Genomic DNA, 144,179 nt, shown 5'->3' with positions numbered 1-144,179 from the left:
GCCCACAACTTTATTGTTTTGTCTCATTACTCTCATTTTCAGCCATAGCAGGCAGCTGTTTTCAGCAAAAAAGCTCTGATAAACCCACTCTACACTACTTGCCAAGCACCAAATGGCAGGTAAAACTAGCTGATGAACATAACAGAACATAAAGAGTGAGCTATCGCCCTCTGGAGTTGGTGGAGACCAAAACAGAGCTAAAAAGAGAGTGAGTATTGTATTTACATTAACCAGTGGGCTAGAAATATGACTTTTTAAGGTGATAATGTGTCAATGTTTTTAGAGTTTGGGCATTTAGCATGCAAAGTGTTGATTAATTATGAAACATCACTAAATGTTGAGGTCTTGAATGTCTTGCATGTATTACAAAATTTTAACTTAACTTGAAGATGTATATTGATTTTAATTTTTTTAACATAAAACTGTTAACAGAAATTCAAAAATGTTATAAATATATATATATATATATATATATATATGCGGCTGGATAGCTCAATTGGTAAGTCTCAGGACTTTCACACGGGTTCGAATCCCCTCGGGACGCATTGAGCAATGACCATCATCCAGTGCGGAAAGGCTGGATAGCTCGATTTGATAGGCCACGGGACACTCACGGGGGAACAAGGGTTCGAATCCCCTCGGGCGCAATGAGCAATGACCCATCATCCAGTGTGGGTCCTTAGGCAAGACCCTTCACGCTGCTGCCTACCTCATGATGATGAGTGACGATGAAATGATTGACATGCCGGCTCAGACGCCGCCCGGCCAAACAAGGTCTGGCGTCCAGGTGTTGGGGAACCAGGGCATCGAGACGACAAATGGGCTACTGGAACAAGACGGAAATGGGCGAGATGCGATAACAAGGCTCTGTTGGAATGCTACTACTCCAGTAACCCTAGTCAGAGGGGTTACATGCACAGGATGTGGGGTGAATGGTTACTTCAAACCCACAATCGAGGCTTACGGCGAAGCAACTAGTAGCTCAGTGTTCCAACATCCACAAGCGGCAACTGCTATCACAACTTGAGATTGACGAGGTACAACACAAATGCTACGGCAAGGGGGAGCCAGGACTACAGGTCAGAGGGGAGCATCCAGCAGCTCCCCAACCAGAGATTGGGCACGAAGCCCCAAGAGAAATCACGCTGAACGAGGCAGCAACTGACCTGAAAGATAAGATCATGGCGAGGATGAATACAAGGCAACCCCGACGCCAACTACAACGGCTAAGTGAAGTACCATCAGAAAGTCTCCTAGAAGATGTGAATGCAGCATTGAGAGCGATCCCTACCACAACCATCACTGAAACCAATGAGCTGATATACGCCAGAGCAACCATGGGAGCCATGAGAGACAATACCCACCATGGAAACGAAGGTTGGAGGCAAAAATCAAGGAGGCCCGGAGAGAAGTGAGCCAACTGACAGAGGCTGAGAGAGGTGCAATGAGAAAGCAAGTACCCAAGAAGTACAACCAGATGCCCATACCTGAAGCACTCGAAACTGCCAAACAAAGGCTCCAGCCGCCTAAAGAGATACACGAGAGATAATGAAGCCAGAAGAATAAACCGGCTGTTCGCAACTCAACCTGCGAAAGTGTACGCTCAATGGCAGGGTAATAACAGCAGAGCAGACCCACCAAGGCTGGAAACGGAGCAGTACTGGAAAAGTATATGGGAAAGGGAGGCATCACACAACAGCGATGCACAGTGGCTGGCAGCCCTGAGAAAGGACCACAGCAACCTCCCTGAACAGAATCCAGTCACCATCACAGCGGCAGACATCCAAGAAAGAGTCTCAGGTATGAAGAACTGACAGCACCGGGCCCTGACAGGATCCACACCTACTGGCTAAAGAAGCTCACTGCACTCCACGAGCGCCTAGCAGCACAAATGAACCAGCTGCTAAGAGATGGGACGCACCCTGAATGGCTTACCGAAGGGCGCACAATCCTGATCCTGAAGGATCCCGCAAAGGGGTACAGTCCCATCCAACTATCGGCCAATAACCTGTCTCTCCACAACATGGAAGCTCATGTCAGGCATCATTGCGGCTAAGATAAGTGGACACATGGATCAATACATGAGCAAAGCACAGAAGGGCATTGGCAGAGGAACCAGAGGAGCCAAACACCAACTCCTGGTTGACAGAACAGTCACCCAAGACTGCAGAGCCCGACACACCAACCTGTGCACTGCCTGGATTGATTACAAGAAAGCATATGACTCAATGCCGCACACATGGATCACTGAATGCTTAGAGATGTACAACATCAACAGGACTCTAAGGGACTTCATTGCGAACTCGATGAGGCTGTGGAAAACCACCCTTGAGGCCAATGGTAAGCCACTTGCACAAGTATCCATCAAATGTGGCATATACCAAGGAGATGCTCTGTCCCCACTGCTGTTCTGCATAGGTCTGAACCCCTCAGCCAAATAATCAACAAGACTGGCTATGGATACCGACTCAGGAACGGGGCCACCATCAGTCACCTCCTCTACATGGATGACATCAAGCTATATGCTAAGAGCGAAGCGGGACATCGACTCACTGATCCACACCACCAGGATCTACAGCTCTGACATTGGGATGTCATTCGGGCTTGAGAAGTGCAGTCGAATGGTGACAAAGAGAGGGAAGGTAGTCCACACAGAAGGGGTCTCACTCCCAGAAGGAACAATAGCAGACATTGAGGATGGTTACAAGTACCTTGGAATACCACAGGCAAATGGCAACCTCGAAGAGGTAACAAGGAAGACGGCAACGGCCAAATACCTTCAACGAGTAAGGCAAGTCCTAAGAAGTCAGCTCAATGGCAAGAACAAAGCCCAGGCAATAAACAGCTACGCCCTGCCAGTGATCAGATACCCTGCAGGAATAATAAGGTGGCCAAAGGAGGAGATACAGACCACAGACGTTAAGACGCGAAAGCTCCTCACCATGCATGGAGGGTTCCATCCCAAATCCAGCACCCTGAGACTGTACGCTAGCCGTAAGGAAGGCGGCCGTGGACTAGTGAGTGTGAGAGCCACTATCCAGGATGAAACATCCAAGATCCACAAGTACATCCAAGATAAGGCCCCAACAGATGACGTGCTCAGGGAATGTCTCAGGCAATGGGGAACAGAGGAAGACGTGCTGGAGGAAGGACCATCATGGGAGGACAAACCCCTACATGGGATGTACCACCGAACATAACTGAAGTGGCTGATATCAAGAAGTCCTACCAATGGCTAGAGCGGGCTGGATTGAAGGACAGCACAGAGGCACTCATCATGGCTGCACAGGAGCATGCCCTGAGCACCAGAGCAATAGAGGCCCAGATCTACCGCACCAGACAAGACCCAAGGTGTAGGCTGTGCAAAGAGGCCCTGAGACAATCCAGCACATAACTGCAGGGTGTAAGATGCTGGCAGGAAAAGCATACATGGAGCGCCATAACCAAGTAGCTGGCATAGTGTACAGGAACATCTGCACTGAGTATGGACTGGAAACCCCGAGGTCAAAGTGGGAAACACCTCCAAAGGTGGTAGAGAATGACCGAGCCAAGATCCTGTGGGACTTCCAGATCCAGACTGACAGAATGGTAATGGCGAACCAGCCTGACATCGTGGTGGTTGACAAACAACAGAGGAAAGCCGTTGTGGTTGATGTGGCGATACCAAGCGATGGCAACATCAGGAAAAAGGAACATGAGAAACTAGAGAAGTACCAAGGGCTAAGAGAAGAGCTGGAGAAGGCCTGGAAGGTGAAGGCAACAGTGGTGCCCGTGGTCATCGGAGCACTCGGGGCAGTGACCCCAAACTGGAGGAGTGGCTACAGCAGATCCCTGGAAGAACACCAGACATCTCGGTCCAGAAGAGCGCAGTACTGGGAACAGCAAAGATACTGCGCAGAACCCTCAAGCTCCCAGGCCTCTGGTAGAGGACCCGAGCTCGAAGGATCGAGACCACCCGGGGGTGAAGGACAAAGTTTTTTTTTTTTTTTTTATATATATATATATATACACAATATCTTATCTTGCTGCTCATCCTACTGATCTGTTTGTAGAAATACTAGTGGCAATGGAGAAGTCAGCAGTTAGAAGGAAAGCCAACTTTGTCATGTAGCAAGGCAACAGCCTCTTCCTTTCATGTGAACCACACACACACACTCAGCAAAGTACTTGCAGGCATACATGCATGCAAAGACAAACTGACAGAAAGATGCAATTATGTAGACTGTTAAGCAGTCGCAGTCGCACATGCGTGTGCACATACATGCATGCACACAAACACACACACAACCAATATTACATTTCAGTATTTACTAAGTGAGACTTTTCATTTTGAAGATTGTGTTATATTGCAAAGACATATGGAAACTGTCCATTGGGAACTGCACAATAATATCTCTCCCTCTCTATTTTTCTCTCATCCTCCCTCTTCCTCTCTTTCTATACCTCTCTGTCTCCTGCATCTCCATCCGTTAATTTCTCTTCTCTGAGCTCTGTCCTGCCCTCTCATACATTTTAATGGCAGCAGTTTGATCCGACTGGTCAAAAAAACATTCAAATGCATCCACTCGTGTTGAATAAATACATAATTTAGCAACACAAGTCAACTACTGTTCAGCGTTGTGGAAAAGACAAGATAAATATTTCACTTTTCTGAAGATTGGGTAGAATGGGATTTAGTCAGAGATGAGAGAGTTGTGTGTGGCCGCCAGTGTTTCTATTAGAATCTTTAAAGGTGAACCACTGTTTGCATGGCTGTTCATCACAGATCTCATGCGTACAATTTAACCTTGCAGGCGCAAGAAAATTGTTTTGAAAAATAATAACACCAAGCATATGGTAGATGAAAATGATGCTATTCAGTTAGTAACTGCGCCACCAAGATGTCTGAAAATGCACGTATCAAACTGAGGAACAAGTACATTAAAATAATGTCCTTCCTCCTCCTGGGGAATCCCAAGGCATTCCTAGGCCAGATGGGATATATGGAGTGTGCTCAGGCACTGCCCTGAGGTCTTCTCTAAGTTGTATGTGCATGGAATACCTCCACAGGGGAGGGAGTCCATGAGGCCTCCTGATCATGTACCCAAACCACCTCAAAAGGCTCTTTTCAAAGAAGACTAGTTTTTCTGTCTACAAACACCAGAAAAACGTTAATTACCATTGACGAGCACAGAAAACTCCATCATCATATTGTTTTGACATACTTTTTCTAAAATCTCCACATGTCAGGTTATTATAACTCTGCTCAGTAGAGAAACACTGTTGTGTGTGTGTCTGTGTGTGTCTTTGTGTGTGTGTGTGTTTCATGTTCTTATATCCCGGTGGGGACTTTAACCTGAATGCACACTAACCCATGGGGACTTGTGCAGGTACAGGTTACAATTAGGTTAAGGTTAGGGTAAGGGGCTAGGGAAAGCATTATGTCAATGACTGTCCCCCACAGGGATAGTGAACCAAACATGCATGTGTGTGTGTGTTTACAGTTGATTAGTTTTATGTACACATGACATTTTCCAAATGTAGGCTATACTGCATAATTTTCCTAAAATACACATCTCACATTGCAAAAAAGTGAAAACATTCACTTCCACGCTCACACATGAATTTTTGATCCATAAAACATTTCATGCAAAACAAGCATTTAAGACACCTTCATTCTTTAGTGTGCAGTGCAGATACACCCCTTACACAGATGGGCGCATGCACAAAGATGGATTAGGTCTCACACACACACACACACACTTGCTGCTGGTCATGTTTATGTATAAGACAGAACCAGTCGAGATGTGACTCAGTGGGTCGAAACCTCATCTCCTGCTCATTTCCAGTCTCTGTGAGTCGACATGTCAGTTGGATGTAAGTTAACACGGGTGAGAGAGAGGCCATGCTGTGTCATTCTGCGCAGTGTGTCTTTCGATTGTCTCCATTGTTCAGCTAAATACATTCTTCCTGTCCCTTCAATCTGGTCCTGAACTGAAAAAAATGCACTTCAAAGAGCAATATTAGATCATCTTCTTTACTTTTGTTGTATTAGTCATTTGCTAAACTTACTAATGGAATGTTTTTTATCACTGTTATGTGCATTTTTCAGATGGATGTTTTTAGAGTGGGAAGGAAAGTGTTGTGTTTTAAGCATTATTTAAAATATTCATCATTAATTTTTATGAGAATTTGAATTTTAACCATATTCCATTAATACACTTTGTCTACCAGCTGCTTCAGCAATGAAGAGACTCTGTGTGTTATGTCAGAAGAGCACCAGCTGAAAAGCCTAAAGAGAAAATGTATAACAGAAGCCTGTGCTACAGCCATTAATATATAATAATATACATGGGTCATAATCACCATACCTTTGTGTGCACATCCACCTAATTTCCAGGGGCACCTGATTACTCTTGTTGCTATGGATACCATTCAACATAACAACTGCCTCTCATGACAAGGATATATTCAAGTTACCTCGACTCAAAGCAGGCTGCATCCCAGTTCAGTATCTACAATGCATGGAGCTTTCAGTGGCTCTCAGGAAGCACAGGTATAGCTGGGTAGGTTTGATTATTTCTTCCTCCATGTTTGATATATGTACAGAAGAAAAGCTTTGCCATTCAATCCACATTGTTTCCTGAGCTACGTGACATTTTTCAAGCATTCAAAGGTTTATTTTTATCACATACACAAGTAATATGTGTAGTAAAATGCAATGTATGCAAAAAGTAAGATGTACATATGTCACAAAAATGCAGTGCACCGGGTAGTGCAAAGGTTTGCTTAAGACAATGTGCTAGACCACGCCGATATACAGTACAGAGGTCAGAGGACAGCATTCACCATCCTGACGGCCAGTTTGTCTGTGAGCGTACAGAACAGCCAAGTGAACCACTCTCTATAGGGCTCTATGGTCCTGAGCAGAGCAGTTTCCATCTTAGTTAGTGATGCCCCCTCTTAGGATGTTTTCCACAGCACTAGATCCGGCCTATCACTACTGTGTCATCAGCAAACTTGACGATGGAGTTGGGACTCTGCATTAAAAAAAATTTATTTCACATTTATTTCATGTATACAGCATATAACAGTAGTGATGAACACCAGTGTATAACCAATGAGGGTAGTTTAGACCAAATCATTGAATAAAATAAAATAAATAAATAACCCAGTATACAGCAAGAGAGCGTGCAGGGTTAGAAAGAGGTTAAAAGCATTAATTTGTTGGCTTGAGCACAGTAAGTCAAAAGATTTCCAACATACTTTAACATTGGCCCTCTTCAGGGAGCAAAAAGCTTTAAACTATTCCATGTACAAGCACCAGATGAATTTAAATTGAATTGAACTGGCTGAAAACACAGGTAGCTGCACTATTAATATTTTATTTTTGACTGAAATGTTTTCAGTGGGTTCCATGACCCTCAGAGCTTTTTTAAATTTGGTGCTTTTTTTAAAAATGTCAGTGTGAATATAATATTGCCCAATATTTTTTCATACCACAAAGACCTGTTTCTTACAGATACACATTGTTTGCTTGATGACAGAATTCATGAACCTTAGGGAAGGGAGTGGGCTATTGTAGCTTTTGTTTGCCTTGTCATTCATTTCTAGGTCACTGGGAGAACCAAATGCTTGGCTGAGCTTGAGACATGCTCAATGAAGGATCTCCACATCACCATTCCCATGCGTGTGTGGATGTATGCATCCCTGTCTGTGTGCGTGTGTGTGCAGTGAAGCAAAGGACCTTCACCCCCAAACCTGAAAGGCACACAATCATGCATAAATCTCTCTGATACACATTTGACTCTTTAGTTTTCATGTCTCAAGCTCAACGCACACATGCCCACACACACCACCCATCAGTCCTTCTTTACCTCATGTCTCTTTCCATCTCAGAGCTTTGAGCTGCAACTTTGTTAAAGCACTGAGGCTGGTGGGGATCCGTTTCACTTCAAAGGTCTTTTCGCTTCCCTTGCCCTCCAGGGCCGAGGCTGAACTGCAGGTCAGCACAGCGGGGAGAAAGGGCATGTTGGACAGTGACTGAAAGAATCATGGTCAAATGAAATATACGTAAAGACCTACTGGCATTGCATTTCATATCTTGTACACTGCAAACACACATGTTGACCATGACTGGTAATATACACTCTGACATTTATTAGCAAAGTTATGCTGATGACACTCTACTGTCTCTGTTGTCTCTGTTGGGTGTTGAAATTTTCAGAGCAAGTGAGGAGATGTATCAACGGCAAGCAAAAGTAAGGGATCTCACTCCCTACGTTACTCTGTGACTCTGCACGTTGCTCTGTGTCGTGATTCGAATCACGGAGTAACATGTGGAGTGCTGAGGTTCCAGGACTACTCGTTGCTGTGAGTTTTCATAGTGTGGTCATTTTGGTCATTTGCCGTCACCACAACTGGGCCCATGAAAGAGAGGCAGCTAATGTTAGCCAGCCCCCCTCCTTTGCGTAATGCAGGACGAGCACAGCGAGTGTGGGGGAGCTGCCGATGACTCAGCAGTTGTTGAAATAATATGAACGAAAAGTATCATCTAGTAGGAATCAGGGCTAATGTTAGCAAGCTAAGCTAACTAGCTTCCACTTTCCAAGAATATAAACTTAACAGCACGATGGGTCCTCCCAAATGTTGGATATTATAAAGGGACAGATGGCATGTGTGCTTGTTGAAAAAAAGTATCAAGGATATGACATGTTTCAGTCAGTAGCGCACCAGTTTTCAGTGCGTGTCCTAGCATCGCGTCTCCTAGCATCACAAAAATACGCACAAAAGCTGCAGTATCATTATAGTTTATATTTCCTTACACAAAAAGTGAGAATTCAAATTTAACTTTGATTTTAAAATTAAGTTCGACTTCAGTTAAGTTCATTCATTACTGTATTCTTTTTCTGTTCTGTCATACATACATTATTTATACAGTAGATTGGATTGCCTTAACTAATGTGAATCCTAAAATCTTGTTTTCTTTAAGCAAGAAAAGTGCTTAAGAGTTTCAAACAAGTAACCACATCATTTTACAAAGTGCTCCTATGTATTATTTATAGAAAGAATATTTGCCTAATTCAGTTTAAGATGTTTAAACATGTCTCAGTCAACCAGCAAGGCACAATACCACATTTAAATTCTGGCTGCAAATTATGGAAGGCCAGTAAGCAAGTTGAATATGCAACCCTTCAGCAGACAATAATGACTTGGCTCACAGTACAGACATTATGAGATATTTGAATTTCTACTCAGCCAAGATTTGATGGATTCTTATGATGGAGTTTCAAAAAAGGGGAAGCCTCAGCCCAAAACGAGATATATACACTGAATAACAAAAACACTTCTTCAAATTGATTGATAGAACAAACTAAAATAGGCCATGGGAAAACATATCAAATCATCATTTAAGGAAAAAAGTGACTAGTATGTTTATGCTTAAGGCTTATTGTTTTGTTTTCACACCCAGAAAATCTAAGTTATACCAAGATTTCTGAAAAAGAAGCAAGGTGGCTTGAACAGATTTTCACCTTAATTTTATGTCTTAACAAAAAAATTACATTTCCTGCTGCCAGAAAACAATGTTCACAGCAGTTTACATTAAATAACATCCTTTCCTGACCAGCACAGCTCAGGAAATGCTGCCAGTTATAGAAAATGAAGAGAAAAATGGGGAGAAAATGCAAAATGAGCTGCACCAGAGTTGCTAAAAGTAAGTAAAAATATATGTGGCTGAACTAAAAAGAGTTTTGTTGCTTGTTTAAATACTTTTCACCTGCATTTTTGTTTGACAACTTGTGTTTTGTTGTGGTTGTTTTATATGTGATTTTAATATTTAAAATAAACACTGAATCATTTATTATTGATAAATACTGATAAAAGAATGAGCCTGACTTACCAAATGTTAGCCACTTCATTGCGCCTGGGCCCTTTACATTTTAATGATATAAAACAATTACATAAATGTGACCCCTTTTAAATCATGTCAAGTATATGGACAATTTGTACAAGCATAACTAAAATAAACTACCTTGAAATCCTCATTCCTTCAGCAGATTATCCTTGTTTAGCTCAGAGGGTAGACACTATGAGAGCTTTGTCTGGTTTAGCTCCAATTAGGCTGTCCTATTTGAGATTAAGAGATCAGAGGAAAAACTCCCCCAATATCCCCAGGTTTTATATCAAAGGCTCACTAGGTTGTGCACGAAGCCTCTTAAGACAAAAGGGACAGATTCTGGAAAGCCTCTTAGAAGTAAGTGACAATCAAGTTTTGTTCTGACTGTAGAAACCCTGAATTGACAAAATTGGGTCTCAATATACCTCTCGCACAGACGAAATGACAAAACACATGCCACTGCATTCAGTGTAGGGCCCTTCATTGTTCCAGTGGTGTGGTTTAGTGAAACACCTAAATAGAGCTGAGTCATGATTAATGTTATGAGTTACACCTGTGCTTTCCCTGTTATGACAACTCACAGTGATGTGAAACAGGCCTTTTGGCAGCAGGGCTCCACCTGATGAGTCGACAACACACCACCTGCCATTGTTGGATACTCTAATTGCTTATGAGCCAATAACTACTTCATCTTGAACATAAAAGTGATTAGAGTAATCACCTAGAACAACTTTAAGTACAACATCAGTAAATGCACTCTATGTGCTAGTCGAAGTTACGTGTCAGTTCACAGCAGTGAGCTACAGTATCATGTCAGCAAAAGATGTGCCTAAAAAGGCCAAAAGTACAACATCTTATATACCAAATGTGTCTAAAAGTCAGTGACTGCAGTGTGGCTTCACAAGTTCAGTGTTTACTTCATTATCTCTACATTTAACTACAACACACCAACAGTTGCATTAGCAGCTAGCAGGTGCTGCCCTCCAATGCTGTCAGACAACTTTTTTGCTTCACCATTGGAGGGAATTGTCTGAGGAAATCAATGAATGCAATAACCATGCTTAAAGATAAATAAAACGCAGTGTATAGAGGATCGTATAGAGTGGGTGGGAGTGAAAATGGCAAGTGTTATCCACCCTTTCAGTCACTGATGCAGTGCATCTGGTAATATCAGCATATCAGATACTGACATTTTCCATATTTCAGCACCACTTTCTTGCATACAATAAAAGTGCTTAGCACTTGGAGATAAAAAATAGATAGAAAGATATACTGACAGCTTTGTCATTGCCGACTTTGAGTATTTTTCAATGTCTGGAAATCAGTACTGATGTTTGCTCCAAACCAGCCTTTTTCTGACACACTGATGTTTGGCTTTGGTTTCTGCAGCATCCACTGTGTGTCTTTACTGCATTGCTGGCAAGGAGGGAAAAAACACAGGCATGCGCAATAAAGTAGCCATTCATGCATGAAAGCACACCGAGATTACAAAGCACAGTGCGCACACACACACACACACGCACAGGCAGCAAGAGTCCCAGGAGTTACAATTACACTGTCAGACTACACATACTCATCTCTGCAAGGTAATTACTTTACTCACCACAGTCATCTTAGCCTTTGAGCCTTAATATAAAACTTCACACTGTGACAAACTACTGTATTTATTGTTTAAGGCATTCCAGCTCAGTGATATGGAGAGCTATTTATAGGAGGGTTGAAATTATGCTTAGTCTGTGCAATCATAGAATACAGAATACTGTTGTAACCATTTTTTTCCCCCAAATACTCTTGGATTTTTTTATTTGTTTTCCAGTCCAGAAAAGCGAAAATGACCCTAGATCATTTTTGAACCACAACTGTGCTTGCAATTGGGTTCTAAATATTTTGGGCCCTCTGCAGTCTACTCAGTGGTTAGATTTAATAGGTTTAAACTGTGATTTGTCAGTCCATAGTTTGTTCAGTTGTTATTCCGTGATCCAATTCCAACAATGCTATCCCTAGACTAACCTATTATTTTGAAGTTATAAGAATAGCTTTGCTAAAGCAACACACCTGTTAATTCCGGCTTGTTATAACACAGCGTTCCGTAACTCTCCAAAATAAGCAAAGCACAATTCAGGACAATGAAGCTTAGATGAAATAACACACAGTCATACAATCTATCTCTGCCAAGACACAAGCCTTTTACTTGGGATCGCTTTTGGTAGCAAGTTAATGCATCATCCCGTTAGGTTATGCGGCGGAGTTTCTCTCAGGCTTGGATCCTGACGTTGCCGGGTCCGCCCTGTCGGTTTCCACGGCAAACCTGTTCCCTTGAGGGCAGCAGCAGGAAGCAGCAGTCGACTTTAGCGGGGCGGAAGAGAGGCTCAGCCGCCGTTTCACTGTCTGGCCTTAGACAACACTTTTTACCTTTTCCAACTAGGCTGCTGTCCCCACATGTGGTGAGGCCCAACACACACACAAAAAAGAGTTACTACAACCTAAAAGCATGAAAGACCATTCAAAAATATCTCTGCATGGCTGCATGTAATCTTTCTAACACTCTTTCCTTGTGTTCAAGATTGGCCAGTAAAGTTTGTGTCTCCAATATTTGAATGTATGTACTTTTATGTGGAGCCCAGGAAGAATAGCTGTTGCTATTTACTAAAAATATGTTGTGTGTACAGTGGAAATCAAGTTTGTTATGGTTTATATGCTGCAAAGTTCTTAATCAACCCATTCTGAGGCCTCAGAATGGGTTGATTAAGAACTTTGCAGCATCTTTGCATTACATCTTTGGTGCATTGTGCCCTTAAATTAATTAAATTGGATGCAACTGAGGAACTGAAGGACTGCTGTGAAAGCAGTGTGTGATAGTGCATGAGTCTATAAGGAATTGTAAGATCTGTAACATCTTCAAATGCTCATGTAGTGAATACAGTAGCTGGTAATACAAACAGTTGTATATTGGCTGTTTTAACAATTCTAACCAGCAAGAGTTAATTGCTGTTCCAGGTCTGTTTTGAGAATCAGATATCTCATAGTCTAACATGGTTACACAAAGACTAAAACAGATCAACAAAAAATGATCAGAAAAAGGCTGCTTTGGATGGTAGGTGCCACTGCAAGAAAAAGCAGAGAACTCTTCTTTTAATAGTCACTATAACTCGCTGCAAAACTGCATTGGAGATATTTTTCGTTTGTTATGACTGCTGAGTTGAGTCAAATAACAAGGCTGGTCTGATCTTGTCTGATAAGGGCAGTTCGGAGCAAATAACTAGTCAACCAGAATAATAGGATGTGTGGTTGAGAAATAAAAGAGGTACTTGTGTGTCAAGCTGACTTTTTTTCTGCAAGCTTTGTTTCAAATGTGTCGGCAGTGTAGACATCATACATAAACACAACAAAATAGACTCTTCAACTATGATTTAGAATAAAGATGTGATTGCATGTTTCAGTTTTAAATTTTGGTGAGTCTTGCAACAGTGTACTAATGTTTCACTGCTGTCAAATACTGTGCTGCCTGCAAATACTTGCATGCTATGATTTCAGGTGTGTTTCTTTAATAGCGTCCACGCCAGATCAAGAAGCTTGCAAATGTGAGCAGAATCAACTCAAAGGTTCCTTAAAACAAGAAATGAACACAAAAACTCATACAAAGCTGGCAGTATACTCCACACTAAATCAAATTTGGTGTGTTTCCAGACTGCTTTGCTTGCAAGCAAACATCAGCAGTTTCTCAATTCCTCAAAACAAGAAGTAAAAAGATTATAAATGTATGGAATAAAACCAAAAATGCAAACCCAACCACCAGACGTTAACACTGATATTGGACAATTCTGCAAAACCTGTTTGTTTTACAATCAGTCACTGTTTTTCATTGCAAAGCTATGTATTCTTACAATATTCATACATGGCAACTACAGAGTGGTTAAGGTACAATTAAAGTCAGGCAACTAAAACTAGGGAAAGAGGGTGGCACTGGCAAACAAACTATGGTTTAGTAATCAACTGTGGTACATGAGACACCATCAAACCTGTTTGAAAAAAATGGAGGCAGCATCAGCAGCCTTGAGTCTGTTCACACAGCAGGGTATCTGGACTAACTACAGTGGAACTTTGTTTTGATTACATACAGTATCAATGTACAGGTTCCAGTAAAAGTATGGTAAATGTGTTATTAAAAATCAATTTCAGAACTTTTCCCACTTTTTTCAAATGTCTTCTTTTATTGATTCCACTAGTTTAATTTGATTGGCTGAAAAGCTGATGAATGGAAACTGTGCTGCACACAAACACACACACACACATACACACACACACACACACACACACACACATACCTGCTCCTGTTCCAGCTCAGTTGTCCCTGCCTGCAGTGACAGAGGGGATTAGGGGAGTGTGTGCAATGCTGGCTTTCATAAACTTACACACACACACACACACCAGTGCACACCGGTGGATTCTCACTGTGCCCCCCTCTCACTGTACTGAGAGTCTAGATGATTGGGAAGGAGTGTGTTTTTACCAGTGCTTTCCTTTTCTTCTACCTCTATAGCTGTATTTTCATTGGTTTATAAGAAATGTACAGATTGATTGATAGATATTTGTGTGTGTGGGACGGCCACAGATGGACACCTGCTGCTGACTACTTGATGGACCCCTTCTAACAAGGCACACTTATTGCTATGGCAACCCCCTACACACACACACACACACACACACACACACACACACACACACAGTGAAGCCTGCAGACTGATCATTAGAGTCTAGTGATCTTTTTCCTCTGCATCCTCCTCTACCCCCATCGCCCTTCCTTTGAGATCCAAGCAAATTGCACCCCTCCCTCTATCACGCCCTTCCTCTCTACCTCCCCCTCCATCCTTCCCTCCCTTCATCAGCCCCCCTGTTTGTCTGTAACGGTCCCTTTATCTCCTCCTTACCACTTTTCATTTTATCCACATTCTTTTACACCTCCAATTCCTCATATCCTTTTTAACTATTTTTCCCTTCATCTGTCCATCACTTCCTCATTTTCTGCCACTACGTAAATCCTTTTAACCACCTCCCCTCATTCCCTGCCTTCCCCTGTAGTCCCTCCATCCATCCCTTTGTGTGCCTCTTTTTCCCCTTCCACCCCTCCACATATCCATCTCTACCAATAATTACCCGGTTGGAGGTTTTAATTAGAGAGGGAAGAGGAGCCGTCTGGTGCGGCAGAGCCCTAATTGACACCCCAATTAGTCTCGTCTGGTTGTCAGTATGCTGAGGGAGCCACCACTCTGCCGAAAATCTGAGTTTCATCAAGAGGTGAATTTTCTGAAGTGATTACTTTGAATTTTAATAAAATGTATTAGGGTGGTAAATCCAAAATGCTGATAAGAGACAGTCTCCGTTATTGCTAACGTTTATAATTGCCTCAAGCAATCTGCCTCAATCTGCTCTGGAAATTAACAGCAGGAAGCTGTGGCAATTGGGCGAAACACACAAAACAACAAAAAAGTCACCAAGGTAACTTGTTGCCTTGGTGATTACCATAGTAATGGCAAAGTCACAGGAGAAGCAGACACTTTAGTTTTGGGGAGGAGGGAAATGTGGTAAAAATGCAGGGATTGAAAATGATTTGTGTGTTTGTGTATGTGAATGTGAAAGAACCCTAACCTAATGCACGCATTATGGTTTGGATTTACAATTAGCTAGTTGGCTCAAAGCCTAAGTGGAACAATTACACACACATACACACATTCATTCATTCATTCTCTCTCTCTTCCAATCACACAATAATCACTGCATCCCTTTTTGTGCATGTACACACCCAATTGACCATTCACTAAACCCCTCCCTTGAACAGTGATTGTCCAATCATAGCTTAGCAACTGTAGCTAGGTACAGCAGATCTGTCACGCTTTGGATTTCTCCACATGTCGAAGCGGTGTGCGTGGAGCTCTCGTAAAAATGATTCTCTGTATACAAAGAGTTTAGCAGCTCTATCCTGCTCTTTATTAGATTTGAGAAACTTTACACTCAAGCAACCCCAGCCAAACTCCTCATTGGAGATAGCGTAATGTTTGCTAAACACATCGGTTAGTCCTCAACCTAAAAGCCTCTACTGTTGTAACGTTGTGAGACAGTGAAACATACTGTTTGAAAATACGAACAATAAAGCATAAATCTAAAAACTGTCTTTAAGTATATAAGCTAAGCAGTTAACCAGGGTTATGTTAGAATAAAATAATGATCTTACTTCTTCTTACTACTACTATCATACTACTAGGACTAACTAGCTCTACACTGCAGTACAAGATCAGTGCTGTTACTTTATTTCCATGGCTTCTACATGGATCATCAGCTGGCTTTGGCTGGGACATGTAGCTTCAGCCTCAGTCTTTTAGCATGGTATAATGTTTGTAGCCATCAATATTTGAGACTGCTTTTACAGGGATCTCATATGTAAATGAGTCAGCTGGAAACATCAAACAGTTAATTTGCGAAGCGAAGCGAAGATAGCGTTTTCAACCAACTAATGGAGCTAACCTTAGCTTAATTAGCTAGCTAGCTATAGCTGATAAAATCAGCCATTGACAGTTGCCAGAAGCTGTTGTTGTCTATTTCTCTCTGAAAACAATTTGTTTCAAAAATATGTATTTTGAGTGGTGAATCTACAACAGTTATCACTGACAACTGCGTATATCCACTACGAGAATGTGGTTGTTTATTTAATTAGTTGATATTTTGAGAATGGATTCATCATTTAATACATTTTTTAAGCAAAAATGCCGAACATTTGATGGTTCCAGCTTATTAAACTTGACACTTTTGCTGCTTTTCCTTGTTTTATATTACAGTAAACTGAATATCTTTGGGGTTTGGACTGTTAGACAAAAAAAGCAATATAAAGACCTCATCTTGGGCTCTAGGAAATGGTGACGAGCATTTTTCACTATTTCCTGATGTTTTATAGACCAAACAATAAGCCGATTATTTGGAGAAAATGATCAGTGGATTAATCGATAATGAAAATCATCTGCAGTTGCAGCTCTGTCTAACACACACACCATCTATCTGAGTCTCACTCAAAAATACACACACACATACTACAGATCATCAAATGTCCACACACATGTTCCGCCTGATTGACACAAAGACAAACACACTTCCCTCTATCCTTCTCTGTGACATCCAGAAACACACATTCGCATGAATGCTCCCATCCACACACACACTTGTTAAGCCTTCCCTCTTCCACCCCCTGTTGAGTCCAGCCCAGACAGACCCGGCTCAGTCCTATCTGCCTCTGGATTCGGCTGCAGACAGTCGCAGAGCATAGCACAGCACATCCTGATAAGCTCCCATTGATTGGCTTTAGACTGGCTGAAAGGCTAAACACATTGTCGCCTCTTTCTCTGTCACACACACACACACACACACACTAACGTACACACATACTCGCTGGGGGTAAGAGAAGAAAGGGAGAGAGAGATGAGGGTAGAAGGGTGATGGAAAAGAAACAAAATTGACAATGACAAAAGCGAGACAAATCAAGACTAAGGGGGAGGCTGACTTGTTTGGGCAGATTCTGCTGCTGGAGAGACAGAAAAAGAAAGGGAGAGAAAGGGAGAGGAATACAAATCTGCAGGTAGAAGTATATTCAAAAGGAGCTGAGGATAAGACGATAAGCATTTTAGAGCAACAGAGACAGAAAGACAGGCAGGAAAAGGAACAAACAGGCTGATGGACAGCTAATCAGGCAGGCAGACAGTCAAAGAATAGGAGTTGAAAAACCCATTAAACAGAGACAGAATCAAATGAAACGTAACATGTCAAGATTCACTAATAATGCAGGTAAACCTTGAGCCAATTAATGATGCGTCGTCAATCCAAATTAAAAATCTGACAGGTTGGTGAAGCATTTATGACATTTAAATTTTGCAGTTCTGACCAGTAATTATAGCTCCTCTCCCTGTCACCATTGGGCCGTTGATGTCTGCAATATCACACTGAAAATAAGTTTCTGAGCATCAATTAACATATTGCTATCAGGCAGGTCAGTGTTTTTAATACACATGAACCAAAATGAATCATAGCTTTGGATTTCACCAAAAGTGGCATTTTGATGTAGCAGTTATGGTCTCCAAGTGTGAGAGAAGAAGGAAATCAAATGAGACAAGGCCAGATTCAAATCCTCAACCTTGTGAAAATGCATTCTGTGCTGTAACCCGCTGCATCACGAGGACGCCTCCAATTGGAAAGATGGGTTTGTAACAGAGGGAGTGGGCCCCTTCTGTTCCTGAGGTGTGACTGCATGATTGTTCCACTCAGCTGCAAGCTGTGGCAGACAGGGTCCTCCTGGGGAGACAGCAGCTGATGGAGGGACTAACTGCATTGTTGCGCCGGCGGGAGGGGACAAGGGAAGGATTGTGAAAAGGGGGTAGAATTCAGTATTTGTAAGTCTCTGAACATGAATTTTTGTAGTTCTGATGCATTTCTTTGCATCTTAAGTAAGTAGAACAGTTTTTGTAGTTAAATTCAACTTGAATCACAAAAGGACGGCAAATTTACATGCACACTACTGTCATATGCTGGTTTTAAAGCTGCTATAATCAATGTTTTTACATTAACAAATCAAATGACTATATGTAATGTGATAAGAGGTCGCTCATAGTGACGATAAGGGCTTATCCACTTTCCAGAAACCTGGATATGACGGTTACCTGCATAGACATATAAGTGGCATACTCGAAAAACTCATAACTTGTACTGTCACTCTTTTTTATCCTGACTAAGATTTACTTCAGTTACAGAATGAAAACTCAGTAGTATTTCTCCATCATGTACATTTACAGTCAATAATTCAGGTTACTGTAGCTTCCAGGGAACCACTGTTCAAAGCCTCTGTGTGTTTATGTGTGTGTGTGTGTGTGTGTGTGTGTGTGTGTGTGTGTGTGTGTGTGTGTGTGTGTGTGTGTGATGAAAAGAATCATACAGAGAGGAAATGTAGCTGTGCCCTCTAGCCAGAGAGAAAACAGCAGGGTACCTTAGCATTACCTCTCTTCCTTGCTTTCTCTCTCCTCCCCATAAGATTTCCTCTCTCTTCTTCTTCCATATTATCCTACCCTTATTTCTCTCACTCTCTCTTGCTCTCTCTCAGACACACACACACACATCTCTTAAAGAAAGGCTAACCTTCCAAAAGGTATGAAGGAAAAAATCCCAAAACACTGTCTGTACCACTGACAGACTCACTGTATTTCACTGCAATGCAATAGTCTGCTGCACTGTACTGTGTTGTTTCTGTTTTGTTTTTTTGTCACTTTGTGTTGCAGTCATGGTTGGAGGGTTACATTGGATTGGATGGAGTCCTTGACTGCCCTGTTCAACTGTCCCTGTTCTGATTCCAGCACAGCCTTCAGGGTTTTGACAGTTTTCTATTCATTGTAAAGCTGGTTTTGTATTTCACTGGTTTCTCATATTAACAATTGTATCATTACTATTGTCATGCATTAGTGTTGTCACTCAAATACTCCACTTCAGTCTTTTTACATAATAATACATTTTATCAGGTTATACCAGAACATTACCTCGAGGCTTTTCAGATTGCAGGCGTTGGAGAAAAAACCTGCTTGTTGTTTGCAGATACATCCCAGAATGCCTTGCAGCGCCCCTGCAGCACTATACTGTATTGCAATGTGCTATATGCAGTGTCATGCATCACAGGACAAGTAATGACCGACCTCAATTTGGATAAGTGCTTTTTAATCCACTAAAAACTAAAATGTATCAGAAAACTCGATATTTTGAGCTGTTCCTTTGACAGAGCCACGTTTATGCATCCTTTGTCCGCATGTAATTTCTATAAGAAGGGGAATGTAATGCTCTGTTCCCTTGTAAGGCGATCGTGACCCTCTTCTCTCTTGTTGAAGAGGGGGTTTTCTTACATTTGTCACAGTCTGAGGGTGATTCATCCGAGGCAATATGGATGTCCTCTGACATGACAATCTTTATTGACATCTGCTGGCGTCATTACAGAAGTGATGGTGCAGTAATAATGCAAATGACAGTGATTTTTATTGGTCAGGCTGAATGGCTGTCAATATTACCAGAAGTGCCCAGAGACTGGATTTCTATTTTTATTCAGGGTACAGGGTACAATAGCCTTAGTTATAATCAAAAGTGTAATCAGGTGATGACAGTCTAATCAGAAATGTCCCAGATTTTATCCAAAACTTTTTTTATTAACAGAATCAACAGGCCCTATGTATTCTTTGTCTGAAAAGAAAGAACTTATCACAGAAAATAAATCTTTTATTTATTTCAAAAGTGTTATTATACTATATTACTCACTCACAAGTGTTATTCAAATTTCTGTATTTATTATTTTATAATAACAATACAAGAAGTCCACTAGAAATAGTAATATGAATGGTTATACACAGTATGTGCACAAGTTGTCTATAAGTTAACAGAAATCTGAAATTCACTTGTTAAATGCTACTGGATTTTCTGCAATGTTTTGCTGCTGGAAAATGTATGCTAGAAAACCTGAACACTAGAGTAACAGAATCGACAAAGTGGACTCAGAATAAAGTGTATTAAGGGAGCAAAAGATGTGCTTAGTTGTAATGTATCTACGACAGGGCTGCAATAAAGAGCTTTTAGATAAGTTGATGGTTTTGACATCTTATTTGAAAAAAGACATTTAGTTTTAAATTCAAGAAAGAAAATCAAACTTCACGGGGCGTTCCAGTTGAAATTTCCGACTGGGAACTTGGAAATTCTGATTTTCCAGTCCAAATGGAACGCACCATTAAACCAACTCCGCTGGTTGCCTGGCAACCTCACAGTGACAATGAGACTCCAGGAAGTCACTGCCCCTGGCCAACAAATAGTCCTGCATTTTGTATGAACTAAACAAATGAGATATAAGGTGTTAATGAGTGAGCTTCAGAGGTGCTGGTAGGCTGATTTTTTTAACCTTTGGACAGAGCCAGGCTAGCTGTTTCCTCCTGCTGCCAGTCTTTATTCTATGCTAAGCTAACTGGCTGCTGGCAGTAGCTTCATATTTGATGGACAGACATGAGAGCAGTATCAGTATATGCAGGAAAGCAAATAGGTCGAACTATTCCTTTCAATTTCAGTCTCAGTACACTAACCCCTTAATCCAGTTGTTCTCAGCGAGGGGGTCAAGACCAATCAAGAGACACAAGACAATTAAAGGGATAAGAAAGGGAAAAGAAATATTTCTGTTGCACAAAATTCTGTTTATGTGTTCTGACCTTTCTACAATTTTTCCTTTTTTTCCGGATGAATTCCTGGATATTTTCATGAAACAATAGGTGAAGGAAAACTCATGTCCACACTAAGGCCATAACCTGTAACGAAGGGCAAGCATACACTTTATTTTAAGAGGTCACAAGCCAAATAGGTTGGGAACCACTGAGTCAACCAAACAGACATTGTATTATTCAGAGCAATACTCTAGAACACACTGATCTATCGTGTATTACTGTGGAGACACATTGTAAGTCCCATTAATATTGCCTAGGTTTACTAACAGTCAGTGGACCATGAAGATGGCTCTTAAAGCTCTTAAATTGTCCAGCACAAGTGTCCTAAGTGGGACGACGGCTACATCTTTCAGACAGCAGGATGTTTATGTCTCAAATCTAGTTTGCTGTATCTTCTCCCTCCTCGCTCTTTCTTCTTCATTGCTCCCAGGCTTGTGTCTCCCACAACTGTCTTCACATGCACACACCCACAAGGACACACGTACACATACACACACTCCCATTGTACAAATGTCAGCCAATATTTCACATTCTCTTCCCCAAAATGTCAGTGCCTTGGACAAAGTGTGTCTGCCTTCCTGCCGTGCTGGCTGTCCGCCCGCCTGCGTCCCACCTAAATCAGTTGTCGCTGCCTGACATTTCACATGCTCGGGGTCACAGGACAAACTTACTGGTTGAATATTCCTAAGGTGTGTCACGAAAGGTTAGGTTGGGCAGACTACAGCATGAAAGTAAAATGCACTGAATGCATAAAATATACGCACAGTACTTACTGGTTTTGTGATGTGCACTGATGCGGTGAATCCTTGATGCTTAACTGATATCCCTTCACTAAATCCATAGCGGTCACAAACGTAAGAAGATTGTCTAACTGAGATGTGGACTGTGTAAAGTGGCTGCATTGTATTTCAATATATCTCAAGATTTACCACATGCTGATCTGGGCCAGAATCTACCTGAGAGGACAGAAAATTACACATGGCTCCAGGCTATGCAGGTTTTAGTGCCATGCATTGTCCAGTGCCAACATTCAGCACATACCCAGGATTGATAGTATGGCAAAAAGTGAGGAGGGATAGATAACATTTTCAACTTTCACTCCAGAGACAGGGATTCAAATCCTGTCTCAGACCACCAGGTGCTCTGTGGAGTTTCCTTGTAAGCAGTTATGTTTACTTTCAGTTACTCACCAAAACACACTGTGTATCCTTGAGGACTGACAAACATGTTAAATGTGTTTCCTTCCTCCCAGCAACAACACTTCCTTAATCACTCTATTCAACTTTTTTTAACCTCATAACCCATATTTGTAAAAAGAGCAGATGAAAAGATACGTAATCTCAATCTGATATTTTGCCATGATTTGATAAATTATTACATCTCTGTAATTTGCAATGTCCACACAGTAAAATAATAGTACCTCAATCTTAAAAAAGGACTGTTAAAAGAATATTTCAAGACTTGCCATCAAATTAAGTTCTACACCCAATTCTCCACCTCTGGGTTGGAATGAAGGAATGAAACAAGGTGGAATGAAACTGCACTGATCCAATTAACAGGGTTGCATTTCCAAGCTAGCTCTGAACAGCTAGATCTGTTTCCACTGTTCTGCCAATCAGCATTAAGACCTTATTTGGATCAGAGGTGCTGGGCTGCATTAGGAAAAATGTTGCCTTAAAGGATAGGTTCACATTTTTTGAATCAGGACTGACATGCCGTATTTACATTCAAAAGGTTATTGATTGCTGTAATCGTTCCTTCTGTCCATACTGGCTGCAAAGAATGTGAGTGTCCTCTGTGTAAAACTGCATTCTAAAGTTCAGCTGAAGTTAATATGAGGCCCCTGCAAACAAATTACACAAATAAAGTGGGCATCTTCCAAAGTTACGAACTTTTATGTGTGAAATTCCCTCTTTGTGCTTCCACAGACACTGTTTCCCTGCTAAGCTGTGGCAAGGGGACCGTGACACACAGCCTCATGTTAGCACTGGTTGAATATTTAAACTACTGTGGATTGTGTCCTTCATCACTTACACTGAATCACTTTAGGAAGGGATTTCTTCACAGCCAGTATGGACAGGAGGAACGATTACAGAGACCAAAAACTTTTTCAGTGTACATATGGGCATGTGAGTATTGTTTTAAAACAAACTTAAAAAAATGTGAACCTATCCTTTAAGACAGACCTTTTTCACAGAGACATTTTGACTTGTCAAACGCAGGTTTAATTAATAAGATTAATTATGGTTGCATTTAATTTACATGTGCCAGTTCTAGAGCCTAGACATTGTGCATGGCTTAATATTGTAAAGCTCAGGTTTAGGAGTTTATAGTTTGTCTGCTGTTTGGTGCTGTTTCTCTTTCTTTATACTCGTGATGACAATTTTGCTCAGTTCGCATTAAAACAAAAACCTAATGCATTGTGTTAGCAAGTGCAAAATCTTCAACATTGTTGTGAGTACTCTGCGAAAAAAATACAAAGGCTTACTAAGCTCCAAACTTTGTTTTGTCAACTGTTTATATAACTTTATATCATGTCAGACTTTTTGCTTTTTAACAAACAAAAATGGTTGTACTTCCCATAAGCCTGTATTTTTTGAAAGTCATGAGCGATTGTCTCATCGTCTGCTTGATTGATTTTCTCTTAGATCATGATGATGCATGGTTATTTTTCTTCAGAGCGCTGTCATAAGATTTCATAGGTCTAGATGCATCAAAACTGTTATGACAGAAAGAAGAGAAATCTCTATCCTTCTCCCTTTTCTCTGCCTTGCTCTGATTTTTTTTTTTTTTTTTTTTTTTTGCCTATTTCAGCCTCTCGATACCTCACGCCCACATCCTTTCAGTCCAGTGTGTGTGCTGCAGTTTCTCGTTCTGATTTGGGCACTGATTTCTACCCGAATACATCTATGTTTGATTTAAATTTAGCTGAGGGATCCATGACCCTACCACTGCCTGCAGACACTGTTTGGCTTCGAATGGGATTTACCGGCTTCTAGTTTTCACTGTCTGTGTCTCTCTACTCGCATCTTGCTCATTTTATTTCTCTCTTTACTTCCTTTTTTCCTGCTAGTTTGTTTTTAAGATATTTTTCCTCTTTTAGGCAGTAGGAAAGATGACAGAAATTGGAATGACGGCAAACATGAGTGTGAGCGTGATTCAAGATTTGGGATTGATTTAAATTACATATTTGTGTTTGTGCTGTCATCCACTATAATGGTACTTAAACAAGTAAAAACAGTTTTAAACCCTGGGCCTTAGCACCAGTGAGAAACCATCATAGCTTAACATTCAATTATTTATTTCTGAGACAAACACAATACTGTTTTTCAGTCCTGTAGTCAAAAATGAATTATTGTGGCGGGAAATACAAACAATGTTCATTAAAAAACACCATGGAGGTCCAATTAAAAGTCTGAACATAATTTTGATGCTTATTGCAAAATCGTGTGTTTTTAATGCATTGTCACAGCCCATACTGATATAATTTGGATAATCAGAAACATTAAAAGCCACTCAAAGAAAAAAACTAGCACTTTGTTCAGTGCCAGACATACTGAGGGGAAATGGCTGTTTGAGCTTGTGCCTGGGAAGAACATGCCATCTTTGCTCGGCTGGCACCAGAACAAATGGAACCTGGGGGTAATAGGAGGGCCAATGTGTGAGTACAATACAATAAAATCCAGTTTATAGCTGGTACATATAAGAGTGCTTAGCACACAACTACTTTATGCAAACGACGAGAATAAACAGAATGTTAGCCAACTCAGTAAAAACTGCTTCGTCATATCCACTGTGACTGACGTGCAAACAAAAGCAAACAAAAGCCACTGCAGCAATTGTCAAATTCAGCTTTAACAGCTTCAAATTACAGAAATAACCAACCAGGATTTTTTCCACTGTAAGTAAAGTGTAAAACATATAATATGAAAATGTGTGTTTTTTTACAGTCCATGGAGGGGTTGCAAACTGGAGGGGCCTGACCCCCTTGGACCACGGCCATGATGCCAATGTTGGATTTTTGAATTGCTTTTAAAAGCTTCCTGATAATCAAAGTACGTTTATTATGCACCAAAAGGATTAACAAGAAGTTCACAATCCCATTGGTATGTGTAAAAAGTTTACTTACACTGCTTCTCTTCGGCTTCTCTTCTCATAATGTTCATTGGCATCTAATGGCACTTTGTGACAGTAGTCTTAGTTTTTGACATCCCTAGCCAACTATGTGGAATATACAGCATTTGGAGGCTCTTTTCATCTTTGCCCCATTTGCAAAAACTGATGGTTTTATAGTCACTGCTCATCCTCCATCTCTGTTTAATTATCAGGTTTCCTTCCACCTCTACCTTTAACTCACCGTTTGAACAGATTAGTCTAATCCAAACATACACACACACACCTCATCACCACCACACACACACACTTCAAAGCATCATCATGCGCACCCACAGACACACATGTTCACACACACCCACACATTAGTCTAATCTCCTGTTCATACCTGCCAATGATTCACCCAAAATGGATCAGGGAATGAGGGACTTTCTTATTTCCTCAGTGGCAGGACAATAAAAACCACTTCATAGCAACACACACATAGAGACACACACCAGCTCAGCAAGTCAAACGGTTATCCATTTTTAATGACGCACAGACAGCTTGACCTAGTATTGCTGCAGGCTCTGTGTGTGGTTTGTGTGTGTGTGGCTTTAAGAGGCAGTCTGAGGATGCACAAGTGAGCGTGTGGCCCTGCAAAATGTATGTTCGTTTGTATGTGCATCCCAAATAGCATGTGCGGTTTTCAAAAGCCATACTAAAATGAGTCATTTCCATTCAGCCCCATCTTAATGTATGGTGATCTAGCTAGCTTTTTAGCCAGGTAGCTAGCTATCTAACTATCTGCAACATGTCCAGATAGAGGTCATACTTTAACTCAGTGTCTCACTTTCATAATATTAGTCATTCATCTATGTACATTCTCTCTCTCTCTCTCTCTCTCTCTCTCTCTCTCTCTCTCTCTCTCTCTCTCTCTCTTCTCACACACACACACATAACACACTTTTCTTTCTGTGCCCTCTGTGCGACCTCAGTGTCTGTCCTCCCTCTGGGCCAGCATTAGTCTGTAGTCCACATCCATGCCAGCTGTTATAGAGGCAGAAGAGGTCTGCCATCATTACATAGTTGCTTCACAATTTCAATTTACTATGATTATTGATTATATGTATACATTTCTACCCAGTGTAGTCCAGGATCATACACAATCTAATCACTTTCTCCCCCCACCACTGATAGTGTGGAGTTGAATAATGGGTAAACTGTTGCACCATATACTGCTGTATTTTAACCCACTAAAGATTATGACTAATGTATCTGGCTTGCATCAGTGCTGCAGGAGCAACTGTATATATGTTGGTCATATTAAATTAATGCAATGTGCATATTTTGAGGGAATCTTAATGCCAGTCAAATTATGTGTATTATGTAATGTTCATACTAAACATATCTGAAAATTTTTACTGTCAAAGTTTTTAACTTGGTTATTTCTGCAATATCCAAGCATAGCACCAAAACTGTGGTTTGTTGTTAAATCACTTTGTTAGTGTTGCAAAAAATTGTGGTTGCGATTAAATAATAAAATTGTCAACAATGACTGCGATGCGATGGATTGCAAAGTGTTGCAAAGGAAAACACTCCACCCAAACCTATGCAACCTCAAGGCCTCTGTATGCTTAAAACAAAGTTCTTAGGGGATTGTCTAACAGCATCTAAAACCCCCTTTTCAACAGAGGAATTGGGGGGAACTATTAATTGAGACTACGCATGGCGATTAGCAAGGTACAAAGAGGTGTCAAAATAAAGTAAGGTTTGCACTTCTCTTTTAAGCTCTCTTTTTTCATTCTTCACACAATTAAATCCCTCATTTTTCATGTGTACAACTAAGTGTAACATCATGATTGCCTACAAGGAAAGACTGTCAGCACTGTGAATGTGCACCATTATCCTGTTGTACAATTCATTGTGTCAAAATCAAAAGACACAAAGTTCATGGAGAGAGTTCAGAGTTCAGAGACTTCGTAGTACATTGTCCAACCACAGCTTTACATTTAGCTGCACTATATGAACGACATACTTCCTACAATTGCATGCAACATTGATTGCCACTAAGTTGAATGTGGGCTCTGCTGATCTATGCACAAAATTTGGATTATTATTAACTAAGTACTGTATCATTGGACCACCTTTGGATTGAGTTTTAGACTTCTGTGCAGAAACAATGTGTGTGCCATTTGAGCAAACTGAAACCTTCACATAAAATCAAATTAAAATGCAAAGCACACTACGGGTTCCTACAGAAGTTAGGTGTGATTAGTCATAAAACCATTACTCTCAGCAATGTTAAGCTTTTGAAGTTAGAATCATCTGTGGATAATATTAACACAGCAATATTGGACATTTAGGCTAATCTGACAAGGTTCTCCGATTTCACTTACTTTGTTTTTATGTTCTCAGTAGGTAAAAAAAAATGAATGAATTAAAAAAAAAATTGAATGAGAACCCTTTCATGTGGATGTCAGCTGAATGGAAAGAATAAGAATGGAACATATTCACATATCCTGACACACACACACACACAACCTTGTAAAAACCATTTAGATCTCAGATCCATGTACAAGGACAAAATTGTTGCATTTAAATTGTGTGTCAGAGAACAAGATTATTTGGTTGTTCAGCCTCCTACAGTATGCACATAAAAAGACTGTTATTTACACAAGGATTGTGGCTATGTGTGTGTATGTGTGTCCCTATAAGCCACAGGAAAAATGATTCACTGTTGTCATGGGGAAAGCAGAGCAGTGAGACTGCAGGGATTTACTGAACCATGTAAAACACACAGACACATAAATGTGCACAATCACACACAACTTAAGTAGGTATATCGGTTCATTAATTAAACTGCATTACCTATGAGTGTGCAATCTGCAAACATGTACATATACATGAATAAAATACATTTACACAAAGGAATATTTAGACCTGTAAACAACACACACACTCACTCTCACACACACACACACTGAGCATCTGTGCCAGGTTATTTGGAATAGCACTGAGTATATCAGACACAGATGCACTCACCACAAACTCAACAAACCAAAAAAAAACACACACACACGAGAGCATCCAGAAAACCATTTTCTCTTCTGCCTGTCTGTCTCACATGCATGAACACACACAGTAGGGTACAGTGATTTCAAAAAATCCCTTCACACAGCGCTTTTTAAAAACTCACATGCAGTATGGAGGAACCAGATACCTCATTAGCCAGGGCTGCCAGTCACAGACACTGCGGAAAATCCCCAGTAATTCCAGTTTAGTGGTGCTTTTCCATGTCTTACATGAACTAAAAGGTTTGTAGTGATGTTTTTTGTACGTGGTGAGTATATTTAATCACCCTATACCATGATAGATGAAAACTGCATTAATAATCTGAATTTTTTTTTTTGTTTGATTTAATTTTAAATTGTTTGTCAAACATTTATTAACACTGAATTAAAATAAAAAATAATGTATAGTTTTTGTCTTGGTTGTTGAATATCAGCACTAAACACTTGTTTTAATCTATGAATCTGAATTATCACATGTTCAATGGCCAATCAAAGTCATTTACCACATTATCTAATAATACATCACAACAATAAGCTTCATGGCTTCAGTTATTTCCTTGTTAGTTGCCACAGGGAGAGAGACAGATGGATGGAGACAGACAGGGGAGGCAACAGAGAGCATGTGTGGTCATGTGATGTGATGTGAACATTGATTCAGAGTGGTAGATAACACACAGAGAAGAAAGAGAGTGAAGATGGAGGGAAAGAAAGAGTTCATTGTCAGCCATTTCGATGTGAACATAGATATCAGAAAGAGAGGTGGATGACAAAGGAAAGAGAGGAATGATGCAAAAAGACCGCTCATTGTAATTGGTTGTGATGTGAACACAGATAACTCTATCTGAACACATATTTTACAAGTTCTAACATTTCAGAATTTTTGAAACTCTTGTCTTTCTGGACACTATTTTACGACGCGTGTGCTTCCTTAATTCCCTCATCGTCCAGCAAAAATAATGCACACTGTCTCAGCCTTTTTATGTACAATTTCAGCAAATGTAGTGCGTTTCAAGCTCATAACTCTCCTGATATAGGACTCTGGGGACTGAGGCACTCCTTGCCTGGAGCCTACAGTATAGCAGGAAGGATAGAGCCACACAGAGAGATGGAGAGAGAGAAAGATGTGTGATGATGGTCAGAGACAAAGCACTGCAGTACAATGCAGACATAGGCTTCCCTCCATCACAGAGCGCTCATTGTACAACTCTGTGTAAAGTGTTTGTGCTGAAAGACTAAGTGTGTGTGTGTGTGTGTGTGTGTGTGTGTGTGTGTGTGTGCGCCTGTGTGCGTGCGTGTGTGTGTGTGTGTGTGGTAGAGAGAGAGGGTCACTATTCACTGTCGTCTCCCTGCTGTTTGTGCTAAGCAGTGTTGGGTGGGTTTGTGTGTGTGTGTGTGTGTGTGTGTGTGTGTGTGTGTGTGTGTGTGTTTGTTTATATGGTATAGATGGACAATGCACCTGACTACTTACCTGGGCTCCGCGGACCTAAGGGTAATAGGCGGACTATGCCATAGTCCCCATAATTCGAAAGTGTAAATGCATTCGTTAGTGTCTAAATAACATATTTTCTCTTTTTCTTTGAAAGTCCTTATTTACCACTTGACCTGATTTTGAGTGTATTCCAGTGTATAGAACAGCGCACCCTACAGATGGTGGCTATATTGCACTTTCATACACATTTTCGATACACACGAGCGAATTTGGCGGGCTTCCTTGTGATTGGCTGGCATGCATGTGGGCGGTACCCATAGGCAGTCAACTCCAAGGTCCACGCAGACGTCCGCGCTTTAAAAATTAAAGGTGGAAAGCAGCAGCAGCAAGGCCCAATGGATGTACCAGAGGATTAAACACATGCAGGTAAGCAGTATATAGCTGCTTTGTAAATATAGTGTTTAGTTTTTGCAAGTAACGGTAACTTATAAGTAATGTGTTTTTGATGTTAAATGCAATTTCATGCCTATTTAGACGAAAATAAAGTCCGATATGAGAGCTAGTTGCAGTAGCTTCAGTTTAGCCTGCACAGTGTGAGGCAGCTAATTAGCAACTCATGTTTGCTTTTCAGAAAAGAGAAGCAAGGTGAGACATGTAGGTATACTTTTTTATATTTAAGGGCAGTGTCAAGCAGAACAGTTGTTAGTTTTCTTTGCACATGGTAGCTGAGCTACGTTTGGGCCCTGCTCTTTAAGCGTTAGGCTACATAGGGAATGCTAATGCCTTCACTCTTTGCTAGTGGACAGGTGGAGAAGAGGACAGAAGCAACTAATTAAAACCAACTATTTTGCATTGAAAAGGGAAAAAAACAAGCAAGGGAATATTTGATATATCACAGTTGGTTTGTTTGCTTGTGGTAAGCTAGCTAGGCCAAGCCAACCTGTGGCTATGCGCTCGTTAAGCCTCACGTTAATCGTGCATGTCTGTACTGCGTTCCTGCAGAGATTACAGATGGGGACAGGAGGACCTATAAAGTTAGCTAGTAGCTCAGGTTTGCCTTTTGGAAAAAACGAAGGAAGATGATGTATTATACTGTAACGGTGCTGTTGGGATAACACATTTGGTTTCCCTGGCCTGTACTAAGTTAACTACTGGTGGTTTATCTAAATTAACTCCCATGGAGTTATGTCTGTATTTTGCACGTTTCACTCCCCATGGCTCTTACATGGCTGTGTCCACCTCTGGACTAATCTTTTTGTTGTTTTTGTAGATGAAATCGATTTTTGTAGTGACATCAATTTTATGTGCCTCCTGGATATTCAGTTTTGCGTGGGATGCTGTCAGTGACACAGGAAGGTTGGGAGAGATAGCGTCGTTATGAGTGAGTAACTTTCATGCATTCATAAACGTGACACAGAGGGTGTAGGTCTGCTAGCGTCCATAAAAATGAAAGACGACATTAAATGGTATTCAGATAACCAGCCGATCAATGATGATCAATGTACAAAACGTGAGGGGAAAAAAACAACGGGTACTTGGCGTAGTGTCTAGAGTGTATTAGTCAATGTTATTTCAGTAAACAGCATTTACTGTTAATGTGATCTTTAAGTTTCATTTAGTTAATGTTAGTTAGCAGTGGAGAGGAGCAGGTCTGAATTGTGAGCACGGTTTCTATAGCAACCAGCACGCCAGAGTCCGCTAACTGAGCCCTCTGTGAATGTCATGGTTTAGACTATTTTCCAAAGATCAGGCTATGATTGTTGGTTGAATCGGTTGGTTGATTTTTAAAAAAAAATTTTTTAGACTGAACAAGTTGAGGTGGGTCTCACTGCCGTGTTGTTTTACATCGTTATATCTGGCTTAGCTCTTTGACTAGTTAGTTACTTGTTGTTAGTTTATAAATTTATTATTTATAATAATAAAACAGGGAAAAACTAATCGGATGTCAGAAACACCACAGTAATAACATCCCAAGCCCTGGTTCTTGTTAATGTAATAATTTCAATTTGTAAAATCAAAATCAAAATTTAAAGGGCCTTGAAACCAGAAACACAATGTGACTCCCATTACTGTCACATCATACAATATATAATCAATTAATGCTACTAACATGCTTATATTGTTATTAGTGGTAAATTATCATTGAAGTAGGCTAAAGTGGTAGATGAAGTGAGTGTGAGAAGGAAGAGGAGATGCAGAGACTGAGAATGATGTTACAGAGAATCAGACAGATTAAGTATGCATCTAAAAATGTCTCCTGAATAAAACCCACGGCTGCTAGCGGACCTCAGTTAAAATCTTTTCCTGGCTATGGACCTGTCTGTGTGTTTCTCTTGGACGGTAAGCATGGGTCATGAAGCCTACAAGAGTTTCGGTGGAGTTGGTTTAAGTTACTTGGAGAGTTGTTGTGGTTAATTTGGTAAATTGTCAGAAAACATGTAACGTTAAAGCAGAGGGAGGCAGGATGCCGTTCATCTGAATGTGGTCCAGCACAGCTCAACATGACTGCAAATGTTATCCCCTTCCTGTTAATATCTACATCATATGCAGACTCCCACCAGCGTATCTCTCTGGTATATAGGTGTTGCTACACTTTTGGGGAGTGAAACGTGCAAAATACAGACATATTCCTTTCAATGTGTTCTTGAAATGTAAACCTGTTTGCCTACCGTTTTGCAAACTTTTATTAGGAGGAGGAGGGAGGGCCATATTGCTCCTTTTGCATATGTAATGAGTTAATTGTTGTTGATAAAACATTAATTTGTAAAGCAGTGTTAAATAAAATGTCAGTGGTGCAATATCTGACAACCAGATGTTGCACGTATGTTACAGGTTTTCACAGCTATAGACTTTTGTTTTCATGCTTGTCCTAAAAATTAACATAATAATCCTGACAATCATCTTTGGTAATTCTGGCTTTTGACACCTGCTAGTGAAACATGCAAAGGCGAAGACGCATTAATCCAAAGGAAGATGCAAAATTTTATGTTACTACTGAAAGGGACAAAGTGGGACTTGACATCAAGTACATCAATTCCTTCAAAGGTAAGTCAAATCTTCTGATTGTTAAATCATAATTCAACTTTAAAATATGTCTTTTGTCACTTATTTGTTATTTGTGTATGAACTAGGTCGTGGCATCTTCACCTCTGTTCAATTTGAAAAAGGAGACTTTCTGTTGGAATATAGAGGCGAACTAATAAGCAAGCAAGAATGTGAGAGGAGACAAAGACTTTACCATGACCACCTTAAGGTGTTCATGTTCGAGTTCCATTTTAATGGAAAACTGTGGTGGTGCGTATTATATGTCAATACATAGTCTAATCATAATTAAATGACATGTTGCTTTTGGTTTGCTGAACATATTCTAATTTACACTACCTAAGTATATAAATTGACTGGTTTGAAATTAAGTGTTACTTGTGTTTTTGTAGTGTTGATGCAGCAAAGAGGATGGGTCACTTGGAAGACTTGTAAATGACGACCACATAAACCCTAATGCCAAGATGAAGTACTTCACTGTGCAAGGGAAGCCCCATCTGTGTTTGTTTGCAGTACGAGACATAAGTCCAGGAGAGGAGATAACATATAATTATGGTGACTCAGACTGGCCGTGGAGATGCAAGGTGGTCAAAATTTTACGTTGTGAGACTGATGGACCACCCACATCAGAGCCTTATACGAGCACTCAAAAGGTGTCTGCAGGTGCATCAAGTGGCCTGCTCACAAGCTTTGATAAGGTAAGTGATATGTGTTGTTTGATTTTGTATAAAAGGTTTGAAGCTACCTGTGGACAGTTGGTGTTGGCAAATTGAACTTTTCCTTCTTAAATTTAATCTTCAGTCGATTGACAATTCGCTAGTAGTTTGTTCCTAGTAAAACTTCAGTCAGGTCCATAGTTCCAATTTTCTTTTCTATATGCCTACATGAGGGTCAAGAAGTGATTTCATCTTAGTTAAACTATATGTTTACATCTAATCTGTTTCTCTAATTTCCTAGTTTTCCACTGGTACATTTTTTTCTGTTATAATAACCATGAAAGGGTTTGATGATTTTAAGGTGAAGAAAATGTACAGTGTTCTGATTTTTGATGAACACAACTAAACTGCCACATACACATAACAGAGATACAGTGTGTATAGCGGTTTGTATATTTACATCTGGTGGATGGAGACCCTGTTAATTATCCTGTGCTATTATAAGCCATTGACTGGTTCAACCCTTTGGTAATGAGGCTAGCCACAAATTACCTTTCTACAATCCACAATTTGGTATGGTATGTCTTCATAAAAAATAGAATTTCTGATAGATGGGGACCCAGTCTCTTGTAGTAATATGGAATGCAAGACAAAATCTTATTTAAAATGAATCATAGCAAATCTAAGAACTACAAAGGCATGAAGTCTCAGACAAAAGCTTACAGTCACCACTTCCAGGTGGAGTGCCATCATTCTAGCAAGTGAGTTGACTGTAGATAAACGATGAATTAATCAAATGCTGAATTCATCAGTCAACATAACTTAGAAGATTTTACTGTTCATGGTCTACAGACTGTAGTCATTAGGCCTGTCAAGTGACTAAAGAACAGTTTCAGAGTGGAAAGTTTTCAAACAAAACACAACCATGATACCTTTAGCATAATGTTACATGGGGAACATCCTGTCTTTAAGATATTTATGATACTATCTTTTTGTTTTTCCTTTTTGCAGGATCTTGATGAGGTAATTCCTCTGCAAGATTCAGAGCCCTAAATCCCCATCAACAACCGAAGATATTGAAGAGGTATATCTTCATAAAAGACAGAATTTCAGGAATATTTTGCATTGATTATCTATATCTCAGAGAATTATCCAGTGAGATTCAAAGCAAAGTTATCCTCTCATGCTTTTTGTCAACAGTAGGATGGTTTCTTCTATTCAAACCTCAAATGTCCTCTGTAGTGGTGCATTCCCAGTACCTGTCCATTCATTGTGCCTTTCCTCTGTGCCTTATCTGCTACAGATGACGGCTGAGAGCAACCGGATTCAGACGGCTGCGAGCGACCTGAATCAGTCAAGTCCAGTGCTTGGTCCACCCAACAGGGTTGGAAAGGTAAATTAGATCCAATGTGCTGCTTAATGATGTTACTTGTTGCAAAACGTTAAATCTACCAACATGTTTCATTGGTACTGTGTGTGTGTCTGCAGTCACCTGAGTGTGATATGGTTTATATGGACAATGGTATGTAAGGACATTCTCATAACATGCTTTTCAAAGTGTACGTCAGTATAATATCTGAGTGTATGTGTGTAAAAGAAGTGATCCACCCAAATATGACTTGGGAGGGCCCTATAGTTTATAGGGTCCTGTCTCCAGGTGGGGGTTAGGCTAACCCAACCATGATACCTTTAACATAATGTTACATGGGGAACATCCTGTCTTTAAGATATTTATGATACTATCTTTTGTTTTTCCTTTTTGCAGGATCTCGATGAGGTAATTCCTCTGCAAGATTCAGGGCCACAAATCCCCATCAACAACCGAAGATATTGAAGAGGTATATCTTCATAAAAGACAGAATTTCAGGAATATTTTGCATTGATTATCTATATCTTAGAGAATTATCCAGTGAGATTTAAAGCAAAGTTATCCTCTCATGCTTTTTGTCAACAGTAGGATGGTTTCTTCTATTCAAACCTCAAATGTCCTCTGTAGTGGTGCATTCCCAGTACCTGTCCATTCATTGTGCCTTTCCTCTGTGCCTTATCTGCTACAGATGACGGCTGAGAGCAACCGGATTCAGGCGGCTGCGGCGACCTGAATCAGTCAAGTCCAGTGCTTGGTCCACCCAACAGGGTTGGAAAGGTAAATTAGATCCAATGTGCTGCTTAATGATGTTACTTGTTGCAAAACGTTAAATCTACCAACATGTTTCATTGGTACTGTGTGTGTGTCTGCAGTCACCTGAGTGTGATATGGTTTATATGGACAATGGTATGTAAGGACATTCTCATAACATGCTTTTCAAAGTGTACGTCAGTATAATATCTGAGTGTATGTGTGTAAAAGAAGTGATCCACCCAAATATGACTTGGGAGGGCCCTATAGTTTATAGGGTCCTGTCTCCAGGTGGGGTTAGGCTAACCCAACCATGATACCTTTAACATAATGTTACATGGGGAACATCCTGTCTTTAAGATATTTATGATACTATCTTTTTGTTTTTCCTTTTTTGCAGGATCTCGATGAGGTAATTCCTCTGCAAGATTCAGGGGCCACAAATCCCCCATCAACAACCGAAGATATTGAAGAGGTATATCTTCATAAAAGACAGAATTTCAGGAATATTTTGCATTGATTATCTATATCTTAGAGAATTATCCAGTGAGATTTAAAGCAAAGTTATCCTCTCATGCTTTTTGTCAACAGTAGGATGGTTTCTTCTATTCAAACCTCAAATGTCCTCTGTAGTGGTGCATTCCCAGTACCTGTCCATTCATTGTGCCTTTCCTCTGTGCCTTATCTGCTACAGATGACGGCTGAGAGCAACCGGATTCAGGCGGCTGCGGCGACCTGAATCAGTCAAGTCCAGTGCTTGGTCCACCCAACAGGGTTGGAAAGGTAAATTAGATCCAATGTGCTGCTTAATGATGTTACTTGTTGCAAAACGTTAAATCTACCAACATGTTTCATTGGTACTGTGTGTGTGTCTGCAGTCACCTGAGTGTGATATGGTTTATATGGACAATGGTATGTAAGGACATTCTCATAACACGCTTTTCAAAGTGTACGTCAGTATAATATCTGAGTGTATGTGTGTAAAGAAGTGATCCACCCAAATATGACTTGGGAGGGCCCTATAGTTTATAGGGTCCTGTCTCCAGGTGTGGTTAGGCTAACCCAACCATGATACCTTTAACATAATGTTACATGGGGAACATCCTGTCTTTAAGATATTTATGATACTATCTTTTTGTTTTTCCTTTTTTGCAGGATCTCGATGAGGTAATTCCTCTGCAAGATTCAGGGGCCACAAATCCCCCATCAACAACCGAAGATATTGAAGAGGTATATCTTCATAAAAGACAGAATTTCAGGAATATTTTGCATTGATTATCTATATCTCAGAGAATTATCCAGTGAGATTCAAAGCAAAGTTATCCTCTCATGCTTTTTGTCAACAGTAGGATGGTTTCTTCTATTCAAACCTCAAATGTCCTCTGTAGTGGTGCATTCCCAGTACCTGTCCATTCATTGTGCCTTTCCTCTGTGCCTTATCTGCTACAGATGACGGCTGAGAGCAACCGGATTCAGACGGCTGCGGCGACCTGAATCAGTCAAGTCCAGTGCTTGGTCCACCCAACAGGGTTGGAAAGGTAAATTAGATCCAATGTGCTGCTTAATGATGTTACTTGTTGCAAAACGTTAAATCTACCAACATGTTTCATTGGTACTGTGTGTGTGTCTGCAGTCACCTGAGTGTGATATGGTTTATATGGACAATGGTATGTAAGGACATTCTCATAACATGCTTTTCAAAGTGTACGTCAGTATAATATCTGAGTGTATGTGTGTAAAAGAAGTGATCCACCCAAATATGACTTGGGAGGGCCCTATAGTTTATAGGGTCCTGTCTCCAGGTGGGGTTAGGCTAACCCAACCATGATACCTTTAACATAATGTTACATGGGGAACATCCTGTCTTTAAGATATTTATGATACTATCTTTTTGTTTTTCCTTTTTTGCAGGATCTCGATGAGGTAATTCCTCTGCAAGATTCAGGGGCCACAAATCCCCCATCAACAACCGAAGATATTGAAGAGGTATATCTTCATAAAAGACAGAATTTCAGGAATATTTTGCATTGATTATCTATATCTCAGAGAATTATCCAGTGAGATTCAAAGCAAAGTTATCCTCTCATGCTTTTTGTCAACAGTAGGATGGTTTCTTCTATTCAAACCTCAAATGTCCTCTGTAGTGGTGCATTCCCAGTACCTGTCCATTCATTGTGCCTTTCCTCTGTGCCTTATCTGCTACAGATGACGGCTGAGAGCAACCGATTCAGACGGCTGCGAGCGACCTGAATCAGTCAAGTCCAGTGCTTGGTCCACCCAACAGGGTTGGAAAGGTAAATTAGATCCAATGTGCTGCTTAATGATGTTACTTGTTGCAAAACGTTAAATCTACCAACATGTTTCATTGGTACTGTGTGTGTGTCTGCAGTCACCTGAGTGTGATATGGTTTATATGGACAATGGTATGTAAGGACATTCTCATAACACGCTTTTCAAAGTGTACGTCAGTATAATATCTGAGTGTATGTGTGTAAAAGAAGTGATCCACCCAAATATGACTTGGGAGGGCCCTATAGTTTATAGGGTCCTGTCTCCAGGTGGGGTTAGGCTAACCCAACCATGATACCTTTAACATAATGTTACATGGGGAACATCCTGTCTTTAAGATATTTATGATACTATCTTTTGTTTTTCCTTTTTGCAGGATCTCGATGAGGTAATTCCTCTGCAAGATTCAGGGCCACAAATCCCCATCAACAACCGAAGATATTGAAGAGGTATATCTTCATAAAAGACAGAATTTCAGGAATATTTTGCATTGATTATCTATATCTCAGAGAATTATCCAGTGAGATTCAAAGCAAAGTTATCCTCTCATGCTTTTTGTCAACAGTAGGATGGTTTCTTCTATTCAAACCTCAAATGTCCTCTGTAGTGGTGCATTCCCAGTACCTGTCCATTCATTGTGCCTTTCCTCTGTGCCTTATCTGCTACAGATGACGGCTGAGAGCAACCGGATTCAGACGGCTGCGAGCGACCTGAATCAGTCAAGTCCAGTGCTTGGTCCACCCAACAGGGTTGGAAAGGTAAATTAGATCCAATGTGCTGCTTAATGATGTTACTTGTTGCAAAACGTTAAATCTACCAACATGTTTCATTGGTACTGTGTGTGTGTCTGCAGTCACCTGAGTGTGATATGGTTTATATGGACAATGGTATGTAAGGACATTCTCATAACATGCTTTTCAAAGTGTACGTCAGTATAATATCTGAGTGTATGTGTGTAAAAGAAGTGATCCACCCAAATATGACTTGGGAGGGCCCTATAGTTTATAGGGTCCTGTCTCCAGGTGGGGTTAGGCTAACCCAACCATGATACCTTTAACATAATGTTACATGGGGAACATCCTGTCTTTAAGATATTTATGATACTATCTTTTGTTTTTCCTTTTTGCAGGATCTCGATGAGGTAATTCCTCTGCAAGATTCAGGGAGCCACAAATCCCCATCAACAACCGAAGATATTGAAGAGGTATATCTTCATAAAAGACAGAATTTCAGGAATATTTTGCATTGATTATCTATATCTTAGAGAATTATCCAGTGAGATTTAAAGCAAAGTTATCCTCTCATGCTTTTTGTCAACAGTAGGATGGTTTCTTCTATTCAAACCTCAAATGTCCTCTGTAGTGGTGCATTCCCAGTACCTGTCCATTCATTGTGCCTTTCCTCTGTGCCTTATCTGCTACAGATGACGGCTGAGAGCAACAGTTCAGACGGCTGCGAGCGACCTGAATCAGTCAAGTCCAGTGCTTGGTCCACCCAACAGGGTTGGAAAGGTAAATTAGATCCAATGTGCTGCTTAATGATGTTACTTGTTGCAAAACGTTAAATCTACCAACATGTTTCATTGGTACTGTGTGTGTGTCTGCAGTCACCTGAGTGTGATATGGTTTATATGGACAATGGTATGTAAGGACATTCTCATAACACGCTTTTGAGTTTAATTTAGAATAATATCTGAGTGTATATGTGTGTCAAGCAGTGAACAATAAAAACATGATCTCCAGGTAAAGTAGTGAGCGACATCACTTTAGTTTTTAAGAATAGTTTTATTTATTTCTGTAGCTTAATTTTACATGTTTGAGTTGTTTAATTACATTTTACAGGTTAAAAACCAGAATTTATTGTGCCAGTAAAATATTGTGTATTTACTGGCTAGCTGGTTCTGGCTTTGTTTCTCTGGCTACAAGAAGTGTAGGTATAGGAGTTGAACAGTGAAGGCATTCTACTTTGTTTGGTCTGGCACTGACATTGATGTATGGGATAGCCATGTTTTAAATACTCAGAACAATGACAACTCAAGTGGTTCAGGCTTTTATCGTCTTTGTTTTACACGTGTAGGTCTAAAAATATAGATGTTTTAGTCTTTTTTGGATTTTTTTTAGACAAACGATAAATTAAAACAATGAATCAGGCTTGAAAAAAATCTTCAATTTTTTTTTCACCCAGCCCACCCCTGTAATCTAAACCACTTATTTGGAAATGAAAATTCCGCAAAATAAGTTTTATTTGCACACTATTGGATTGCATTGTTGAACTTTTTTCCAGGTTTTATGTTGACCTGCTGCACGTAGCTTAGATATGCATGTGCATTGTCGCTGTTTAAAATGATATGCCATTAATTATTGCAGCACTTTGCAAAGTACTATAGGTGTGCATGCTTAAGTACAGCATAGTATCTTCAATCCTGACTCAACATCTAAAAGAAAGCCAACAAATAGACACTGAACACTGCGGTAATTTTTAACCTGTCTGCTCTTGTTTTCTATTGTAGATGACCACTGAGAATAACCAGAATCGGTTTCCCAGTCCAAGTCAAATGGATCCAGTTGTCAACAGTGGAAAGGTACATTGAATGTCACGTTGATATTGAATTTAAATGGATTTGTATTTAGGACTCACTCAGTGAGCAGCAAGATATTTCACATTTACATGTTGATATCTTGGTAACGCTTTAGATTACAATCTGCAACATGCAGCGTAATGTACTGATTACGGTGTCATCTTTTGTACTAACGGTGTACCAGTACAGTATGTACCAATACATATATGTAGGTACTGGGAACAAGATATGAAGTTATGAAATAAGGGAGTAACGATTTGGGATCTTACAAAGAACTTATACTGAAGTTATTTTGTAACTACTGGTACCTATTCTGTTATTACAGGGTTTGTATATGCAGTGATAGTTCTCCCCTTGTTACATTTAGTTACAGAGTAACTACAGCGTAATAAAGCTAACCCGCTCACAGGTACGATGAGTGGCAGGGCTGGGACTTAAACCAGGGTCTCCCACATAAAAGAGCTGAGCTCTATCCTTGAACCATCAAATCAGGTAGAGATTTTGAACATGTACATAACCCAGACTATATGGCCATAATAACCACCAAATCTGCACACCAAACAACAATGGTGACTGGCAGATAAAACATTTTACTGGGTGATAATTAGCGGGTTTTTTAAGTTTGTCTGTTTGTTGGTAATAAAGTCATTTTGAAATAAAATCACATCAGATTTATTAAGTGATGCAGAAGTCAGCACTCAATCTACCCTGAAACGTCCAGCAGATTTTTGCTTAGTTTTATGGTCATACTGTACCCTGTAATTAAGTTATTATTTAACTTCTGGGTACCTACTCTATTACTATTACTATAGGGTACAGTATGATCATAAAACTGAGCAAAAATCTGGACTGGAGTGACTGCGTCACTTAATAAATTTGATGTGATTTTATTTCAAAATTACCTTAATATCAAATTCTACATTTTTGAATTCATTAACAAGCACTGCAAAAAAAAATGCACCATTGTCCTTTTGGTGCACAGGTCTACTGATCCAGGAATTAGTTTGGTGGTTATTGTGGCCATATAGTTTCTGTTATATACATGTTCAAAATCTATGTCTGAATTAAAGGCTCAAGGATAGAGCTCAGCTGTTTTATGCGGGAGACCTAGGTTCAAGTCCAGCCCTGCCACTCATCATCCTGTGAGCAGGTTAGCTTTATTACCCTGTAGTTACCCTGTAACTTAATCTAACAAGGGTAGAACTACCATGCATGTACTGTAAATTGCCTTCCTCCCAAACATTGCTCAGTGGGTCATACAAACCCTGTAATAACAGAATAGGTACCCAGTAGTCAAGAACATCTACAGTGTAAGTTCTTTGTGAGATCTCAAATTGTTACCCCCTTATTCCATAACTGGGAAACACATCTTGTTTCCCAGTACCTACATATATGTATTGGTACATACTGTACTGGTACACAAATGATTGTTAGTACAAAAGATGACACCATAACTCCGGTGTAATTAAGCAGTACATTGCAGGCTGTAATCTAAAGCATTACCGATATCTTTTGTCTGGACCAAATAAATGTTACAATAAAATTTTGTCAACAGTGTAAAAACATCGCCTGGTGTGCGCAACAGTATCCTCCTTGGACAAGTGTGTTCAATGTGTGGGACCTGTATCCTCCTTCAAGTGGCTTGGCTATGAATGCAGAGGTGAGATATATTTAGTGAATTGGTACAGAGTGTGTTAAATGACAGTAGGTAGATATATATGCTGTATGATTACACTCTATAAAAAACACCTATGAAAAATTATCCTTGGTACACAGCATAGGCTATTATACCAGCTACAGTGGTGTGAAAGTGTTTGCCCCCTTCCTGATTTCTTATTTTTTTGCATGTTTGTCACTTAAATGTTTCAGATCATCAAACAAATTTAAATATTAGTCAAAGATAACACAAGTAAACACAAAATGCAGATTTTAAATGAAGGTTGTTATTATTAAGGGAAAAAATCCAAACCTACATGGCCCTGTGTGAAAAAGTGATTGCCCCCTAAACCTAATAACTGGTTGGGCCACCCTTAGCAGCAACAACTGCAATCAAGCGTTTGCGATAACTTGCAATGAGTCTTTTACAGCGCTGTGGAGGAATTTTGGCCCACTCATCTTTGCAGAATTGTTGTAATTCAGCCACATTGGAGAGTTTTCGAGCATGAACTGCCTTTTAACGTTATGCCACAGCATCTCAATAGGATTCAGGTCAGGACATTGACTAGGCCACTCCAAAGTCTTCATTTTGTTCTTCTTCAGCTATTCAGAGGTGGACTAGCTGGTGTGTTTTGGATCATTGTCCTGCTGCAGAACCCAAGTTCGCTTCAGCTTGAGGTCACGAACAGATGGCGGACATTCCCCTTCAGGAGTTTTTGGTAGACTGCAGAATTCATGGTTCCATTAATCACAGCAAGTCTTCCAGGTCCTGAAGCAGCAAAACAACCCCAGACCATCACACTACCACCACCATATTTTACTGTTGGTATGATGTTCTTTTTCTGAAATGCGATGTTACTTTTATGCCAGATGTAACAGGACACACACCTTCCAGAAGGTTCAATGTTTGTCTCGTCAGTCCACAGAGTATTTTCTCAAGAGTCTTGGGGATAATCAGGAATTTTTCTGGCATGTTCTTTTTGCTCAGCAGTGGTTTTCGTCTTGGAGCTCTGCCATGCAGGCCATTTTTGCCCAGTCTTTCTTATGGTGGAGTCATGAACACTGACCTTAACTGAGGCAAGTGAGGCCTGCAGTTGTTTGGATGTTGTTGTGGGGTCATTTGTGACTTCTTGGATGAGTCGTCGCTGCGCTCTTGGGGTAATTTTTGGTCGGCCGGCCACTCCTGGGAAGGTTCGCCACTGTTCCATGTTTTCGCCATTTGTGGATAATGGCTCTTACTGTGGTTCGCTGGAGTCCCAAAGCTTTAGAAATGGCTTTATAACCTTTTTCCAGACTGACGGATCTCACTTACTTTCTTTCTTATTTGTTCCTGAATTTCTTTGAATCTCGGCATGATGTCTAGCTTTTGAAGATCTTTTGGTCTACTTCACCTTATCAGGCAGGTCCTATTTAAGTGATTTCTTGATTGAGAACAGGTGTGGCAGTAATCAGGCCTGGGTGTGGCTAGAGAAATTGAACTCAGGTGTGATAAACCACAGTTAAGTTATGTTTTAACAGGTGGGGCAATTACTTTTTCAAACAGGGCCATGTAGGTTTGGATTTTGTTTTCCCTTAATAATAACAACCTTTATTTAAAAACTGCATTTTGTGTTTACTTGTGTTATCTTTGACTAACATTTAAATTTGTTTGATGATCCGAAACGTTTAAGTGTGACAAACATGCAAAAAAATAAGAAATCAGGAAGGGGCAAACACTTTTTCACACCACTGTATTTTGTTGAGTTTTCCGATGAGTAAAATAGTTTCATGATGAAATTGAACACTGCTACCTCGCTTTGTCAGCGGGAGATGGATTGCACAGTGTGGCATATTGTTCAGATTACTTAAAGATGTTACATTTTGCCTCATTGGCAGTGACAAGATCTGTGAGGGTGTCATGCATGAGGTTTTCCTGAGTCCAGCTTTCTATTCCACTTGGATTTGCAAACATGCACATCAATTAAGTATCTCTTAAACAGTGTGTTGCTTTTTATGTATTCCAGATCACTGCAGTGCTATTACAGGAGAACAATTTAAATAGACCCACAGTGTTAAAATAAATATACTCAAAATATGTTACAGTTTGTTCGGGGTCTGGCATAAATCCTGCCTCAGACGTATTACAAATTTCCAAGATCCTTCACAGGTGAGTATCCACTTAAGGTTTGTTGAACTCTTAAACTGTCCCACACCATAAAATAATTTGCTTTCTCATCATTTCAGGAGGAACAGTTTTCTAAATGTTCCAGGGATGAACTGCTGTCAGATAAGGATGATGTACCAGATTCAGAACTGGATCAAATATCAGATGACGACGAGAACATGTCCGACAAGGACTACATACCAGACTCGGAGTCACAAAATGATGATGCTGATGATGATGATACAGATGCAAGCATCCCCTTTATGCCTAGTCAGTCGAAAGCTAAACAGGTTCAAGTAAATCCAGTACTACCTGATGTTGGAACATCTTATGGGTCAGACACAAGCATCCCAGTTGTGCCCAGCACATCAAAATGTTGGCCACCTCTTGAAGATCCTAATGCTGCTGAAACATCTGTTTCAGTAAATTCTATCAAAGACTCAAAGGAAAAGCCAGAGGATGAAGCTAAGCTTCATGAACAAAAATCAACACATCTGACTATGAGTAAAGAAAATTACTGTTATGTTTGTGGTAAGCCACAAAGCAAAATTTCCATACTTGAAAACACACAAGACACATGCTGAAATTGTACATGCATTTTCTCTCCTGAGCATTCAAAAGAGCGTAAGATATTATTAGAAAAATGAGGAATAAGGGAAATTTTAAACATAACACAACAGTTTTACAGGGTGGAACAGGACCGTTGAAAGCGAAGAGGAAACCAAAGGGTAAAGCACTGGCAGGAAAGTTTATTCACTGTATGCACTGTCAAGGGATGTACATTCGTAAGGAGCTTTGGAGACATGTCCGCAGATGCCCCTGTAAGCCAGAAAACGAAGATTTGGATAAAGAACCTGGGAGAACCAAAGTACTGGGCATGGCTGTAGCTCACGAAACTGCATTCTGTCAGCAGATCTCAAGTGGAGTGTGGAAGCTCCTTAGTGTCATGAAACAAGATGAGGTTGCCTCAGCTGTGCGAAATGATTTCTCTATTATTCAGTTTGCCCAATCACTCTATAACAAACACGGACAAGACCCTACAAAGTATGAATATATGCGACAGAAGCTCCGTGAAGTGGGACGTTTGTTGTTATGTCTGCGCACAGAATTCTCAGTACATAACCTAGAGGAGGCTGTTAAACCTGCTAACTTCCAGAGAGTTGTGCAAGCAGTAAAGAAAGTTTCAGGTTTTGACGAAGAAAAACACTCATATCTAACACCAAGCCTCGCTGAAACTGGGACATACACTACAGAAAATCTCTAACATTATTCATTGTAGGGCCCTCATGGCGAAGATGAAGAACTGATCAGGTCCACTGAGATATTCAAGAAGTTGCACACCTCCAAGTGGCCTGAGTTGGTGTCTCACCGTGCCCTGAACACACTGAGTGATGCAAAGTACAACAAGCCATCAACATTACCCTTCACTGAAGATGTTCAGATCCTTCATCGGTACCTTGAGAAATCTGTAGAAAGTGCCTTTTGCAACTTGAAGGAGGAGGCCACTGCTCAGAACTATGCTCAACTTGCAAAAGTTACACTTGCACAAATCATTGTGTTCAATCGAAGACGTGCTGGGGAGGTTTCAAAAATGCGCCTCAAAAGTTTTCATGAGAGAGACAACACAAAGCTCCATGAAGATGTTGCCATGGGGTTGTCAAAGACTGAACAGAGGCTCTGCAACTATTTCAGCCGAATTGAAATTATGGGAAAAAGGGGCAGAAAGGTTGCAGTTCTGCTCACACCAAGCATTGTGGATGCTCTGTCACTACTTGCCAGTAAAAGAACTGAATGTGGTATTTGTGCCACAAATGTCTTCCTGTTTGCAAGACCCAGATCAATGAGCCACTACAGAGGACAGGACTGTTTGCGTGTTCATGCAAGCCAGTGTGGAGCAAAGCACCCTGAGCACCTCAGGTCCACACAACTCAGGAAACATGTCGCCACACTCTCACAAGTCCTTAATTTAAAAACAACGAACTTGATCAGGTTGCAGATTTCCTGGGTCACGACATCCGTGTTCACCGTGATTTCTACAGATTGCCAGTTCCCACAACACAACTGGCCAAGATTTCCAAACTGCTTTTGTCAATGGAGAAAGGACATCTTTCCAGCATGCAGGAAATCACTGGATGAGATTGAAATTGAAGGTTTGTACAGAAATTAGCACTTGTAGATATTTTCTGAGAGTGTTTATTAGTTTTTCTGAAGTCAAAGACATCTAGACTTGTCATATATTCGTGGTCACCAACCTTTTCCAATTAAAGATCGCTTTTCATGTCCAAATATGAGCTAAGGACTACTGTTCAGAAATACAAAAAAAAGCCTACAGTAGGGCTGTACAATAATTTAACATGATGATTTATGGAGTTTCAGTGGAATTGTATTGTGAAAATATTATCATTGTGTAATCATTTTACATTCATGAACAGCTATTAATTATAGGGCTGCAGCTATCAATTATTCCATCGATTAATCGAATAAGGAATACTTTTGCTTTATTAAAGAGCAATAGTAATTATAAAAAGAAAATGAACAACAACTTGATTTTCCTTTTAGAAAAAAATTGTATTGCTTAAATTGCATACAATATTAGCTGTCAAAACTAAACCCATTTAGTGCATTTAAGTGCCATATTACATTCTGGGTTTTAAAGAAAAACATTTCTGAAATGCAAAGACAAATACCTAATGCTATAAAAAAAAAGTGTATACAGTGGTGTGCAAAAGTGTTTACCCCCTTCCTGATTTTTTTTTTTTTTTTTTTTTGCATGTTTGTCACACTTAAATGTTTCAGATCATCAAACAAATTAAAATATTAGTCAAAGATAACACAAGTAAACACAATATCCATTTTTTAAATGAAGGTTGTTATTATTAAGGGAAAACAAAATCCAAACCTACATGGCCCTGTGTGGAAAAGTGATTGCCCCCTAAACCTAATAACTGGTTGGGCCACCCTTAGCAGCAACAACTGCAATCAAGCGTTTGCGATAACTTGCAATGAGTCTTTTACAGCGCTGTGGAGGAATTTTGGCCCACTCATCTTTGCAGAATTGTTGTAATTCAGCCACATTGGAGGTTTTCGAGCATGCACTGCCTTGTTAAGGTCATGCCACAGCATCTCAATAGGATTCAGGTCAGGACATTGACTAGGCCACTCCAAAGTCTTCATTTTGTTCTTCTTCAGCCATTCAGAGGTGGACTAGCTGGTGTGTTTTGGATCATTGTCCTGCTGCAGAACCCAAGTTCGCTTCAGCTTGAGGTCACGAACAGATGGCCGGACATTCCCCTTCAGGAGTTTTTGGTAGACTGCAGAATTCATGGTTCCATTTATCACAACAAGTCTTCCGGGTCCTGAAGCAGCAAAACAGCCCCAGACCATCACACTACCACCACCATATTTTACTGTTGGTATGATGTTCTTTTTCTGAAATGCGGTGTTACTTTTACGCCAGATGTAGCAGGACACACACCTTCCAAAAGTTCAACTTTTGTCTCGTCAGTCCACAGAGTATTTTCTCAAGAGTCTTGGGGATCATCAAGATGTTTTCTGGCAAAAATGAGACAAGCCTTAATGTTCTTTTTGCTCAACAGTGGTTTTTGTCTTGGAACTCTGCCATGCAGGCCATTTTTGCCCAGTCTCTTTCTTATGGTGGAGTCATGAACACTGACCTTAACTGAGGCAAGTGAGGTCTGCAGTTCTTTGGATGTTGTTGTGGGGTCTCTGAATGGCTGAAGAAGAACAAAATGAAGACTTTGGAGTGGCCTAGTGTAGATAAGTTGAGCAAACTGTTTGCGAATGTCTATTCAACATCTGTTGCATAATAGCTGAACCTTATATGGATTCAGATGTGAATTTGATACAGCATTCTAGTGAGGCTGACGGACGAAGAAGAAGAACAAAATGAAGACTTTGGAGTGGCCTAGTCAAAGTCTGACCTGAATCCTATTGAGATGCTGTGGCATGACCTTAAAAAGGCAGTGCATGCTCGAAAACCCTCCAATGTGGCTGAATTACAACAATTCTGCAAAGATGAGTGGGCCAAAATTCCTCCACAGCGCTGTAAAAGACTCATCGCAAAGTTATCACAAGCGCTTGATTGCAGTTGTTGCTGCTAAGGGTGGCCCAACCAGTTATTAGGTTTAGGGGGCAATCACTTTTTCAAACAGGGCCATGTAGGTTTGGATTTTGTTTTCCCTTAATAATAACAACCCTCACTTAAAAAGTCCATTTTGTGTTTACTTGTGTTATCTTTGACTAATATTTAAATTTGTTTGATGATCTGAAACATTTAAGTGTGACAAACATGCAAAAAAAAAAGAAATCAGGAAGGGGGCAAACACTTTTGCACACCAATGTATATACTTAAGTTTCAGAACTACAAGTTTCAACCTAACTACAGCTCGGGCATAATGTAAGCTTTTCTGTCTTCTTTGAGGCATCTGTAGGAGGCATAAATTAGTGGACAGGAACTGTCTATAACATGAATGAAGCTCAGGCTTTCACAAATTGACTGCAGCATTTTATTTTCTGTGGTTAATATTTTCAACAAAACCCAGCTAACTTAGGGACATCATAACTAGCCACCACACTGATTTACGTTGTTAACTAGCCATTACATATAGCCATAATTAACGTAGCCTACATTCTTTATTAGCCTTCATATACCTTGTGTTGGGACCGCTCTGTGGACTGGATGCAGAGACTGTAACGTTAAGCTTTCTGCTGAGATGCTGAAGCATAGACGTCGTGCTATTGTGGTAGGCTAGTTCAGTTTTACAGTGGACACTTTCTGTAGCTTTCTCTGGCCTATGTCTACTCTGTGGCCCTTGCTATTACTCGAGGAATCCTTTCAGCCCGAATTATGATATTGATTTCAACCTTTACCCAGCGCTAGCCCACAGAGATGATCAAATGCTGAATAATGCTCTATTTATTTTTACTGCTGTACATCACAACAGGCTAGTAATTGTCTTTTTAAAAGGGTTGGTACACCCGAACTGTGGCTTTTTATTTTTAAAGGCTTTTTTGTTTTGTTTGTTACTAATATGAAGTTGTTGTTTTATGTCCAGCTATTCATGTGAGTTTTACTAATACCATTTCCCAGATGAAATTACATTAAGTGATGCTGAGGGCAGTGGGAGCGAATCCGATGACAGCGGCTGCACAGCAGTCACCACGTCGGAGTGTGGAACTGTGGAGCCTACGGATGCTGACTCTACATCCACAGTGCAGGTTGATGACACTGGAGATTTTGGTAGGTTACCTCACTTCATAGTTGTGTTTCTGTTGATATAATGCATTTTTTCTTTCAAAAAATACTATGTCAAATTATATGTTTAGCAGGACCAGTGTCATCAGTGTTGTCCACAGTAAATGAGACTGCCCCTCTTCCTCTGAAGGTAAGGCCTTTACTGGTTTAAATTAAACACAAAACGGCATTGGGGCAAGGTATAAAAGATAAAAGAAAGAAGAGGCGATATAAAAAGACATAAGATTTAAAACAGAAGATAAACGTAAGGTAAAATGGAATAAAACAGAAGACTAAATTACTAATATTACTAAAAATGACTCTATTATGAAAAATATGAATAAATAGGTGCACCCCAATAGTGTGAGGTGGGTCTACTCAACTCTCGTTGGACCAATTCACATGATTTACCCTGCTTGTCACTGTTACTGTCTGCAGGGAGTACATACACTTCATTGATAATCAGGAAAATGACACTGAATTATATCAAATAATTACCAGATAAAAGTTAAGTTACCTCCTTCTGTCCAAATGCATGATCCTCTTTATTGATCGCCCATTAGTGCGTTCTCTCTCATGTTTTTAGCGAGTCAGAATCAGAAATACTTTATTGATCCCGAAGAAAAAACTGACAAGTCGGTTAAATTACATTTAAATGTCGGTTACAATTAATTAATTTCCATTCCTGGTAGCATTTGTAGTTCACCAAAGCCTCAGACCCATGTCCAAGCCTGTCTGGAGGAGGAGTGTGAAGGAGGGTAGGCTGACACACGTTGACCCATACAGATAGACATCCGATGCGGCATGCATCACTGTGTCGGTCAGAATGGGGTCTTAAAACGACTTCGACTAGTCCTAATTAAAATACGGTGCAGTTACTACATATTTATTGACCCACTGACAAATTTTTCATTGTTTTGGCTCAGTACTCTAGGAACTTGCTTTACATCGGTTTGAGTAAAAGATCTTTAAGGTTTATCAGGCGCCATAACATTAGGAAAGATTTTACTATTCTTGAAAGTTGTCGTGGCAACAATCATTGATCATCCATCTTGAAGATCACCAGGTAAATAGTAGTATTACATTGTTGTTACAAAGTAATGTACCAGAAATGCTTGTACATATTTGGTTGGCCAACATATAGCGTCTTTGCTGGATGACGTCACATTGCGTTGCAGCAATGGATCCCTCTGTGTTGGCACCCATGCTGCGTCAACACATCTGTCCCATTCACATGAATGAAGGTGTGTTTTTTCAGGCAGTGCTAATGTCATTCTGAATATGGCCTAAGTGCTGACACACAGCTTTAAAGGGGGCAATATGTAAGATTTGGCCAGAATTTGTTTAAATCATTCAAAAAATTAACTAATCTTATCAAGAATGTGAAGAAGTAACAGTTCTGACGTCATGTGAAAGGAGTCAGTGTATTGTGTTGCAGAGATATCTACTGACATTAGCAAGCTCACCTGCAAGCACCGGCCGTCCTGTGTTGTAATACCACTTGTGCCTCAAGAAGCGATAGTCCGATAGAATAGCTCAGGTTGTTCCAGCTGGGAGATGTTTGCGGCGGTGAGTTTGCTGTGTTACATAAGCTCTCCAATTTTTTGTCTAATAAATAAATATAATAAACTCACAGAATGTCAAAGGAAATATTCTTATACCTAACAAGTTTCTCTTTCACCAAACTAAGACCAGCTTAATTGCCTTTTAACTCATCATAAAGCACACTTCATTCAAACTCAACAGAAACAAAATATAACAAAATGTCTTGTTAGTCTGTCTGTTCCAACAATCACCAACTCTGGTTGAAATAAATCGTTAATTCACCGAGATGTGAATAAATATTCTGGCTCTACAGGCTGTCACTGCCTCTCTGATGCCCGACCTTCCTCTCGCTGCCCTCTCGCTGCTCTCCCGCTTGACGCCTCGTAACTAGCTAATGGCAGTTAGCAGCAGTTATGACCTGATATGTGATATGCTGCCCATCTATTATTTTTAGAGTATGAATTTGACAGGTGGAGAGTTGTCTCAGTTCTTACATATTGCTCCTTTTAATGGTGTTAGAGGTTGTTCATCAAGCAAACTTTATTTATAACGCACTTTTCAAAACAGTTCCAACGGTTTAGGGTTTGAGGATGAAAAGAGAAAGAAGGATATAAGAGACAGAAGACCATACAGTATATTAAAAAAGAGAATAGTGTACAAAACATAAAATGTAGAGGTCTCTGTAAATAATATAAAGAGTTCGGTCTAGACCTGCTCTATAGGAAAAGTGCAATGAGATAACTTCTGTTATGAATTGACGCTATATAAATAAAATTGAATTGAACTTTCATGCCCAATTCCAACACTGTTTTATCTAATTTGGGGTTTAAGGGCGGACTCTCAGTTTAACATTTTTTTGCAAGTGTGTTGGGAGTACAGAGCTAAAACAAGTTTAAAAAGTAAAAAAAAAAAAAAAAAAAAATTAGTTAAAACTAGTGCACTGTAAATGACTTCACTCCATTCAAATATCAAAGGTTCAGCCACTTAAATAGATGAACAGCGAAGACGGTATAACAGTAATTTTAAAAATTCTGACTACTTAAATTCATTCCAAAGTGTTCTCACTCTAGTGGGGACTAGTCTAATTAGTGAAATCGCATCAAGTGAGCAATGAACTGAAAACCTAAAGCGAGTTGTCAAGAATTCACAGAAACAAGTAAACAGGAATTTCTTGTCAACTGTGGCATTATCTGAACTCAAGTTTTGATGGCTCCAACTGGCCAACACATTTTGTTTTCGGTTTGTGTAATAATTTATTTCTACTTTGCATATGTTCCAGGAAAAGATGCTGGTCAAGAACATGGGTCCAGAAGAGTGCCAAAGAAAGTGTGGTCTAAGGCTGAGGTTGCCGCAGTAATGCGGCATTTCAGAGCTCACATATGTAAAGGAAAACTGGCCACCAAAACGAATGCGCTCACTGCAAGCTGGTAGAAGGCCCTGTGTTGGCACAAAGAACAGCACAAAATATAAGGGACTTTGTTAGAAACCGTGGAATAGCTGCAAAGAGGCAGTCACTGAAACAAAAGCTGTAAACCTACTGGCAACCGTGTTGTGTGTGTGTTGTGGTTTTGCTGATACCTTAATATCTTTTATAAAGCAATCTGTTTCCAGGAATGGTTTTGTAAGTTAGATAAGAACGAGATTTTAGCTGGAAAGATAATGTGGTTTAAAAAAGTTGTGGCTCTTGTGTTTTGAGACAGGCTGTTGTCTGGCTGTTATTCAGTGTCACCGTCTAACAGAATGGTGATATTTCAGCTCAGTTATATATGTAGATTGATAACTAATGGAATTTTAAAGGTTCCTTGCAAGATAGAGGGTAGAATTATGCAAAGAGGCAGTCACAAAAACAAGCTGTAAACCCACAGTTCTTTTTGTTTTTACTTTTTTTGTGTTGTGGTTATGCTGATGCCTTAATGTTTTATACAGCAACTGTTACATTATTGTTCAAAGTCATGGCACTTGTGTGACAGGCTGTTGTCTGGCTGTTAAAAGCTGCTGTCTGGCTGTTATTCAGTGTCACCGTCTAACAGAATGGTGATATTTCAGCTTTATGCAATAAATAATTAATAATAAAATGACTGTCCCATTAATGCTTTGTGCTGTCAGATTAATGTGTATTTATGTTAATGAGGAGTGATTTATAAGTGACATCATTGTCCCTTTAAAGACCCCATAGTGTTTGTTTGGACCTTATAAGTCACATATTTATCAAAAGAGAAATGTCTGCATAAACCACAATTGTGTTAGGGTGGTGTGTATGAAGTTCTGTAGCTTGTATCTGAAATCTAAAGTGAGCTAAATTTTTTTCAGAATTTTTGGAGTGTTTTTACCAAACTCCCATAGCTCTAAGACCTCAGGAAAGGGTAGCCAATCTAAACCACCACCGGGCGGGTTTCGAGAAAATGTCCATCTAATACATATAAACCCGTATGTGTGTGTGTGTGTGTGTGTGTGTGTGTGCACTACTGTATATGGTTCAGCAGCATATGTGAATGGGCTGCTGGATGAAAGAAAGAAAGAAAGGGTGTGGCGTGTGTGTGTGTGGGCGGGGTGATGAAAGGGATAGGTCACCCTCGGTATCATCATTCATGTGTTGTGAGATGTTAAGTGCTCTAATTCAATGTACCAGGCTACTATTCTGCTGCTGTCCTGCAAAAACGTCTCTACACAAATCAGTACAGCTGAACATAAACTAAAGCAGATTGTACTTATTCAACACAACCTCACAGCAGCGACATTGTGGCTTTTCCACACAGTAGCTAAAACTGACACTGAAGTGTACAGAAGCTAAGAGGCTTTTTGAAAAGAAAGTTTGTTCTGAATGGAGCCTGAAATAGAAAACTGAATTTAAAAAATCAGATAGTATCCAGACTAAAAACAGATATATAATGAATAGAATAGAAGGAGTAGTTTTGTGAGATTAAAACAATGACAAACAGAAAGTAAAAATATTAGGATAAAAAAGTAAGACCTGATGTTTAATTTACATTTTCATCTTTCACAACACTAAGAGTCTACAGCCATGCTAGCAGCTCTGTGAGCCACAGCAGTGCTTTAAGCTAAATCCGAAAGTTAGCATGTTAACATGCTCACGATGACAATGCTAACATGCTGATGTTAAGTAGGTATAATGTTTAACCTTGTTCACCATCTTAGTTTAACATGTTAGCAACATTTGCTAATTAGCACTACACCCAATACTGCTGAGGCTGATGGGAATGTCAGTAGTTTTGCAGGTATTTGCTTATAAACCAATGTATAAATTAAAATCTTGATCTGATGATAGTGAAAGAGGAAAAGTTAAGGATCACTAAATTCAATATAATTTATTCTGTGAGGAAGATGAATGACTATCAAATTTCATGGTTCTCATAGTTGTCAAGACAGTTTACTTAAAACTGACATTGCCACCCCTTGGGCCAAAGCATGGCTTTTTAAAATGGAAAAAAATAAAAATTGAAAATCCCACAAAAAACGCTAATAGAAAAATAAATGTTCCTATTGCCTATTTCTGAAGGCACATTGTGTACCGGGTCTGTGATGCTGGCCTCTGCAATGCCTCAGAACACACTGACAGATGGAGAACAGAGCTTGGAAGTGAAGCAGGATCAGATGTTATCGTATTAATAGACAAATATCACATATTTCCTGCACTTATGCAGACGAAACATGTCCTCCAGATTCACTGGCATTTAAAAGGACCAATGCAATCATCAAATACATATAGCCATATGAAGCCTCACTTTGTGATGCCACATATAAGCAACCCCATGCAACCACACATATGATGCATGTACCACCAACCATGGTTATGAATGTTGTAATTAACATACTGTGCTGTTTAAACATGATAGTATGCATGCATTAAAAGGCCAGTTGTGGAATGTACTGCAAGTTTGACTGTTTACTATAAAACAGCAGAGTTTTAAAGGAGCTGCTTAATATTCTATAATGTGAGTGTGAGAGCAAAGTGCAAAAATGGCTGTTGGATTTCTGAGACCTGCTTCAAGTTGCTCTCAATGTGAATTCACATACGGCTGTAGCTGTTTCACACACATACACAAAGGAAAAGACAAACAAAAACAGGAAGGAAATGAGGAAAGTTGGAGCACTCAATTTAGGCTTGGCCACCCAACAACAGTTTCTCTTTAATGGTCTTTAGTTGTGGCATGTATTGTCCCGTGTGTGTGTGTGTGTGTGTGTGTGTGTGTGTGTGTGTACTGCCTTGTGTCCTGTGTGTATGTCAGTGTGAATGGATGAAAGGAGAAGGTGCGACCAAGGTCAAAGTGGGCGGCATCTGACACACTACAGCCTTGCTGTATGTCTCTCTGTGACACAACGCCTCCTCCCTCTCTCTCTCTATTTCTCGTCTTTAGCTTGTTCCTTTACTGTGTTCTTTCTTTTGTTCATGTTCTCGCTGTCTTGTTCAGAAAGCTTGGTGGTCACACTATTTCAGTCAGGATTTTTACTCCCACTGGGACTACGAATGGCCAAAGTCTATTCCAGCAGCCAATAGTCATCCAAAGAAATGCCTGGAGCATACAAGCACTGCCAGCAGACACACACAAAGGCTTTGCTGGGGGACTGTGTAGGGTGTTAGTTTCATATAGGGATGGATAATCATCTAAATATATCTGTATAACTGCTGGACCGGAGTGTTAGTGAGTAATTCTGATCTATAAAACTGGAGGTGCTGGTACAAAAGGAAAATTACCTCCATTTATATAATCATCATGCATTCTGCTCCTACTTTGGTTATATATATTGTGCATACACCTTTGTTACCATATTGTTTTTACTTAGAGTGAAAGATTAAACCTGCAGAAAAGATGCTTTCCTCTAAAGACTTTCTCTATTAATATTCTACTGAGGTTTGTATGCTAATTCTTATTGAGAAAATGAACGAAAGACATTTGAAGTGGTGTGTGATTATTAGCATCACACCAAAATATTACTTGTTGGTTGTTAGGAAAATGCCTCATAATGAACCTGAGACCGGTTATTACATTATTGAAAAAAATATAAATTAAAAAGCTTACATTCAGGGTCGTTACTGTCACTCTGGTTAGCGTCAAACACAAGCGGCTTACTAATAAGAAGAGTTAACTGCAGAAAGTTTAGCAGATGTTGCTCTGTACACACGCAGCCAGATGTAGCCAAGTGTGCTTCTACATGTAAAACTTAACAGTGTGCACACATGCGCGCACACACACACACACACTTTTTTTGTGCACAGTGATGTTAATTTGAGTACAGTGCCTTTAGATTCATCTCTCATTAGACTAATGGAAGTGTGAACACATATGGTCTTCCCAGATGGTCCCACTCTTCAAGGTGAAGTTGAATAGTTCTAACACTTACTGTATGTGGGCAGGCAAGTTAATCAATTTAAAATATTTTTTTCTTAAATTATTCAAAACAAAAATAGGCCATCATTTCTATCGGCGTTGATAAAAATTTACTCACCAACTTCATTGCTAAAATGTGGGGAAGCAGCATGTGCTAACAGTGTATGCAAAGAGCAGGGGGACCACACAAGGTAGTAGCTAACACCGAGGACACCAAAGTCATGTACATTTTCTGGAAATCTTGGTTACATTGACATGAAGAGGAGTTTATATTCTATATTTGCACACATATAATACACATGTTGGGTTTCTTAATGCTGTTTCTTAACAGTTTTGTGGCAATTAAATAAAGATAAAATGAAAGGAATTTAGTATTCTGCACCAAAATTGACACAATACAATTTTAAATAACAGTTTTGGGGGTTTTGGGAAAGTTTCACTTGCAAATAAAAGGTTAGGACTATTGGGTTAAACTGAGGATTTGTTTAAAGACTTTCTGGCTATCTCATGTTGCTTGGCCATATGGATGCTGTGAAGATTTGACTACTGGTGTCACCAGATATCAGTAATAAAATTACCAAGTAAAATATTATCAGATTATTATGATGGGCAAAAGTAGAAAAACAAACTATTATTCACAACATGTTCCTGAAGGAGGTGATTTAAGGATATGTAAGGTCACACACATGTCAATCACCCAGTATTAACACAGTCTTGTAGGGCTGTACCATGATAACATGGCACTTCAGTAGTAGCAGTATATGCTGCATTTCTTTATATACAAAGGGTTCAATCCATCACTTTCCTTCTAGACTGATCAAGTCCAGGCTTCATTTCCTGGAGATACCACAGGGCCCCACACTGAGGGCACTTCACCAAAGTGATGCTGCCAGAGACAAAGTGCTGTTTGTGCCTCAAGTTCATATAATTCTGAAGTTAATTACAGGGGTGCTTTTCGAGATGGATGACATCCCATCTCAAGTGCCCTCCAATCAGCCCCTGGGCATAACTCATTTTGTTGTATATAGAGGCTCCTCAAGGTAAACAAAGGTTCTTCAGACGTTAAGCACTTTAAGCGTTAATGCCCAGTCCTTGCTGAATGATTCCTGGCATGAAAATGAAACAAATGACGTGCCGCTGTTGAATTCATGAGTCATCTTATGACAACTGCAAATTCTGTTTTTTAAATATGATCATAGAGGTTTCAGATTGTAAAATCTTCTTCCTCATGTAAGCTTCTGATAGATTCCAACATAAGTCTAGCCGTGTATTTTCCCGACCCTGCGTCACAGGATGAAAGACTGTAGTTTGTCTCATTTGGGCCATGTGCTCAAAATGTCTAGAAGAGACTGGCTGTAGAGGTTTCACTGTCTGATATGTGCCCTATTTGTGTTATATCCCACCTGGGGGAAACCTACACATAACACAAGAGCTGACTCTCATCTTCAATATGTCAGAACACAGTATGTCCTGTCAGAGAAAGGCAAGGCACCACCAAAGATAAATGATTTCTTTGCACCAGTGTCTCTTAGTTAGTGGGTCCTCCCCACTACCAGACAAAATCCATAGCTTTGTGCTTTGTAGCATGAGTCAGAAGGAGACCAACCGCAAAGGGATTGGTGTATTTGTGCCATTTTATCCATTAAGTCACCAGGTAATGCAGAGTGCACAACTTGCTCTGCTATTTTGGCAGATTATTTTCGCTGACACAATCCCTGTCCTTGTAACAGTCCAGCTCCTTGTTGGACGGATGTGGATAAAACCATCAAAACAACATGGAGGAAAAGCCTTGTCTTTGGTGTATTGGGTATCTCTGTCTACGACCAAACAGCAGACAGTTATTGTGACCAAAATGCAAATCTTAGTTTTCATGATTAGTGAAATGGTCCAACAATCGCAAATGTTAGTATTTATGTGAACATGAATGGCAAAGTACCCAATAATGATTTTAGAGGGAATGGGTTGGAAAAAAATGTTAAATTATAATTCATTATTAACATCACAAGTATAAAGCACGATTAAACTCTTTGTTATGGAAAAGTTGTTGGAAAAATGGTTTTCTTTTGCCTAAGCTAAGCCAAAGTAGTTTCTTTATGACGGGACTCCTGTCATCCACTTCCTACTTCCGGGTGTAGCGATGGTTCCGTTTCAACAAAGAGCTTGGAAAAATCTGTGATCTGATGACCAGCGGATCCAACAATCGCAAGGGGCCACTGGTCCGTTACTGTCTGTCATTCACCATCCATAGGAATGAATGACTTTCATTCTCTGTATATCTAAGTTATACATGCAGCACAAAAGAAAACGTATAAACAAATACAGCGTTAGAATCTGGATACCAGAGTTTTACTTCATCTGGGTATATCACAGTTTTCTGGGAAAGATACAGGGTAAGATACCAGCCTTCATCAAAGACATACTTAGAAATTCAAAAGAGGAATGTGAAGAATTCCCTAAGTAAAAAAAAATAATCAGAAACACTTTAAGGTTTACTACAGTTTTAATGTAATACACTATAGTGCCTTAAAATAATTAGTATTAGGCTTGGTGCCTGCTTTGAATTACCATTTTAAATAAATAAAAAAATAAATAAAAAGAATCACCTGGATGTCCACTATCCCCTGTCTGAATTTAGATTATGTCCCAGTTTGTGCAAAAGCTAGGCATGTCTGTGTGTGCATGTTAAAAAATTGTAATATAATAATTGTAACATATTTGGATAGCATGTGTGTGCATGTGTTTGTGCTGGAGAGAGAGAGGGAGAGAAAGTGTAGGTTAATACCACACTTTAAAATAAAGGTCACTTGCCCTCCATTTTCAGAGCTGTCTTCATTACGCTTACAATATTTACTCATGAACATTTCTGAGGTGGTGGTGTGTGTGTGTATGTGTGTGTTTTACAAAGCAGTGTAACAGAAGAGAGAATGAGAGAGCAGAATTGTATGTGTGTTTGTGCATGGATATGAAGTGAGCTCTCAACCCAGGTATAATTACAGGGAGATGTGTTCAATCTGACTGCATTTATGAGGAACCTGTCACATTCATAGCGCTGTCATTGCCATAGTAACCAAAAGGTCTCTTTTTGAATATCATTCTTTAGAAGCTTTCACACAGCCGAAATCATTGTCATCAGATCTGCTTAAAGACCAGTAACAGAGCAACTGTGTGTGTGTGTGTGTGTGTGTGTGTGTGTGTGTGTGTGCCCATGTCAGTATACCTGCATGTGAGCATGTAAAATCATCTCCAGTGTTCCCAGTCACAGCGGGGGGTTAGTTGAAAGAGACCTCTCTTTGAGAGTGAGAAGAGAGGGGGCAGAAAGAGAGAAAAAAGGGAGAGGGGGCACTGTTGCTAGGTGGAGCAGAGTTGATGCTTTGAATCTGAGATGTTTGTAACTACACTAGTAACACACCATGCAAATGCATAAAACATACACACAGAGGCACACAAAAGTATGATAGCATTCCTATCGATCAACATTTTAACTTACTATTAAATACAGCATACATGCAATACACAAAACACAAACACACTGTGGCCCTGTTACTCAAACAGCAGTGCTGAGGTTGGAGCCCACGCACAGTGAAGGAGACACAGGGAGCCAGAAAGCAAGGTGAGGTTAGAATAAAAACAGGAAAAAGTCAAAGATATAATAACTGAGGGAGCCGATAAAAGACTGGGAGACAGTACTAAGAAAAGGTAGTGAGAAGAAGGTGAAGTAGATAAAGTGAAGGAATGGGAACAGGAAAAAGATAGAGAGAAGATAGAGGATGAGATGAGATGGTGAGGAGAAAATGAAAAGGACAAATAAAACATTCAGACAGAAAAGTGGGATAGAGGAGGATTGGTGAGAGGAATGAGCACAGACTGTGAGAAAGAAACAGGCAGGGGGGAGAGGAGGGAAGAAGAGAGGAGAACTGTCTGAGTGAAGTGGTAAAAGGAGAAGAGGAGAGAATCAGACACTAAGAAGAGAGAGCAGGTGAAAAAAGACAGATAGCAGTAAAAGCAGCTAAGATGACAGAGAGCTCATTCAGCTCCCAGAAAAAGGTTGAGTCTGTGCAGAATTGTACAAATGCTCTGAGTCCATTATTGTTATAACGGAAGTAGAGAAACAATTGTCTTCTATATCAAATTAAATATGTTGTAGATCTGAAAATGTGAAGAGAAACTGTATCGAATCTATTAACCTGTTACAATGTACAGTATATATTACAGCAGTGGTTTCCAACATTTATGGCTTTAAAAAAAATGTTAAACACCTTAAAATGAAGCAATGTCTACTTGTGAGTCCAGAGGAAGTAATTTACAAAAAAAAAGCAAAGATTGGAGGAAAGTCTGAAAACAATATGCATAATTCCTCTGCTGTTAATCATCTCATGGCCCTCAAACTTATCTTGTGAACCCTTGTGGGGTTCCCACCCCCAGCTGGAAAACCACTGTACTATAGTTAATCTGGAACAACTTGTGAGCCATTATGACCGCATCTAACAAGCCAAGAAATGTTCAGTAACTAATAATTACTAACCCAGACCGTCATGATCTTTACCTTCTCAATCCAGCATGTTTATCTATTTCTTTCAGGTGGGTATGAAAATATTTTGAAATGTAATTGTCTACCTATACAGTAAAACTGTATGTTGAAACACACAACACTCTTCACTGTCAGTATAAAGGTCCTGTTTGTTGCAGCACAGGCCTATAATCTACCCTTGGTCTCTCAGATGCTCTCAGCATGAGCTTCTCAACCCCCTCTGTCAGTCCCTGTGGTATCTTCCCAAGTAACTGTTTGACTTGTGAGTACACACAAGTGTCACAACTGACACACTTGTCAGTTTTGAAAATCTAGCATTTGTTTCTGCAGCCTGCAGTCACCTCTGCTTTTGGAAACAAGTGCAACTCATTAGTGTACTGCCCAGTTTGTTTGCCTTCAATAACAGCCAGTTTTCAAAGTTTTTGCTGGGATTTCTGGTTAGTAACGTGAGCTATAATGGTATTTCCAGTCAATAGCACTGATTGCCCTGCTTTTGTGATGTGCCCTTCTGAAATGATCGAACAAATAATACGTTTGTCCAACATAATTCTTTATTGATTAGTGAAACATCATTGAACCACCTGTTTATTCAGCTACATGTTGTTGATACTGTCAGCTGTAATCTGTGGCTTGTTACAAAATGGAAGTTTTGCTTTAACGGTGATCATTTTAGTACTTCAAGCCTGTGTAAAAAGAGAAATAATTTGAGGAGAGGTGAAAAGAAGACAGGAAAGACAGAGAAAGGAATCTGGACGATAAACAGCTTGACTAAAAGAGGACAAGGACCTCTTCCTCCCACCATCTCTGTGAGTCATCACACCCCTGCTCCCACATCTGTCTCAATGCTTGATCACAGAGGACACATGCACCCAATAAAACACAGGCATGTACACTAAGTGCATGTGCAGACACACAAATGGTCACAGAAACACTTGCATAGGTGCACATTGGTATGCAATGCACGTGCACGCATACACACACATTTGTTAAAAGCAAAACATGAAGTTGCACACATGAAGAGACACACGCACACACCTATGCACTTGCTGTAGGCCAAAGGGAGTTCACCATGGCAACAGGAGAGTGGGGCAGTAGGATGCAGTCTCTGGCTGACACAGGTGTGTGAACAGATAACACTTGCACATGCATAGACACACACATGCACGCATATGCTTACACACAAGTGAAAAGGGGAGGAATAAATTCAAACTGCAGCATCAGTCCACAGTGTCTGAACAGTGACAGCACGCCTCTCCATTTTTGTTTGTGTTTGTTCTTTCCGTGTTACAACAAGTGTGAAGTCATGTTCAGACTGTGTCTCTTTAAGAATTAAATAAGACTTTCACATTGCACAAAATAAACTTATATAACAGCTACACAGTCACGGCTAAATATAGAATCACTGGATTCATGTAATTTTCAGGTTCACTCAAATCACACTGTCACATGCAGTCAAAGGGTTCTTGAGAAAACATATCAAAAATACAGTATGCCAATAAACTGCCTATATATAAGTGTGTGCAACTATGGAGACTATAGGATCCCGGAAGCTATGAATCTCTATGATAGACTAGATACGTGACAGAGCAATATATGGGCTTGCATCCAAAGTCATACTGACTAAACTAAATGAAAGAAGACTATTTCCTGGATATCAGCCAGTTTTGTATGAGAGGGACAGAACAAGAAGGATAAAAGGTAAACTCAGTGGTGTGACATAAATGTCTGTAATTGGTGAAAAAAAAGTGCTATAATTGGAAATAGGGTGCTATATTTCTAGCTGTTCTACAGTCTGATTTGTGGACACCCAGCTGTCCTGAACATGAAGTGAACTGGAAGCCTAGCCTGTTTCCTGCAAGTGCAGACCACTGGTGATATCAGTGCAACCAATACATAGGTGTTACTTTTTAAATGTCTCAAGAAAATTGTGTTACAGTGTAAAGGAGTAGTCTGTGAGAATTACACTGGACATGATGCTGACTTCAGCTCTCTTTTGGCTGACTCGCTTTCTTCCTGCAGGCAGATAAGGAGGCAGTAAGGAACAGTAAATCATGTGAGTGGTATGTATCATGAAGGAAGGCATTTTTATCTATGTAATGAGAAATATGTACTTATATGTATATGTATGTGTAACAAATCACGGATATTTTACACCAGTATTTATGTTCTCACCACCTCTGTCTTTTATGCTTTGTGCACCAAAAGTCCAGTTCAGCACAAAAAGCTTCCTGAATGTAAGGAAATCACTTTCTTGCCAACAATCAGATGAAAAGACTGATACCACCCATGTCTGTAAAGTAAATACAAGCCTATTACGAGCAGCTGTTTAGCTTAGCTTAGCACAAAGACTGAAAACAGCTTGAAACAGCAAGCCTGGCTCTGTCCAAAAGTAACAAACTAACAAGCATATTTCCCAAAGTGTCAAGTTAATCCTTTTTAATGAACAATATTCAAAAGGAGAAAGAACAGTCTCTTTGACCCTGCATCCCCATGGTCACACCAACCAATAGAGCAAAGCAGAAATTAATTGGAAAATGGTAGTTGGAAAAAATAGTAAAGGTGACCAATAAGGAAGCACTGTAAATACAAGTAAATGGTCAGTTTTCACTGATTAGTGCCATAATATGAAGCAAATTTCGTTGTCAAAGCTGCTCAGTGTCAGCAAAACAACTCCAACTCCAAATACCAGATTTGTGTCTAGCAAACTGTGAGCTTTACGAGAGAGAAGTGTGTGTGTGTGTGTGGGGGGGGGTCAAGTCAACAGATATTGATTGAACTGCCCTTGGTAAGAGGAACGTCATGTGCAAGTTAAACTGAGTGCTGTTCCACTGTAATGCAGACAGTGAGATTGGATATGATGATAGAGTGAATCCATTACAACCACAGAATGACTCTGAGACAGCCAGAGAGAATTGGGTCACTGGCTAATTGGACAGAAATACATCAGCCCGCCCCATGTGTACACATACACACATACTGTACACACTACTGGCACGCATGCACATTCAGACCTGCATGAATATACATGCATTTAACAGACTTAGAGTATGCTCTCTTGCAAGTTAACACATTTGTACAAACATACATGTAGATACAGAGCGCACACACTGATAACACCTGAACACACACAGCATGACATTACTCTATAGATAGCAGGAATAATGGTAGATTAGCATATAATAACCATTTAATCAATTATACCCCATCTCAGTGGGGTTGCCCAGACAAGACCCAGAGATTTTCATTATGCATGACCAAGTCTGGCACACAGAAACCCACCCACATGCATGCAAGTACACATTGATTATAACCTCACATATAGTATGTGCATGCACGATTTCATGCACGAACACACATGCATGACATTTCTATGCACCCAGATTTACAGTACATTAAATGAAAGTGGCTATAAATAGGGTTTAGCAGACACTATCATAAGTCTGAATAAATTCAGGAGAATTGTCGCCCCTGAGTTTCTCTGTTGCAGGGCAGAAAAGAGTGGTGTGGATGGGGGGGGGTTGGATGAATGGAGAAAGTGTAAAGCTATAGAAAGTAGAGCAGAGAAAGGAGGGAAAAGGAGGGAGAAGAGGGGAGCAAAAGAAGAAATAAGGTTTGGAATAGAGAAGAAGAGGGGGAAAGGAGTTCATTATTTTGCCTGACATCATAGTGTGTCTGAGCTTCAGAGTGGGAAAGACAAACAATAACAGCCATTTTACTCATTCAAGGTGGTTTTGCATTTTGCTGTATCATGCTACAATCAGGCAGCTCAGTACTGAAGAAGAAGTAGGAGGAGGGTGGAGAAGAAGGAAGGAAGAGAGAAAAGAGAGGGGGTACACACACCCAAACACACACACATAGACTCACACTTGAGCCTTGATGTTTTTCGCATTCAGCACTGAGGTTTGAAGGAGCGATACTTTGATCCATTTGATTTCTGATTGTAAGATTATAAGGATTGTTAGCTGGAGATACAGTGAAATGAGGATCACTGAAAACTGACTGTCTCAGTGAGTGTTTGTGTTCTTGCGTTGTGTATGTGCCTCTCCCCCTTTTCTCTTTATCTCACATGTTTTGTCAGTTCCCTATCTCCCTTCTTACTGTACATTTTTATAACGTCTTCTTTTTCCTCCTGCTGCCTTCCTCCTTTTTTTTGTCCTTCCTCCTTTTCCATCTAGATGTAGCACATTGATAATCAATTCAGTCCAGAATAATATTCTTTGAAGCTCTTGCAATATGGCAGCAGGCAGCAATATTTACTGTAGTTCAAAGTTAAATACAGCATTATTTAATGACTGAATGAACGATTTATAAAACAAATACACATAGGTTGTTATTCTCTCTGTTCAAAGCACCAAAACAAGCACCAAAATGATTTGAAAACTATACCATCATGCAGATTGAGTTAAGTGAACATACTGCATGTACTGTATTTCGACATTTTTTCACTGTAACATCACAGGTCATAGAGAGCTAGAATACGTGTTTTGAATAAATTGTGTAAACTTATTGTACTGTTAGCGACTAAGCTAAGCTAACAAGATTGTTAATTGACTGTTTGCTTGTTAGTTCAAAGATATTTATTTTCCCTCTTCAATAACTTTTTTTTCAATAACAAAATGGTGTACAATAGGGAACAAAATGCCAGTGGCAAGTAAACAGAAGAGTAGAAAGAGAATAGAGAGAAGCTCCGGGAGCTATTGTGACTGACTAGCGCTAACCCGGCCGGCTAGCATGTTAGCGGTCAGCCTGCCAGCTACAATAGTTCACTGACAAGCCCTGTGAATAGTCTCTGCATCACCAAGCATCTAGAACAAAATACTTCGCAAAGATGCGCAGATTTATTTCATTATACCATTTTCTGGTGTGACCAGGCCTTTATTCAGTGTTTCTCACTTTCCAGACTACTCGACTATGCATCTGTAAAAGTGCAGAGGCAGAACTTTGGGAGTAGTAAGACTTGCTACTTGTTTCCCTGCTTCTCATTTACTTATGCATGAGAAAAAGATACGCCGCAGCACGTCACAGAAGTGGCTCTCCACTCTGCCCCGCGGAGACAGATGCAGAGCAGATGAACCAGGCAGGAAATCAGATACAGAAATGGCATAGAGAATCAGTCAATTTTCAAAATAAAACACCCTGTGCAGACTCCCAGTTGTATATCAACAAAAAACTAACAGCTAAAACAGACACAAATAGAAACCATTTAACTACATAGGCTAATTACCCATGGTAGAAGCACAAAAGTCAAGGAAAAAGGACCAAATCAAGAAGTCAGCAATGTCGGGCAGGCAAACCGCTCTGCTTCTGAAACGCTCCCAGTGGGGTATGAAGCTGCTTGGAGGAAGGAACAAAACCGGGTCACAGACGTGATGTTATAGAGTCGTGCACGTTGGAATCCCGGTGTAAGCAAGATAAGGGTCAAAGACACAGCAGGGAAAGAAGATGAGAGATCATAATGGAGAAAAGAAAAGGGCAGCAGAGAGAAATTTGGATTTTTTTCCTGCATGTCTGGTACAAATTAACAGCAGGAGTTGACAGCACACCCTCGGTGCCACTGGGATGGCAAAGTGTGTATGTGTGTGTGTGCATGAACCAGACTGAATTATTCAGAAACAAGCTGGGACTCGCTGAGTAAACATTAAGTAGAGAGATGCAGCCTCACACACACACAGACACACACACTCTTGCTCCCCCGGTGTTCAGGGGGACTCGCGCCTCCTCTGGGACACAGACAGATGGGACAGGAAATGTGTCACTGGGTCAAACTCAGACGGCGGCGGCCATCTTGGTACCGATGAGCCAACTGTCACCTCTATTAACCCTGAAGGAAAATGGGAGGGTTTTTTTCTCTTCATGGAGACCATTAACTGCTGCCAAGGAAAATGTTTTTTTCCATATTCCTGCTAGACTAAGTGTTGACAACTTGACTGATTTGATAAAACATATGAAATCGAGGAGAGTTCAGCTGTTGCTATCAAGGATGATTTGCATTTATGTGGAAAGGTTTCACTGGATTAAATTAAAACTGATAGTCAGAATCAGGGGGAGTGAAGTAAATCAGATATGACAATTTAGAAATGAAAATCAAAATTGTAGTAAAGGCTCACTTCACTGATTTTACATGTCAAAGTCAATTTATTAGTCACAGGGAGTACTACACAGCCTGTTAAAACACATGTAAAATGTCTTCTGTGACTCTCTAACAGCTTTGTAAGTCTGAGGAAATTACTCAAGTGACATAATTTGAGTTACCTCAGTGTGGGCTTAGAGACTACACATTTTTAAGGGAAAATAAATCTTGCCTTCTTGCCAAGATTAAGACAAGAGGATGAATACCAATCTTGTGTCTGTGCATTAAGGAGCTAGAGTCAGGCGGCAATTAGCTTAGCTTAGCATAAAGACTGGAAGCAGAGGGAAACAGCTAGCCTGGCTCTGTCCAAAATTCAAAAATCTGCCTACCGGCACCTCTAAAGCTCACTAAATGTAAAAACATCAATTTGTGATTTTAGAGGGGGTTAGGTAGTGTAATCATTTCCTGACAAACAACAGTTTATGTGAGTGTGAAGTTTGAAAGACTGGAGCCATACTATTTTGACCACTTTTTCAATCTGTCTGTTACAGTCCAACTTCATGGAAGTGCAATACTAAAATACTGGCATGCCCCTTTAAATATTACATATTAAACCACAATGATTAATATTAGCAACCTAGTTGTAATATGACTGTTTACTATAAAGGTTATCAGCACTTTCTTAAGTTCACAATGTGAAGCTCTCATACTGGGGAGTCTCACTATGTTGTTTATATGCACGCGTTTCTCCTACATATGTATGTGTTGAGGCAAGAATGGTTCAAATTAGCAGCTTACAGTGATATGAGAGGCACTTTTACACAAAGCTTTAATCCACAGTTTTCATTCTTCCTTTATGCATGAGTGACAAACAGTTTAGCTTGCAGGCTCATTTTGCAAAAGAAATATCTTGAGGTTCAAACTAATTAAAAATGAGTGATTCTGCCATTCATCATAATGTTCTGAGTAAATGAACACTGCAGAGTATATGCTTACCAATCCAGAAGTAATCTCTTTGTCTCTTCTGCAATTTATTTTCATTTGTATTCCATTCCATTGACAATTTCGACTTTATATTAATAATAGTTTTCATTCTTTTCATTGTTTTCCTTTTAATATCACATAATCTCAATTTAATCATTGACTTCACAGCTCCAGTCTTCCTTCTGAGCTTTGTGTGTTTGACTCCAAGAATAAATCATCAGCTATTCTTTATCTAAGTGTTTTCTTGCATTCTTCTTCTCCTGCATGTTTGTTCACTCCGGTCTGTTGGCGGAGCAGTGGAACATGGGATAGCTGTCTAACCCCCATCACCTGTCGAGATACGCAGGATGGATGCACCCTGTGGAAATTAACGCCAGGATTATGCAAATCCAAATTGAACTGTGAAGTTAAGAGGCTCGGCCCAGTGACCTCGTCATCTCACACAGGCAGGGGACGGCAGTACAGACGGACAGATCAACATACAGTATTCACATGCATGCACACACACGCAGACACACATATTAATGCATGCATACACACAAGCACATGCACACACATGGATGTATGTGTGCGACAATCACACAATCATGTGAACACACAGACATAAACACAGTGACAAAGCCTCAAATAATTGCTTTTTCTTTTGTGTGTATGTGTGTGTGTGTGTGTGTGTGTGTGTGTGTGTGTGTGTGTGTGTGTGTGTGTGTGTGTGTACTTGTGAGTCCATGTGCTTCTCCTGCCTGTGTGCATGAGCTGAATTATAATTTGGTCATTAGCGCTGTGTCCCAAATTACCACACACACACACGTGTATGCACAGGCCACTGGTTTCTCCAGCTGTGACTTCAAGACGAATTTGGCTTATTTATCAAAAAAATACCTTAAGCCATTTAATGAGACAGAATTATGGCATACAGTGACTAAAATTTAGGAATTTCCATCCTTCATGTGGGCCTTTATCCACAACTACCAATGATCATAAGGACATCCTGAATGTGCCTGGGGATGAGTTAGTTGTAATTTATTGTGTCATGTACATACAAATGCCCAGTCCACAAGGACAATGGACGTGACAATACATGGTTTAACATGTATAAACATAGGCAATCTCACCCCTACTTGTACACAAAAGCAGAGATTCCCAAATGTTTTTAGACTATGGGCCCCCTTCAAAAGAATGTTTTGGTCATGGCACCCTGAGCCACCCTATCCCCAATATAACATGCATATACTGTATGTACACAGATGCTTATCGGTTTTAACAATTTTAGATCCAATATTATTATATTATATAAATATTAAGTTAAATAATATAGGCCCATTCTCAGTCACTCAGAAAAAGGACAGAAACAGGTGTTCTGCAGATTTACAGATTAATATTCAACAATAAACAATGAATACAATTAAATATGCTAATATTTTAAATGTACTTCTTTCATTTTCTTCTAAATTGAAATTAGCTCCTTTAAAAGGTGAATGCACTATTGGACAAAGATGGATATCTGTCTTCCACGAGCAGCCAAAATATCTGTTAAGCCATTAGTCAAGTAGTGTCCAGGGCTGAGGGCTGACTTGTATCAGCATTTCTTTGAGCTCTGTTTACCGTGTCAGATCTTTCCATCGTTTGCTCTGACGGTCACTGTTTTTCTGACTGCCGAGCTCCTAAAAAACTCCCATGCCAGAAAGCGTGTTGTGTTACCATGACATACGGCACATTATTAAAAACACATCCACCTCCTCAGGGTGCCCTGCACCCACTTTGGGAACCACTGCACTAAGGATCTGAGTAGCTTAGATAGTGGTGTACTTACTTTGTGTCCTGCTGTCCTTGTAATGTGTGTCAATATGCAAATTCACTTTGTCAAATGTACTTGCATCTAGTGTACTGGAATGATTGCTGTATTGGTATGTTGATTGATTAGAAAACATATCAGACTGAACATAAAACATTTTTTTTTATCTTTGCCTATGTGGGCCGCCTCGTTCATTTGACATCCCATTGTGACTTGAGGTTTGAAGATCATCATACCAGAGGTGTAATTGGATCATTTATGGCAGATCCAGGCTCAGTGTTCTTTAATACATTACTGACATAGTTAACGTACAGTGAATAACCAGGCTGGTTCCAAATCAGCTCCATACCATATCACTGTGCCGAATGACGACATGTGAAATTACCCTACATTTTGGAATTTTTAGAACTATTGATCGAACAAAAGGCTAAATTATCGTACAAATATGATAATTACTGTATACCTGGTAACACCAAACATCGCTACCTCAAAAATTCTTCCAACATATACATCAGTTCTACTCCAAAGAAGCAGGACTTCACCTGGAGAAGTAACATCACATCAAGCTCAAAAGGTGCTAAATGGAGGATGATTTGAGCATGTGAGGAGGAGGAGAGAGGAAGAAAAACTGAAAGAGAGAAAGATGGGTTAAAGAGCAGATATATGGAACACATCCTCTGTTTTTATCTCTTCATCCTAGACACGGTCCTTCTGCCTGACCTCTGTGACAGATGATAGATGACATATTAATACGCACACTGATACATTCACATGTGTGCCAATGTAATAACACTCATAGTCACACAATCATGCACATTTGCTCACACACAAATGTGCACATCCTTATCATATTCAAGCTTATGTGCTCAGTCTGCCAGATTTTAAATGCTGGTAGAATCTAATGGTTGGCATTAGCTCAGCATTCCCCTGACATTTCACTGGAAAAGGGCTTCAGCTGCTAAGTGTGTGTGTGTGTATGTGAGTTCACAGACAGGCAGACAGCAGTGGGTGTGGGTGTTGTGTGGGAGATAGAGAGAAACGATGAGAGAAAGGTGGCAGAGATTCAGAGAACAAGAGGACGAGAAAGGGGGAGAGTTGCAGTGTAGACAGATAATGTAGCAAAACAGAGAGAAAGAACTAAAAGAGCAAAGGTGAGTCATAAAAGTCAAGACAGAAGGAGAGAGAGCAGCTGGAACCATGTGAAATAGAGAAAGAGAAATATCTAGCCATGCTCTCCCAGTAGCAAAGGCTTCATCTGCAAGCATGCTAATGTCATTTAAGTGCTGTTCCATGTCTTAAATATTCAATTATTTTCTTAACACTCATATAACGATGATCTGACACTGAACAGAGGAAGACAAAGACTTAAATACACTTGGGTAGGGGAGACAACGAGACACAGGTGAAGCCAATTGACATAGGTGAAAACAATCTACTAGACACAAACCCTGCTCTGTCTATTTTTTGAAAATGCCCACTTAGAGCTATAGAGTCCAAGCATATAGTTGACAAGTGCTTCAATAAAACTCTGTAGTCCACGTTCTTCATTTCAACCATTTACTGAAAAACTTTCTTTCTTGATATTGCATGATAAGCACTGCAAGCACAGTCAAAGATTAGTGTACTCTCAAGGCTCCATAGCTTCAACTAAATTTACTAACAAGCACAGACAGCATGTTACATGTTTTTAACCAGTCAGAAGCCAGAGCTGACTGCAGTCATTATTAGTCCAAATTAAGCATACTGCAATTAAACTATAGAGCTGCTTATCCTTAGCAAATCAAATACAGCAAAATATTAACTATTTACAACTATTTCTCTATTGTATACTGTAAACAGTACCAACTAAAGTAACTGCTGAGATCTGGGGACACTGACATCACTGCACATCACCACTTTAATTGGAGGTAAAACTGTGAGAAAGTGAGAAAACCTGAAATGTTGGTATTAATCGCTCAGCAATTAATTTGGTGAGTACAGTCTTATTATTATTATTAGGAATGATGGCCAAAACTTAAAAAATCAGACCCAAGTTGTAATAAACCAGAATTGTTCTTTAACAATTTCTCTTAGACTCTCTCTCATAGACTGTCAAGACATTATGATATGGATTAAAGTTTTGGGGTTTTGACTCTCTACGTGTGTGCGCATTAGTCTTCCCCCCATCCTCTCCAGGATTTGCTCATGTGCTGTGACACTCGCTCTCTCTGTCTCCCTAAATTTCTCTCTCTACCCCCTCCCAGCTCTTTGCCATTCCTCCTCCCCCACTACTTCCGTTCACCATTCATTTTCCAATGACATACAGGATCATATCCTCTCTCTGGGGAATACGATGTAACTTAATACGGGTCAATGATACACAGAGAAATGCCCTACCCCACCCCTAACCCAGTTAGCCACTGACACTGTAGTGAGTGTGGAGCTCGGGGTGTGTTTGTGTGCCTTTGTAAAGATATACTACATGCATGCATGTGTCTGTGCAGCTATATATATATGTATGTGTATGACACCTGCCAACCTCCAGCATTAGTCATGGATAGTAGATACTGCTTTCCATGGCGTGCTAAAAAGGGCATTATGACCTTAACACACTTCCTGACTTCTGCATCGCTTCATTAAATGCTCACAGGCTGATGCATGATAAAGATAATGATGGTGATAATGGAGGCTTCCCGGTTCTCTTACATTTGCGGATTATTGCAGAAAGAAAAAGAGGAATGTTTTAAATTAATTATGTCAACAAAAACACCATGTCCTTGCCTCTGTCTTTCACAGGGTTCAGAGGCTTTTTGTACATGCAAGGGCACTCTGCTGAGGAGTAATAACTGAGTGGGTTGATGGGTTTTTCTATTAAGACATGTTCCACTTAACTGAAGGTTCATCATTCAATATATGAATAACATGCTTTTTTCTGGTATTGATGTGTTGTGCTAAGGGCAGTGTTTTCCACCATGCAACTAGCTGCTAAGTGATCCTAGTCTATTTGGATTAGCAAGCATTGTGATGACCTTGATTGGGACTGGCCAGCATCAGTAGTGCATGTCAATCGACCAGTCACCGTGTATACTACGAATTTCTCTCCATTTGCAGAGGCAGATCAGCAAAAACAGTAAGATAGCTGAGCCTGCTTTCGAGCTGCCCCTGATCTGAATTCAGTTTATCTCTGTGTCTAAATATGTATCCAGGTCAGTGAACTTCAGTAGTTAAGGTTATATGAAAAAGTTTGCTTATTACTGTTTTGCCTCAGTTAGAGCTACCACAAGCCAAGACAAGGCCAGGGGTTGACTCACCATCTGGAGTTTTCTCAGGAGGCTGGTCAATGAGTCAAAAACCACTGGTACAATTTCTGTGTCAAAAAGCATTGCGCTGCTGATCTTGCCGGCTACATCAAGTGTGTAGAGGGGTTCCTCTTTTCTCTTTCAAGAACTTCATTTTCATATTTGGTAATGGTTTATTGTAGCTTTCATATGCTACTAAAACAATAAAATGATTTTCTTGTGCAGAAATATTTGTAACTGAGTCATCCAACCACTTGAATATCGTAGTATGCTGCCAGAAGTATGAGAATAATGAGTGTAATGTGCATGAACACAAGGGTCGAGTATCTGTGGGTTGGTTGTGACGTGCCAGCCACTTACCAATTGTTAGGACATTTTAAATGCACAATACAGATACTTAGGTTTGATATTTTAAACTGTTATATTGGTCACCTTCGCAGATAAAACATCTGGAACATCAGGAGCCAAGTACAAACACTCTGCTAATCTCATTGGTTAATGAAGCAATTGAGTGGATGGGTCTATTATCCCATCAAATCAGCATAAGATGTTTTTGTGAATTTTGTGCATAAGTCTAAGCTTCATCACATGGTGTATCTCTTTTATGGGCAAAATCTTGCTTTTGCATAAATGAGCAGTATAAGACATTGACTTGTATAAAAAACATATGCAGTCTCTGTTCCTCAAGCGTAGCCTGCAGACAGTTTTTGCTGCTGCTTACAGTCTCACAGCCATTGTATTGTAGCTAAAGGAAATTTTAATGACACTTGTGAGGACATTGTGTGTTTTTATTTGTTTCTGCAACATCTTTTGCCCTTTAGAAACGTCTTTGGAAACGTATTGATGTGTCCCCTGTAGTCAGGAGTAATGGTTTAGCACAAGAGTCAGTCATTGTTCAGCAGTTATTCGGCTTCTGCTTATTTTGAACTGTTATGAGGTCATGCAGAAAACAATGAATAGGATCAAATGTATACATACAGCTGGATTTTTAAGAGATGAAGTTTTCAACTGAAGGAAGAGACTGCATTATGGTGTGTTGGGTGTGTCTGTTTTGTGTGACCCCTGTCCCTCACAGGGAAGTCAAAGGTCATAGGTCAAAACTGACCTCTAATGTCAACAACAAATTAACTTTCCCTACCCGTCTCTATAAACAATGTAAAACAGAGATTCGCTGAAAGAAAATGTATGAAAGTGACCACCTCCATAGAAATTGTATGCAAATACAACCACAGCATGCATCATCTGCATCCTCTTAAACATTCAGCAGCACTGCAGGGAGCAGTAACTAAGGAGGGGCTGAATTTCATAGCTGGCCCTGAAATACAGAGCTGAGGCACAACAGAGAGGCAAAGATTGAAGGAAAGAGAGAGTTGTTCAGAGTAAAGCTAAATTGAAAGAAGAAAGAAAGAGGACTGGAGGCAGATGGCAAGTAAGACAAATCAGGAAGCAAATGTTGCCTTATAAGCAGATACAAGGCATAAACATTAGTTCCTTGGGCATAGTAACATTAGAGACGTGTCATGCTGATTATTTATAGGGTGACAGGAAATCACCTGTAAGGAAATGTATGAGTGCAGCTTGCACAATTTACATTCATTTTGAAGCAATCATTTTCATGACCTTTTGTTTAAGTAATCCAGTGATTCATGTGAAAGTGATTGAAAAAGTCATTTGGACATTTGTGAATAATGTTAATGCAATGAGCCTCTGTTGGAGGCTCGCCTATCAGAATCAGAAATACTTTATTGATCCTCGGGGGAAACTCTTTCGTTACAGCTGCTCACTATCAGTCGTACACATCTATAACAGCATGACCTCTTTCTAACCCACCTCATAGCTTTTCCTACAGAACAAATACAGAGTAAAACATCCAAGTTTCAGGATGAAACATTCAAGAAAATCCACGGGAGAGTTTCTTTTGTTAACCCTTGTAGGCAGGCAACCATGGGACCTCATTAGGCGAAAGGTTTTGTTTTGTTTTGTTTTTCCTCACTGAATTTTTCCATCAAGAGCAAAGTCACATCTTGACATCCATCTTCATTTACTGTAGCAACTTTATTTTAGGGTTGTGAGGCATTTTGACATCATAGAGTTGAACACAGTGTCTTATTTCCATATCCAAGCAGTTGTTATGTTCATCAAAGACACAAGTTGTGCTAAGAATAGGCTTTAGAGAGCAACAATAGAGGTACCTTTCGCTTGGAAAGTGATACTTAATGACAAAATGGGTTTATCATATAAAATAAAACATGAAATATTTTTAAATGTTTAACTAGATATGCCTTAATTCAGCAGTTATTGATAATAATGTATTAAAAATTAAACATTCTCATTCTTTCACCAGCTCCTACAGAAACAAAAGTCCCACTTCCTCTATTTATTCCAAAGAAACTCAATGAAAAAGGTGTTTTCAAACAGCAAATGTCAGAGATTACATGAACTGAGTTTAGGTTGGTTTCCATATTCTATTCGTCATTATACAAGCACAAAATATTATATTTATGTGAAAATGTTGCAGACTATTCAAAACACGACATCATTTTTACCATCCATCAATTTTTTTTAACCATTTATTTTTTTCTTCTTGAGGACTGGAGCCTATCCCTGCATGCACTGGGTAAGAGATAGAGAGTCTGTCACAAGGTTAACACATATTGACAGACAAACGCATTCAAACTTACAATTTAGAGTTTCCAATTCACCGAACAACATCCTACACTCTGCTTTAACTGGATGTGTACACATCCACACACAGCACTGACTCATCACCCTACGTCACTTCTTCTCAAACACTCTATTTCCCTTTCAACAGTATTCTCTCTCTCTCTCTCCTCATCACTCTGTCTCTGTCTGTCTCTCTCTGTAACTGTCTGTAAGTGGACAAAGAAAAAGACAGACAGATGTTGCACTGTGTGAAAACACAGCAGAGAGAGAAAACAGGCTGAGGGGGAATACACAGACAGACAAAAGAGAGACCAAGGGCAGAGAGAGTGAGAGACAAGGAGCATCATCAATGATCCATATCCATATCACTACAGGTCTAATAGATGCCCCAGCCGGTGGCAGGCTGAACCAATCAGAGCATGACACACGTTCATAGATTGTCTGTATCCCATGGCTACAATCTCCCAGACCCTCCCTGGGGCGTACAGAGGATGGTAAACAAAACAGACATGATGCACAAAGTCTCACAATACACAGCCCATAGTAGTGTCTGTCTGTCTGTCTGTCTGTCTGTCTGTCTATCTCTTTTCTTCCATCCTTGATAATTACCAGAGAAGCAGTCCCACCATGAAACAGACACTTTCTTCTCACCCAGAGTACCAACCCCAGGTGAGCAAAATTAAATCATGCCATCCTCTGCTGCTGCCCTGACTGTCTAGAGAGAGAGAGAGAGAGAGAGAGAGAGAGAGAGAGAGAGAGAGAGAGAGAGAGAGAGAATGAGAGAGAGAGAGAGAGAGAGAGAGAGAGAGAGAGAGAGAGAGAGAGAGAGAGAGAGAGAGGGCCACATGCAAAGCCCGAGGCAGACAGAGGACAGAGACTGTCTGGCAACAGGTACACAGAGGGCATCTGGAGTGCTGGACTGAGTTAACTAACTGGGTTTGCTCTGAGCTGATTAAACATGCAGAGGAGAAGAGAAAATAAAGGGAGGGGGTTTGAGGGGAAATAATTGGGATGAGCAAAGGTCAAAGGGGGAACAAAAGACTTGTAATTGTCAGAGTAAGTTGACAAGTTAGTAAGGAGGGGCTAGAATGGGGAGAGGAGGTTATACAGGTGTGGAGGATTAAGATGGGAGAAATTTACAACTATCTGACAGAAGAGGAAGGCAAAAGGTAAAATGGGGTTTGGACAAAAGGAAAAAGGTGACACATTTGAGGAGAACGGGCAAAGAAAAGAAGAAATATGTCATATTTGAAATGAGCTGGGAGGAGAAGGATGAGAGGTTATATGAAAGGTGTAAAACGTTCTGTTTCCATTGGAATTAGCCTTTACAGCAACCATTTCTATCTCTCTGGAATATATTACAATAAAATTCAGTGGAAAAAAATGCTTCGGCGCATTTTCTTACCAGTGCTGCAAGGCAATTATCATAGGTTTATAATAATTTAATGATATAAGAATAAGATTTCTGGTTGGTTAACACCCGTGTTGTTTTGTAAAAGCATTTCTGATGAGTGATCGCGGTCAGCACTAACTTCGGTAAAATGTTAGCAGTAACTTAATAAAACTCTGATACAGCTGTGGAAGAGTGAAAGTAAACAGATATCAATGAAATAAAATCAAAAACAATAATGCTGTATTGCATGCATACATCGTTTCCTGTGAATCCCTTGTGTGTGTGTGTAAAGGCAATTTGAATCCAGTACAGGAATGGTGGACTCTGCCACAAACAATGAAAACTACTATTTAAAGAGGTAATTACAGAATTTAAATACATTGAATGTTGACATAAATACTATCAAAAGAAAGGTTTGATATCATGAAAATCTTAAGGATTATAACTTTAATGTTAAATGTTAAAATGTTGGAGTTTCTATCAAACTGCCAAGCAAGTTTTGAGGGAACTTCTGAATTGTCACGAAACGATATGTGTGCATCCATCCAAACCTTGGCCATAATGCAGTCAAGACAAAACATGCTCAATGCCATGTCTTTTTCCACCTTAACATACATTTTTTGGAGTATGAGAAGGGGTAGTGGAGAGTAAAAGGTTGTGCAACTAGGTAGGGGCACAAACTTTGCAGTTGTGTGAAAAAATATAATAGATCCTGCTGAAAAGGGGTAAAATAAGACAATATAAGCTATGTGGTGGGCGGTAAGTGGGTTAAGAGGTGAAAAAAAGGGGGAAATGAAGGTTATAGTGAGGTTGAAGAGATGTAAAAGGGAGGAGGAGGTGGTGAAAGGGTTATTTAAGATGACAAGGTTAAAAGGAGGGTCACTAAGGTTACTGCAGAGAGGAGTGCAGAGATGAAACAAGAGAGGAAGAGAATGAGATGGGTGAAGGAACAGATTAATTATACCAGTAGATCCACTGAGACTTACACAGGAGAGTATAGGAGCGATGAGAAGTTAGAATGTGAAAAAGAGGAGAGAGAGGAGAGGAAAAGGGTGAGGGCAGTTGAAAGACTCCAACAATAGCATTATCTAAGTAGTATTAAATGAATATATTATATTACCATCAGACTTGGAGAAGATGTGGTTCGTAAAATTATAGTGGAGGAGAGGCAGTGACTGAATACAAGATAGGAAAGCATGAGGGTGAGTCAGACATAAATGAATTACAATATCAGGAGGAGAGGAAAGAGTCTTTAGAGGAGAGACAAGGAGAGTAGAGAAGGGTAAGGCGAGGTGAGGCAGGGTGAGGCAGGGAGTTGTGTTGCCGTGTGACTGGGTGAGCCCAGGAGGGTCTCGGGGTTGCACAGAATTCCTAATGAGGGAGAAACTGCAAACAAGAGCCTGGACTACTCCCGGGAATAGTGCAAACCTCCTATTGTGAAGACTGATCTTTATCCTCTTTTCCTCCTCCACCTCCTCTTCTTCCTCCCATCTCTGGAGGGAGGACGTATTCACACTCTCCTCACACACACACACACACAAAACACATTACCCTACCCAAACTGACCATATGAGACAATGCGGGAGCATGGGGCCAGCAGTCCATTCAATAATGGCTCAAATTGGAGGAAATGGGTTCTGAAATTACATTTTCAGAGGTTCTCATTTTAAGTGCATGACTGCAGATTCACATTTATTTCCTGCGGGACTCGGTCAAGCGTCACATCAATCAAACATCACATAGCTTCATCTTACAGGCATTCACTGACTGTAATGAGACTAACAGGACACATCTGATGAGACAATGTTTTTGTATGCGATTGAGGATAGGCTGTCAAGCACCTAATATGATATAGCTAACTGTTTTGTACATTTACAAGACCCTTTGTAAATGTACAAGAGCCTGAAGTATACAATCTACAACCCTTCACAAACTAAATGAACATAGATTCAGATCAGATTTCAGGCTTTAAATGGCGCATATGAATGACAATGACACCAGCAGTAGAATAAGCTTGAATCCTCCATTTTAACATTTTAATCAGCACATAGTGATGAGTATAAATGATGAGTATGAGTGCATGACCACAGTGCATACACAGTAATGTATCGTGTCTATTCAGGGCACACATCTGAAGTCTGTCATATAACCACTATGCATTAAAATGCACTCCATGCAAAACAGTATTATTTTGTTTCTGTGAATGAAAACAACTCTGAGTCAGAGGGGCCCACCCAAGCCATGGGAGACTGTGTCACACTGCTGCCATCTAGTGTTAAAACCTGAGGAAACAATGTTTTGAAGCACAAACAGGCTTGTGGGGGTGGAAATCTGGATTTCTGGAAAAGCAGTTTGAACTGGTTTAAATTAATTCTGTAAAGTCTAAATGGGATGATATACCTTTATGTTTTTTTATGGCTAACAACCAGGAAATACAGTGTCTCATACATTTTCTGCACCATTGTCACTCCCTAATATCCAACACTTGACTGACTGGGATCCACCAAAACACATTAAAATGCACAAAACATATCCAGGGAGAAAAAGAGAACAGATCAGCTGTCTGTGGGACATAAACTCAAGGTCTACAGTGTTTTATCTGAGGAACATGGAGACTCAAACTCACTAACAAGCAGATGTTTCGCTGAAGGACAGACTTAAGATGAAAGAAAGTTTAGTAATGATTGCATGAAATATCAAGATCACAATCATCTCATAAACCAAGTCTTTTAAATCTACAGGAATTTGTTTTGGTGGCATTGACACACATCAGACAGAGTTATCAGTACAAAGGACAGACAATGGCATCAAGCACACAGAGAAAATGAGCAAGTTCCATTGTTTGACTTCTATTCAATGAATATTCCATAGTTTGTTTGCTTCACCCAATGTGCAACATCAAGTCTGGAAGTCATTTGAAGAAAAGACAGCAATAAGACATGAGGATATGATTAGTTTGTGTCACCACCACCCAGGTTGTTGCAAAATAACTTTGCAACATCATGAGATCACTTACAGCTCTGTAAAAACTTTTTTTTATCTGAACTACAAATGTATTCACATATCTATCTTTCTCATTTTACTCTAACTTTCATGAAATAATGAATATTTGTCATGTTCTCTGTGTCCCCTGATAAATGAAATGAAATTGTAAAAGAGCACACAATAGTACAAAGGAATCCAATATATGAGGCAGCACTGACCTCTTCTATCTCTGCTGCTGACTCAGATTAGGTGCAGAATGAAGCTGACTGGCTTCACTGCACAGAATATTATTCAAAAACCGCAATATTATCTATGAGGAAACTATTTTTCTTCATCAGGTCTGTCTTAATGCCGAGAGTCATATAATGCCTTGCCTTTAACTTACATACAATATTGATAAATATGTTTTTGAATAATGAAATTGGTTATTATATAAACATTTAAATATGAAATAAATTACCATTCATACAGTTTGCAGTAAAATGACAACATTACTGTACTAGTACCATAAATGTAGCCTAAGATTCAGTGTTGTAGTAATCACAACACAGAATGCAGAAGTGCCATTTTAGTCAGGAACAATTTGCATCCTTTCTATATTTTACACTGTGCTGCATTCTTGACAGCATACAGCAGAGATGGACAGAAAACACCATTAAGAGGAGACAATGCCTTAATGTGAGCCAAAAGCCCAATTTAATCATACAAGACTCGCCTTTCCCTCTCATTCAACACTGTTATCTAATTTATGACTGATGTTGGATTTAAAGCACAACTAACTTCTCAGAAATTCTCAACTTCTACTGTTTTACCTCTGAAGATAAGCTTTACTATTAGATATTCACGGAGATTTAGATGTTCTGAGTGTACCGTTTATATCAGTGATAATCTCATGTGTTTACAGTAATTGTATTATGTCTTACAATTGTGTAATGAATTATTGATGTTCAACGGCTGCTGTCAACACACACACAAAGAATAATGGCTGTTATTACCTGTAGCAGTGCACTTAGTGGAGGTTGAGAAAATGGTGGAGATGTGTATGTGTGTGTGAGAGAGACGGTCATATCTTGTCAGTTGGCATATAATGCTGTTTTTGACCCAAACTGTTTGAAAATGTGCTTGTTCTGGGTCACGACTGAGTGGGTTGAGGCTGGAGTTCATTCTGTGCTGAAGTGATTCTGATAGTTTTAAACCATGCAGAGACACACTGTTATCTCTGTGGCCCAGAAAGACCACTGATATCTCTATTTCTTCTGAGTGCACACACATGCACACACACACACACACACACACACACACACAATATGCTTATGCATTCACGCACACAGACAAACATAGACAGCACACAGGCAGAAACATTCACAAAAGCACGCACACATGAATATACACACACAGAAACAGTTTGGGCACACAAAACTGCATCCTGAAGAGACATGCTGACACTCACATAGCCCTCACAAGGTGCAAACAGATACAGTTAAATATATACAGTGAAACCGTGAAAGACTGTTCAAAGAGGTAGAATACAAACACACACAAATTCATACTCTCTTTGTGGGCACACAAACACACAGCACCAAACTAACACTAATGCATGCATTCATGCATTCAGCACAGTATTGAGCCAGAAACTCAGAGCTGAACCAATAAGACACATCTCAAGAAGAGATGAGTGAGTTACAACACCACGCTGCACCATGAAAATGCACTCAGTTCCCTTTAGAGAATATTAGCCTTATACAGTATCACTCTATTCTGGTCACACACACTCAGCAGTGCCCCTCTGTGGTCATCCAGATATACTGCAAGCCTTCTCAACTGTGTGTGCACAAAATACTTGATTTGGTTATAATTTAAATTCAAATCACTGTACATGTTCAGTATTTGTTCAGCATATCGTGGGTACAGTCCTGCTGGAATAGTGGCTGATTAGTAGCCTTAATCTTCTCATTGAAACCATGGTTTCATATTGAGATTTACTGTATACATATTAAGTATTGTTGAACGATTTTTGTTAAACGTGTCATTGTATTATTTTTTTACAGTTCATGAAAGTGTAACAGTAAAGCAGGGAACCACAAGAGGAAGTAGTCAGAAATATCTTGACTGGACTGCATCTACTTCATGCAGAATGCATTAATGGACTGAATTTTCTTCTTTTTTTTCACTTAGCCTGTAAAACTGAATGAAATCTGAACATATGATACAGGCTATCTATCTATGGTCCATCTTGAGTCACACAGGTCTAGGTACATATGATGGGTGATTGTTTAATTCTGATGAAAGATGATGGATTAGTTTACTACATTTTTATTTTACAAATGAGTTTAGTGAGGACCGATATTGGTCTATCATAACAGCAGAGTAATCTGCTGTAATTATAATTAATGACTCGTAATTACACAGCGTCAGGACGTCGCAGAGGGGCATGAGTTCAATTAATAACCGCATTAGAGCCAAAACGTCATGTCTCCACCACAGCAATACAGCCTCCATCAGCTTCTCTCTCTCATGCTGCCTTCAGGTACTATTGGAAATTTGGAAATATTGTTATAACGATGCAAATGACGACCTAGAGCAGCAACACAAAGGCAGAGAAGAATACTGCTAGCTTCAAATGTGCATAGGCTATGAAAATGTACAATTCAAAATAGGCTTTGCAAATGCTTTAGGAGGAAGGAAATGTGTTTAGGCACACAATGTGTTTAGGCGAGAAACACCAAATGCTGACCAAACTTTTGTTTGTTTACAAGAAAACGCCACAGGGCGTCTCAAGCTGGGTCCACAAAACCAGGGTTTTCCGGGGAGCACGAGAAAGCAGCAGTCACTCTGCACAGTGCAGGAGATGCTTGTAGCTGCAGCTCGCTTCACTGTGCGGCCGCAGCGGAGCATAACAGAAAACAATGTGTAGGAAGAGGCCAGCTGGATCTATCCAGACAGAGTGAGTGACCATGGCCAGTCGGTGGCGAGACGCTCCTCGCAGCCGTTCAGGAGACCCCGCCCGTGCCTTAAAAATGGTGCGAATGCCCCGCCAACAAGAACCGTCCGGAGAGACCGAGGACGCGGCGGAGTCGCTGCGGGAGCTGCCGCGATGGATGCGGCTTTACTTCTACGGGATGCACGGCGTGACTCTGGATGTCCTGCTCTCATCGTTACAGGGGGTTTTGAATTATCGGGACCCTAAACTGGTGGGCTTTTCCTCTCCGTATCTTTGCATTATGCATTCACTCACCCACTTTGCGCTGGAGAAGATCTACTCACAGAAAAGGTGTTTCCGAGGTCGGCCTGTAGTGTTTCATCTTGTTTTCTACCCGTCTGTCTACATCGGGCTGCAGATCCTGATCGGGAACATTAACACTTTGACCGAGCAGGTGAGGGTGGTATCTGGCACGCAGCTGGCCGTGCACTACATCTTGGCTCTCTATTTTGGCCAGGTGTTTCACAGAGGGCTGTTAAGGCTGCAGTATCATCCCGCCGCCCCCCCGAGCAAAACCGGGCCGGAGGACAGCGGTCATGATCGGGGGCCTCCACGCGGTCTCCCAGGACTAGTGCGCTTCTTGTTCTTCGGGATGCACGGCTTTCTGGATGAGGTGCTTTTCACCTCTATTTTCAACTTTGTGGAGAAGTCTGACCGGACCCTCAGCGGCCACACATCCTTGTGGTCTTTCCTGATGTACGGAAGCTGCAGCTTCGTGGTGGAAAAGCTCTACCTTCACCTGCACTTCAGCAGAGGCTGGGGGACTTTACGGCGGCTCCCCATCTACATCTGCTTCATTTACACCTGGGAGTTCTCCTGGGGTCTGGTCCTGAGGCAGTTTGACGCCTGCTCCTGGGACTACTCCCATTATCCTCACAACTTCATGGGGCTCATCACCCTCCTCTACTTGCCAGGCTGGGTCTGCCTCAGTCTGTATCAGGACATACTGTCTAATGTCCTGCTGAGAATCAAGTGCACCAAAGATGTAAATGATTTGAGTGGTGAGAATGGAGAGGTCAATGGACAGCTGGAGTCAAAGTCAAAACTACTTTAATTTTTCTTTTTGAGGTTTTAACTTCTAGGGAAAGTCTGGATCACATTAGACTCATGAAGAAACAAGCAGGCATTATTCTATTCTAAATTCATCAAATCAGTTTAATGTGGGACCAGTTTGGCCTTTCAACTCAAATCATGGTATAAATAGCTGCATTTGTCCACATATCCAAAGTATTTAAGATAATTACTTTGAGTCTTTGGACAGTTGGTCAGCAATATGTTGCCATGAGAGCAGATGTTGAGCAGTTAATATTTTCAGCAAGTTTAGAGTCGGCTACATTGGAGTCTGGACACTTGTTACCAGTATGCAGATGAGACATTTTCCAGCTGATATTTCTGGGTCCAGTAATAAAGATTAAATACTGGACTGCATTGTTTACCTAACCTGTTTAAATTCAGTAAACCTACTGCCATTTTTATCTGATGTAAAATGTAGTTGTAATATTAATCTTTTACTAGTCTTCATGACTTTGGAAGTGTGAATATTCTGTTTTTTTAATGATTGCAGTGGCAGACTTGCCATCTTATTATACATTACATGCATTGTGGCAGGTCTAGTTTGAGTTGGCTCGATCGTGTCATTTACATGTGCATCGGCATGTTTTAACTGTAGCTCATATCTGCATGCTACAAAGTAGAAATAAAATAACATGTGGAAGGTTTTGTTTCAAACGGTTTATGGTTTAGGTTTTGTTCACCAAAATTCAAAAGTCAGTATTCTCAAGACAAAGAAGACATAAAAACAGCTGTTAAGAGGACAGTACCTAATGTTCCATCTTCTTTCATGCAAGTAATCTGTTTTTAAATGTTCATCTCTTTTTTTTATTGTTAATTTACATTTTGAAACAAACTCCCTATTTTCACTCAGCTTGTTAAAATGACCCCCGAGTAATGCATGGTAACTATTAGAGTAGAGATAAACCCAGTAACATATGTAGCAAGAAAACCTGTAGCTGAATGGATATGAGGAGCCAAGTGAGATTTTGCTATGAATCTTTCATGAACCAAACGTTACTTTGCTGGAGTGCCGTCATGTGCAAACGGAGTCAAGACTCAAACAAACAAGGCCTGGTGTCCATGGGGTTCTTCTTTTTATAGTTGAAGCACAGTAGTGTTTTGCAAATCAATATAAAAATGTCTTAACCTTTAGCACTAATGACGGTTTCAGTCAGTGAGGTTGCATTTGTTCCATTATCAGATCAACACTGGTTCCATCGCTAAATGATGGGTGTTAACAGACATATTGTAAATCCAGAAGGAATATTTTTTATTTAAATAATCCCTAAATAAACTCCAACTGTGTATACTTTGTAGAGCATATTCTAACACACAAAATTGGTTTATAGTGGTCTTATGCCTTATTAACAAACTAAGTACCTGGCACTGTGACAAAACAAATGGTGATAAATCTTAGCAAACTACTCTATACACATCACTTTGTTAGATAACTAACCATTGTTTGGGTATACAGAATTAAGTGGCTGATAAAGTGATGGATTTGCCAGAAGTTGAAGCTGTTTCACTCCCACAGTAGCATTTTAACTTAGTGCTGGAATCAATCCTATCATTTATGAAGCTGCCCTTTAATAATTCCTTTATAATTAGAACACATTTTGTTCTAATCACAACTCTAAATTCTGATAGTACCTTATTGTAGGAATGAGTAGTGTTTTCTGAATGTTTAGACATGCTTGGAATCTGTTCTGCTAGATTTGAGTCTGTTTTAAGGGTTCAGTAAACGTAATAATTATATGCCCTTGTATGGTGTGGGAACGACACTGAAAATCATTATACTTCATTAAATATATTAGAATCATTCACTTTGGATTCTTAAGATACCAGATTCTTCTGTCAAAGATTTCTTCTTGTCTGTGGGTGAGTTGTCAAGTCTGTGTCTGCACATGTTTAGAAGGTAAATTGGCACAAACATTATATCTTACCATTTACTTTAAAACCACTAGCTGATACCCCTAGCACTGAACTTTTACAGTGCTAGTGAGCCTGTGTCTGGTGTGTTTAGGGGTTTTTTGTTCAACTTGGCAGCTATATTAAGGTTCTTAAACATTTGCACTCACTGAACCACAGCCACACGAGAGAATGAATTTGTACTTTCTACATCTTTAAGATTCTCCATGGCCGAATAACTGTATTTAAATCATACTTTACTTTGTGCTGTTGTTACTCACCAATTTTTAAAAAAAAGACCAAACTGCTTTTAGAAAAGATATGAGAGGTGGGAATGAAATTTGCAATGGCATGTACTATACAACTTACAATTTTAATTAAATCTGAATTTTTCCTGTGGCACGACTGGCATTCCTTCATTCTTAACTTTAATGTTGTGAAACATCATTTACATTATTCAGCAGGGTTTTGAGCAATTATGTTTCACACTGCAATTGTATAAAATATTACTTGCCCTCATAAAATGGACCAGGAGAGTCCAAGTAAAAGCTATAATCTTGTGTTTATTTGACCACTTCAGTTGTAAGGGAGAAGTGTAAAGAAAATGAAGCGGAGGAGGCAAGCAAGCCTTGCAAGAGAAATTGTGCAATAAGGAGGAAGCTTTTGTTTTTTCTTTTTTATTAGGTGCCCTGGGTGTTTTAGCTCTATTTTCACCATTCACTATTATTGGCTAGCAACTAAACAAAAAGGTCTGCAACCTATTTTCAGGCTGACTCACTGACATGGTACTGTCAACTGTAGGCAGCAGTATCTTGTACATTTGTGTTTGGCCAGATACACATATCATGTCAGGCACGAAACAGGTCTCAGCAAAAACTCAAAAACAAATTCACAAACAGATTATATGATAGGTAACATTGGCTTTATGCCTGGAAGTTACTTTCTATACTAGAACACACACACTAGTTCCTGGTGCACACAAAAATGATTTGTGTTGTTTTTCATTACTGCTTCCTTGTTGAGATATTGTGATAAATTAAACAAATGAAACAAGACAGAGAGGAACCTAGAAAGTTCAACAAAAAGCCCACACTTAAAGCTTTTACTTGATTTCTGTCTGCATCCTGAACTTGTAGAGGACATTTTTGTTTTCTGATGCTTACTGTGCTTTCTGTTGCAGTTTATACATGTGAAACATGTTAGTAATAACTGAACAAACTGACTAAATTCTAATTGATAAGTAGCCAGCAATGTAGCCACCAACAATGTATCAAACTATCTTTCTCTCTCTTTAAACCACCTTGGAGATCCTTGTGACACAAGCAAACACACAAATCCAGACACACCTGACGCTTACCTCCCAGAGGCCTCAATCAATACACCAATGGCCCACAGTATCTGTTGACAACACTACAATGGGAATACCATACACTAACTCCTCCATAAAATTCATTAGCACTCTCAATCAGAAGTATGCACTGCAGCATGACAACATGATGAAAACAGGAAGTGGGATGCTGTGAGAACTGTTTGACCGAAAAATTAACCCTGTAGCCTAATGTAGGTTTTCCAGTCCATTAATGTGTAAGGCTCCATTAATCAATATTTCTAATATTAACATTGAATCAAATGACTACTATTATGCGTAATATAAAAGAGGTCACTATTAGTTACAAATTCAGAAACTTAGCTAACACTCAACTCTGCAGCTCTCTGCTGCTTTTCAGCATTTTTAAGCTTGTTGTTTTGGGTTTTGCAGCACATGTACTGTATATTTATGGATCCTAGCTCTTATCAACCCTGTTTCCAATAGAAACTGGCAGCAGTTTTCAGCAAACAAAAAGCTCCAATAAACACACTGTACACCGCCTGCTCAATACCAAAGACAAAGCAAAGTTAGCTATTAGCTGGTCAGCAAGCTAATGCCCCAGTTATTTCTCTCAGGGGTTGGAGACTAAAACAGTGAAAAGAAGATTGAATATTGGACTTACATTTGTCAAGTGGCCAGAAACACGTCCCCAAATGAATGCTAATGTTGTTTCACGTCTGCTAGATGTGTAAGTAGGTAACTGCTTGCTAACTGTTTGCTAGCAGAAACTAATTTTAGCTTCTAGTGGAGTTCTTCTGCCCTCTAGTGGCCTAAAAAATCTGTTCATGCGGCTTTTAAAGCGCTGTACATCCACACAGGTGTTTTCACTTATCTGATTAGACCTCTGCTCATGTTAAAGTTGGGTGTAGCAAAGCAGGGATTTACAGTACCTTAGGTCAACAAAGTCCATGTGATTACAGAATTGGTAAAGGTGTAAATTGTCCTGTTCTAATATATACAACAAAATTATAAAGAGAGTCAGACATGTCACAGTAGGAAAAGGCACAGGTAGTCCTATGGACAATAAAATGAATAATGGCTGAATTCCATTTTGCTGCTTTGGTTTCAGGGTCCTGGTATTGTGCATGCTGGGTCACTGTCACATGGCTTACTGACTTAGAACGCACCATTGTTAATGATGTTAGTCACACCTGTGTTTCTCATAAGTGAAAACCCCTGTGGGGTGCACCAAGGAGTGAGCAACCTTTTCATTTGTTTATGTGCTTTTACACCAGAATAAGAATGTAGCCCAATCGCTTAAAACTAATTAAATCAAGTAAACAAAGCACAGTTCAATTAATTTGGTTAATCACATTCTGAGACAGACTTTTTAACAGAACTCTTCATTTACTCAACACCAAGTCATCCTATTTTCTCTGTCTTGTGTAGGGAAGTTCAAAACAAAACCAACAACACTGTTGCTCCCTGTCTCTTGTCATTTATTTACATACACATTCAAATCATATGCAGATGCCCAGTGGCAATAATATTGTCACAGCTAATAGTTACCTGATATAGCACAGTATTTGTTTTATTTGAGATTAGGCAAACCCCTGAATGGTAGCCCTGTTGTTTGGCAAGGCCATGGAACATGTTCTGTCAGTGGTCATAGTATACATGCGTTATATAGATGAGGTGATGCTTCCTGAGCCCTTTTAATCTTGCTGATGATCAGCTGCTAATACGCTAAATCACTCAATGCAGCAAAATGTATGTGTGATGGGAGGCAATAACAAAAAAAAAGGTGAGCTGATGACGAAAACGTTGATGGTATCCCTGAACTCTTTCAGAAAACTTCTGTAGCAGAAAACCCGGCAGAAACTCCTCAACTAAGCCAGTAGCTCCAGGTTCACTAAGGATGCACTGTGACGCAATCTGCTTTTGTGCTTCAGTTGAGCAATGCCTGCAGTCTTTTCACTTTAATCACTACAAATGCAAATCACGCAGTGGACTAAACACACAGAGTGTCCAGCACTGGATTGTGACAGGACTGGGTAGTTCCCAGGTCTGAATGTACAGTATGTTTTGGTTTAAGTGGTGTGTTTCCTGAAAAAAAGAACTTCAGGTCTGAACTCTGATTACAAGCTAAACTTTCAAGTTCTTTTTAACATTGTCCTTAGTAATACTGGCTTGTTGCATATCATCCAACATGGATTTATTCAGAGTGTGAGCCTTTTGGTACAGCTCTTGTTTCACACTAAACATCAGGGCCTTGGCTAGCTCTCTGTGTGTCCTGGGAGAGCAACTCAGTCCTTTGTAGCATTGACAGGTAAACCTCCTGCTCAAAGTCTTCAGGTCTGCGAAGGTAGGTCTCCCTAGGACAAGGTAGCGGTTCTGAACATGCATGACCCTGAAATTCTCAGGGTTTAGGTGGAGGTAGTGGTTGGAGTTGTAGTTTTTTCTGACACAGCGGCCATTCCCTCGACACAGGAAGTTGCTGCAGAGCTGGGCAGCTACGGTGACATTGGTGATGTATGGGTTGAGGGTGGAGGAGAGGTAGGATGAAAGGGCTTCACAAGAAGTCTGGGGAGCAAAGAAAAGAGAGTGGAAGAATGATGTATGTCTGAAATTGAACATTACAGTAAGTCAACAGCCCTGAAATATGTTAATATGCCTACTTATGACTAAAGGAAAAGTTTGACATTTTAGGAAATACTCTTATTGGCTTTCTTGCCAAGAGTTAGATGAGAAAATCAATACCACTCTCATATCTGTCGTTCAATATTAAGCTGAAGCCAGGAGACGGTTAGCTTAGCTTAGCATAAAGACTGGAAACGGGGGGAAACAGCTAGCCTGGCTCTGTCCAACATGTTATATCTCATTACTTTATCCTGTGCAAAAACAAAAAAGTGTAAAAACAACATGTTGTGGTTTGACGGTGGGTTATGTGCCAGACTATTTCTTCAGGAAGTCACTGCTCCTAGCCAAGAAATAGTCCAGCACAAAGCTAACCTCAGTAAAAACATGCGGATTAAACAAACAAGATATAACATGTTAATTAGTGAACTTAAGGGTTGTTGTCAGATTTTGTTACCTTAAGAAAGAGCTAGGCCAGCTGTTTGCCCCTGCTTTTAGTCTTTATGCTAAGCTAAGATAGCCAGCTGCTGGCTCTAGCCTTATATTGAATGGACAGACATGAGAGTGGTATCAGTCTTCCGTCTAACTCTCGGCAAGAAAGCGATTAAGCATATTTCCCAAACTATTTCTTTAAAAGAACATTTTTACAGGTTGTCATGTGTCAGTCAAGTTCATTAACTGAAGTTCATTAACTGAAGTGAAAGCAGACAAGACAGGTTAAGGAAAGCTGGATAAAAAATTACAATATTTCATCTTAGAATAACAACCTAGTGCCCTGAATAATACACAATAACGATATCTAACTGTAAGAACATTCAGTAATTTGAATTTACATGGTGAAGTCTCTTTCAGAAGACATCCAGTGAAAGTCACTATCATCAAGCTAATCTTGGCTTTGCTGCCATGGATTAACTAATACTGATGCACAACCAACCACCACAGACCATCAGTACCTGTGCCACTGAGGTATTGTCAGTCAGTCACAGAGACAAGCAGACTCCTATATCATCTAATTGAACACATTGTCTCTGGTCTGACTACCTGCCATCAGTACACTGTCAATGTCTTTCAGCAGTCCAGTGGAGGTCTGCGGTGTGACGTTACCTGGTCATCATAATCAGCGCTGGCCCCCCAAAGCACAGCGCCAGACACTCCCACTGCTGCACTCTCGCCAATGGTGCTGACCAAGTCTCCCTGCACAAAAAATGGTTAAATATGTTCATTAGTGCTTTTGTACAGATACAGAAAATACCACAGGCATTCACAAATGAGACACACAACAATCATGTATGCATGCATGGAGCACAGACGTTTACACTGTTCTTATTTCCCCAAAAGGTGAGAAGAGAGGATAAGGATTACAGGGTTACAGGGTTACCACCTGAACAGGGTGTTGTTACGCCAAGAAACCAAACTCCTCTTAAAATTGGACCTCAGGCTGGAAACACCTCACTGCTGAGATGAAGAAGTAACCTAAGATGTATCTAATCTCGTCAAGTGTGTGATCGCTCACTCATGAGTCGTTTTAAAAATGTAATCCATTTGAACGGTGGATTTAATTATTGATTTATTAAGTAGGATTAGTAAGTGGTCGTCATTAAGAATTGTCTCCCAATGACTGCAGCATGTATCAAACAAATCAACATTTAAATTCCTCATTTACCTGGCTGAGGAAGCGTCTGTTCTGGTCGACAAAGACAGGTCGCATGTAAACAAAAACGGGTGCAGTGCCACTCCGTCTGGGCAGGGAAGATACTCTCAAAGTTTCCTTGACACGGTTTCTAACCATCAGGGCGGCTCTGGGATTGTCTGCCAGAGAGACCTGAAACAGTGCGAGGATGCAGGGAAAAAATACGTCTGAGGAATGTAAATTCTGAGAATAATATTAGGGATAACTTATCCATAAAATGTCTGTATTGCCCTGCAATCTAACCAACCTGCAGGTAGACAGAGGGGTAGAGGGCAGTGCTGGACTCCCACAGCCAGAGCAGCTCATCATTCTGCCTCCTCACCTCCTTGGAGCACCGGCCTGTGTAGTCTGGCTTCTCCCAGCCATAATTGTAACAGTTAGGAAACAGGTAGAAGCCCCAGAGATAGTTGGGTCTCATAGCTCTGCCCATTGCCAACATCCCTGACATGAAACTCCTCGCTGCCACCTGAAATGGAAGGACAGAAAGAAGACGAGAAGAATTATTCATCAATATTAATTAGCTGCTCAGAGCTATAGAATTAGTTTTATGAACCTTCACACAGTTAGCTCTGACCTGGAACTGTTGTTTGGCTTTATTTGTGGCCTGCTGTACTGTGAGGGAGCAGTTTGTCTTCATAACATGAGCCACAGATAAAGTCTGGTAGATTCTCTTAGTGCCCCAGTTTCTGTCCCATAGGGGGCGCCATTCCTCCCAGTCTATCACAGCCAAGCCTCGGCTTGTCCTGGAGGGAAGACAAGAGGATGAAGGAGAGGTTAAAGATCAGCATCAAATGTGTCAAACAACAAAGGGTGAATTTTTTAATTTTTTGGTAAAAGGCTCACTTGGATGGGATGTAGTAGTCAATATCTGCTCTGGCCTTGTTCATACTGGCTTTCAGGTTACCTCTCTGAGGGATGCCACCATTGAATTGTTTCCTACTAGTGAGGTCTACGTGTGGGTAAAGACCCAATCGATCTGTGTAGAACAGAGACAGGAACTGGCCTGGGACCTGCAACAGAAACATGACACAAGTGAATCAACCTGTGAATTTACCTTAAATAAGACATTTTCAAGAAGAACAGCTTTATAACCTCCAGTGAAGAGGCCCCCTCCTACATGGGCATTAACCTGTAAATATTCATGCATCTTACTGTGCTGGCATCATGTAGAAACAAGACCCAGAATTAATTTGTAATTTGTTTAGAAGCAAAAATTGTAGCAAAGTTAATTAGAAAAATATTTCAGTTAGCAACTGCCTTGCAAATGTGCTTGCATAATAGCTTTATGTAAAGTAAATGAGCTTGTAATTTGATTACAACATGTGTAATGCAGCTATAGATTTTAATGGTATCAAATAGAACTCCATTTCCAACAGAAAACAATCAAATATTGGTGCCGTTACCTTAGCAGGTGTGGTCACTCCTTTAAAGGGTGAGGTGTCCAGTGAGATGTTGTACCTGTTACACACCAGATCAGGTATGTTCCAACTAACAATGAAAGGCTGGTGCTCAAACAGCGGACCTGTGGTGTGGGGGAGAGAGGGAGGCGGAAGTGGTCCGGGCTGACGAGAGGCCGCTGCTTCTGAAGGAGATGTCGAGGTTTTGGGGAGAGGGATGGGGGACGTTTTGGCAGGAGGAGGTGGTGATGTTTTAGAGGTTAAAGTCGAGAATGCTGTGGAAAAGGATGATGTTGGAACAGGAGAGCGACACTTGTGTGAAGCAGTCTGAGGTGGAGAGGAAGATGGCAAACTCTTTGGAAGTGAAGTTGAGTTGGTGGGAGGAAATTGTTTAGCAGTGTGAAGAGGAAGTTTTTCAGCAGACACAGGAGTCATTTTGGACAAATGACGTGCTAGGTTTTTGTGCAGAGGTAGTCCTATAGTTTTTTGGGATATTGTGAGAAGTTTGCAGGGGTACTGAGGGGTAAATGTTTTTGTAGCAGCTGAAGGTGAGGATATGTGGAGGCCTCTGTAGGATGTTTGGTCAAAGAGAGACACTGTAGAGGTAGCTGACGTTGATTTAGAGGGATACAGAGTTATAATAGAGGCTTTTGACGAAGACGTTGTGCTGATGGTGGAGGTGGGTGATTTTAGAATTGCAGGAGTGGTAAAAGCGTTGGAAACGGTTGATATGTTACCAGCAGGTGGGGTCGTCAGGTCAGATAATGAAAGAACCGGCCAGACAGAGATGATGAGAGCAGGGAGGATAGAGATGGACAGAGGGGGGAAGATTGATGGGGTGAGTGAGAGAAGCAGCAGCACACAACTTCTGCTCTTCTGTGTGACTGAAACCATCCTTTCGTCTAGCTGAAGAAAACCAGAACAAAAACACAATAAAACAGAACCAATCAAACTCCATATTACAGTCTAATATGCTAATAAACATGTACATATTGGTGGCCAATGTTGCTGTAATGAAACTATAATGAAACAAACAAGACAATGTTAGCTTTTTAATATATTCAGACAAATGACGTTTATGTTTAGTGTGTGCAAAGAAAGCCTAGAACAAGCTGACGCCCCAAAATTATACAATGACAATCTGATGTTGTTTCTACTTGTCTGATTGGCTAGTATTGTTTCTTTAGTTACTTTATATGTACATTTAAATTAAATGCAAAACCTCCAACAATTCTTATCTCTTCAGTCTGCTCAGCTATCAACTCTGACCTGAAATCTGATATAAGTCAGAGTTTTAGGATTCACAGGATTCTACTCCACTCCACCAAGGTTGGCATGATTTCACTCTCCTTGTCTTGCCAAACACAAACCACAAGTCTCTCCTATCTAAGCATTCCTAAATCAAGATGAGGCCACCTTGACAAATGATAAACCACAACATACCAACTCAAAACTAACTTACAGACAATGTAAAAAGACACAATACCTGGACATGCCTTCAGTGGAACCGTCTCACCATGAGATGTGTTGACTGGAGCACAGAGAGTGAGAGTATCCTTACAAAAATGATATCTGATATAGGTACATGTAGGGGAGGAGAGGCACGGTGGGGAGAGCTGTGTACAAGGATGCACTCTGCTCTGTTGTTTGTCTCAGAAAAACGTCTTGTTTTGATCGCCCAGTGCCAAGTTTGACTTGGAGCAAAGAAGAAAGGCACACCTGGGTGTGAGGTTATGGAGCGTGCACTGTCCTCATAGTGAAGCACACTGAGTGGGGCATCAGTATGGAGCTTAGACTGTTATTGTGCTGGTGTTGACGCTGGTGCTTGTCACCTGGGATGGGATAAACAAATAATTACAATAGTGTAGACCATGGAACCAAATGGAATTGTATAGATCCAGGACCTGTTTTGATGTAATATTTATCAAGTAATGCTATATGCAGCACATTTCTGGCTGCCTTTTCTCATCCATCAAGGATTCAAGCAAATGGTAATTGCTCAAGATAGTAATTAAATAACAATACCACTGGGTGGCAGGTTGGCCTATTTGGAAAAAGAATTGCATAATATGCAACATGCTATCAGTCAGCAGCCAAGATCTTTACATTATCCCCCAGCAGTTAGGAGACAGGAAAGTTTGACATCTAGGTGGCAAGAGAGGAGTTGTAGAGCCCAGTAACAACACTTCTCTCTTCTATGAGAATGTAAAAAAATAAGAGATGTCTGACACACACAGTGTTTACAGGCAAAAATAACTCAATAATAACTAATAATAGCACTTTTCACCTCCATGTTACAAGTAATTGAACACTGTGGGATACATACATTGGACTGTTTTCACCTGTGTGTACTGTATGTGTTTATGTGTCTGGTCAGGGACATGTAATACCAAATGGTGGTGGTTATTTCACAAGTTAGTGACACAGTATGAACAGTGGGACAGTGACGTTGGTCCCTCCTTGTTGTTTTGATGATGGTGGTGTGTGTGTAACTGCGTGTGTTTCTGTTAAACTAGTACTACAAATACACTTTAGTTAAGTAAACAAGATTATGTCTCAGTAAAAAAAAAAAAAACTTGTTTTCTCATCATGAGTTAGTGACTTATAGTGTAACTTTCCTTTGAAGAAATCATATCCAGCAAAAAGGGTTTGTTTTTATTTCTTTATGATATGAAATCAATTCCTCTCCAGATAGGATCAATTGAGCAATAGAGCTACTACGATCAATTCAGTTCTGATATTCCAACAAATAGTTTAACTATGAAAAATGTTTCCTCCTTCCGTGTTTTTTCCAAGAGACATAAGGTACAACAGGACTAAAATAAAAGACCTGCACATGCTGCGCTCCACTATAGGCCAGATTATATTATATTATATTAGATTAGATTAGATTAGATTTGAACTAGCATTTGTGGCTAGCTCCAGTGCAGTATTTTCAACTACCCACTAAGCCCAGAGGGTTTGGTACTAAAGACTTTCTTTGTTATTGAGCTTGTTGGGACAAAACTAAAATGTTTAATGTACTGATGCAACAGAAGATATAAGTATATTCTTAACCCTTCTATTTTTTTCTGTTCTCCTTGATAGGTAGGCACCCTGCAGTCAGCTGATAGATCAAATCTCAAGGTGATCAGGTATGGCTTACACACTGACAAAACAGACACGTGAGATTTCCTTATTCCTAGGCAAGCATAGCTGGTCATTGGCAAGAATTTACCACGGCACACAGTTTTAAAGGAAGCCCAAACCAACAAGCCCTAAGTACATGTCTACTGCTGATTTGCATAGCTGCATGAGCTGCATTGTTTTCTTTCCAAACAATGACACTGCAACACTGCAACCTAAAATTGTTAAGATGGAAGAACACTTTGATAACTGCTCCAAGAGATAGGCAGTAGCTCTTCACCACGAATCCATCACTCTTATCAATCTCCTAGTTGTATGATGCCGTATGAAGGCAGTATTGTGCACAATAGCACAGGATGTGTATTGTGTTTTTGCCATACATGTAGGGCAAATGTCATTTGATACAGTAACCAATGTGTTGAGTGCACAGTCCAGCATTGGTGTTATAATATCTAGTGTAATGCTGCCATCTTACGGTTAAACTGTACAGCTGATGCACGTTTCAGCAAATGCAGCTCAATGCATCTCTACCTCTAAAATGCTATTATGTTAACAGATCTATTAATACACAGATTCACCCAAATGAGGAGTAGACCAGTTATGAAAAATATCATAATATGTAACACCATATGTTATAACATAGTATATTTGATGGTGTAATCCAGTGGTTCCTTTTTTGGCTATTTAAAGCAAAGTAAGCTTCATGACCCCTTCTCACAGGTTGCATATGTCTATAAATTGTGGGCAGTTTAACCGAAACTTGATGTTTCCTTCTCCGACTGTTTCATCTGAATAGTCTTTAGAGATTTGAAGAGGTAAAAGCATCCAGTGTTTTACAATAAAAAAGTATATATTGGAGAAAAATTGGGAAAAAAACACTGGTCTAGTCTGATTATTCTTTTACATGACCATCATCTCTGTATTTATTACAAACTGAAGCGGTGTCTGACTGTGTGTCAGCCAATGATGCAACTGCTAAGTCAATGCAATCATTTCCTAACCCTTTCTGACTTTCTTTCTGTGAATCAGCATGTATGAATGTATTTGTGTATGTATGTGAACCTGTGCAATCATCTAATACCTAAGCACAAAGCAAAATGCCACCCATGGCGAACCACAATACTTGCCTGTTTGAATGTATTTCTGTTAAGGTGACCCCGTCGTGATATTTCCAAAAAATCCACATTGTAGAACATGCTGGGGAGATGTGGAAAGGCCAGCTTTATAAAATATTCATACAGCGGCCCGTAGGGGATGTCTTCCTCCAGAATTCTAAATATAATATTCATGTTGTCCTCTTCCCTCCTTCTCTCATAACCTCAATTTTCTTTTGTTGTGGAAAGTGGGTCAAATGAATGTTTCACAAGGGTAGCCCCAGAAGGTGTGTCTGCACTGGTACAAATAACCCCCGAAACACATGCAGCATTAACACCTAAATAATGCAGTTTTCCATTCCTTAACTACACATTCACATAAACATGAAACATTACAAACACATACGGGTATATTCACATGCATTGAAAAGACTGCTCATGCTCACACCTCATGCATTCTTGTTAGCATTGCTCAGAAATGTCAGTTAGGTATCTGTTCTCAGTTCAATTCTCTTGTTATTGTGTGCGTAAGTGCATACCAGGCAGTATTAGCTGTCAGTATCATTGAATTTCTGTGAATAGAGCATCTGTATCCTTCTCAATATGTTGACAGATGAACAATGTACTTCCTTACTTATGTAATTGCTTGCTTAAGTTATGACAGCCTTTGGGAAATTTGGGTTTTATGCACTGGACTGAAAGCACTCACAACACAAGTTGAGAAAGAGAAGTTTATAAACCATTTTCATACATAAAGTTTATCAGCATTAGGGATTTTGTACCTTTGTAATCAAAAGTATCATAGTCATCATCATAATTAACCGGCTCTAACTTCACCCTGAAACACCAGGCAACTTCCTGGAATACGGACAGTTAATGGGCTGTTTCTCAGTAATGTTAAGCATACTGACGTTTGACTGCTTCTCTTTCTGCTCAGCTCACTTTCCCTCCCTCTTATTTCCCACTCTCTGTCCATCTACTGCCAATTTGTTCATGTTTCTGCATGAAGAACACAAGTGTCCTTAAAACTCCTTATTCAGGATGAGTCATTTCTAACACTTCTATAGATCTATAAACCAAGGCTAGGCGGAGTAGTGCAGCGTTTCCCCGAGGTGTTTCTCTGCCTGTCGGTCGGGTTTTTCGAGTTCGATGAGACTCTGTTGAAGAGCAGGGAATTAGGTTAGGAATTGGAAGTACATGGAAGTAAGTGTAAAAGAGCATGTACAGAACAGGTTGAGTTTATGTTCAAATTACGTTTTTTTAGAAACAGTGAGAGATCCATCAGTGAGAGTAGGAAGGTAATATTTTATCTAAATATCCACATAGTTTTCCCTTAAATATGAGAGTGTAGCAACCCACCCTTTACTGAAAAACTCTATCCTCACTATCAGCTTTGTTTACAAAGTGATGTATTGGATTGAAGACATCTTTCTCACTCTTAAATGTATTGGCAAAGCTTTTGATATGAAGATCTTTGATGATAAACCAAAGAAATGTATCCCTTAAAATGTATGTTTGTGAAACTGGTACATCACGAAGTAAGGGTGACTTGTAGTTTTTAGTTATCAAAGCATCTAAAAGAATATTTTCCATGTGGAGGTCAATAACACAATGCAAATAGAGCAAGAATTATACGGCAAAGTAAGATGCAGATTTCGTTTTTTAACAAGGGCAATAAATAGCAAGATGCTGTAATAAAACATGGTCTGGCATCCATATTCGTCCTAACTGTAGAAAGAAGAAATAAACAGGTATTGACTTTGTTTTCATCATGAAAAGCTGCATTTGGTTAATGTGCAGTGTCATTCACAACAGGTGTTACCAGTGACATTTGAGGCTGTCATCTCTGTCATCCCCCGCCCCCCATACTGACCGGGCACAACACGTACACTCACACACACCCACATGATCACATGCACATATGTTCATGTTTAGATGCAAACGAACATACATATACGAACACACGCAGAAATCTCTGCAATCAGGACCAAGGTGAAACAATAAAGGCCTTTTGTCATAATCAAAACTAGGTATTGTGTAATGATTGGAGGAGACAGAAAAATGTCTTTTTTCCATGAAAGTCCAAAAGAAACCTCTCTCTTACAAGTTGACTGACAGCTTGGTTACAATTTTAATGAAATTTGTGCTTGAACAATTTAGCCTGAGTTGACATTTCACACCAGTCTGATGGACTGTGTTTACATTATTTGGCAGCTGACAACATCTACAGTGATGTGTATGTATTTGTGTATGTATGTGACATGGACTTACAAGAGTAACATTTGAATATGAGGTCTACATGGAGTATGAAGATGTCATGAGTTGATGAGTTGATGTTTACATACTGCGCCAACTATGAATATATCAGTGTCAAACAGGGTTTGTATTGAAATTTGGGTCATGAAGACTATGGAAGAGCTTATTTCAAGTCATACTCTGCATGAATCTATGCAAATCAAAATCACTATATTCATCAGCTACTTAAAAAAATATAACAAGAAATTTGACTTTATGAAATCTGGTGCAGGCATATATCATTTACACTTACCCTCACTAATTGCAGTTGTAAAGGTTTTAGCACCAATATAGCCATGTCAAATTCCTTATACATCATGTGTGCTTTTGATACCTGACATAAGACTACTTCAAATGTAGGAGTGTGCAAGAATATATTTCAAAAAGTATAAAATGTATTTTAATTGTATAACCTCTCAAAGACTGCCATCCTGCAAACAACACCCGTTTATGAGCCTGACTGAGCATGTTGCAGAGTATTACGGACACCCTTAGGCATATTAGCTAAATAAGTATGAGCCATGCATGCTGCCCTTGTTCAAGACCACTTATTATGCCTCTAAATATGTCTGTTTAATTGTTGAGCGCTATCTTTTGGAAAGAGTAAAATGTCTGATGTGAAAAGGCTATGTTTTTGTAATATTTTAACACTGTGCCATTTATCAAGAACAAAAGGGGTGTTTTATTTTGTGGTTTCAGTCAATTGACGAGGATTCTGGAGAAACACACTGAAATATACTTTGAAGCATAGGCCTATGTCAGACTTGGCAGTCTTACACCTGAGGCTATGTTTAGTAACTGGAGCAGTGTTAATTCTACTTCACTTTATTTATAGGCTATTTATAGTTTATAGCAATGAAAGGAAGATACCTGTGTATCGTCTCAGAAGCATTTCAATTCAGGGGTGCAAATCATTTCATGTCCCAGGGAATGTTTATCATCTAGGAAATCATAGGGCCCCAGATAACAGCTCTGTAGCTGAACCATGACTTAACCTCTCTGAGAATAAAATAGCACATTATCATAATTAGAGAGAAATTATAATTTCCGTGGTTCTTTTATGAACTTCTTAAGATGTTAATTTAAAGTGTAGGCTTATCTTTGCTTTAATATTCAGTTCAATAATTCCTCTCACAAAGAGCATTGTATGCCATTATCTTGGCAACTTGCACTTTATTTCTTTCTCCTCCCATTCTGCACTAGCACACATTCCTGTCTTAAAAGCCACGGGCGGACAGGACCAAACCATCTCCATGGAGAGTGTGCTGAGAATTGTAATTTTATTAAGTAGAATTTCCTCACCGGGCTTTTAACAGAATATACTTGCATATTAAAATTGCATATATATAAACTTTTCACCGTTTGTCTTGCCGAACTGTTCTCTTGGTGATTATGTGTGACACAGCTGGGAAAAGTGTGGACCCCATTCCCAGATAGTGGACTCGTCCTAACACTGCCATGTTGGATGGAACTGGCTCCTGGCTCTCTGGCGGCCGGACTTCCCAGGAAAGTTTTTACCGTTTTCCTTCTTCGCCTAGTCGCTGCAGTTTTGACCTTATTTTAAAGAGGAGCGGGACGTCGCATTGCACTCCTAAACGGCATACATTTTTTGGCACCCCAGTCTTGCGGGCCCCCGGCATAAACCGAACCGGTGTGAGGGGGTCGGAGGAAGGCCACGGATGTCCGAGGGATTGTTTATGTATCTTTTTGGATCCCATATAACGAGTTACAGTCGGTGCATACTTTATAAATTGACCACCAATAATGAGTGGACATCCGTCGCAACGGCGGCAAGCAAATGTCGGGTCGCTACTACTGACAACGCAGGAAAACGAATGCCTTTTCAACCACCTTGGCAGGAAATGCATTGTAAGTTTTTTTCTATCAAATTGTTGTATGATAGCTTGCTAAGAAATAAGCTAGTACAGCTAACTTGCACCGTGTTTCCTGTCCCGAGACGGGAGATAAGGCTAGCAGTGAGGTGTAACGGTGTGTTTGTGGCCTACAATTTGGTGTTGTGATTTCAGGGGTAACGTGTATGTTTTCCCTGGGAAACATTTGAGACTTCTAACTGAAGAGGTTGGTTTGTTTTGACAGCAGAGGCGACGAGGGAGGGCTGGGAGCGAGCGACTGTGTTTAACGTCCCGTTTGGGACGGTGACATTTGGGCAGCAAGTTCCAGCCTTAGGCCTCTGCTGGTATGCCTTTTAACTTAAAGCTTGACACTCCTGAGATCCTGAAATTCCGCTGTCACCTAGCCTAAACGCACTAAGCCTAGTTTTGACAGTGGGGTTAATAGTCGGGGTTTTGGAGCTGTTAAAGCCATCAACGGAAAGCAAGGCAAAGCAATAATTTTGCACTGGCATTAACGTTACATAACAAAGCTGAACCTTGGTTGTTTTCGGGAAGTGTGTCCACCTAGAAGAATGTGCCGACCAGTCTTGGTTGAGGACAGCGCTGACTAGCTAAAAGTCATCCTAATGAAAGACTCTCAAAATCTGACGAGAAAGCAGTGGGAGTAGCCTGCTGTACCAGGTTGACTGCAGTCAACATCAGTAGTGCAATGTCACGACTCAATATTGTGAGATAGTCTGATATTACGTAACACGTTTAGCATTCAGCTGACTCATTTTTATGTGTCCTCCTTGTGCACAGTGTCTGTAGTTAGCCCCATACCCAACAGATTGTAGCCACATTTTAAGTAAGACATTTGCAGCTGCATCAACACCATTACACAACAAAGCTTATTCTATTTCTTATATATGTTTGCTTTTTTTCCTCTTTATGATCTTGCAGGACAGGTTTTGTCCCCTTTTCTAAATAGTCAGCCATCCCCACTGGCTGGTTCATCTGAATAATAATGAACCATTTAAACAATTACCGCAGGTAAAACTATTATTAAAAGACTCAGGAGCATCATGGCAAAGGATGTTTGCCTTCCAGAGTGGTGTGGCTCACCACAGTCAAATATTGCTAGCATTAAACTAGTGGTTACATTATGGTCTTATGATCTTATCAAATGAAACAGGGTGTTGGACTAAAAAATAGTAGGTTTAATATAGTAATGCAGATGCATCCTCTGATGGGCACTGTGGCATAAGTGGTTGTCTCTGCAGTGTTATTAGAAGTCTCTTGCAGCCAGCGGAACGATTGTGACCCTTTGTCTCACTTCATGAATGTTGTGACCCATACATGTTGTGTGCATCACCACCACCTTTTTAAGGTAGAAATGCACTTGCATGTCTCTCACTGTAAAGTTGGGTGATATTGTTCTCAGCAATTAGGGTTGTTGCAAAATCAGCCTATTTCCTCAACAAGGTGTGTTTGTGTGTGTGTGTGTCACAGCCCAGCAGAAGACCTAACAGTGAGAAAGTAGGGTGGGATATCCTTTCACATTATAACATTATGTTGGTCTATTCTGTACACGCAACATCTATTGCGTGCCTGTCTGTCCTAGAAGAGGGATCCCTCCTGCTCTTCTTGAGGTTTCTTCCAATTTTTTTCAAATGGGTCTTTTGGGGGAGTTTTTTCTTATCCAAATCAAGGGTCTAAGGACAGAGGGTGTCATATGCTGTACAGATTGTAAAGCCCCTTGAGGCAAATTTGTCATATTGGGCTATATAAATTAAATTGACTAAAAAAAGTGACTATAAAACTGTATTATTCCCTTGACCATAGTTGCTTAGTAGTTTTACCAAAGTTTCTTGCAAATGTCACCTAGTGATATCAGCTGGGAAGAATGTCGCTCCATCACCTGTTATTGATAGCCTTTACAGATAAGAAATGTTGTAAAGTTGAAGGAGTCAGATTAATAAATTAAAGAAACTGCGTTATGGGGTTTTTTTACGCAGCATAATCAAGTTTGCTCTATAGATATGGGTCAGTCTGAGAGAAGGTGCATTTAACATGCAGGTGAGACAAAAGTGTACAAATCTGCATTGCTCTTGCATAGTATAGATTTTCACATAGCCTGTTCTCAGGTTACTTCCCCATAGTGATCATAGTTTCCTTTAATTGTAAATAGTAAAAGTGATGTGCTTGGCTCTTCCTCTTTGTGTCACACGTCATTGTGGTGAACCAGTCAGACGCTTGGTGTGTGAGGTGCCTGTGTATATTTGCAAGCTTGCTTTGGAAAGGGTACATTTCCACCTCAGGCCTGTATGTGGTCATGTGGTGGGATGTCCAGCCCCCTCCTTTAGGTGAAACACACAGGTGTCTGAGGCGTGTCTTCCTACACCTATGTAACCTGTTTCAGAAATCCAGTGACGACATTCCTCTGGCATTCTGACAAATGTGTCATTCAGCATGTGACAGAGATGTGGAATCAGAAACATTCCTCACAGTCTTATGCTCTTGTGTGTCTGTACACGTCTTTACATGCAGAGAGAGTCTAGGAGAGACAGGAAGTGTGTGTGAGAGACTGGGAGAGAGGGAGATTGGAAGAGACAGACATTGTGTGTCTCCCTAACCAATTTAATTAGAATGCCCACCAGTGGTTTAGTGGCTGACTGTATGAGTGTGTTAATGTACTTATTATGCAGAAAATGTAAGAATCTCCGAGTCACTTTTACTTAGTTTGTTCTAGCGGTCGACCCATTCATCAGTTTGGTCAATTAATCAGCGGCGATAGGTTGTTTCACAAACTATTGTTCTCAGCGGAACGTGGCTCTGATAGTGGCCGATGGCTGTCCACCCTCCACCAGTCACGCAGGGACGTACTGTAGCGATCAGTGCTGTATAGCACACGGGCCCTGGGCCCTCCGTCACATGCACTCACCAGTCAACTCAGGCAATTTCTATGTCAGCATTTTAAACCCAAAAGGGCACATCTACTCACCACTAGAAGAGGCCCAGTCTGTCCGGAGTGTCATCATAAATTAGCTTGCCAACCCCTGGCAACAAGCCAAAAAGTCCGTATTTCATAGTTCACCCGTTCTACAGAATCAGATTATTTTCCAATTCCATCCTCTACTTCGTGGACCCACCATCACCGCCCGGCTCCCAGGCTGGCCATTCCCTAGAGCCGACAGCAGCGCACTGGCCGGACTACGGGAGGTAACTCCAGAGTTGTCGGGAAATAACTGAGCTTGTCTATTAGATGCTAGAGGCGTCACTTTATGGTTTATGTTATTTGGCCAATGGTTGTATTTTGTCTTGATGAGTATTTTTGTTTGCTTCCTGAGATCCCAAAGGAGTTTTTTGTTGCGATAAGGACTTATTCATTGTTAGTTGAACTGTTTTGATGTTCAGTAATCCATATTTATTTAGGTATTTATTACTTTGACTTAGATGTTCAATTCAATAGTTATTCAGTTTCTAATAAAGTCAAAGATCCTTTGAGGGTGAATCAGCCGATTTATCTGCTATCAACTTTCCTGCTCCAAATTATCGTTATTATATCATAGGGGTGGGAAAAAAAATCGATATTGCAATATATTGTTGTGCTCTCTGTCGCAATAAATAATCGATACACTAACGCCCAATATCGATATTTTATTACAACACAAAATGATTAATTTACCCGTTGTCATTGTCACTGTCACTACCCAATATCTACCATTCTGTTTGCGGGGGGCGCTGTTCGAGTAAATAGGGGTAAAGTGGCACAAACAGCGGCCGGTGAAGAACACAAGTTAACTAAACAACAGAGAATTGCAGAAAAAAAAGAGAAGCGAGAAGAATGGCGGAAAACAATAAAAACTAATCAAAGACCCACCCGCTAGTTTCCACTCTAAAGTGTGGAGACACTTCGGGTTTTACGAGACAGTCGACGGAAAGGCACTGGATAAAAACTATGCAATCTGCAAGAACTGCTTTGCAAAGATAAAATATAACTGCAACACTACGAATCTGCAAATGCACCTCGCTCGCTATCACGGTGAACTACTCTCAGGTGATAATGAGGGTAAACCAAGTCAGCCGACAATCACTACTGCGTTCAAAGCAAAGCTCCCTTTGGGTCGCCGAGGGCACAGAGTATCACTAAGTCCATCGCCGAATTTATTTGCAAGGACCTTCGCCCTTACAGCGTGGTCGAGAATGATGGATTTTGCAGAATGTTGACAACACTGGAACCGAGATACGAGATACCGAGTCGTCGGCACTTTACAGACAAAGTCATCCCTGCATTGTATGCAGATACCAGAGCCAAAGTGGAGGGTGCGCTCCGGTCTGCTAAACGAGTTGCACTAACCTGTGATGGTTGGACGTCAAGGGCCACCGAGTCCTTCGTAACTATTACTGCCCACTTCATAGACGACAACTGGGATGCCCAAAGCTACGTCCTTCAGACTCGGGCTATGAATGACAGTCATACTGGCGCTCACATGGCAGAGGTGCTTAAGACGGCTGTAGACGAGTGGAAGCTCACCGAGAAAGAGCCAGCAGTGGTGACTGACAACGCAGCGAATATGTCCGTAGCTGTTGAGATTGCTGGATATCCACACGTTCGCTGTTTCGCTCATGTTTTGAATCTCGCGGTGCAGCGTGCCCTCAAACTGCCAAATGTCGCTCGACTGCTCGGGAGAATTAGGAGAATTTGCACATTCTTCCACAGGAGCACCTCAGCAGCTGAGGCACTGAAGAGGAACCAGAAGATGTTAGGCCTTCCGCACCACAAGCTGATAACTGATGTTGTTGTCCGCTGGAACAGTGCCTATGAGATGATCAGCCGGTTTCTTGAGCAACAGCCAGCTGTTACTGCTGCCCTCTTATCTCCAGAGGTAAGGCGTTTATTGTTTTGTTACTTAATTGCATATGATAACTGTAATGTGTTATAAAATATTATTGTTAACATGATATATATTTTGTTCCTTAGTGTAAAGTGCTTTTTCCTGACTTCTTGGTCTGGATTAATAAGGAATGATGACACCAGTGATGAGGACCGACCACCACACACACCAAAAAAAAGGAGATCCGCACTTGCAAACCTCCTTGGACAAACATTCCAGCATGCCAGATCTTACCTGACCCCATCATCATCACCTAACTCCAAGGCTAAAAAGGAGGTTCAGCAATATCAAGAATCCTCACCTCTACCACTGTCAGATGAGCCGTTGGGTTGGTGGAAATCTGAGGCATGCAAGTACCCACACCTTGCCAAGCTGGCCCAGAGGTACCTGTGTGTGCCAGGGACTAGCGTGCCATCAGAGAGAATCTTTTCTACCACCGGTGACATAATCTCTGCTCAGAGGTGTGCTCTTACATCTGAGCATGCTGATCAGTTAGTTTTCCTCAAGAAGAATATGCCTTGATGTGTCCACCGTTTACAGTAACTTACTACTGACGTTTCAGTATTATGGTTTACACATGTTAATGTTCATGTTGTTTTGTAATGTTCATGCACTTTTATCTGTCTAGATGTACAGTGTTTACATTTAAGACCAGGAGGCAGTGAGTTATGCAAATGCATATTTCTTTGCACAATGTTGGAAATGTTGGCATTAATAAATGCATAAAATTTCCTTATTTCCTTATTCCTTCTTTTTCTTTTCAGTCACATATATCGTGATATATCGTTGATGAAATTTTTTCCAATATATTCAATATCGTAGATATCGCGAATCGTGATATTATCATATCGTGGACCACATATTGCCACAGAATTGAATCGTGAGGTACCTGTATCGTCCCACCCCTATTATATCAGCCTTTAAAAATCCAATATCGGTCAACATCTAGTTTCTTCGTACTGTCTTCTTTCTAAGATGCACAGCCCACAGTTGGCTCCGTGCAACTAAGTGCTTGATTTATTCAAGCTGTAAAGGGCTTGTTTGTATACTAGTTAATTATTTGAAAGTAGCAAAGCTGTCCTTTCCTGTTTGTCTGCTCGTAGTCTTGGGAGCTTGCTACAATAGAGGGAGATTTTATGTCCAGCAGATTCAAAGTGCAAGTTTTTTGCACAGCATTGCTTTGGCAGTTGCATTTAGCGTTGTTGCTTGCTCCAATGACATAGAAATAAAATTGCCCACACACCATGTTATTTTTATTCAGTTCTTTTTTTTGCCTGTTGTTTGGACAGTGGCTGTCTATTGCCAAAAAACGATTTCCACGACTCTATGGCGAGGAAAGTGTTCATTCAAATCATTAGGAAATAATTGATTGTTTTTCTTATTTATGTTGTGATGTGATTTTTTTTTTTGAGACACTGTTGTTGTATGTGATATCAGATATAATTTGAATCTTAGATTTCGCAACAAAAATATGTACAGAATACATATTCAGCCTGCACTCTGCTTGTCTAAGTAATTCAGCCACACATATGCATAAAGAAAGAGAGACACATACAGGTACATACACAGTGGTCTTACTCATTGGTTTTACTCATTGGTATTCCTTTTGCTGTTTTCACTATCAGCAACACTGTCTGACTGGGCAGAAGATGGAAGTGGTCCAATTCACACTGTGTGTGTGTGTGTGTGCATGTCCACAGACTGCCTGATCAGCAGTCCTGTCCTACAGGAAGTCCCGTGGTCAGCCTCCTCTGGTGATTTGTGCTGGAGAAATAGAACATGACTCCTCTTTTCCTCCACTTTGCCCACTTTTCTAATTTTCTCTCCTTCCTTTCTCCTTTTTAGTCTCACCTTACCCCTTTTATGTCATCTGCTCCTACTCCCCTTTCTGTCATTCATATTTCTCATGTTCTTTCAGCCCTTCTTCAAGCCTGTTTTGCATCTAACTCTTCACTTCTTTTCTCTTACTGTACATCGCTTCCCTCCTTTCTTACATCTTCACTCTCCTTTTCTCACTCTTTTTTCCTACACTGCCTTTCTGCATCAGCCACTTGTCCTGTCTTCTGTTTCATCCCACTCCTTCCCATCTTTTCACCACCTCACTCGCTTCTTCCCCGGAAGATCTTGTGAAGAGGTGTTATGGTGCCTAACTTGTGCCAATATGGAACAGCTTGACCGAATGGCTGATGGACGACATTCAAAGGAGAACGTCAACTATAGTTTGCTTCTGCAGAAAGCAAGAAGGACACGAGAGCTGTTTTTGCAAACAGAACCTTAATGCCCTGACTTTTTTTTTAATGCAATCAGAATAAAACTCTGCCTTGTTCAAGGCAATTTCTAAAACATTTCACATAAGACTGCACAAAGACAGAAATTGCAGTCTTCCTCATTTCACAAATATTTTGTTCACAATTGGGTCTGATTGTGAACATATAATTAAAATTTTTCTGTGCTGTTGTTTCTTATTTAACAAATGATATAAGTACAACGTCATGACTTTGGACACAGCTACCACACCTTAGGTAAAGAGTTAATGATTCACTTTCAGAAACTACAGTAGTGTTTTCACATTCAAACACGGAATTTTTTTCTCCAACATTTGGTCGATTCATTCTTTTCCACTTGGTTCATCTCACATAAGCCATAAAAATGGCTCATGTGATATTTCTTTCCCATGTGACCTGTCTGCGTCTCTACCGTACCTAGTATTTTGGTCACATGTCTGATTTTTGTGCTTTCAAATCTTGTGATCACACAAGGTGGATCACAATCATTACTGTCCACATCCAGTGATGTTGATAGGTTTTCATTGTAGTGAGTCCCCAGGACCCACAAGTGGTCATTTGAGTAGGTGCCCAGTAAAATTAGTGTTTTTTGACAAATTCGTGTTAGGTGTGTAACGGTACATAAAATTTACAGTTTGGTATCTACCTCGGTTTTAGGATTTTAAATAAACTTTGTGTCATTTATTTTGAAAAAATGTAAACATTCAATAGTGGCTCATTGGCCATAATTCTTACTGTAACAGGCACTCAAATACTGGCATACTGTTAATAAGAAAAATTACTGGTGCACTGCCCAAACATTCCGGGTAAAAGCGAGGTTTATTTTGTTTATTGCTATGATTTCAACACAGGTTTTTTGTTCACAATGTAGAATTGTCAGGGGGGGAAATTGTGTGCATCCCCTGGACACGTCATAAGTGAGTTTACTGTGTCCTTTCAGATTTTAATGCATCAGAGACGCAGGATGCATACCTAGCAACATCACTGCACATCCTGGAAACATTAAATCACAAAATGTTATCCCAGATATTTTTTCTTTTTGGTGTCACCTGCATAAATTAGCATTGACTTCTTCCTGTGCATGTAAACTACAGTTAAGATGGCCCCTTTAGTCATGGAGGCCTTAAAATATAGAAAGATTAAGGAACATTGCTGTAGCTTTCACAGTCCAGCAGTATATTGATAAAATCTGAACAGAGTGCTTTGTAGTCTCCTTGTTCTGTGTGTGAAAAAGAAAGATTGTGATTGTGCAGTCTGAGTGCTGGACAGGTGATAAGCTTCATCATTGTATCAGAAAGATGTAGAAAACGGATGTAGAAACTGAGCGTGTTTGAGAACAAGTGCATAAAAGAGAGAGTGTGTATTTAAGAGTGAGCAAGCGTTTTTGTCAGGTTTTGATGATGCCACAGACAGAGCTCCACTTCCTGCAGGCTTTGGCCCTGTCAGGAACAATCAGCGCTCCATGAGCAGATGGAACCCCAGGGCCTCAGAGCCTGGACACTATTACAGGCGCCGTTACAGAGAAATTCCATCATAAATCAGAATTCACATTATTCTTTTGATCATAAGTCCAAATTCAAACAATCAAGAACTGTAATGCTGCCAAGAGACTGAATGTTTGTATAAATATTTAAAAATATCTTGTATGTGCAGTGCTGAAAGACAAATTGCTTCTCTGACAACATAGCTTTAAAGTCGGGAGCTGGACACAGATACACCAATAAAATAGTTGCATGCCTGTGAAGTACCTACTTAGATTATACATATCATGTATTGTTAGGCAACAGATGAACCAAACAAATCAACCAAATATTAATTATTTATCAATTAGTAGGTCTGGGTTATACGGTTGAACTCAAAATCATAATACTGATGAATGTATCCATGGTTATGGGGGAGTACACCTTTAGGCTGATATGTTCTGCAGCATCATTCATACTGCGAGGTTATACTCCAGGGTTTGCACCAGTGTATTGCAAGCCCACCGGGCCCAAGCATCAGGAATTTTTTTTTAATTTATTTTTTAGATGTTTTTTTAAACTACAGTTACAATGGCGGCTTTGTTGGAAACATAGATATAATTGTTGGAAAGCTCACCAGTGACATCTGTTGGCTAAAAGGTGAACGCACTATAAGAAAACAGCAGGTCTGAGATTAGTGTTCTTTACTCTAATTTTTGACGCTTCCAACTACAACAAGCTAACGTTACCTAGAAACCTTAGCAGCTAGCCTTTGTGACATTTAAGGATAATGTCATGGAGGAAAGGTTAAAGCCAAATAACACCCCAAACAGTGTTTTCAGATGGCCAAATACTGGAGGCGATGGCGATGCAGAAGAGTGCTAACATTCGCGGCTCCACTGAGTCAACAACATTAGCCCAGCCTCGGGTCACCGAAGTGCAGCCGGCGAGCACCTCGTCCTCGGTAACACCATTAGAGCAAGAACAGCTGAGTATTGATAACGTTACTTCAAGCAGAAGTAAAGAGTTTAATGAAACATGGTAGCAATACTACTTTGCTTGCTTTCACCTACCAGTTTTTTTTACTCCAGTGCTCATGAAGGCTGTACATCTTACAAACAAGATAGCTAACACCATTTAGTCCTAATGACCCACAGAGAAGACATAGCATCAGTGTCTGGGACTACTCTTGGGCAGTCAGTTCTTAGGAATCAGACACAGACAAGTGGTCCTTTTCAACTGAAGATTTTCTGTTGTTACCTGCATTTTGACCACAGGAACTTATTTTCAGTTTTGGTTCCTGTATCATAGTTGCTTCACTCAGAAAGTACCTGCTTCTGAGGTAATGCTGTTGTGTGCAGTATTCATTCATACTGTAGGCAAACACTGTTTGTTGCTAGTATCAATGTTAGGACTAGGGACAGGGATTTCTCTTGTTATTTATTGATGTTTAAACTACAGCTGTGCTGTTGCTGACTTTCTCGACCAGAGCAAGATGAAAAGAGACAAACGTGTGGAAGCAGAAAAATAACCAGAAAAGGCACAGATCACATCCTCACTGCTTCAGAAACAGGTGTCATGCTTGCTGGCATTTTTAATATTCCTTTTCTGCCTCTGCACATCTGTTTAAACATCATCACATACACACAACACTAAATTACAAAGAACAGAAGGGCTCTGTATGTTGTCTTGAAGTATGCAATAATTCCTGGAACTATTGAGTTGAAATGGCCTGGAAATCACCAGGCATTTCCCGTTTTGATGCTCTAGCTTTCATCTGTGTGGTAATGACTGTGAACCTGGACCCCCTCAGTGTGAGAACATCCCTGCAGCAACTTGTAAAACCTGTGGGAGCATGATCTGATCTTATGATCAAGGATGTGTGCGCGTGTGCGCTACAGGTGTGTTCGTCAGTGTGTATGTGCATATCATTATACAGTTTAATCTCAGACTGACAGCCTTTACCTCTCTTTGCCTTTCACCCCACTGCTTCCCCAGCAAGAACACACTATACGAATATATCTCACTAATGATGTGATGTCTCAAACTTCAAACACTTAAAATGAAAGGTGATAAACGGGGGTTAGCTGAAAAATTCACGCACAAATTGTCAAAATATAGGCATTGTAACTGATATGAAAATCCATACAAAAACATTTGTGATCTGGGTACAAAAAAGATATAAAACTGTTAGTTGACTGGATTAGTTATGTTACTTGGTTACTCTGGGTTTTTTTTTTTTGTTTGTTTGTTTTTTTTTCTGTGTTACTCAGTGACTTGGTATGTGCTTAATATTGGTCCGCAGCATAGAAGATACTGCATGAGACAGCTTATATTTAATTTTACCACGTGTAGTCATTAAGCCAAGCATTGGGTGTGTGTGGGCTCAGTCTTAATATAGTGTAGATCCTTCAGGGATTTTAGACTTCAGGAGATGCTCAGATGCTTGCTATGTATTTAATACATAACCAGAGTAAACCTTGCATCCACAGTTTACGGTCACCAGTGTCAAACAAGATAAACTCTCTCTCAAAACAGATTGGTTACAATTCTGTGTTCTTACAATGATACAATATAGGGACAAAATTAATTTTGGTCTATGTTAACAACCTATCTCATCTCTGTAGTCTCACTTACTCCCACTGCTTTCATTCATCTTAGTGGATATGTGTCTCTTCATAGTCATATGTTAGTGCTGCTTGTCAGGCATTTGGCATTGATGGACTCTTTTCTGACAACTGCAGAGTAGAGCGACTTGACCCCCACAGAGTCACTGTCACTCAGTTTGTTATGTCAATATACTTTCATGCTGCCCATCAAACACTGGAAACATATTGAAAATAATTTCAGTATTAGTGAAGTAGGATTTTATTCAGCAAAGAGTATTGTAAGTATTGTAAAAAGCTGGCATATGATTTGATTCCTTAGTAATAGTATCTACTACACGTTTTACACGTTTTCTTTTTTGATACAAAATCTTTGGAGAGGGGTTTGGAATAGGTATGGTCCTAGCCTGTGTTTTCTTCTAGGCCCATTTCACATGACTTTAGTTTTAAAATGTACTCGTGAATTTAGGCCTGTATTATGAAAATATTGACTCAAGCTGTTTAGTTGGGGAACATGTGCGAACAGCTCTTTTTAGATCATTCCACACATTTTCTTTGAGATTCAGGTCAGGGCAGCTGAAGAATGTAACCATTCTTGTTCTGAAACTATTTCTTATTGCTGTGTCATCCTGTTCTAACAGTGCCATAGAACTGTAGTTTTTATTGATCTCCCCTCATAGTTTCCTCTTGTCCTTACATATCTCACAGTGCCCGCAGCTGGAAAGCACACAGCATGTTGCTACATCTATCATTTGTCATGGTAGGAATGTTGTTGTGCATGGTGAGTCCATTTTCTGCAAGACATTGGGTTTTGAGTTATGTCATTACCAAACCGATTTGCTGCCCACAGACCAGCCAATGATAGGCCACTTGGTAAATTTATAAGGTCATGCTTGTTCCTAACAGATGTACAATATATCTCTCTTATAAAAAATGCAGCTCCCAATGCAAGATGTGCATAGCGTGCACTTCACTCTGGGCTTTTCTGGAAGCTTTTTGGCTCCTCCAAGAGCCATTTAACCATTTGGAACATCCTTAAAGATGGTGGGCTTCGCTTAATGTCTGAGTTATGGGCTTGGGAACATAGCACTGAGGAGGCAACGTTCCTTAAATTAATTGGAATCGGAAAAAATTCATGGTCACCCCTCCCTCCCTGACCCAGTTCCCAAATTTTGAGGCTACTGTGGTCTTTTTAAGCCTTGGTAGCGTAAGTGCTATTCTGTACTGTACTGTACACCCAGACTGCCACAGTGCTTCTGCTGTATCTCCAGCATTGCAGCTCACATTCTGTTTGTACAGTATGCATTTTATTTTATCACCATCTTGTGAGATATATTTACATGGCTGCAAAAAACACACTGCTTATGTAGGACTACTTATGCAACACAGGATAAGTGTGACTCTCCCTCCCTCTCTCTCCCTCCCTCCCTCCAGACATTGTCTTCAGCAGTGGTCCAGGTGTTCACAGCAGATAGGAACTCCAGCTGGAACAAGAGATGCTGTGGGGTGGCCTGTCTGGTCAAAGACAACCCCCAACGATCCTACTTCATCAGAGTCTTAGACATCAAGGTAAGTAAATACAAAGCAGAAAGCGGTTCTGCACATTGATGATTATGATTAATCATTGTGGTTTGTCACTGTAGTAGCTGGCAGATGATGGTGCTCACCACAATTAATATCCAGTGGCGGTGTACCACCATTTGATATTCATGACAACCAGTGATGCTGCTAGGTACACGTCCTGCGTCTCTGACGCGTTAAAATCCGAAAGGACGCAGTATAACTCACTATTGACGTGTCCAGGGGACCCACCCTATTTTTTACCTGACAATGCTACATTGTGAACAACAAATACATGTTGAAATCATAGAAATAAACTAAAAGAAACCTTGCTGTCAAAAAATTTGGTGTAATTTATCATCAGGCTGCGGCCTCTCACCTACTCTCTGTGTCAGGGCTGAGCACACACACATAGCCCAGTCTCCACCGCCTCCCTGCAACAGCAGGGATTACTTGAGTTGAGCTTTGCTCGTTACTGTAAGAAGTGCAATAAAACCTTTGTGAGTGAAGTGCCAGTACTTTATCAAGACAGTTGTTCAACAAGCATAACCATGTGAACATGTAGAAAGCAATATTTTAATTTAATCTGCTCTGTGCGCAGGCTGATCCACCGGCGCTATGTTTACACAAGCACAGCGCGCTAACTCTGCTAATTGTTACAAACAAGCTAAAACAATAGGTGTCTGTAGTCCAACTGTTTAGCTTAGTTTGTCTTGTATCTTAAAATTTGGAAAAATTTTGTAAACTTAGCTACTGGCTGAGACAAACCAGGACCTCCTCTCTCTACCAGCGGTAACGTACTTGCAGGCAGTGAATCACATCAGCAGCAGAGGGAGGAGGACAGAGCACAAGAGGAGGGACTGATACTAACTGATGTCTGAATTCTTCATTCTTATTCATTCTAAACTTCACTCAATATTTTGTATATCAGGAATATGATTTATTTTATTGACATTTTAGATTTGTTTCCAGTGAAATGTTGAGTTTATAAAGTGACTTTGCTGTTTTAAACATTACTGTTGCTACTCTAGAAACATTTAGTTATATTTAAAATATAAAATTCTAATCCTTTTCTGAATTTATTCTTTTTTTTAAAAGAACAAATATTTTAAAAAGCAATTATTTAATAATGAAAAAGAACCGATGAGAGTATTGTTAAGGGTAGTAGTATCAACAAAGTCCTAATGATACCCATCCATAAACACAAGTTTAACCCTACAATTTGTCAAAAAACACAAATTTTTTTAGGGACCCACTCAATTTTCTGGGGGCCCACTCAAATGACCACCCGTGGATCAACCTCACTGTGACAACCTTATATTTTTATAGCCACACAGTGGAATCTGTGGGATGTCTGTTCATTTACGACCTATACTGTAGCATTAATTTGTCTGTTGTACTAACTGATACCTAATTCATATCCTCCATTCAACCTGGTCTTTGTGTTTTTCCACAGGATGGTAAGATTACGTTTGAACAGGAGCTGTACAACAACTTCAGCATCTACCTCCCCAGACCTTATTTCATCACATTTGCTGGAGATGTGAGTTTCCTTCTCGACAGCTTTTCACATTTCTCTTTTTACTTCTGATCCTATTCTAGGTCAGCACCCACATTTGGTCACAGACGAGTACTTTTTTCTTCATTTTTATTTGTTAATAATTTTCACTTATTCATGATGATAATACAGCAGCAGAGGGGGAAATAACTCTGCCTCTCATGCAATCAAGGTGTTTACATCAGAGACACTTTCATTGATTATTACATTTGAGTCATTGAAATGTGCGCTGATGTCCTCAAAGAAACCTAATATTAAAATGAAAGCCTAGCAGTTCTATTGACAACACTTAGCCACTGCTTTAAAGACATTTCCTCAAAGAATCTTCTATCCTTGTGGTGCAAAGATATTCTGTCACTTGTAAAGTAAATTCTAACCTGTTACATATGGCTCTTGTCTGGCATATTGTAAACACTACACACCAGCACTGACACATTCATAATGGGCCTAATTGTTCTTTCAGGAATCAGTAAGTGGAGTAGTTCTTCATAACTGTTGCTTTGTGGAGATGATTTTGCTCGTTTGCTTGTTGATAGCTTTATGTCACATCTAAAGCTCTTGATGTTGATGAGAAGCCTTTATTTGCAGAGCAAACTTCTTTACTACTTAGGTGGGTACAGTGGCTCAGACTCCAGCAGACCATGAGGTATGTGGGACTGCTGATTGTGCTAATAAGGCTGGGACTGTTCACTGTATACACCCCATGGAAATAGGTTTGGAAATTCAGTCATGGAAATTAGCTAGGTAGTTGACATTACAAATGTATTTGTACCGAGTTCTTACAAATTACTGTTGTGTGTGTGTGTGTGTGTGTGTGTGTGTGTGTGTGTGTGTGTGTGTGTGTGTGTGTGTGTGTGTGTGTGTGTGTGTGTTTACAGACATGCCAAGTGGGTCTGAACTTTGCCAGTGAGGAGGAGACCAAGCGTTTCCGTGGCCATTTGACAGAGCTAATTGGGAGAAAACAGAGGAAAACTGGTACCCACTTACTGCTGCTGCCGACTTACCTACAAACCTACCTACTGACCTAACTCACTAAAAAAATGACATGTTTATCAGATTTTTATCTTGTGTTCATAATAATCTATCTTATTTCAAGTCAAACCATGTTACTACAGGGATGTAGGAAGTTATAATAAGAGGTTTTTGCTTAAATGATCTGTCTTGGCTTGACTAGTGTGAGCACCAGATCAAATTAATTTCTAAACTTGTCATTTTTTACAGTGTTCAACTACACAGAACTGGGCAAAAAAGGTCTAAATTTCAATACATGAACAAAATTAGTTCTGAGACACTAGACTTTCATGCAACAATGTATTACAGCTGGCATGTGAGACGTACTTCAGGTCCGACTTTTGAGTCTATTTAAACCAGTCCTTCACCATAGTGTATGGAAAATGGTTAAGGAGTTTTTGCCCGGGCCTGTTTACTATACCATCCTATCTCCTTCTTCTTATCTACTGCAATCTCTTCCCAGTTCTTAGACCCTTTGATAACACATATCACCATTTTCAAACTTACAGTCTGCAAACCCGTCATTGAGGTGCTCATGAAACTTCAGTAAAATCGTAAAAGTGAACAGAAAGATTTCACAATTCTGTCTTGCAATGGCAAGTCATATAATAATCCAATATATCTGTTCACTATTCAAAGTGATCTTTACAAAATTCTCTGTTTGGTGCTGCAAGGAAACCTTCCACACAATTGTTGGCTGTTTGTGCCTTTGTCACAGAAACTGCTTACAGTCAGGGGGAGGATCAGTTTTCTTTCAAATGTTTATGAAAACTCAGACACAACCAGATGAATTTCTAGCAAAACCTCAGGGTGCATGCACACAACACTGCACTCCAAGTTTGAACAAATATGCTGACTAAACCAAGGGGCACTACAGTTTCAGGTTAAAATGAGCAAAATAAATTCATGCTCAGCTATGAGAAGGACTTCATCCCTCATGGGCATAATATTTCCAGAGTTGGTGATTTGTATGAGGAGACTTCTATTACCATTTTGCCCTTAAAATGTTTTTCTTATTAATTAAAATAATAAATAAATAGCACTCAAGAAATGTATTATTGTGAAATATTGTGCTTAAAATTTAAATGGTTTTCATCCAGCACCAACAATTAGACTTTGGAACTGCAACAATTTTACAAAATGTTGTTGTGCATTATAATTTCTATCTTATCTATCTATCTAAGGAAATGAGCCGTGAATGTTTGTGTTCATCCGAACAGACTGAGGATTAAATTGAAAACACATTGTTTACACAAAGCCGGACAGATGCATTCTTTAACTTAATATTGGCACACAGTCCATAACTTTTATCATCACTTGCTTGATTAAGACCGTCCGACTTCCTTCTTCCTTTTCTGCGGGTCATTTTCTGAACCTTCAAATGGATCGTTCTTTCAACTTTTCCCCCTCAGCCCTCTGCACTGGGTGCCTAGTCTTTTCTACAAAGCTTCTCCGTCTTCTTCTTCTTCTGTTTGACCTTTTTAGCCATTGGAAAACTCAAGCCATCAGTATTTGGAAGTGTGTGTGTGTCTTTCAATGTCATTAATGTATTAGTATTTATATTCTTTATAGTACTATATGAGAGAGAAAGAGAGACATGTATTGTCTTCTACAGAGTTTAGTGTTTGCACCATTGAATTTATGTATGGATATAATATTTGCTGTCTTGTGTGTGTCTGATTTACGTCTCCTAAACACACTAACAAAACCCTTTGCTTGGTAACTTTTCCAAATAACTTTCCATTCTGTACAGCACATGCACAATCCCGCCGAGCCCTGCTCTTAAAAACCAATAAACTCTCTTCTCTTTGTACATCTGCGCTCCGACGCACTCACACATATTCGCTTCTCACTAACACGACCCACTATTACTACTAGCACAGGATTGTAATGATTTCATTTGTCTGTGTGTTCACAGAGAAGAGACGCGACCCTCCAAATGGTATGTTGTCCACTCTTTCCTGTTAAGTTCAGAATTAAACCGAAGAGAAGTGTAAAACCAGAGTCAGACCTGTGTCTGATTAGAAACATTTGTGTCAATCTGTTTATATCAGATGGGTGAAGTTTTAGGATCATTCAGATTTTTTTGTTATTTGGCAACAACTCAAGACTGTATTCCCTTTCCCTATGTAAACTATGTAGCATACATAGCATTTCATATTCTATGTAGGAAACTCCAACAGTCTGGCATCCTTGAAGAGTAAATTGAACACCAAAAAGATTGATTATACAACTAAAAACAAGTTAAATTGTACCTATTAACAACTAAATCAACAGCTGTCAACAAACTGTATTTACATTGTCTAGTAAGAGATTAGCTGTGTCCCATTTCCATACAACATACTAACTCTAAGCAGGTTTTTGATTATGCTGTATGTTAAAAAAGTGACAATATAGTACACTCAAATCAGTCAGTATGCATACTAAAAACACTTAATTTTAAAGTGTGCTTTTGATGTACACTATTGTCCCGCAATGCACAAAGGAAATGGAGGAGCTCCTGATAGCTGGAAAAATTAGTTGTAGATGGTGGTGAAACTGCTCAAAAAACAAACTATAACTAATAATTCTTTGGAAAAACATTTTGCCTTCGTGAAATTTAATCTGCAGTGGCATTCTAAAATTGCAGTTTGATATGTATCAATGAAAGTCTTGTGGTATACAAAATGTTACGGTATGCTATTTGCTGTATATTAACTGAAAAAAACAGTATACTATGACAAGTAGTATGCAGTACATAGTATATAATACAAAGCACTATGTAGTTTGGAAGTGGGACACTACTATTCTGCTTCCTAGCCTCCATCATACCTTACTCTTTACTGCAGTGCAACAGTTGTCCAGTTGTAGCCACAAACAACCTTCATAAAGATATTGCTTACTAATTACCACTAATGCAGGGATGGGAACTTTTATTGTTTTATTCAAATATTTGTTTTGATGTGTATAATCAGTCAAAATGAATGGAATTGTGTAGGAATCCGGAGGAAAAGAAAGCACGTGATCATAATACCAGTACAATGTGACTGTACAGTCTAATATAATAGTGCCCTGTAGTGGAGATCTGTGAACTACATGCCTTCATGGCCTGACCCTCATTCAGTATGGTCTGATGACTAAACAGATGGAATACATTTGTGGATATGCACACATTTTGTTTTTGGACATACAGCATACATACATACATACATACAGCAAGACACACAGCCTAGTTTTACACAAGAGGGAACCAGTTTTGGACTGACAGACAGCATGATTTGTCCCAGCTGGCTTATTAATATATCTGTGTATGTGCATGCAGTCGTGCAGAGGTCTTCACTCCACAAATGACACATTTATGCATTTAGCTGATGTTCATATTCAGAGCAGCTTAACATCGAGCCTGTGGATGCTTTGCTTTGGGACATGTATGATCAGATGCCATATATGGTCATACATGACATATCTAAACCACCATGCAACTCAGGGCTATGCGGTAACCCAGGAAAGGAATTAAAAGGATGTGTTATCTAAAAGGAATGTGTTTTCCATTTACCTGCGCCCAGTTATGCTGTCATGCATACATGTTTATACCAGTTTCTATCTTAGATTTGTCATGCATGGTTTCAGTTTTGGAATAAGTGCATCTTGAGTGTGATTGTGAGTGTGGTGCATTTCCAAAGGAAGTCATCCTCATCCTCCCACAGGAACACCTTCTCTCTGTCTCCATCTGTCTCACTTTCACTTCTCATTATCGCATCATAGCTCTGTTACTGTCTGTCATCTCCAGTCTGGTTCTTGCTTTCCTTCTGTTCTGCCCTTTTCTCCTGCTGCCCTTTCCAGCTCTCCCCTTCTCATCATTTGTCTCCATCTGCCCTCTGCTCTTCATCGAATCTGTCTTAATTTTCCTCTTTTCTCTCTTTCTCTGACTTCCTCTATTGTGATGCTTTTCTTGCTTTTTCTCTCACCCCGCAGTTTCATCTTGTATCAGAATCCGCTGAGATTAACGTGGAATTATGCATGGATCATGGTTACGTAAAATCCGGCACTAAATCCAGAATAGTTTGCTGAGATTAGATCCATTTGTGTGTTTTGCAGGGAGAGGGAGGAGATGGTAGTGGGAGGTGGGTGGAGAAAGGATCATTGCGAGCCAATCCGAGCATGATAATCTTACAGTGCGCCCTGCTGAGATGGAAAGTCAAGGGAAGAGAAAATTATTACAAAATAGATACAAAATATGCAGAGCTCAGACGGACAAATAAAGCAGGGAAACGAACATTTGGTGAACAATTTGCATAGAAGAAAACTGTTACTGTAATGGAAGGAATGTAAGAGGAAGAGTAAACTTTGGCTGTTGGCTGGCTCTTTACCCCTCTGTTGGCATTGCTGGAGGTCTGCCTTAACAGCTTAGACAGTGTGCATGTAAACTCCACCAGTTGTCTGACGAGGATATTAATTCAGTAACCAAGGTCGTCACAAGTTGGCTTATGCGGTTTTTTAGTCGTGTTTTGGAAACCTTTGGGATCATCTTGGCTTTCAGGTTTCAGCAAAGAAGAAACCCTTTCCTTAAGAAGACTGGAATCAATTCTGAAGCAGGACAACAAGTAGATTGTGCTTTTTACCTGCTTACAAAGCAAAAAAAATTTTCTTGACTGAGAAAGAATACCTCAGTTCTGTCTCACAGCAAAGCTGTTTCTGAACCACAAATCTGCATTCAAATCACTTGTTTGAACTAGGATCTTCCTTGGTGTCTCCATCTGAGCTTGTTCTCACCGTATTACTCATGCCCAGTCTACTGCTACGATGATGTTCTGCACCACCTTCCTGTCTGCTCCCTCTGAGGAACTTAATTGTGAGGGCAGTGGAGGAGGAGCAGCAGTAGGAGGTGGAGGTTTGGGCCCAGGGAGCTGTCTGTCATCTTTACACTGCCTGGTTCTCCCTCAGGACGAACTGTACCCATCTCTCTCCGACCCGACTGCTCGGCTCTCCATTTGCTCCAAAGAGCGAGCTCACAAATTGGTTGGCAAAATGCTTCTCGATGTCAGTATGGCCACCTGCGGAGCAAGAGATGGTGGGTGTATTTGGGACAGGGTGAGAAGGAGACGCAGTCGGTCAGCCTCGCCTTCGCCCAGCAAAACTCCCAAAAGTCCCTGTAGTGAGAGGGTTAAAGGTATGTGCTACAGCTGAGGCACTGGCAGGAATTGTGGTAATACAACTAGACTGAATATGTTCATTGTTGATTTGAAATCCATGTTGTTTGGCTGCAAGTGTGTAGTGGAGTTACTGATAGTGTCTGCTCAATGTGATTGCTTGTTTGCAGTCCATATTACCATGTGTAGTTATGACTTGTGGGTGTGTCTGGGTCACCTGCGTCCAGTCCAATTCAGCTTTGTCATCTATCCTATTCTTTACATTGATATATAAACACAAAAAGTGTTCTCCATTATTGCAGTTCAAATGTAATGTATGTTAATTTCCCACTCATTGTTACCTCTGCCTATCATGATTCATCATTGAGATTAACATCTCAAAAAGGTTTTCCTGGTTAAACAAAGCTTAAGTAAATACTGTAAAAGAATATCCATTTACAGCAAGGGCGTAGGTTTGCATATGGACTGTAGGGACGTGTCCCTACAAATACTTTGGGTGGACAAAATTGTCCCCTACCAATATCTGAGCGAACTCATTCGCATTATCTTCGGAGTAAAGTCATATTAGATAATTCCGATGTGCCCTCCCAGAGGCTACGTCAAATTATTGGCCGAGATACATGTGGTTGTACATGTGAAGGTATGTTTATGGTTTGAGGGAAAAAAATGGAAATAGGGCCGGAAGTTCTGTATACAACCACGAAAAGCACGCAACCCATTCTCACGGCAGTTAAAGAAATTACTGCAGAATTTGTGTACATGGACATTTTCCTTTTTTCTTTCTTTCATAACACCCAGCACTACTTTCAGACTAATGTATTTCAATTGGAAGTATCTTTCATATCGACCACCCCCCCCCCCAGTGAAAAGATCGTGGTTTTGGTTAGAATAAATAGACTTCAATAAAACAATCAACGTTAACTATTGGTTTCACACGGGACGCGAAACCCGATCTTGAACCCCAGTCTCCCGTGTGAAAGTCCTGTGTTTGACACATCCATTCACCCGGACTTCCTCCCTGTGCAGACTTTGTCGCTCTTTATGCTATGTTCGTCCTTATTAGTTTGAAAGTCGTGCTGAGTGTCACGAAAAAAATTCATGTCTTTGTACACGAATCAATAGATTAAATTTCGCGACTGTTTCATGAACTGCCGTGAGACGGTTGCAAAGCAAGCAGACTAAGAAACCGAACTAAGTGACGTGTTCTGTCTATCTATCGATGTCCGCTGCTCCGTTTCAGTGCTATGGCACAGCGCCCCCTAATTTAGCTAATTTAGCACCCCCTTATACCCATTTCACCATTTCACAGCACAAACGCCCACTTGCTTAGCTGTGGGGCTTAAGGCCAAAACACACCGCCACTGAACGGCGCACGTCAAAACAGCCGCCCCTATTATTTTCTATGTACAAACCCTGAACCGGCGGCAGCTTCACACCACTGTCCTATTTTCAGCGTCGCCCTTGAAAAAGGTCATAGATCATTGACTATGTATAATATGTTCAGTCTATGGTGTAGATTAATGAATGAGCAGAGACAGTTGTTGACGCGCTGCAGCGCAATACTTCCTATTGGTGCTAGGGGTAGCGCTTGAAGTGCATCAGTTTCCTCCTTGTTGCTTAGGGTATCCTAATTCAAATCGCAGTAACATTAGCTCAGGTGACGCAAAACTCACACACTTCACTGCGTGACCTGACCCCTCTCTCTCTCTCTTTAAAAAAAACAAACAAAAAAACAAAACTGCTTTAAAATGCATCCAAAATAGACAAACAAACGATTTACGAGTAACTTCAATGGGAAATAAAAGACTGACAGAACAGACAACATTAAATATTACACAAAATGTATTTACAGATTTTGATAGTGAAAAAGGAGGTGCCCGATCCAATCAAATAGGTGCCGGTCCCAATCTGGGAGATCCCAGATTGTCCCTACCAATGTTGAGACCAAACAGACCAGACAGTTTGGATGAGTGGTTGAGACACGCACCATCTGCAAAAGTGAACTCACTGCAAAATGAATAAGCGCTCAGAATGAATGTCATTTTTAGATAGTAGCTCACCAAACTGATACAAGTTTTACAGTAGACTTAAACCTCTACATCTCAAATACTCTAATAATGTTTTGTTTAGTATCTATTTTCAGTCTTAACTAGTTCTGTAATTTAGTTTAAATAACCTGAGCAGCAGTAATGAGATGATGCTATAATCCCACATATTCTAAGCCCTCTTCACACCCACAAACCCAAATAAAATTGCCAGACCTCTCTGTGCCAAACAGAGTCTGTAATAGTCATTAATAATGGATTACATAATTAAAGGGACACTGCTGGCCCTAATAAGCCCCATGATTTTTTTTTATGAAATGTTAAACGGTAAACATGTCACAACTATGCCAGACATATTATTTGTAGCCCTGATATGTAAAGAAGGTATATGTATTCAACATTTAAGAAGTACTCATACTCCTTTTTAGATATAGTGGAAAACCCCACAACCAAGTTATGTCTCTACAGTTTAATGAAACTACTATTCTCTGCATTCCACATGCTGTATTATATAAAGTGTAACTTTATTGTCTCTGTCATTTTTAAGGCCCAACGTTGCCCATGGCTACCGTCGACATCAAAAACCCAGAGATCAGCAATGTTCAGCGTTACCATAACAACTCTCAGGTGAACAACATTGTGCACTCCTCCTTCCCCAAGAGGGAGAAAAAGGCCAAGGGGAAGAAGAAGAGGTTGACCAAGGCAGACATCGGCACACCGAGCAACTTCCAGTGAGTCGCCACAGGCACAAGTAGGGTGGGGTTCAGGTCAGGTGATAAACACCGTCATCTTCTCACTAAATTTTATCTCCACCTAGTCTTCACACAATTTAGCACACGACATCTTTGAAGGACTCCCTGAAATGTTTGTATTGACTTTTTGATTTGTCATACCATGTTGCATAATGTGCCATAACTCTAAAACACACGTGTGCATGTCAATTTGAGTGATCCTGCAAACTTGGAAGGCATTCTGACAATAGGTAGCGCAACATAATAAAATGAAATGGCCATAACTCGGTGGTCAGGATTCTCACTTGAACAATTCATCCTTTAACAAAGCCCTTATACTGCCAGACAGTATGGTTGTCTATCCTATTGGGATTTCATGCAGATTGAGATACAAATGCAGATTAAACATCTTTATATATGAACAACAGCTACATGACTGTAGGTCTTTGAGTTCCCTATTGTTCCCTATATGACATATTGGCCCAGAGGCCTATATCCCTCTTGTACATATCAGTACTGGCGAATGTGGATGAGGTATTAATCTAGGCTGTCTTTATTCAGAATCTAATCCTATACAGTGTTTAGTATGATTGGTAATGCAGGAAAATCTGCGCTGTGCTTTCAGTAATAGTGAGTGGCAGCTCACATAGTCTTGATTGAGATAGTGCAGGATACCAATGAGCCATCTGGGTTAAAAAAACAGGGGTCAACATGGATTTTGCAGCAGTCCAATCGACCCCTGCCTCATCTCTTCTTTTTTTTGTGAAAATGTACTGTACATATCTTCTGCCTTCTCTCAGTCTTTTTGGTCTCACGCTCTCTCTTCTACTTCTCTCACAGGCACATTGGGCATGTAGGATGGGATCCAAATACAGGCTTTGATGTAAGTGCAATATACAAAAGTGTCATGTTAATGTGTGCTTGTTTGTATGTGTCTCTGCACACGTTAGGAGTATGTGAGGTCTAGATATTTTTAAAACTTGGCCCCAAGTTTATCTGTTTGTCAGTCAGACGTCCCTCTTCCAGGCAGATTTTTAAAATTTAATATCGGCTCCAAAATGTTAAGCCAAGCTGCGTTGCCAAGTCATCAGGAGGGTTACACAAGGAGATTTCCGAGGGAGAAGAATCAACCTGCATCTGCATAATCCATGGACTCCTTCCCAAAAAGCGTCATCAGTAATTATGCTGGATGATGAGTATGAGATCATGCAGGTCAGAGGACTTAACTCTAACTAAATGAAAAAAGATGAAATTCAGATGATTTGGTTTCATAAGTTAATGTTTTCAAGGACTTAGATTGATTTGAATGGGTGACGTCAGGTGAACAAAGCTTGCTCACCTCTCAAATCCTCAGGCTTACAGACGGAGCACGAATGAGTTGATTCACAAATGAGCAAGGGATATATCTTATTGTCTTACCAGTTTAATATGTCTCTTTTCTTTTCTATCTATACACCATAGTTACTGTAGATAAAGTACTTTATAGACACCCAAAAACTTCTGGGTATCAAACACTTATAAAAAATAAAAAGTTTGTAGCAGTAGCTGCACCAGGATATTGCATTTGGCTCAGTCACATAGAAACAGGACATAATGACACACTTAAATAAACAGTGTATTGTATTATTTTTGGCTTTCTCTGTATCATCTCTGCTGGAAACAAAAAACAATATGACAAACAGAAGCAGCTGAAGGGGAAACTCTTGTAACAAATAATTATCCCTGGCCTAACTTGTATTCAAATCTGGGTTAATGAGCACTATTTTCCTCCTGGGTGCCAACCTGGTAGTGTTAAACCACGCCACCAGGTGGCAGCATAATGGCTGACACTGGTCTCATTTTGAGCTGTCTTAGAGGGATATCTCAGTGTCTTCACAAAAGAGAGTGTAACATCACAAATAACAAAGTTACTTCTTACATACTCACACTTTACTGAATGAATCATTTGATATGTTTTGAATAGATTTCTAACAGCTAGTGTCCAACTGAGTAATCCTGCTTTTTCAAATGTCCCTTTTAATCCCAACTCAACTCTTAACATGTCAGTCACATAATGTGTTACTGAGCTGCAAAGCTCATAAATACAGATTAAAACCAGTGAAATCACATCACAGATCTTAACTCTTAACTGCTCGTACATGAGCAGATATGAGAGCAGCTCTGTTATAGCCAGTATGTTTTAGTTACTGTGGTAAGGAGGCTGATATTGTGTTAAATTTAGGAACCCATAATGATACAGAATCATTTGATGATGATGATGATACAACAACAACATATGCATTATATAATACAGCATTATACAACTGCTGTTTACCATGTCTCTTTGAATGTATGCACCCCTCTATAACCCAATTAGTAAATCATGCAGATCCATTTCCAGGGTTTGGAATTAGGATTACTGCTGTGGTAACCTTCATTCTCGACTGTTTAAATGAATGCATGTCTTATCCTCCTATGTTTTCTTTCTTCAGTTGAATAACTTGGACCCAGAGCTGAAGAACCTGTTTGATATGTGCGGCATCTCTGAGGCTCAGCTGAAGGACAAGGAGACCTCCAAGGTCATCTACGACTTCATTGAGAAGAAAGGAGGCGTAGAAGCAGTCAAAAATGAGCTACGGAGACAAGGTAAGGCTACGCTTACCAGATTCTTTTTTTGGACAAAGAATTAGAATTGGAAAGGGCAATTAAAAAAGGGAAGGTCCCACACTTTTGCTTAGAAAAGGTCAATTTCACAGTAAACGTTACTATACTGGCTTCAGTGGGGCCTTTCGGTACCATGATGTAGAACATGTCCAGTGAGACTGTGTTGTTAAGTGTGATCTATACACATGTTTTCACACTGACCATGTGAAATACGTATTAAAGAGTGATTGTCAATTTAAGACAATCTAACTAGTGTGATGGTTTTATCCCCAGGTCCGCCCAGGTGGAGTGGTAGGTTTCTATGCATGACCTGCTGTGACAGCTCATGACTGTGCATGTCAAGTTGGACTGTAATAGGACCTAAGAATTCAAGTATAGTGTGTACGGTTTTTGCAGTTACTGAAGTTAGTTCAGTGTTTGTTGTTTTGTTTGAACTTGACCTGGATGTTTTATCATTAGCTGACTCTGCGCCATTATGACTAAACGTGGAGACATTTAAAACACAGCATTCCTATACCTTCCTCTGTTACATAAAATTATTATTGTGCAATCATTATTTTTTAACGATGTTAACGTCTGTCTTAGCCAAACTTGTAAACTCTTATAAGCTCTTGTCCACCATATTGTAGAAACTATGCATATATTCTGTTACAATTTTCATTAACAAGATTAACATTAGTTACATGCAAGAAGGCTGCCCCCAGTGGCTTGACTATATAACTGCATGATGCATTGATACTAGCAAGAATTGGGAGCTATTTCATGATTTGTTTTTGTTTTTTTTATTTTTTTTTTTATTTTGATGTATATTTTTAGCTGTTTAACTTCTGTCTTATCCAAACTCTAACTCTGGGCCACCACTTTGTTACAACTATGCACGTGCATTTGCGCTTCTATAACCAGCTGTTAGACCGAAGTACAGTACAAGTTTTCAACAATGAGTTTAAAAAGGGTGTTTCATAACAAATACAAATTTGGAATGGCTTTTCAATTCAGATTTTCAATTTCAGTTTTGGAATTCAGTTTTGTCTCATCAACATTAAATCTTCATTATTGGAGAAAAAAAACATGTAGCCCAATATTTCATCTGTTTTTGATAACGAAATGAACACTAGTTACAGGTTGCCCCCAGTGGCTTGATTATATGACTGCATGATGCATTGATACAGACAAGAATTGGAAAACTGATGAGCATTTTGACATGTGAAATCCTTTGAGACCATCCAGATCTTCCAGCCGTCCTTTCATGAAAGTAATGTTAAAAAAAATACATGAAATGAAATCTTGATGTTCTTCAAGGCTGCAGTGTGAACTCTGAATGATGCATACTGATGATTACAACTTTAACTTCAAGTTTTTGTTGTTTTTTTTCTCTCCAGCTCCTCCACCCCCTCCATCCAGAGGCGGCCCTCCTCCCCCACCCCCACACCACAGCTCAGCCCCTCCTCCCCCTCCTCCTGCCCGCGGGCGAGGTGCTCCGCCACCTCCTCCCCCTTCCAGAGCTCCCTTCTCTGCCCCCCCTCCTCCCCCTCCATCCCGACCGGGCATGTCAGCTCCACCGCCTCCCCCTCCCAGCCGAGGCTATCTCCCGCCTCCCCCTCCACCAGCCCATGCCTCAATTCCTGTGGCGCCTCCCCCGCCACCTCCTCCCCCTTCATCCTCAACTCCATCCAGTACTGGAGCACCGCCTCCTCCCCTCCTCCTCCCCACCTCCTGGCCCTCCACCCCCGGCTCCTCCACTGTCCACGGAGGCTAATGGAGGGGACGGCAGTCTGCCCTCATCTGGGGGCAAGTCTGCACTGTTGAGTCAGATCAGAGAAGGCACCCAGCTGAAGAAGGTGGAACAGAAAGAGAGGCCAGTGTCCAGCAACACCGGCAGAGACGCACTTCTGGACCAAATCCGACAAGGAATCCAACTTAAAACGGTCAGTATTCATTCGTACACACAACACACCTCTCAGTCAACTCTGTATTAATCTGTATCTTGTGCTTTAACTGTGGCTGTGTCTTCTTCACAGAGGGATGACAATACCGATTCAGCCCCTTCCACCCAGGCCTCCTCGGCAGGCATCGTCGGGGCCCTGATGGAGGTGATGCAGAAAAGGAGCAAGGCTATTCACTCTTCAGGTACATACAAACACAAACATTCACCCTCTATTCAACTAGCTTATAATATTATCCTCATTTCCTGTTTCCTGTCATGTGTAGAAATCCACAGGAATTTTTACATGCTGTTATTAGTGCAACACTTACCAAGTTACTTACTTAATATTACATTACATTCATTTAGCAGATGCTATTGCCCAAAGCAACTTGCAATAAGTGCAGATACTGAAAGCTCCTGGGGAAAAAAACAAATCAAAAAAGTTCATCCTGGCTCAGCTTTTGCCACTAGGCAATGCAGCGTCATCCAGCAAGATACTGCATTGACCAGTCAAATACGTGTAAGCGTAGATTCCAGATTAAACTTCTGTTTCATTGTATTACAAACCACTGTGCAGTTATTTGGTGTCTGATAAGCCAGTACACTTGTGGATCTATTACTCAAATCTGCCTTTCTGGGTTATATTTCATTGCCCCGTTTTTACATGAAACAACATGCCCCCACCAACATATTAACTTTTAAGGCTGAATGCCCAATAAGATGGCATTCACACTAATTCAACTCCATATGATATCAAAACCAAATTTCAATGAAGTAACTTTAGAGAAGTGCTCAATGACTGAGCTAGAGGCAGCTATGAGAGGATTTTGTAGAAGGGGTTTATTTCACAGTTAATCTGAATGGATCCTGGGGACTTGAGTTATGCTGCCACAAGTGCTTTTGAGAAGTTTACCCAATGGAGCAGTTTGACACCAGTCACTCAGACTTTGTCAGATGACACACTGTCGCCAAACTATAAATTAGACTTTCACCACTTCCTCAACAGTCTGAACAACCTTGTGATTTTTTTTTTTCCATTTTAAGCCTCTCAGTGGAAGAACCTTTTCTTCCCTAAAAGAAAGTAGTCCTTAAAATGTATTCAAATAAGTTACAAAGTAAAGTTTACTCTTCAACAGACCAAAAAATAAAAAATAAAAGGACATTTATACCACAGAAACTTATTTATTTTCTCTTGAAAAGGAAGTACTTTGGAAAATGCCATTGTTTGAATCATCCTTCAGTGTATTTTACTTTGTTGCCTATAAGAACATCATTTCAGCTGTTAGACTTCATGTGAATGGCTTCTTCTCTTCCACAGATGAGGATGACGACGATGAAGAAGATGAGGACTTTGAGGATGATGATGAATGGGAGGACTAGTGATTTTTTTTTTCTCCCCTCCCCCAACCCCTGGATGATTCTGACACTAAAATTGTTATTTTCTTTCTAAAAAGAAATCTTTAATTTCAAAATTCTAAATGTAAATGTTCTATCAATTTGCTGTATATTTTTGTTGCCTTTATGCTTTTTTTTATTAATCTGTGCAATACCTCATTTAATCTGTAATTTGTTTGTCATTCTCATATCTTAGGTTTCTTTATCTCTGTCATGTCTGTTGGCTCCATCTCTGTCTCTTGATAGCAATATGTTACATGTCTCCTTTTAACTATTTTCTGGCTTTTTCCATCTCTATGCATCTCCTTCTCCTCCTCCCACGTTCCCAACTCTTTGACGTTTGTCGCTTCCATCTGTCACTCAGCCATCCTTCACTTCTGCTGCCTCCCATCATCTCATCACACATGTCCCCTCCCTGTCACTCTCCCGTGTTCCCAGTCCCCAGATTAACGTGCAATTTTACATCAAGTTGTCTCTTGAACTTTAGAGTTGAATATTTTTTGTTTTTCTTCTTTTGGTCATTGATTGAAGGGGAGGGCTTACAAAATAAGTTGCCACAAATCCTTCATCAATCGTGTCATCATTGTTCGTCAGGAGGGGGGAAAAAATGAACTATTTTCATACCCTATTGCTCTCTAGTTTATTTTTACTTATTCAAATGATCCTAGTTTAGCACTCATATTTTCTTAAAACAAAGAATAAAAAAAGGAAAATGCTCTTTTTGGAATATTTAGCTTCATTTTGCTGTCGACTGTAAATTTGCTCCAGAGTTTGAGTCTTGTTATATTTTTGCACAGATTGAAAGAGGAGACTCGCTGCATGAATACAGAACATTTTCAGGTCTGTATCATTATGGAACATACATATGCTTTAAGTAATGAGACAAAATACACTTGGACATTAAGCATTTTTAACCGTTAACCCACCACACTACATAGTACACGCATGGAGGTAGCCCGCAGCGTTATGGCTGGCTATCTGTTGAGAATTTTAGTTCTTTTTATTTTATTTGTATTTTTTTTGTCACTTTCACACTGCAGATTCTGTTGAAATCTTGCTCTTTTAAAAAAAAATATTTTTCTTTTTTTACAGCAGCAAGCAGAGTATTAATAAATGCCTGTTTGTTGGAATCAGGTCATTCATCATGTAGCTTGAGAAATAAAGACATTTTAGTTTTACACACCTGATGCTCATAATGGGTCCATATGCTAAGTTACTGTACAGAAACAGTTGGGCTAAAGTTGCGTTCTTCCTGTTGTAGGCACTAAGTGCTGACACAGTATGGGGAGAAACACTAGATTCATGGCATTATTCAAACAAGTATCAACATTTTCTTGACTAACTAGTAAATCATGAGGTGTAATATAGGAATTGCTTATTAAAAAGAAGTCAGACAGTGGTCAGTTATTCCCTACAAAGATCAAATAGTCAGATGTCGGCATGTATTTAATCAAACTAAATAATATTTCCCAATAATTCCTGCTATGTGTTTATTTAAAGGTGGATTTGTCATAAAGGACAATACTTTAAATGACAAATTGTTATATTCATTACAAAAAGGATTTAAAAATCACCTTTATTTTTAATAAAAGACAAATGCAATGGCATGACTAGTCCCGGTGTGGTAAACCCATCCAGTCTGGCTCAAAACTAAGTCAAAGTTGGATAAAGTAACCCATTTGTAGCAATTATTTCAGCAGTTCCTGACACTATGGCTATGGAGACTCTATACTTGTGCAATGCTTGCTAACCAACCAGAGTAGATATGTGTCTCTCTTTTAACGCAAGACTAACTTGCTAAACAGAAGCTACTGCAGCCACAAGTGACAATTATGGAAAAATGCTAAAACCTACTATAATAGTAGCACAAATGGAGAAAAATCATGTCTGTCATAAAGCAGTATCTATCTGAAGTTTGCTAAACTTAGCCAGCATATGCTAACTGGTCATACCAGATCAAAAAAGGCTGTAGCAGCAAAGTGTGTTGAATTGAGCAGGAGTGCTTTCTATCACTAATGAATTCAACTTTTCATTGTAAGAGGAAAAATGTGTTATTTCTTCTTTTAACAGTTACAGTCTTGCCTTAAATCTTCGCATTGAAGGGTACCAGAGCCGCAACTACTAATCCTTTTTTCCTTTTAAGCGTCAAAGACAAAGCTTGGCCTTCCAGGGTTTCTCTATGGCAGCCATGCTAGATCTACAGTAGACCCCATGTTGAATCATTTTTGTAAATTAGGGATCGTTACTTGCACCTTTAGTTTGTCCTCAAGCTGCACACTGTATTAGTCTTGGTCAGTTTCCTAACTGATGCATGGACTTATATGGGAAAGTCATTCTGTTGGATTTAAACCTATTTCCCAAAAGCATATTGGCATTACATTAGCACTATGGCAGGTCAAGATATTAAATGTGACATTCATAGTATTGTCCTTCAAATAAAGAACGTCTTGTAACAACATTACCGTCATTGGCAAGCTAATTAGCTGCATAGCACTCAGTGGATAGACCTAAGCATTTAGCATTTACAGTAGCATTCCAGAATGAGGGATGCAAATTTTGCACATGCTAACAAGTAGAATGCTAATATTGTTAACATGTTGTGGGTGATAGGAGAGCTAAAACAGAAACGTCTTTGCCACAGTGTAACAAATATCCAGCAAAAATAACACAATGACATGTCAAAATGTTTTAATAACTTTTTTTTCCACTGTTGGCAAAAAAAAGGAATGTTGGTGTTCTCTTTAAATTCTGTCTGTGAGAGACAAATTGCCACTTGTTTGATGTAAGAACTGACCTCTTTTGTCGAATATCAAGATACTTTTTGGGAAAAACCTAGCCATGTTTTCACTGATGTTAGCTTCTGTAGGTAACTCGGTAAATAAGATGTTGTGGACGCGGAGCCTTATCAATGAGGCTTGACAAATATTGAACTCTTACATTGTACACTCCAATAAAAGGTTGATATTTACATACTTCTGTATTTGGGCTTCTTTTACCTTCACAGCCTATTATGATGTATGTTTCTTCTCAAAACTTTGTTTTTAGGATGCAGAATTTTGGAAATCAAAACTTTATTTAAACTAGGGTTTAGAAGTCTTAACTTTTTATGGTTAATGTTGATTCAAGTTACACTACTTTATTCACACAGATTTTGTTTCACTTGTGTGTAAGAGAGCACAATCATATCTGTCAAGTATGTAATTTATGTGTGTGTGTGTGTGTGTGTGTGTGTGTGAGAGAGGAGTGATGAATACAGGCTTCATCACCTGCAATAGACAGGGAGTTGGACAGATCTGGTAACAGCTGAGCAGAGGATTATCACACCCTTTACTGCTACCATTTCACCCCCTGAGCCAGGTAGAAATTGAAAACTGGGTGAGTGAGGGACAAAGCACAAGTACAGCTCTGTAGCAACTTAGTTGTCTGTGTAACATAACAGTCCTGACTGTAAATTCCAGTTTCCAAAAGAAGAGGAGAAAGAGGGATTTGTTTGTTTGTTGGGAGTGTACCCAGCAAATTGTAGACCCCCTCATGTGTATCTATTAATAGCAAAATGCAGCTATAAAAGTGAATCTTTGTGTGAGAGAGACAGAAATAGTTGAGAACAGTTTGTTTCATGAGTCCACCTGTTAACCCTGGTTCTCTTAATAGTATGTGGGACAGACTGTACACATGAGCCCAGTAGTCTCACTTATAAAGTCATGCATCAGGGTTTCTTAACAATTACTTAATGTGCATGTGAGCTGGAAAAAAGGCATGTAGCAAGAATATAAGATGTGACTATGCTCCAGGGAAAAGGAAGTGAGGATCTAAAAGTTGGCCTTTCAGTTATATTTTTAGAAGTCAAGAACTGACCCTGTGATTAAGTGTGACAAACACAAAAATGACCACAACAATTCTATGCCTCTACCATTTATTTTTAGCTGATGTCCACATCAGTTGACACCACACTGACCCTGTATCAGTTCTCCCTGCTGCAGAGCTAATGTGAGGGATTAGAGCAGGTATGGCCCTTTCCACTAGTGTGGCAGCACTACTTGGATACAGTGCTTCCATAGAGACCCCGACTAACACGTGCACACAAAAACAAAAGCATTTATAGAAGCGACAGAGCACTATTTGTCTTTTGACTATTTTTTTGTCTGATGTCAGCATAAACTTGTTAAAGGGTATAATTTATACAATATTACGTCATCTGTGAAGCTAAATTTCTTCTTCTGGACAAGGAGTTTTTGAGAGTTAATGCAAAAGGGGCTCTAAATGTCTTATAGATAATGATATAACTTTTACAAAAATTAAGCATAATCACATGATTTTGTTGCTATTACAATGCAGCCAGATGTCTAATAACCTGGCCTTAGCTAAGTAGAAAATCACAAGTAGAATATTGGGTCAAATACTTAGTGAAATTGCCCTTTAATGCACTTGAAGGAATGCAAAGGTCAAAGGGCCTGAGTGTTGCGACTGAGAAGCTAAAGGGATATTCTCTAGCTCACTGTTAAAGGAATACATGCAAACTTGCATACTTCACAATTTTGTTGTGGTTCAGAGACTATTACATTTCCCCATGGTGCATGAAAACCTCTGTCCATCCTGAAATATTCTTGAATTCTAAATGAGGATAATGCATTGACCACCCTGAGTGCAGAGACCCCATTTACAAGCAGGAAGTCTCTACATTTTATGGATGAATTGTATGGAAGGATCCCCCTATTGACAGTTTGACAAAGTGCTGTACTTGAGTAGAGGAAGTTTTATTCCTAGGACACTCAGCCTAAGGAATGCATTGTGCACACTGAGCTGCTGTACTTGGGAAGGCCAGTGAGGAGACTGGTTTTCGGCATGGGGCGTTTAATCTGCAGAGGAGCTTAATTCAATTGCCAAAGTCATGATATCATTGCATGTTATTGTAGTTGAAAGGGTGGATTATTTTGAAGAGTCCTACTGGTGCTGCATTGAAGTACTGAGGGGAAGCTCCAGCATCTAAGATTCCAGAATTAACAGCCAAACAACAATACTGTATTTAACAAACTATGTTGTTGGAAAAATCAAACCCTGGAGGAAAACGATAAACAAGCATGGACGTCATAAAAACGATTATTTAAATTTGGTAGCTCCCTGTGGGGGTGCACGGTGGCAGAGCGGCTACAGCTCCTGCCTCCCAATAAGGAGATCGTGGGTTCGTGGGTTCGATTCCCGGACCGGACCAACGTCACACAATCTCTCTGGGTGGAGTCTGCATGTCCTCCCGTGTTACCGTGGGTTCTCTCCGGGTTCTCCGGCTTCCTCCCACCGTCCAAAGACATGCATGTGTAGGTTAATTGATAACTCTAAATTGCCCGTATTGAATGAATGTGTGAGTGAATGGTTGTCTGTCCTTGTCTGTGTCTGTGTTCGCCCCTGCGACGAGTTGGCCACTGTCCAGGGTGTGCCCTGCCTAAGGCCCGAAGTCACTGGGATAGGCTCCAGTCACCCGCGACCCCCTAACGGGGACCAAGCGGTAGAAAATGGATGGATGGATGGTAGCTCCCTGTATCAAAAAGGTTTCATTTCAGCAGTCAAATTTCAGGTCTTGAATGTCAAAACTTCTTACAAGCACACATCAACATGCAAGCCAGCAAAATAATCTATGCTTTCAGTTGCGCTACCACACAACATAATTTAATAATTGCCAATTTTTCAATACCTGTCTGGTGCAATTTTCAACTTTCTTATGAAGATGATTTTTTTTTGTACAACACTGAGATTCATGGAATGCTTTTAAAATGGGAAATCACTTTAAAAGCTTCTGGTACACTTTGTGAAATGGTTTGCAATATAATTTGTAGTTTTCTCATTGTTGCCACCCCTGAGCCCCTGAGCGTGTCGGCTTTGAACAGCTGCACTGTGGATTTAGGAGTCAGAGAACTCTTCCAGGACACATAAACAAATGCAGGACCAAGATTAGGATACTAATAGCTCACATCTCTCAGTCTCTTGCTTTCACTCTTTCATCTGTCATCCCCTCGCTCACATGCTCTTGGTCTCTGCTCCCCAACCTGTCACCTCTTTCTCTCTCTCTTAAATCCTTCGGTTCTTGTCCATCTAATGTAGTCCCACTGACTCAGAATAAGTCCAGAATAGTTTTGAATGGTACCTACTGTACCTATAACTTTTAACTTGAAATTTTAACCTGGTTGTTGGTGATGGTGACATTTTAATTTTGTATTTGAAGCGAGCTAGCTTATCTTGGCTAACGTTAACTAATGTTAGCAAACGTTTGGTAGATATTGCCCTATAACGGACATTTTGCTTACTTTTCTCTACTTGTTCTACTGTTACAGTGTTAGCATTAGCATTATGCCATAATTTTCACTTGTGGCCATAGTGGCGGCTATTCAGCAGAAGTCTAAGTGACAATTTTGGGATAAAAGAGTTATAGTCAGCAAACTGGCTCAGTTATGACAGTTACAAAGTAATATGTATGCTAACTTTAGCCACCCTAAGCTACTGTTCATACCAGACCAATTAAGGCTGTAGCTGCAAATCCCCAGAGTGTATTGACCTGAGCAACGGTGTGTTTTACTGCTTATGAATTCAACTTTCCATTTTTAAGAGGAATAATGTGTTATTTCTTCTTTCAAAAGTTACAGTCTCGCTTTAAAGGCATTGTGTAGTGCAGCTTTTAAGTAGCCCACAGCTTTTTATTTGATCTTGTGACTTTTGTTTAAAGTTGATGTCTCCTTTGTGATGTCTCTTCTGTGATGTTCTAGTAGTGAGTGCCTATTCTTCACTTGTCATGCATTGTGAATTGTTCAAACAAAGTGTGCAAAAGCCCTGCTGCAATATGTGCTAACTGAGTGGGTGTATTGTGAGTGTGTCGGAATGGGAATATGCATCAGCGGTGCTTGACCAGTAAGCTGACTCACTGATAAAAACAGAGGCTAGATGTGCTTTCTATACTGCTGTATAACAGCTTGACCCTTTTCTTTCAAATGGAAGAGTCCACTAACCAAAGAATAAGAAAACAGTCTACATACTTTGACAAGTAGTATTGTAAACACCAAATGGCTATATTTAGAAATCAACACAGAATTCAACCAACAACAGATCATATTTACAATTTTACAAGAAAACAGTGAATTAGAAAACGTATCAGTAAACAGTTCCGTCAACTCATTTCAAAATTAAAATACAAACGCCATTTTCAATTATGCATAAATACTTTTAAAAAAACTTAAACATTCATAAAATGTAAAGCTATTGTTGCAGTGCAAATTTCCTGTATAATTTCTTTTTCATGAGTAAGAATTCAGTTTTTGCCCCCTCAGCAATCCCAACAATGTTTTCACCATGTGCTCTCATCTTTGTTGGTCACTCCATCATCATCATTATGCAGACTCCCCAATTTCCATGGCAACGGATAGACCTCTTTTATTTCTGCTTGTATTATCGTAGATGATGTGGGACTTCCACCTGGAAAACAATGCAATGTCAGTTTTAAGTGCAGGCCATGAAAATATTTTTCAAGGCATTAATGCTTTTTAAGAATGATGGTGATGGCAAAGATAGAAATGAGAGGAATGGACATGAGTCATGACTGAGTAACATCAAAAAGTTAGCAATTATGACTTCTGAGCCATGGGTACAAGAATGTAGTTTTCAACCCACATTTCCCGTGAAATGGCTTCAGCAAGGAGTACAGCAAATTTATAGTGGCTCATTGTTCTGGTTGTTGGCAGTGTACACTAGCCAGACTACAACTTTCATTGGCTGGGAAATTTTCATGCTGTAATATTAGTCAAGAAATGTTCCAGCAAGTTAAAGAAATTGTTTCACATTTTTTACTTAGATGAGAAGATCGATACCACTCCTCATACACTGTATGATATATTGTATATGACGCTATAGCCAGCAACCGGTTAGCTTAGCTTAGCTTAACATTTAAGACTGGGAACAGGGGGAAACAGCTAGCTAACATGTTAAATCTTGTTTGTTTAGTCAGAACAGGTTGTGGTTTTAATAGATATAACACATTAATGAGAGAGCTTTAGAGGAGCTGGTAGGTTTGATTTTGTTACTTTTGGACAGAGAAAGGCTAGCTGTTTTCTTAGTCTTTATGCTATGCTAAGTTGAGCTAAGGCTGCTGGCCATGTACACCTTTTTTATTGTTGGCTTTTAAGATTATGATTTTTGACTAATACTGTGCAGATACCTTGTAGGAATCATGATTGCAATATGTTATTCAATATAATCATGTACATTAGCTACTCCTTATAACAGTTTTCTTGATATGCTTGCAATCTGTGTGTGATGTCCTCAGTGGCGTCAACAAATGAAGTGTTAGTGGGCTGTTTTGTTGAATGTGTGTTGTTGGTGTGTGCTGTGGTAACGTGTCATATCTGTCTTTATCAAAGCTCCACTGAACAGTTTCTATAAATACCTGCGCTAAGTGGCAGGAATTTCACAGCTAAGAGACCCCGCCATCTGAGGGCAGAACTGATTTTCCACTCTAACAATGTAACAAGCTGTGCTAAAGCTTCAGCCAAGGTAATACTTGTCTCTCTTCACGAACAGAAAAAATAGCAAGCGCTCATTACAATAACACAAAAACAAAGTTCAGATGCATTAATTTCCTATACTGTAGCAGTAACATAATGTCATAAAACATTATATGAGATAAACCTGAATATTTGTCTCATTGTCTTTGTTTTCCATTCTTCTTTTTTCTCTGTATCAGGTTATCTTCCTCTTCAAGGTAAGAATACTTGACTGGATTGGTTGACATTATTATTGGCTATATTTTGGCCTTCCTGGATCTCTCTCTCTGGCTGTAAAAGCATTGTGATCATACCACAGTGCTGGCTGGTGGTAAGCAACCTTTTGCCTGCCTACCCCAGTCTGGAGAGACAGAACATACCATGTCAGCCACAGGGATGACTCAGACACCACTGACTCTGTGCCATCCTCATCTAAATTAAACTTCCTACTTGTTCTTTCGCATTAAGTACATTGCTCGACTGCTTGTGGAGGAGGAATGTTTTAAATAATCCAGCTTCAATGTAATACAGTGTTTAGGGGACACTGATAGGCTACAGCAAGATAACAAGATTAGAAGTGAAAACAATTTAACAGCAAATTTTAACCATCATATTAAAAACATAATTTAAACGTCCCTATTGTTGTACAAATCCTTCCACTGACCCGTTTCAAGCTGCGGACGCTGCTTTTGCGGATGGACTCCATCAGCTGATCGTGGGCTGACCTCATTGGCGTGGACGGCCTGCTGCCCTCCTCCCCTCTCCTCTCCACCGACATGGGCCTCAGCGCGTTCTTGAGCTCCTTCAGGATGCTACTTGTTTCGTCTTTCCCCGACTCCTTCTCCTTCCCCTTCTTGCCCTTCTTACCTTTTGTCTTTCTCACCTTCTTGCTGCCCGCCTCGTGTGCTTTGATGACCTCCGCAATCATCCTGGTGGGCTTCCTCTCCTGTTGTGGTAGAGGTGGTGGGGGAGGAGGTGGGGGAGGAGGAGGTGGTGGAGGAGGAGGAGGTGGAGCAGGAGGTGTCTGTTTTTTAGCCAGGTCACTCCGGGGGAGTTTGGGTGAGGGCCAAGGAGAGACTCTGGGTGAGCTGTAAGGAGATGAACGAGGAGTTCCTTTCTAGCATAGAGAGAGGAAAATGGATAATTACAAATGCATTTATATGGAAGGCTAGTGTGCTCGCATACGCTGAAAGTTACAGTTGAAAGCAGGGTAAAATGTCTTAAAATGTTGATTGTTTGCATGTGAAATGTTGTATGGGAGTTGCAGTTTAAATTTAAGCATTCAAAGCAGTTAAAGTGTCAGTTGAAGTTGAAGCACTGCACAAGGATGTGCAGTTATTTGAAGCGTAACAATTTAAAAGAGCTGAGGGGTCAATTGAAGTGTAAGAGATAAAAGTAGGCAGTTGAGTTGTCAATGTAAACACTGAAAGTAGTTGAACCAGCAGTTGAAGAGCAAGATGCGAAAGCAGCTGAAATGTCAGTTGACGTCTAAACAATGAAACCAGTTGAAATGTCATTTGACAAGTAAGCAATGAGAGCAGTTGAAATGTTATTTGACAAGTAAGTACTGAAAGCAGTTGTTGAAGTGTAGTGATGAAAGCAGTTATGTCAGATGAATTGTAAATGATAAAAGCATTTGAAATTTCAGTTGAAGTGTGTGCAAGTTGGTAAGTAAGCAGTGACAGCAGTGAAGTAGCTGAACTGGGAGTTGAAGAGTAAAAATTTGTGTCAGTTGATGTATAGAGACTCTGGGTGAGCTGTAAGGTGATCAAAAAAGGTGTTCTTTTTTAGAGGCAAATACAAATACGTGGATGATTACTAGTATTCTGTGATTAACAGTCAACAGAATGAACCAAGTATGCCTACCATATATACACATATATAGACATCCAAATTTTGTCAAAGTTGTACATCATTAGCATATAGCTTGTTAGCTGAAGAGTTTGTCACTGTTTTTCACAGAGATGGGGACTTTGAAAACAGTAATTGAGAACAAAAACGAAGCAGAATGCAATTGTCGGTCAGTGGGACACTGTCCACCCAGACCAATTGAAAAATAATCCTATTTTATTAGACATGTCTCATAATAGAGCAATGTTACATACCAGTGCAGTGGTTCTGAGGTTAACAGCTCCCTCTGGTGCCCCCTGTTGGCCCTGCTGCTGCTGTTTCTGCTCCTGCAGCCGTTTCTGTCTCTGACGGTCCTGGTTCCTGGTGAGGATCCCCGTCATGCTCATCCTGGGCCCAGGCAGGTTGAACTGGTAGCCCAGCTTGATCAAGGTGCAGTTTTCCCTTAGAATCTTCACCATCTCCATCTCTACCTGTGGGGGGAAGTTTGATTAAGGGAGACATTGTTATACCCGGTTACACCTTGCACATGCAGGCAGATAAGAACTGCTAACCAGAGTATGGTTGCTTAGTGAAGATCAGTTTGAATGAGACAAAATGGGAAGAGAGAGAGAACTAACCTGTCCTCCACACATGTGTCTCTGGTTGTGGAACCGAAGCTCAGTCAGGGTGTTGTTTCCTGGAAGTGCTTGAACCAGTGCCATCACGCCTTTCCCAGTCACATAGTTAGACTCTATATTCAGACTGGTGATGGACGCGTTCTCCCTCAGCATCTTAGCAATGGCCAGAGCCACAGGGTCGTCGGCTCGGGTATTTGCAAGGCTAAAGACTCGAACATGTGTGTTGGACCTCAGTGCTTCAGCAAATCGGATGAGAGTTTCCTAAGAAGTAAATTGGGATGGTTATTTTTTCCAGAACACTGACAACTTCTCACCATCACCACCACCACCACATAGAGTTCAGAGCATCCCTGAAGACATTTAACACTTCAGTAAGGCCAATGTTCACCAAGTCGATACAAGGACTTGCACCCAAATTGCGAGGCGGTCCTCCTCTTGCCAACCCCCATAATACTAAAAGGAGTAAAATAGCCACTGCTTGCTATTTAGTAAACCACAGGATGAATTAAACTTGCCTAAAGGCCCCTACAAAAAACAGAAACCTTGTCATAGCTATTAACTGAGGACACCATATTTTTGTTCATTTTCCAGTCACAGAAAGTGTTTGTACCAAATATGTAACTATGTCCTCCATTACATAACCATGGCAAGATGCCTGGTTCTAAAAATAAGCTGGCATACAATCAAAAGTTACTCAACAGTAAAGAGCAGGTTGCTAGCACGCATCCAAACTCAAACCACACTTCAAAACTCTAGCTAATCTACTATTTTGACATAACAGTGGATTTTTTCACGGAGGTTACATATTCTGAGCTGTTTGCTTGTCTGTGCGCAAACACTTGGGTTTGACATAGTTAAATGTAAAGGGAGGCCTGTTTTACCACTGTATTTACACATATTACTGATGTAAAGAAACTTTTAACAGCACGTGTCTGTATTCGTACCTGTGAGATATCGTCAATGTTGTTGAGATTAACCTCTGTAAGTTCAGGGTCATTGCTAAGAGCTCGTTGGAGAGCTTCGTCGACAACGGTTGGGTTTCCGGTCACGTTTGGGTCAGCAAGTGGAGGGGGGGGAGTCAGTCTCATAGGCTCCACCCTTTGTGGCTTCAGTAGCATCAGGGTGTCAGCCTGTGATGTCAGCACCCCAGAATCCTTTGAGGGTTCAGGTTTTAATTGATTTTCTTGTTCCTCCTCCTCCTCATCTTCCTCCTCCTCTGTTTCAGCTTCCTCCTCTTCCTCACTCTCCTCCGCTTCTTCTTCTTCTTCTTCATCATCCTCCTCCTCCTCTTCCTTGTCTTCTTCATTCTCCTTTTGTTCTTCATACTTTTTCTGTTCTTTCTCATTTTCAACATCTTTTTCATCCTCTGCTCCACTGTTTTCTTCTGTCACACACTCCTCTTGTTCTTCATCCTGTTTTTTGATGAAATTATTCAGCATTTGAAATGCAATGCTGTAATTATGAGTATTTGTTTTATTAAAAACATATGTAACATGTATAGTACATTGTTAAGCTAAATCAGTGTAGTTGGTTTTAAGGCAACTGTGGAAGAAAGAGCGGTTTGTTATGATTTTCCTTCCTTTTAGTACTTCAAATGACTTCTCACTTTTAGCACATTGTACAGATGCCAAGCAAATCTAATTAAATGTCATCACTGACCAGTTTGGGGCTTCCTCCACCTATCTCGTCCTCCAGCAGTCTCCGTGTCTCATTTTCCCAATACTTCATGAGGGCCTCTCTGCTGAAGGTGCCTGTCGGGGTCTTGTCTGTCTGGTCTCTCTGTCTGAGTCCTATGGGCACGTTGGCGTCAGGATCAATGTCTGCCAGCTCCTTTTCCAACTCAGCCAGCTCTTCAGGGCTGAGGGAAGCCAAAAGCTCGTCCTCGTCGACATCTTCGTACTTACTCAGCTCTCGACGGTACCCGAAACAACTCATGGCCAAAGCGTGATTAGTACAGACCAGTCACTATAAGTTTAAACTACTACTAGAAAGACCACTTCTTGAGTTGCATGTAATTCAGTCTGGACCCTGAAATGAAGAAGCCGTGTGGGGATAGAGGTCCCAACAAAAGACAATGTCCACCGTGAGGTTGCTGGAGATCCACGGACATAAGGGTTCACTGGAAGTTCAGAGTCCAGACGAGGTGATCCTTGCCGGGTGAAGGTTTTTGAACATACTGGATCCAGTCAAAGGGTGCTTCTGATGAGAGCCCACTCCAATCTGAACCAGATCTATCCTGGCAGGCCGTGTTGCTGTGAGGGAGAGTCGCCGTGTGTCGGTGTCCTCAACTCTCTAATCTCCCCAGCTGCTGTTTAGGCCTTAAGAGAGGGATCAGAAGGGAACGTACCAAAGTGTGGGCCCCATGATGCAGCTTTTTTGGGAGGCACTGCTCTGAGAGACAGAGACAAAAAAAGCCTGTGAGCTCAGAGACTGTGGCCTGTCAACGTAGCAGTCTGTCACCACAGCCTGAGTGGCTTTGTTCATGGCCAAAAAAGACCAACTGGACCCAACAGAACAGAACAAGAAAGATAAACAGAGATAATGTGTCGCCCAACAAACG

At 40.1% G+C, this 144,179-nt stretch overlaps 6 protein-coding genes and 4 long non-coding RNA genes across 13 annotated transcripts; 7 read left to right on the top strand and 3 right to left on the bottom strand.

Annotated features, from left to right (window-relative positions):
* Positions 1 to 6,734: 6,734 nt before the first annotated feature.
* Positions 6,735 to 10,368, bottom strand: LOC122871007. 4 transcript variants are annotated; one of them, XR_006376761.1, is made up of 4 exons: positions 10,013 to 10,290; positions 9,881 to 9,911; positions 7,857 to 8,022; positions 6,735 to 7,019 (listed from the first exon to the last, which is right to left on the bottom strand). It is a non-coding gene; the product is annotated as an uncharacterized LOC122871007 (long non-coding RNA). The 4 variants fall into 4 exon arrangements; XR_006376764.1 differs by lacking the exons at positions 9,881 to 9,911; positions 10,013 to 10,290 and adding an exon at positions 10,303 to 10,368 and having other exon boundaries at positions 7,857 to 7,978; XR_006376763.1 differs by lacking the exons at positions 9,881 to 9,911; positions 10,013 to 10,290 and adding an exon at positions 10,303 to 10,352.
* Positions 10,369 to 29,842: 19,474 nt separating this feature from the next.
* LOC122871005 lies at positions 29,843 to 33,191 on the top strand. Its single transcript, XR_006376759.1, has 4 exons — positions 29,843 to 30,168; positions 32,676 to 32,787; positions 32,874 to 33,036; positions 33,177 to 33,191. It is a non-coding gene; the product is annotated as an uncharacterized LOC122871005 (long non-coding RNA).
* Positions 33,192 to 34,495: 1,304 nt separating this feature from the next.
* Positions 34,496 to 35,241, top strand: LOC122871006. Its single transcript, XR_006376760.1, has 3 exons — positions 34,496 to 34,524; positions 34,744 to 34,833; positions 35,206 to 35,241. It is a non-coding gene; the product is annotated as an uncharacterized LOC122871006 (long non-coding RNA).
* Positions 35,242 to 36,289: 1,048 nt separating this feature from the next.
* On the top strand, positions 36,290 to 37,044 carry LOC122871004. Its single transcript, XR_006376758.1, has 3 exons — positions 36,290 to 36,342; positions 36,715 to 36,789; positions 37,009 to 37,044. It is a non-coding gene; the product is annotated as an uncharacterized LOC122871004 (long non-coding RNA).
* Positions 37,041 to 44,809, top strand: LOC122871606. The gene is made up of 6 exons (XM_044186923.1): positions 37,041 to 37,097; positions 37,471 to 37,545; positions 38,517 to 38,606; positions 40,358 to 40,429; positions 41,982 to 42,086; positions 44,306 to 44,809. Exons 3-6 carry the CDS (start codon positions 38,517 to 38,519, stop codon positions 44,807 to 44,809), a joined length of 771 nt encoding a protein of 256 aa, XP_044042858.1. The 5' UTR covers positions 37,041 to 37,097; positions 37,471 to 37,545.
* A 38,014-nt stretch (positions 44,810 to 82,823) lies between these two features.
* Positions 82,824 to 86,406, top strand: LOC122871003 (transmembrane protein 229A). The gene has a single exon (XM_044185501.1). The coding sequence runs from the start codon at positions 83,021 to 83,023 to the stop codon at positions 84,098 to 84,100; it is 1,080 nt and encodes a 359-aa protein (XP_044041436.1). The 5' UTR covers positions 82,824 to 83,020; the 3' UTR covers positions 84,101 to 86,406.
* A 2,400-nt stretch (positions 86,407 to 88,806) lies between these two features.
* Positions 88,807 to 94,844, bottom strand: LOC122871002 (hyaluronidase PH-20-like). The gene is made up of 8 exons (XM_044185500.1): positions 94,527 to 94,844; positions 93,047 to 93,946; positions 92,487 to 92,653; positions 92,218 to 92,386; positions 91,891 to 92,109; positions 91,617 to 91,775; positions 91,058 to 91,147; positions 88,807 to 89,899 (listed from the first exon to the last, which is right to left on the bottom strand). Exons 2-8 carry the CDS (start codon positions 93,932 to 93,934, stop codon positions 89,462 to 89,464), a joined length of 2,130 nt encoding a protein of 709 aa, XP_044041435.1. The 5' UTR covers positions 93,935 to 93,946; positions 94,527 to 94,844; the 3' UTR covers positions 88,807 to 89,461.
* Positions 94,845 to 100,994: 6,150 nt separating this feature from the next.
* Positions 100,995 to 133,600, top strand: waslb (WASP like actin nucleation promoting factor b). The gene is given in 12 exon segments (XM_044185497.1): positions 100,995 to 101,424; positions 114,071 to 114,205; positions 115,653 to 115,739; positions 116,633 to 116,729; positions 118,684 to 118,707; positions 124,487 to 124,670; positions 125,511 to 125,553; positions 127,142 to 127,295; positions 128,693 to 129,015; positions 129,017 to 129,238; positions 129,332 to 129,440; positions 130,556 to 133,600. Coding segments are annotated over 12 exon segments (1,545 nt in total). The 5' UTR covers positions 100,995 to 101,319; the 3' UTR covers positions 130,618 to 133,600.
* LOC122871001 (E3 SUMO-protein ligase ZBED1-like) lies at positions 104,821 to 106,454 on the top strand. The gene is made up of 2 exons (XM_044185499.1): positions 104,821 to 106,276; positions 106,372 to 106,454. The coding sequence occupies exons 1-2, from the start codon at positions 105,611 to 105,613 to the stop codon at positions 106,417 to 106,419; spliced, it is 714 nt and encodes a 237-aa protein (XP_044041434.1). The 5' UTR covers positions 104,821 to 105,610; the 3' UTR covers positions 106,420 to 106,454.
* A 4,063-nt stretch (positions 133,601 to 137,663) lies between the features above and the next one.
* lmod2b (leiomodin 2 (cardiac) b) lies at positions 137,664 to 143,966 on the bottom strand. Its single transcript, XM_044185496.1, has 6 exons — positions 143,279 to 143,966; positions 142,564 to 143,031; positions 141,620 to 141,880; positions 141,257 to 141,472; positions 139,816 to 140,268; positions 137,664 to 138,087 (listed from the first exon to the last, which is right to left on the bottom strand). The coding sequence occupies exons 1-6, from the start codon at positions 143,552 to 143,554 to the stop codon at positions 138,061 to 138,063; spliced, it is 1,701 nt and encodes a 566-aa protein (XP_044041431.1). The 5' UTR covers positions 143,555 to 143,966; the 3' UTR covers positions 137,664 to 138,060.
* Between the last annotated feature and the right edge of the window lie 213 nt (positions 143,967 to 144,179).

This window comes from Siniperca chuatsi, linkage group LG23, assembly GCF_020085105.1.
Source record: "Siniperca chuatsi isolate FFG_IHB_CAS linkage group LG23, ASM2008510v1, whole genome shotgun sequence".
NCBI lineage: Eukaryota > Metazoa > Chordata > Actinopteri > Centrarchiformes > Sinipercidae > Siniperca > Siniperca chuatsi.
This window is presented reverse-complemented; position numbering and strand designations above follow the sequence as displayed.

Coding starts and splice junctions, on each gene's coding strand:
- LOC122871606 (XM_044186923.1), top strand. CDS start 38,517: ATGACGGCTGAGAGCAACCGGATTCAGACGGCTGCGAGCGACCTGAAT. Junction 38,607..40,357: donor CACCCAACAGGGTTGGAAAG/GTAAATTAGATC, acceptor TTTCTATTGTAG/ATGACCACTGAGAATAACCA. Junction 40,430..41,981: donor CAGTTGTCAACAGTGGAAAG/GTACATTGAATG, acceptor TTTTGTCAACAG/TGTAAAAACATCGCCTGGTG.
- LOC122871003 (XM_044185501.1), top strand. CDS start 83,021: ATGGCCAGTCGGTGGCGAGACGCTCCTCGCAGCCGTTCAGGAGACCCC.
- LOC122871002 (XM_044185500.1), bottom strand. CDS start 93,934: ATGGTTTCAGTCACACAGAAGAGCAGAAGTTGTGTGCTGCTGCTTCTC. Junction 91,148..91,616: donor ACAGACGCTTCCTCAGCCAG/GTAAATGAGGAA, acceptor TTTTTTGTGCAG/GGAGACTTGGTCAGCACCAT. Junction 89,900..91,057: donor GCGCTGATTATGATGACCAG/GTAACGTCACAC, acceptor TTTGCTCCCCAG/ACTTCTTGTGAAGCCCTTTC.
- LOC122871001 (XM_044185499.1), top strand. CDS start 105,611: ATGTTGACAACACTGGAACCGAGATACGAGATACCGAGTCGTCGGCAC. Junction 106,277..106,371: donor CTGCCCTCTTATCTCCAGAG/GTAAGGCGTTTA, acceptor TTTGTTCCTTAG/TGTAAAGTGCTTTTTCCTGA.
- lmod2b (XM_044185496.1), bottom strand. CDS start 143,554: ATGAGTTGTTTCGGGTACCGTCGAGAGCTGAGTAAGTACGAAGATGTC. Junction 141,473..141,619: donor GACACATGTGTGGAGGACAG/GTTAGTTCTCTC, acceptor TTCCCCCCACAG/GTAGAGATGGAGATGGTGAA. Junction 140,269..141,256: donor ACCTCAGAACCACTGCACTG/GTATGTAACATT, acceptor TCTCTATGCTAG/AAAGGAACTCCTCGTTCATC.